The 115,832-nt window shown below is 39.5% G+C and overlaps 14 protein-coding genes across 21 annotated transcripts; 5 read left to right on the top strand and 9 right to left on the bottom strand.

Moving 5' to 3' along the window:
• Positions 1–13,647: 13,647 nt before the first annotated feature.
• Positions 13,648–16,395, top strand: LOC121748802 (lipid phosphate phosphatase delta-like). The gene is made up of 8 exons (XM_042143327.1): positions 13,648–13,976; positions 14,059–14,154; positions 14,263–14,337; positions 14,427–14,557; positions 14,772–14,875; positions 15,126–15,254; positions 15,567–15,682; positions 15,791–16,395. Exons 1-8 carry the CDS (start codon positions 13,812–13,814, stop codon positions 16,187–16,189), a joined length of 1,215 nt encoding a protein of 404 aa, XP_041999261.1. The 5' UTR covers positions 13,648–13,811; the 3' UTR covers positions 16,190–16,395.
• A 447-nt stretch (positions 16,396–16,842) lies between these two features.
• Positions 16,843–20,104, bottom strand: LOC121748801 (fatty acyl-CoA reductase 2, chloroplastic-like). Its single transcript, XM_042143326.1, has 9 exons — positions 19,283–20,104; positions 19,103–19,206; positions 18,817–19,016; positions 18,632–18,732; positions 18,225–18,432; positions 17,981–18,142; positions 17,825–17,906; positions 17,303–17,700; positions 16,843–17,219 (listed from the first exon to the last, which is right to left on the bottom strand). Exons 1-9 carry the CDS (start codon positions 19,599–19,601, stop codon positions 17,057–17,059), a joined length of 1,737 nt encoding a protein of 578 aa, XP_041999260.1. The 5' UTR covers positions 19,602–20,104; the 3' UTR covers positions 16,843–17,056.
• A 113-nt stretch (positions 20,105–20,217) lies between these two features.
• On the bottom strand, positions 20,218–23,525 carry LOC121748803 (histone-lysine N-methyltransferase ATXR4-like). Its single transcript, XM_042143328.1, has 7 exons — positions 23,077–23,525; positions 22,647–22,702; positions 22,452–22,575; positions 21,817–21,949; positions 21,529–21,708; positions 21,236–21,307; positions 20,218–20,701 (listed from the first exon to the last, which is right to left on the bottom strand). Exons 1-7 carry the CDS (start codon positions 23,464–23,466, stop codon positions 20,583–20,585), a joined length of 1,074 nt encoding a protein of 357 aa, XP_041999262.1. The 5' UTR covers positions 23,467–23,525; the 3' UTR covers positions 20,218–20,582.
• A 957-nt stretch (positions 23,526–24,482) lies between these two features.
• Positions 24,483–31,449, bottom strand: LOC121747334 (serine/arginine-rich SC35-like splicing factor SCL30A). 4 transcript variants are annotated; one of them, XM_042141370.1, is made up of 6 exons: positions 31,406–31,449; positions 25,934–26,087; positions 25,692–25,769; positions 25,161–25,325; positions 24,980–25,081; positions 24,483–24,883 (listed from the first exon to the last, which is right to left on the bottom strand). In XM_042141370.1, exons 2-6 carry the CDS (start codon positions 26,074–26,076, stop codon positions 24,811–24,813), a joined length of 561 nt encoding a protein of 186 aa, XP_041997304.1. In that variant the 5' UTR covers positions 26,077–26,087; positions 31,406–31,449; the 3' UTR covers positions 24,483–24,810. The 4 variants fall into 4 exon arrangements, with proteins under 4 accessions (XP_041997304.1, XP_041997302.1, XP_041997301.1 ...); XM_042141368.1 differs by lacking the exon at positions 31,406–31,449 and adding an exon at positions 30,214–30,294; XM_042141367.1 differs by lacking the exon at positions 31,406–31,449 and adding an exon at positions 30,049–30,190.
• Positions 31,450–34,747: 3,298 nt separating this feature from the next.
• On the bottom strand, positions 34,748–37,277 carry LOC121749238. The gene is made up of 5 exons (XM_042143826.1): positions 36,738–37,277; positions 36,111–36,560; positions 35,773–36,040; positions 34,800–34,870; positions 34,748–34,753 (listed from the first exon to the last, which is right to left on the bottom strand). Exons 1-5 carry the CDS (start codon positions 37,275–37,277, stop codon positions 34,748–34,750), a joined length of 1,335 nt encoding a protein of 444 aa, XP_041999760.1.
• A 3,229-nt stretch (positions 37,278–40,506) lies between these two features.
• On the top strand, positions 40,507–55,748 carry LOC121747786 (rRNA biogenesis protein RRP5-like). 2 transcript variants are annotated; one of them, XM_042141903.1, is made up of 40 exons: positions 40,507–40,777; positions 42,210–42,421; positions 43,156–43,299; positions 43,414–43,587; positions 43,941–44,040; positions 44,426–44,523; positions 44,600–44,722; positions 44,802–44,873; positions 45,045–45,137; positions 45,586–45,699; positions 45,786–45,905; positions 46,240–46,455; positions 46,569–46,643; positions 47,080–47,216; positions 47,350–47,484; positions 47,618–47,763; positions 47,869–47,934; positions 48,222–48,328; positions 48,450–48,530; positions 48,814–48,888; positions 48,972–49,073; positions 49,402–49,570; positions 49,646–49,794; positions 50,065–50,148; positions 50,237–50,337; positions 51,060–51,210; positions 51,339–51,413; positions 51,510–51,660; positions 51,856–52,438; positions 52,617–52,677; positions 52,820–52,965; positions 53,034–53,217; positions 53,332–53,430; positions 53,598–53,965; positions 54,091–54,267; positions 54,384–54,480; positions 54,597–54,752; positions 54,832–55,062; positions 55,154–55,237; positions 55,482–55,748. In XM_042141903.1, exons 1-40 carry the CDS (start codon positions 40,657–40,659, stop codon positions 55,584–55,586), a joined length of 5,682 nt encoding a protein of 1,893 aa, XP_041997837.1. In that variant the 5' UTR covers positions 40,507–40,656; the 3' UTR covers positions 55,587–55,748. The 2 variants fall into 2 exon arrangements, with proteins under 2 accessions (XP_041997837.1, XP_041997836.1); XM_042141902.1 differs by having other exon boundaries at positions 44,405–44,523.
• Positions 55,749–58,262: 2,514 nt separating this feature from the next.
• Positions 58,263–59,982, top strand: LOC121746692 (40S ribosomal protein S5-like). 2 transcript variants are annotated; one of them, XM_042140606.1, is made up of 5 exons: positions 58,263–58,388; positions 58,463–58,582; positions 58,987–59,258; positions 59,453–59,656; positions 59,741–59,982. In XM_042140606.1, exons 2-5 carry the CDS (start codon positions 58,478–58,480, stop codon positions 59,793–59,795), a joined length of 636 nt encoding a protein of 211 aa, XP_041996540.1. In that variant the 5' UTR covers positions 58,263–58,388; positions 58,463–58,477; the 3' UTR covers positions 59,796–59,982. The 2 variants fall into 2 exon arrangements, with proteins under 2 accessions (XP_041996540.1, XP_041996541.1); XM_042140607.1 differs by having other exon boundaries at positions 58,453–58,582.
• Positions 59,983–62,416: 2,434 nt separating this feature from the next.
• Positions 62,417–63,913, bottom strand: LOC121747837. The gene is made up of 5 exons (XM_042141973.1): positions 63,615–63,913; positions 63,380–63,491; positions 63,200–63,292; positions 62,893–63,102; positions 62,417–62,798 (listed from the first exon to the last, which is right to left on the bottom strand). Exons 1-5 carry the CDS (start codon positions 63,905–63,907, stop codon positions 62,568–62,570), a joined length of 939 nt encoding a protein of 312 aa, XP_041997907.1. The 5' UTR covers positions 63,908–63,913; the 3' UTR covers positions 62,417–62,567.
• A 5,462-nt stretch (positions 63,914–69,375) lies between these two features.
• On the bottom strand, positions 69,376–72,337 carry LOC121748567. The gene is made up of 12 exons (XM_042143007.1): positions 72,111–72,337; positions 71,969–72,037; positions 71,803–71,889; positions 71,591–71,689; positions 71,351–71,446; positions 71,171–71,236; positions 70,955–71,045; positions 70,758–70,825; positions 70,594–70,659; positions 69,997–70,047; positions 69,822–69,886; positions 69,376–69,632 (listed from the first exon to the last, which is right to left on the bottom strand). The coding sequence occupies exons 1-12, from the start codon at positions 72,285–72,287 to the stop codon at positions 69,557–69,559; spliced, it is 1,011 nt and encodes a 336-aa protein (XP_041998941.1). The 5' UTR covers positions 72,288–72,337; the 3' UTR covers positions 69,376–69,556.
• Positions 72,338–74,719: 2,382 nt separating this feature from the next.
• LOC121748851 (adenylyl-sulfate kinase 3-like) lies at positions 74,720–77,471 on the bottom strand. 2 transcript variants are annotated; one of them, XM_042143396.1, is made up of 7 exons: positions 77,220–77,471; positions 76,616–76,760; positions 76,208–76,357; positions 75,504–75,619; positions 75,320–75,404; positions 75,098–75,144; positions 74,720–75,013 (listed from the first exon to the last, which is right to left on the bottom strand). In XM_042143396.1, exons 1-7 carry the CDS (start codon positions 77,241–77,243, stop codon positions 74,912–74,914), a joined length of 669 nt encoding a protein of 222 aa, XP_041999330.1. In that variant the 5' UTR covers positions 77,244–77,471; the 3' UTR covers positions 74,720–74,911. The 2 variants fall into 2 exon arrangements, with proteins under 2 accessions (XP_041999330.1, XP_041999331.1); XM_042143397.1 differs by having other exon boundaries at positions 77,265–77,470.
• Positions 77,472–79,134: 1,663 nt separating this feature from the next.
• LOC121749237 (protein MAIN-LIKE 1-like) lies at positions 79,135–81,270 on the bottom strand. Its single transcript, XM_042143825.1, has 4 exons — positions 80,678–81,270; positions 80,461–80,548; positions 79,936–80,382; positions 79,135–79,854 (listed from the first exon to the last, which is right to left on the bottom strand). Exons 1-4 carry the CDS (start codon positions 81,268–81,270, stop codon positions 79,135–79,137), a joined length of 1,848 nt encoding a protein of 615 aa, XP_041999759.1.
• A 10,984-nt stretch (positions 81,271–92,254) lies between these two features.
• LOC121747062 (putative H/ACA ribonucleoprotein complex subunit 1-like protein 1) lies at positions 92,255–93,593 on the top strand. The gene is made up of 4 exons (XM_042141047.1): positions 92,255–92,463; positions 92,535–92,683; positions 92,767–92,882; positions 93,252–93,593. The coding sequence occupies exons 1-4, from the start codon at positions 92,313–92,315 to the stop codon at positions 93,427–93,429; spliced, it is 594 nt and encodes a 197-aa protein (XP_041996981.1). The 5' UTR covers positions 92,255–92,312; the 3' UTR covers positions 93,430–93,593.
• An 11,870-nt stretch (positions 93,594–105,463) lies between these two features.
• Positions 105,464–107,733, top strand: LOC121749838 (dnaJ homolog subfamily C member 18-like). 2 transcript variants are annotated; one of them, XM_042144493.1, is made up of 4 exons: positions 105,464–105,488; positions 105,708–105,931; positions 106,832–106,900; positions 107,036–107,733. In XM_042144493.1, exons 2-4 carry the CDS (start codon positions 105,731–105,733, stop codon positions 107,591–107,593), a joined length of 828 nt encoding a protein of 275 aa, XP_042000427.1. In that variant the 5' UTR covers positions 105,464–105,488; positions 105,708–105,730; the 3' UTR covers positions 107,594–107,733. The 2 variants fall into 2 exon arrangements, with proteins under 2 accessions (XP_042000427.1, XP_042000426.1); XM_042144492.1 differs by lacking the exon at positions 105,464–105,488 and having other exon boundaries at positions 105,521–105,931.
• A 5,751-nt stretch (positions 107,734–113,484) lies between these two features.
• On the bottom strand, positions 113,485–113,850 carry LOC121749236. Its single transcript, XM_042143824.1, has one exon. The coding sequence runs from the start codon at positions 113,848–113,850 to the stop codon at positions 113,485–113,487; it is 366 nt and encodes a 121-aa protein (XP_041999758.1).
• Between the last annotated feature and the right edge of the window lie 1,982 nt (positions 113,851–115,832).

Genomic DNA, 115,832 nt, shown 5'->3' with positions numbered 1-115,832 from the left:
CACTTTGCAACCCTGACTTCCAGCTGATTACAGTACCAAACATGGTGAAAAGATAACCTGTTTGGGACTTTCTGTTGTCCAGGTTTGCAGCATAGTCTGCATCACAATAGCCCTGCACAACCTCCTCAGATTCACCTTCCCAGCCATTGAACACAATCCCCCAGTCCTTAGTTGACTTCATGTACCTCAATATCCACTTAAGAGCATTCCAATGCTCCTTCCCCGGGTCTGCCATGTATCTGCTAGTCACTGAGATAGCATGAGCCAAATCAGGTCTTGTACAAATCATAGTGTACATAACACTTCCAACCACACTAGCATAAGGGATAGCCTCCATCTCATCAGCCTCTTGCTTAGTTTTAGGGGCTTGTTCCTTTGATAGCTTAAAACTCTGGGACAGAGGAGTTGATGCAGCTTTTGCATTTTCCATTTTGAATCTCTGCAAAACTTTCTCAATATAGTCAGTTTGCAGCATCCACAGCTTCTTGCAGCCTCTATCTCTCTGAATATGTATGCCTAGGATCTTCCTTGACTCTCCTAGATCCTTCATTTCAAAGCTTGACTTCAGATCTTGTTTAACTTTCTGAATTTCTGTCATAGAAGGCCCTGCAAGTAACATATCATCCACATAGAGTAATAGGTAGGCAATGGGAGTCCTGCCTGCCTTCTTGATGTAGATGCAATCATCATATTCTGACTTGGAGAAGCCAATCTTCTTCATCTGTGCATCAAACTTCTTATTCCACTGTCTAGGACTTTGCTTAAGTCCATAAAGACTTTTCTGTAACAGGCACACCTTGCCTTCTTCTCCAATCTTCACATAGCCCTCTGGCTGTTCCATGAAGATAGTTTCCTCTAGATCTCCATTGAGGAAGGCTGTCTTCACATCAAGCTGTTGTAGCTCCCAGTCAAGCTGATTCACCACAGCCAATAGAATCCTAATCGAAGTGTGCTTCACAACAGGTGCAAACACTTCATTGAAATCGATTCCCTCCTGCTGTGTAAAGCCTCTAGCCACCAGCCTTGCCTTGAACCTGATTCTGTCTTTATCAGTGGTTTCTACCTTCTTTTTAAACAACCACTTGCAACTGATCAGCTTCCTCTCTTTTCCATCTGTCTTCAGCTTGGATTTGTCCACCAAAATCCATGTTTTGTTCTTGAGTAAAGACTCTATTTCCTCATTCATGGCTTCAATCCATCTTTCTCTATCTTTACTCTGCATAGCTTCTTTATATGTGAGTGGATCTGCACCATCAATACCTTCAGCTGCACACAGAGCATAATACACAACATCAGAGAACTTTGTTGGTGGCCTTGTTTCTCTTCTAACTCTGTCCCTTGCAAGCTGATAGTTTCTGATGGAGTCTGATATAGACTCACCAGCCTGGTTGCCCTGAGTTGGAGCCTCTTCTTTATCTGAATCAGACTCACTCCCTGAGTCAATGACTCCACCTGCTCCTAGGCCAACCCCCACAGGCTCCACCTTGAAGAAATCACTCTCATCTTCATTGGAGTCCGGCTTATCTTTCAGGAATGGCATCTGATCCTCCAAGAACACCACATCCCTACTTACCAAGACCTTCTGCTTACCGGGCTCAATGCACCAGAGCCTATACCCCTTAACACCCCTCTGATACCCCAGCAAGATACATTTCAGAGCCCTAGCATCAAGCTTACTTTGCCGAGCATGAGCATAGGCTGCACACCCAAACACCTTGTATTTTGAGTAGTCACTATGAGCTCCATACCACATGTAATCAGGAGTTTCAGATTTCAGGGCAGTAGATGGGCATTTATTGATGAGATAGGCTGCTGTATACACAGCCTCACCCCAGAATCTGCTGCTCAAACCAGACCCAAGAAGTAAGCACCTCACCCTCTCTAGGATTGTCCTATTCATCCTCTCCACAACACCATTTTGCTGAGGATTACCAGGAACAGTCCGGTGCCTCTTCATACCCTTCTCTTTACAGAACAGATCAAACTCAGCAGACAAGAACTCTAGGCCATTGTCTGTCCTTAAGCATTTAACACTTCTACCCTTCTCTAGCTCAACCTCCTTACACCATATCTTGAACTTTGTGAGTGTTTCAGATTTTTCTTTAAGAATATATACCCACAACTTTCTTGTATAGTCATCAATGATAGCTAGATAATACTTTCCTCCACCAATTGAACACACTGGTGAAGGCCCCCACAGATCACTATGAATGTAGTCTAATGGGGCTGTAGAAGAGTGAATACCTGTAGGATAGGGTGCCTTCTTAGCCTTTCCAAGTATACATTGCTCACAGGGGTCCATCTTGTTGAAATCTCCAGAGATCAGACCCTTCTTGATGAGTTCTTTCAAGCTTCCTTCGGCTGGGTGGCCCAATCTCTTGTGCCATAGCATTATGGAATCATCTGACACTGCATTGCTTTCTCCATCAACAGCCTTAGCCTTCAGATAATAGAGAATATGCTCTCTGTCAGCCTCCATCATCACTGCATCTCCAGATTTCACAAACAATTTTCCTTGACTCATCAATATGGTGAACCCTTTCTGTTCCAGCATTCCCAATGAGATGAGGTTCCTCTTTACTTCTGGAATATACCTCACCCCAGTTAGGATCTTTATAGAGCCATCTTGTAGGCTTAGCTTTACCTTCCCTATTCCTTTGATCTGACAAATGTGGTTATTACCAAGAACAACCGTACCCGATGCTTCTTGAAGATCATGAAACCAGCTTCTATTGGGGCACATATGGAAGCTGCACCCCGAGTCCATAATCCACCTATGACTGACCCCACTGTCACTGATATTCATGAGTTGAGCCGGGGGATCAGCACTCTCCACACAATCAGATTGATTGTGTCCCTCTGAGGCCATCTTTCTCTTCCATGCATGACAATCTTTCTTCAAATGTCCAGGTTTCTTGCACCAATAGCAAGCTCTGGTTTCCTTCTGAGCATCTGAACTTGAGGGTTTAGGGCCCTCAAACTTCTTCTTGAAGTTCTGCTTCTTGAACTTCTTCACATTCAAGGCCTCTGCAGCTTGAACATTGGAGCTTGCAGAGCCTCTGTTGGCTGTCTTCTGGAGTTCTTTGGCCATCAAGGCTGAATAGACTTCTGCATAGGTGATAGGTTTATCTCTGCCATAGATAATTGCATCACTTAGCTGGTCATACGAGCTAGGCAAGGCATTCAATGTGAGAATGGCCTTATCCTCATCTGAGATCTTGACATCAACAGATCCCAGGTCATCAATGATCTTGTTGAACTCCTCTAGCTGCTCAATGATGGACCTATCTCCAGAAAAACTATAGGCATACAGCCTCTTCTTGAGATACAGCCGGTTAGCCAAGGATTTGGCCAAGTAAACTTCATCTAACTTGTCCAAGATCTCCACCGCAGTCTTGGCTTCTTGAACTTCCCTCAAGACCTTATCTCCAAGGCACAGAATCACTGCAGAATGTGCCTTGAGCTGCATCTCCTCCATCTTTGCCTGAGCTTTTTCATCAAGCACTGGAGCCTTTCCTTTCTCATCTGGTTTTGCAAGAACTGCCGCCAAGCCTTGTTGAATTAAAACCGCCTTCATCTTCATCTTCCACAGGCCATAATCATTCTTGCCTGTGAACTTCTCTGCATCAAGCCTTGCTGCCATCTCTGAAACCGTTTGATCCTCTGCAAATCAGCTTCAATATCCCTTTCCCACAGACGGCGCCACTTGTTGGGATTTACGCACACAAGGCTTTCACACACTCAATAAGATCACACACACACTCACTGTTGTATGAGATCACACAATGCAGGAAACACACACACTCACACTTTGAGTATTGAAGATGATAATCTTGGAGAGAAAACTGGAAAACTCTTTATTGATTAAACTCTATTCTAAACTACATACATGGTGAGCTATTTAAAGCTCTATAATCACGTAGCAACTGCTACTAACCAACTACAAGAAGAATCAAGAAAGCAAGAAGAATAACCGCTATATCTCAGCTAACTAACTGCTGCTCCAACGGCTAGTTCGGCTAGGTTGCTTCTACCTTCTCGGTTCAAGTCCGAACTCCTTCCTCGGTTCAAGACCGAACTCATTCTCGGCTTACAACCGAGCTCTTCCTTCTCGGCTTACAACCGAGCTCTTCCTTCTCGGCTCATTCCAGCTCAACGCCGAGCTTCCATACCGAGCTTCCATACCGAGCTTCCTTACCGCTGAGCTTACCGACATCTGCCTTCTTCTTCTTCTTCTTCTCGGCTAGTACCAGGCTAGTTCCAGCTCGGTAAGCCGAGCTTACCGAACTCCTTTCTAGCCGAGCTTCTTCCAACTGAAATGAGCACTCCATTATTACAATTTCCCTTAACAAGATATCAACGTCGACGGGTGGTCGACGGCGAGAAAATAAAAGTGGACGTCTCGGGCTTTCCCCGGGATCAGCTCCAAACTAGGGTTGCGAGAAAATAAAGAAGACGATAAAAGATAAAGTGACGATAAAAGATAAATTGATATTTCTTGAATGGAATAGAAGAATACAATATCTCCTATTTATAAGACTACTCTGACTTAGGGAATAAGAAATAAAGATACTACGAATATATGAAAGGATATGCTAAATCAATGCTAAACTAAATAAGAGAGATTTGGGGATATTTGTAGAGATATTCTCGTATCAACTCCCCCGCGGTTAAAATCCACCTTGTCCTCAAGGTGGGAACCACGGCACTGCGAGAATAACCCCCCACTGAACAGCTTTGGCGAGATAACTCCCCCCGGATCAAATGCCCACCGAATAATTAAACGACTTCCTTCAATATTCCCATAAACATTCACCGAGTGAGGCTCGATGCCTGCCATGGATGACATATCGATGAATGGCTCAAAAACCTTCTTCCCTTCGAGGAATGGCACAAAAAGCGAAGCCGGAAACCGCGATAAAGTTGCAGTCAATACCTTGAGCTGCATTGCAATAGGAGCAGGCGATTTCTTTGTTGCGTCACCAATTATGGTGGGGCTTCCAATCACCGGCTCTGCCTCATCCCGAGCCTCAACGACATTCTTCGACACATGAACATCTTCATCTTGAATTACTGGCAAGCCACTGGTCGGGATAGTTACATCTTCTGTATCTGAAGTAGCCACATCACGAACTAAGACCTCCTTTGCTTTTGTCTCAAATATAGAGTCCGTGGAATGTACTCTTTCCCATTCATCACAACGATCTTCTTCCGCCACTCGGCATTCCGAAAAAACAAAATCTCTCGCGTTATCATATGAATACTCCATCTGCGTCACACAACTCATTGAATAAGAGTCTTCCCATTTTTGTTTATTCACTTCACGCGCATTCCCGCACACATCACTATTCAGATTGCACTCCAATTTAGGAAAATGGATGTGAGCGGAGCCATGGCCATAGCATCCGTACTCATTAGCCTCGCCTACCACCACCGGCACGCGCGATATCCAATTGACTGCATCAGACCCGTCGAAGCACGGCGGCTTCATCTCCTCATATCGTGGTTTCTCTGAGCGATGATCATAACGTGAGGGTTCGGAATAACCGGCCCTGTCGTGTCTGCCCCACGGGCCATCCCACGCGGGCAGATGTCCCCCATCGTGAATCTCATGCCGAAAGGCTGGGTTATCCCATGAAGTCGCCGTTCTAGGTTGATTCCCGTAGCAGCTGGACCCTTGACGCTCCCAAGGGTTGCCTTTGAATATATTTTTTTATTTAAAATTCGTTATTTAATTATAAATAATGATTAAAAAAAATATTTATTTTCCAAATCCCAAAAATATTGTCGTTTTTTTGCCCATTTTTCTGGATTTTTTGGAATTTTTTTATTTCCCCCCCCCCCCAAAAATCATCTATAAATACACACATTCATCATCCATTTATCACATCAAACCATCTCTCATTCATCTCTCATTCATAATTCTCATACAAACTATCAACACATTCATCCCTCCCTCAAAACCTCAAATGGATTTCACCCATCTCATGTCGGAAGCGAAGCGCGAAGAACAAGAATACTACGAACAACATCGTGCCGCTTACGAAGCATATGTCGCGGCGAATACCCCCGCTCCTCCTCCTCAACGAACTAGATCAACTCGCCGCTACATCAATCGGGACCAGGAGGGAGTAGTGGTTTTTTTAATTTTTAGTATTTTAATTATGTAATTTTTAATTTTTAGGATTTTAATTATGTTGTTTTTATTTTATTTGATATTTGTAATATTATTTAGGTTTTTTTTAATGAATTTTAGTATTATGGAAATGTTTTTGTTTAATTGAATTTTAAATTAATTGTGCTCGTCCTTGCGGAAGAGCACAGCCGTGGGTGTTGTGCTCTTGCCAGAGAGCAGACAGAAAAAGTGGGGCCGGACCCACAAACATGCCGTTGGCAAGAGCACGGTTGTGGATGCTCTTAAGACTCATGCGTGTTTAATAGAGAATTTTGAAAGTAAAAGGTCAAAGTTTAACATTTGGGCTAGCAACTTGCAAAGATGGTCTAGGACACGGTGGTGACGGATGTCTATGTCGCACTGCCTAGAGTCTTTTGCTTTAAAAATTAAAATTGAGGGTCTTAGTGTTTTTATTAGTAATTAGTGTAGGTTTGAATATTAATTTATTGCAAAAAATAGGTTGTGACAATTTTTTTAAAGACATAACACAAAGAAAGGAAAGTGTTACTGCATACCTGTTGTGGATATTAAATTATTTAAAAAATTAGGTTGTGACACATTTTCCATGCAATAAAATTCAAGACATAAGAAAGAAAGTTTATAGTACTCCACGTTCAGCTGGCAAATTTACATTCTTGAAATATGACAAATATTTAGAGACGGATGAAGTAATATTTATTTTGTAATGTATCGATCATTAATCTGAAATTACCGCACAAGCTGGGAATGGAAAACCATGATTTTTATATGAGTGAACTGCACCAAAGGGTCCTGACTTTTCGCCTTGTAACATCAGAGGCCCCTAACTTTTAAAAATACCACCACAGGGATCTGACAAAACATATAATCACAAATCGTGTTTTTTCGGACCATTAGACCCTCAGGGCCTGTAAGGGCAAAATCGGGCTTTTGCATGGCCGTCAGTGCTGTGTCAGCTGCAGCACTGTTGACGGGACATCGAATTGCAATTGGTGTGACAGGTTGCATTGCTTGTTGTCCCCTATTATTTTCACACGCATGAATTGCAATCGGACCAGCATTGAAATTTCACAAATTTTTGCCATTCCAAAACATTTCGCCAGGCTTCTCTATATTTTTTCCCTCCAATTCCACCTTCACTTCATCAATTTGCCATTTCGCCAAAATAATTAGCCTCTGCCTATCGCCTCTGCATTTCACGCCATTTTAATCCTTTTCATCAATGGCTCCAAAACGGAGACGAAGTGCTGCTGGAGCGTCCTTCGCTCGTAGTTCTTCTAGGCAAAAAAAGAAGCCGGCGACTCCATCGTCTTCGTCACAATCACCTCCGGCATCACCTAGACACGGTAGAAGGGGTCGGGGACCGGAGATAATCGACGTAGACCCTGAAACGTGGAGCATTCGCGATCCTCTGCTTGATTTCTTCTATCCGGAAGAAGAATATAGTAAGTTCAAATTTAAAATTGGTTTCAAGGTTTTTGATTGTGATTTAGGGCTCCAAAAATTGGTTGATTTGTGAAACTGTTTTGATGTCCTCGTTTGGGAAATTGTTTGGACTGTGATTTAGGACTTTATATGTGAAAAAAGTTGGTTTAAATTTGGACGTTTGCTAACTCTGTACAAACCATAACAGGGGACCATCCCGGGATGTTTTCCGTCGGTTTTCATCACAGAGGGTCAATCTTCGAAATCAATGGAAAGAAGAAGTATGTTGGGGGGCAATTGACATTCTTTGACTATTGCTGGATTCGTCAGTTCGATTTCGTAGATCTGGCAGGCATGGTAGTGCGGTTGGGTTACAATAGGAAGCTCATATGTGAGTACTATTACGTTCATCCAACGTACAGTGTTGGTTGTAGTGGCGTGGAAATAGGAGGCCCATTGCTGCCCATAATTGACGATGCACATCTGGGTCCTTTTCTCAAAGTCGCGGCTACTAGCACAAAGCTAGTTCACATATATGTTGTCGAGATAACACAGGCGCCCCCTTGCTGAAGAAGCGAAAAGAAGAAGCGGGGGAGTTGCTAAAATTTATGAATGCTAGTAAAAAACCCACTGTGGTCATTGAAGAACTTGACGAACCGAACCCAATTGTGCCGAAGAGTAAACCGAAAAGGAAGAAACAACACCAGGAGGAGCAGAGGAAACCATCGGCACCATTACTGTTGCTTGAGTGGTACCCTAGGGATCTTGAGTTTGAAGAGTATTTGACCACGAGTTTAGAAGACAAACATCGCGAATGGAAGAGGCAAGAGGAGGCTGCCCGTAAGAATTTGATGGATGCATTTGCATCACGTAGTGCAGAGCAAGCAGAAGCTGTTGTGTTTGATGTTGAAGGGAATGAACCAGTGGTTGGTGTTGTTGGACAAGGAGATGTCCATGAATGCGAATGTGGAGTTGAGGTTGAGGTTGAAGACGTTAATGAACAGGTTAGCCATGGTGAACACGGTATACAACCTGAGGCTGAGGTTGTAGACACTTGTGAACAGGTTAGCCATGCAGAGGTTAGTACACGACGGTGGTACATGTTTGTGATTTGTTGTTTATGTTTGGTATTCATATGTGATTTCATAATTTGTTCAGATTGGGCATCATGAAACCGATGCAATTGTAGACCCTGTTGATAGCGTGGCTGAGGTTAGTGCATACCTAACCTATTGTAATTGAGTTGTGATTTATGATTGTATGCATGGTGTTAATTTGTGAATTTATGTTAAAGCAGATGGGACAATCTTCTCATAGTGAAGATGTTCAACATGTTGACGATAATGTGTACAAACCGACCCTGGATTTTTCAGCCGAAGCTCAACGTCAAGTGCAGTCGGAAGCACCCATTATCGAGGAGATTCCGGATGAATTGATAATGTCCGGACTTGAACCTCCATCCATGGAACACGGTGGACAGGAAGTGCATGATGGTCCCGAAGTGCATGTTGTGCCTGAAGTGCAGGGTGGACCGGAAGTACATGATGGTCTTGGAGTAGAACCTCAGGAGCCGCCGTTTGAGTACATTCCGGATGGCTGCCATCTACATAATGAGGGACCGACGACTGATAATGAAGATGATGAGTTGGACAATTTTATCTCGTTGGCAAACATGTGCCGAGATGAGCAGCTTTTCACCTCATATTACGAATCCATTTTCCAACAACAAGAAGCGAGACAGAACCCAGAGCATGTACAGCAGCCGGGTGATGGCGAAGTCTATCCTGAAGGCGAAACCCAGCCGGGTGAGCATGGGTCAGGGGGGTCAGGGGGAAAACGACGGAGGAAGTTTTCGCCCTATGTGGACAAGAGGACCATGACAAACAACCCACTTTTCGAGGAAGAACTTGCGGACGAGCTACAAGATGTTGATGACCTTCAGGATTTGGAGGGTTTGGAGGCATTGAAGAAGAATGGCATAAAGTTTACCCCGTTCAAGTTCGTCAGAAATGAGCTTCCCGTGTGGAAGCCTGGTGATGTTTTTAAGCACAGAGATTTCTTTTATGACGTGTTGAGGCAGTACGCAATAATGTCAAGAAGGCGGGTGCACGTGAAAAGAAACGACGGCGACAAAATTCGTGCGATTTGTAAAGGGCAAGGATGTGATTGGTATGTGTACTTGAGGAAGCACGAAATACACAATGGTCATGATTATGTAGTGTTGAATATGCAACGCGATCACGCGAATACATGCTCTCAAGTATTGGATTCGAAGTGGCTGACGGCCAAGTGGCTAGGGGAGCGTTATATGGAAAAGATCAAAGCTAACCCTCATATTCCGCTTGCAGCTATACGGCAATGCGTCGATGAAGATTTTGGCCTGAAGATAGGTAGGATGAAGGCATATCGGGCCAGAGAGCACGCAGTGGACGGCATTTTCGGCTCTACGGCGTCCCAATACAGACACTTGTTCTACTATAAAGCCGAATTGGAGCGGACGCACCCTGAATCCAGCATTCATATACATTATGAGAATATGAGGGAATCTGGTGCCGTTGGACCGAGATTCATGAGGTTTTACTGCTGTCTAGGGCCACTGAAAAAAGGATGGAATGAGTTATGTCGCCTGATTATCTTCTTCGACGCTTGTTTCTTGCGAGGGATGTACAAAGGCCAGCTAATGACAGCAATAGGGATTGATCCCAACAATGGCTGGCGGCCGATTGCTTGGGCGGTGACTGAGGCCGAGAGTTATGTCCAGTGGAAGTGGTTCGTGGAGTACTTGGCCGATGACCTAAACTTGCATGCAAATGGGCCACGTTATGTGTTCATGTCTGACCAACAAAAGGTAGGCCATCCGTTATTCCAATATTTTATCATGTACGTGATATGTGATTTACTTTTATTTGTAATTTGTTTAATAAATTATGTACTGAACTGTGATTTTGTGGTAATGTATTGTTGTGTTGCATCAGGGCCTTGCAAAGTTGCTTGCTGAGGAATTCCCACAAAGCGAGCATCGCTTTTGTGTTCACATATACAACAATTTTAAGAAGAGATTTGTTGGTGAAGATTTCAAAGACCGGTTGTGGGAGATTGCCTCGAGTACCACCCTCGAACAGTATGTGGCTTTGATGGATGCTTTGCAAATCGAATATCCCAGTGCACACCAGTGGCTTTCTGGAGTAGCTCCCAAAGAAAAGTGGGTCAAGACCTTTTTCTCTCCACACACCTGTTGTGATGTGATCCTGAACAACATCTGTGAGACATTCAATTCGAAGATTGCATTGGCTCGCGAGAAAGCAATTATCAGCATGTTGGAGGACATTCGAACAAGTCAAATGGAAAGAATTCAGATCAGAGGCCAATGGATCAAAAGCTACGAGCACGCAGTCCCGCATGTTATCAAGGAGCTTGTTGATAAGTGGTTCGCGAGGGCTTCATCGTGGAGGGCTACATGGAACGGACAGTCTTCGTACCAAGTGTCTGGACCGTCTGGCCAATATGTTGTCAACATGCGCGATTTTACTTGTTCTTGCAGATTGTGGCAGCTAACCGGAATCCCGTGCACGCATGCTATCGCAACTATCAACAAGAATGGCGACGACGTGACGCGATTCGTTTCCCGATACTATTTGAAGTCAACAATGATCATGCTGTACGAGAATGTCCTCTACCCCATCAATGGGGTAGCCAGTTGGCCGAAGAGTACTGCGGATGGTTCAGTGGAAATGGCGCCCCCGAGGTCAAAGCGACAGCGTGGTAGGCCAAAGAAACTGAGACGTGAGGAGCCCCAGATTCGTCTTCATGCAGATGGAGGTGAGTCATTGCGTCGCACCTTCGTGATGAAATGTCGTCGGTGCGGTCTAGAAGGTCATAATAGGAGGACATGCAGCAATGATCCTCGGACAGATGCCCGTTCTCAGGTTGGGGAGACTTCGCGTGAACATGGTGACAGTACTTTACCTGAATCGTCAAACAATCCCCAACGCCGAGAGGTACTATGCAGTAAGCATATGCAACTATATAATGTAATTGTACACAGTGCTTAAGCATGTATACTTACTACACTATTAATTGTTGCAGCCTAATGTTTTGAATCCGAGACCAAGCAGTCGGAGAAGGACTCATCCTCAGAGATGCGGCCGCCGCGGTGATCAAGATTGATGGCCTTTACTTATTAACGTTGGTTTGTTTCGGATGGGTTGAACAATTTGTGTCAGTGATGATATGAATAGTATGATTTGTATGGTACAGACTATTTTGTAACAGACTAGTATTTTGGTGGAAGTAAAGTTCTGTGGAAAAATTTTGGTGGTGATATTTTTGTGGATAGCGTACGTCGCTTTGTGATTTCAATCATATTTGAGTAACTTCATTTGTGATTTCAGTGATAGTTTGGTAGTATTCATTTGTGTACATGGTTTGTGATTTCAATCATATTTGCGTAACTTCATTTGTGATTTCAGTTTGGTAGTATTCATTTGTGTACATGGTTTGTGATTTCAATCATATTTGAGTAACTTCAATTGTGATTTCAGTTTGGTAGTAATCATTTGTGTACATGGTTTGTGATTTCAGTCATAGTTGTGTAACCTCATTCGTGGCTTTCAGACATAAATGAATAGCAACAAAGCAAAGCGTAGTCGATCAGGATTTCAGTTTGTGATTTCAGAAATGAACCACGGAGTGAACACGACATAGCATTGTTATAACAGTAGAAAAATTACAATACATAAGAACAAGATTGTGATTTTTAAGCGTCGGAGAGTTGTTGCCATCTGACCAATTTTCACCGCCAATGCGTCACACTCTTCAGTTTTCATACCCAGTTGTAGCTTCAAGTCTTCAAACTCCACGGTTTTCAAGCGCAATTTCTCGTGCAGCACACCTTCGAGTAGAGATTTGCTTCGAAGTTCAGCTTCGAATTGGTTTCGCTCAAGTTTCACTCTCTGAAAATAACTGTCTTGACTTGGGGATAGACTCGCATCAAACCATCGAAAAAACTTGCAGTCATCGTCCTGCATAATAATTTCTCATTAATCTTTATGCCAACAAAATTAATGGACAACACGATCAAAATACATGGTTTTAACCTTCCATATAGGGCAGCGATAGTAACGTCTACCCGGGTTAGCAGCCGTCCTAGATGTAACGAGCTCGGCCTCAAGATCGTGATTACACTTCACAATTTCTGGACGAGGCCAATTCCAATTGAAGCTTGAGCCGAACGATTGAGAAGAAGAAGAAGACATTGCGTAACGACCTGAATTCAATTCAGTTTGACAATACAAAAATCAAATCGACCAAGAATTGCAAAAATAATTTTCAAATGCCCGACAGTAACCATACAACCAAAAAAAATCAACCAACAATTGCAAAATAAAATTCCAACGGAAATCGCCTAAAACCCTCTTTGATACCCTAAATTCAGCAAAATCCAGATGAAATCCACTAAATTCGAGATCCCGAACGGCTGGCGAAGATATGAAATCCCCTAAATTGCCCGATGCCGAAGAAGGTAAAATCGCATATACTGTTTTGAGAGAGAAAGAAGAATTTGAGTAGAACTTGAAAGGGGTAGATGAAACGAAAATGGAGGGAAGAAATAATGAAACAGAATTGAAAAATATAAATGGAATTATGATTACACAGGTGCTTGACAAGACCGCACCTGCAAATGCAGTCATAGGGGTGCAGCCTAATGCAATCAAAAGGTCTAAACTGCCATTCACCCCATTTGGGCATTTTCGTCCGAAAAATGGCAAAATATACACGATTTGTGATTATATGTTTTGTCAGATCCCTATGGTGGTATTTTTAAAAGTTAGGGGCCTCTGATGTTACAAGGCGAAAAGTCAGGGCCTTTTGGTGCAGTTCACTCTTTTTATACCGTTGATTATTGATGATGCAATTTATGCAGATGAAGTTTTTTTTTTTCTTAAATTCATGTGGTTCAGTCCACTTGCCCATCTGCCAGCTAGCACCAGGCAACAGTGTTAAAAGAAAAATATAGCCATTATTGGAAGGGGAAAATTAAAATACTTGTAGTAATAATTATAAAAAGAATGAATATCATGGTCCAAGTCCACCTTATAGAATCTCAAATGCTGACAATTTCTGTGCCACTTTGAAATTTCGTCAGGATTATTGATTCATTCGTCTTTTATTGTTCAATCTCACTCTCTTTTTACTGAGCAACATAGTGTATTGAGGAGAAAAAGAGAGAGAGATGGAGAGCATAACAACAGGGTGGCAAGTGATTTCATTATGTGGAATAGCACTTTGGATTATGATTTCTTCAAAATTGAAGGTGACTCAAAAGCTCAGATCTTGCACACAGCCATGGGTCTGTCAACGTGTGATCTCTGGAACTCCCATTATTCTAAAGATTCAGGTTTGTTATCTGTGATGTGTTTTTCTTGAAGAAATATGTGTAAAGATTATATTTTTGAGTGGTTTTTTATGGGCTTTTGCAGAAATACCAGCACAGATGTTTGGATGCATTTTTTTCTGGGTTATCTTGTGTTGTTTCTGTGCCTTTTTATACCGCCTTTCTTCCCCTCCTTTTCTGGGTAAGCTCTCTCACGCCCGTTCATATGCAAGGTTGTGTTTATCTGTTTGGTTTTGTATGAAAAGTTCCTTTTTGGGGGCTAATGCTTTTAGTTCTGTGTTATATATAGACTGGGCATTGCAAATTGGCTAGGCAAATGACACTCTTGATAGCTTTCTGTGACTATACAGGAAACTGCATAAAGGTAACTTCTTTTGTTATCCTTGAAGTTAGATGTGCCTTCTATCATTTGTGGGGCTGTTTCTGATTCAATTTATGATTACTGGCTTATAGGATGTGGTTTCAGCCCCTAGACCCCGATCTCCGCCTGTCAGAAGAGTAACAGCCACCAAAGACGAGGAAGATAATGCAATGGAATACGGATTACCTTCGTCTCACAGTCTTAATACTGTCTGTCTATCAGGGTATTGAGGTTTTCTTGCATTTGTTTCCTAAGTATATTTGTCATTTAAATTGCCCCGATGCTAACTTAGAAAAAGAAGAAAAGGATATGTTCTGATTCTTAAATATGAAGCAAACTGTTTGCTTTGATCAAAAAGTTAATTTTACACGTTGACATGCCAATGCCTCATAGATTGGCTATCCTCTGCTGGCTAATCTCATTGGGTGTTTATACAGGTACCTTTTACACTACATTCTTGACTATACTGAAAGTAACGATCTCTCTATTAGAGTGGCGGGAATCATCATGGCTTGTCTTGTTGTTGTTCTCATCGGTTTTGGTGAGTTTTTTTTAGCGTGAAAAATTACAAATTAAATTGTAATGCTTCTTTTAGTTGAGCATCATGAATGACTTTCAATGAAAGATCACAACATCTTTTGGAGAGATTTCATTCTATTAACTATTTATGTTTATATAGATAGGTGCTCATTGTAATGTCAAACAATGTGAAATACATGCAAAAATTATAGTCTTAGGGACCATGTTTTGCATTCTTTTAAGTTCACACTCTTAACATTTATGTTTGACAGGAAGGATATACCTTGGTATGCACAGCTTGATCGACATCATTGGTGGTCTGGCTTTGGGACTAGGAATCCTGGCAGTTTGGCTCTCTGTGTCAGAATACATAGATAATTTCGTAATTTATGGTCAAAATGGTAAGAGTGATGGTTCCCTTTTTCAGAGCATGTCCACCAGTCGATTTGAGGAAATTACTGGTAGTCACTTAAAGAACAGCAAGAATGTGTAACCTCGCAAAAATGAAAGAGAGTATAACAACATCAGATAAATTGCTAGATGCTGGAGCATGTATCACCTAATTATCAAAAGTTGAGTCAGTTAATAGAGATAGGGCAGAACATTTAGAGAAATGATAATTCTAATAGACATTAGGTTGTAAGGTTACTGCTTGGATGATGCACCAATGCTTTCCATGTTGTTTATTGAGAACTAAGTCTCTCCCTGTGCAGTTGTATCTTTCTGGGCTGCTCTATGCTTCTTGTTACTCTTTGCATACCCGACTCCCGAAGTTCCAACACCAAGTTTTGAGTATCACACTGCCTTCAATGGAGTTTCCCTTGGTATTGTAAGTGTGGTGTTCCTATTTCTAGTAAGAGTTTTGTTCAATGCATGTTATAATATCAACTCCTGAGTCTTTTTGCTAGGATCGTTAACATGATAATGTGTGATCCAGGTGATTGGAATCCACCAGACGTTCCATCAGTTTCACCATGAGGATGTTGCTCGTGTTTTCTCTCCTCAGCTTATGCTTCCTGCCTTTGTGGGTAGACTACTACTAGGAATCCCGACCATCCTTCTCGTGAAGTTCTGTAGCAAGGCTCTTGCCAAATGGATTCTTCCAATTATTTCAAATGCTTTGGGAATCCCAGTTAGATCGACAAGCTATATACCTACCTTAAATGGAACCGATAAGAAATCTGATGTATTGAAGCAGTCAGGTTATCTCCAGAAAATGTTCTCAAAGCAGACGTCGTTCGATGTTGATACTGGCATCAGGCTCCTTCAGTATGCTGGTCTTGCCTGGTCTGTTGTTGACCTTGTTCCTTCAATGTTCCTTCACATTGGATTGTGACACCATAATACCAATGTATATTAGTTTATCATCGTTCTACTTTATTTGTTCTTTGGGTTCCCCTGGTAGGGGTGGTGGTGGATGGTTAACTAGGCTGTATGGGTATATCAAAAATATTGGCACTGCTATATTCTTATTGTATAGAAACATCTCCAAATTTTGTTGTCATTTATGATCCATTACTGTGGAAGTTGATATTATGTTTAGCATCAAACTTTTGGAACCTATTGTTGTGGAATCTCTCTTTCATCTGAAGATCTGTGGCATATACGTAAGAGAAGTTGATCGTTCTGAATTCTCCATCAACAAGAGCCAAGGTGCATTCTGTTTATTTTTCTTGCTTTTGTATTATCATGATATTTTCACCTGTTTTCACTAGAAATTTGAATACCTAACATTGGCTTGTCCATCTTCTCTCAATCAAAGCTGCTGTATTGTTGTTGAACTACGATTTTGGTAACAGTTTGTTTGCAGGAACCACTCCCTACCTGATAATCTAGTGAAAGCATTTTTTTTCTAGAAATTTTGGTGAGTTATTTCATCAGCATGTATATTCAGGATGCTATATTTATTGTTCATTTGAACGGGCGAAGCCTAAAGCTTACGTGCTACTGGAACGATGTTGAGCTTGTAAAACAGTGATTATTCCATTGTTTTGGCAGAAATGCAGAAACTGAAGCATGTATTAGTACAATTTATCCTAGACGGATGTGTGACTGTTCTATAAATATTTATGAACTGGCAAATTGCTGGCCTCCTCTTTGTGGATATTGCATAAAACATGAATAGAAATAGAGAAAAAGAAAACACTCTTTTACAGTTGGCTACAGAAATTAATGATAAGTCTTTTGTTCGACGGAAGCTGCATTAACTGTTGCCTCTTCCCTTCATGACATGCCTCCTTAACCCCGGAATGTGCACGTTAATGATGTAGTCTTTCCAGTTGATGTTCTCGACTTCGAATCCAAACTGTTGTCTCTCTTCCTTCGACATGCATCCCATCAATCTTTGGGTATTTCTGTTGTCGAACCTGCCATTTTACACATTGTTTATTCTTATTATCATCCAGCATCAGAGTAACACAGTATAACATCAAGACTTAGTTGATTTTACCTTCCGCCGTAGAATGTGTATGATTCATAGATACTTGCTAGATACTTTGCTTGTTCCACTGATTTTCTGCAGATGAATTCAAGCTTTTGGGACAACTTCCCCTCAAGATTGGTCAGAGCTCCTAATCCGGTTCTATTGATTGCATCCTTCCACAAGTGGTCAGAGAAATCGTCCATAGAGCTGAATAGCTTCATTTTTGGAACATGAACTGGAGTCCCAGTGGAATCCATGATGGGTGAGGAACTGAAGTGCTCGTGGAGCAGTTTGGCTAGGTCCCGGAAAACTAATGGGTTGACAACAGATGATGCAACCTGATAGATGCTACACTCTGGTTTCCCAACTTCCCCGTGCTTCGCCATTGCTGCTAAGGTCGCGTTAACAACCATATCCGCTGGAACCTAAAGCAAGTCATTTTTTCAGTTGCCAGACTTGAAGTTCCAAACAGGTAAGAGATCTCGACTTCTTTGAGGGAAACTACTAAGAAATTAATATACTTTTATCAACTTTAGCATGGCTACTTACTACGTCAAGAACTCCATTGGGGTCAACAAGGAATCCTGTGAGCTGCCCCTTTCCGTATTGCAATATGATCGGATCCATCATTCTGGTGGCCATATATGTCGTTTAGTAAACATTAAAAACTAAAATGAAATGCAGAATTTTATTCATCAGACTTACCTGTTTCCTTCCATCCATCCAGGGAATGGTTCTTTGTGCGTGCTCTCGATGACACTGGGTCTAATCACAACTACTGGTACATCACCCCTTAAATTATCTATCATCATTTCTCCCATAGCCTTTGTGAACACGTACGTATCTTGCCATCCAAACTTCTTAGCCCTGGATAGAGCACACATGTTTTTGTTATCTTAATAGGAATGTATTGAGGAGATTTTAATATTTCATGATAAATTGAGATTACCTCTGCAGTCCTAATTCTTTCATTGCCTGAAGCAGTGAATCATTTCCAAGAGTTTTCTTTGCTTCCACAACTATCTTTATTTCATCTTCAACGCTCAATTTGGGAAGTAAGATTTGATGATTTCCGTTAACAGTTTCACCTGCTATAGTTTCACCTATGCAGAAAGGCTTTTCCATAATTCTGCCTTGCCTTTGTCCATTTACATAAGCTGTTACGAATATAACAAAAAAAAACATGTTTAAGTTTCATCATTAAACCCCCGGCGAAAAATATAGATAAAACTTATTAGGTATATACCTATAACATGCAAATTTAGACAGGCTAGAATGAGTTTAGGAAGTTAGTTAGAAGTTGGATACTCTTAGGTTGGATGTTTTATAACAGTGTTTAAGCTACTCTTTACTTGCCTGTCGATACTTGTACGAAGAGCTTCAGTTTCAGGCATTGTTTCGCGAAGCTCATGAGTCGAGTCGGGCCGCGTGTGTTTATGTCAAGGGCTGTATCATACCTGAGATCATCAAATCATTTACTTGAAAAATCATCAGAAACCCTGTAATTAGATGAGAAAAACAACTAGTATGGATTTCATAACCTTTCATCAAAAGTGGTATTTGCTGCAGAATTTATGATTACATCAACCTCTCTAGTCATGAACTCAGCTGCATCTTCGTCTAATCCGAGATTAGTTTCGCATACATTCCCAACCACAGGAATTAACTTACTCAACATGAAAGCTTGATATGATTTTCCATGAATTTGTTTCAAATTCTTGAACAGCTCGGCGTTGATGATCTACAACAGACACACATCTCAGAAGCTTACGCAGGAAAAAGAAGTCGAAGAGAGAGATATATATATGAAAGCAAAGCTCTCCGTACTTCGTTTTTCAATCTCTCTGCCCCAGCTTCTTTGCTCTTGGCCTTGATCAGAACAAATATCTTATGAACATCAGGAGCCGTTCGCAGCATTTTCTCGATGAGAACTGAAAATTCATGCAAGGGACAACAAGAGGAATTAAATGACGTTTCTGAGAATCTGAGAAGGTAAGAAAACAATACCTTTGCCAAGAAATCCAGTTGCACCAGTGATGAGGAAGGTCTTCCCTCTTAGAAATTTGACAATGCCGATACCTTCATCCTTGCCATTGGGGCTCAAGACCAGGCTCCCGGTTTCCATCAACGCAGGCCCATGATCTTGGCTGATCAAAGCCGACGACGTCTCTGTGAGAACCGAAGAGATCCCAGTAGACTTGATGGCATGGCTACCAGTTTGGCAGCAAACCATGCTTCTCCGCCTGCGTGTCAAAAGCCGCCTGTGGTTGAAGTTGGAAGCTTTAACTCCATAGGAGATGGAGGAATTCAGAGAGACAGCCTCCATTGTTGCACAGGTGAAAATTAGTTAAAAAGAATGCAAGGTGAGATGAAGCTCTTTTGTTGAGAAATGGTAGGTTTGCAAAGTTAGCTACTCTTCTTTTTTTTACCCTTAATTTTTTCTTGCAACAAACTATTATTTAAGATGTGTGTTTGGTTAGATTAAGAGGGGTGTGAATGAAATTGATGAATTGTTAATGATTTTAAGGAGTGTGGAGATGAGAATTAGGAGGATAACAAGAAGGCTCTCTTTTTGCCACCCCCTCTTCACACACGTTTACTTGGAAATGACTGATTTGGTGGAAAGTTGATTATTTTTATTATTTCTCTTTTACGTCTCACACACCAAAATATTTCACGAGTGAAACCAGAATAAAGGGTGTGAGGTTCTGACTTGAATTTTCAATCTCAACAAAATCACATTGCTACTAATAGGGTAGTCATTGCAAATTCTTCATCTTTAATCATGTTGGATGAAGGATTGTACAAACTAGAAAATATTGAGGATTGTAATATTTTTTTAAAGACATTTGAAATTTGTGAAAGTTTGTTGTAAATTGCTGGTTTCACGTTTGCGGGCAATACATGCGTGTAAAAGATACCAAGAAATCTATACACATCTCTTTGGATAAGGAAATGTTATTTGGAATTGTGACATACTCCATTGTACAGAGAGTATAACTCCATATATACATAAGGAAAAAAATATGATCCTATATAAGCATGATTTGATACAAACATATATAATTCCACAACAATCTACTAAGCTCGTGAATTGATTATCTAATAAATCAAAATGAAGAATCACAACATATGGTTTCTAAACTTTTTTTCGCAATATTTGGCCGCTAAACTCATTATTGAGAGAAAAAAACTTGCCTAGCTGTTTCATATATTCCACCAAGAGAGCTACAAAAGCTCACCAATTAATAGATCGCGTCTCGAATATGGCAAGTTTCCCTTTCCCTGCAACTCTCTCCAGTAGACTTCACTCCTTTGCAACACATCTGGGGCAGTCACATACGAAACCATATCCTCCGTACAGGATTTTTGCCCGAGCCTCATAACCCATGCTGGCATCAAGGTAGCATATCCGCACCTCTTCCGCTGCAATGTCATGACATGCACTTAACCTCTAGTGATGTTACGTTCATTTCCGGACATTACTTCACAAGATTTAAAGGGCCGTTAATTGATAGTTAAAAGGGGTGTGGGATGGAAGCACCATCTTAGTGCTCTGAATTAATCTTAGTCTCACAAAGAAAACATGCAACCTAATCACCTAACTACGACTTCTTTTGTTAAGGAAAAAAAGGTTATCGTGTGCTTGATTATCTAGATGAGATGAGACATATTTTTCAACACTTCATGTAATTTGAGAAAAAATGTTGAAGGAAACCTATTCAAGGGAAAGCCTTTGTCAATCTCTTCAAGTTAGCATGCTTTTATAGAAAGGGTAAAAATTCTGCCAAGTAATCTTTCACAAAGAATCAGATTAGGCCATCCTAGAAATAATATTAAATCATGAGACGCCGAGAACTAGAGCTACCATGCAGAACCTCCTCAGAGCATAACACACTCCAGCAAAAGCTATGAAGAATTGAAATAAATCGAGCACAGCACTTGGTTCAAAGAAAGGACCTTTTTCGATGTCACGCAAAGCCACCATCTTTCCTTCTGCACTGTCGCTCCATACAATATTTACATTAGGTTCTGCAATGAAAGGAAAAATGATACACTCACTGACCTGTGAAATTGCTAATGCTATCGCTGCTCTTTTGCAGATTATCACAAGCCATTAGCTACAGCTAGAATTCTTAATTATTGAAATAAAACCTAATTTCTTTGTATGGGTCTTAGTTTCCAAATAATGGAAGTTAACTAGTGTTAAGAGTCAAAAAGCACTGGACTTTCCATGAAGCAAGAGATATTACCACAAGAATGGTTGTAAAAGGATGGAAGCATATACATGGCATTTCCAACAGCAGCTTCTCCTTCTACAGTTGCAGCTGCTGAAGAAAGGAGATCTTCATGTGACTGTACAGGCAGTTCAACACGAAAGGCATTGATGCGTATTCGTCCCAAAACATCAGTATACCATTCTTCAGTCAGAACTATCATATCAGGTCAAAAGAAACAACATATGAGTTCACATGCAGGCATAGTAATCAGAAAAGGGGGGCAAAGTGCAAAGAGTCTCCAAATTCAGTTCACGAGGATACATGACAGCGGCTCCTCCGCCTCTCCATCAACAATTGGGCCCTTCCCTTCATCCATGTTCTTCTTCTTCTGCCTCTCTACCTTTATATCTGCATCTTCCAGAGTACTCCTCAGCAGGGCAAATTCCTCTTTTATCTGAAAACCATCACATAAAGATTGGAAGAAAACATAAGTTCGTGACTATAGCTTAAATCAGGTTTGAGTCAGTTTTAATTGTAGGAACACCAAGCCTTGCCCTTTTTATTGGATTTAGACAAAACTTGCTTAAGAAATGGCTGCACTTAGTTTAATTTCCTTAAACATAATTGACTGGGAATGGATAAAAGTCCATGAACCATGATACAGAGAAACCCAACCAATAATAGCCATCTAGTTAAGTGAGGATCCAAAATTTTGTTAAAAACACACAAGGTTTCCTGAGATTTTATTTTATTGCTGGGAGTCTGGGTGTAACCGTGTAAGGCCATTAAATCTAGGTTTTAAACCTCTACATAAGAGGGATGGTCAGGTGAAGAACAGATAAAATACATGAGTACACATCATAGACATATATATCACCTCCTCCAGTTTAAAGATTTATAAGGTAGACATTCTCCTTAAGTTTAAGAAAGCAATAAGTGGAACTAGAGAATCCTACCAGATGAGCTCTATCAGACAAATCCTCCCCTTGGAGTAATTCCAAAATGTCAGTAGGAATGTTACCAGCGATAACTTGACAGGCAAATCTCTTCATAATAAGAGGATATTTTAGACCCTTCTGTCTGCAGCAGAAGCAAGAGTGAATATCGAGTTCATCATGTCTTTGATAAAGAGCTAACAGAGAAATTCATACCGGCAGTATTCATGAAATCTCGACCAGTCTATCTGCTTCTCAACATCGTAAAACTTCTGATGCCATGAAACAAAGATTATAAGTGAGTGGAGTCACGATACAGAACAAACAACAATCTAAGAATTGATCAAAGTATTCAAAACAGAGATGTGGATGAAGCATAGTAATCAGCTGTAAATCAGAAAAAAGGATGCGCAATTAGGGCACTGATCTGCATGTTTTGCAGTGTTGTTAGAAAGAAATTATGGATAAAATGACATATTGATTAAGCTTAAACTCAGTATTTCCAAATTGAGAGCAATTAGGAGTACAATTTACAAACCCTCGAACTGAAAAAAACACCAATCAGTTTTACTATAAGCAAAATTCCATCGTGAATGCTACTAAATACACAGAATCGGACGTCGAGAGTACGATGGTGAGAGATTACCTTGGAAGTTTGTTCGCACTGTTCGCTGCAAAACGACACCGTGTGATGAGCTTCGGCAGTGCCGCCCCGTTTCGGGAGGCGCCTGAGACAGTAATAGCAAACGCAGTTGATCATGGAAAGGGACGGGTGCGCGAGAATAGGTCTGGCGGAATGGAGGACCTCGCCGGAGGCGATACGCTGTAGCGCAAACGCGCCGCGGCCCGCATGCTTGGTGAGCTGGATGCCAATGAGAGGCGGAATGTAAGGAGGCGGCTTCGGTTCGGAGGCAGCGCCGGCCGATTCAGTGGCGGAATTGGAGAAGGATGAGAGGAACGGCTGAGCTCCGGCGCGGCGGTGGTGGAGGGTTTTGAGATCGAAAGCCTGACGGCTGAAACGGAGTAAGCGCGACATTTATCTATTCTTGGTTGGACTTGGTTTGGTGAACTAACTGAAGAAGATCGAAATACAAATGCAACACCTGTAAAACCTTCGTATTTTTAATAAAATTAAATATCTGCCAGATTTTTAGCTTACGTACTACTATGGCGAAACTTTAATTTTTACAGAGCATTATTTATTCATAAAACAGTTAGTACTTCGTTTGTGCTCCTACATCCATTCTTATATTTCTAATACTTTCTTACTATTTCATATACCTTGCAATTGTATTGTAATTATAACTCAAATTTAAATTATATAATCAAAAAACTAAAAATTACACAACTAAAGGTAGAAAAATTTTAGAGCTGAAAATTACATAATTAAAATTAATAAAACTAAGAGATCATCAATTTATCACAATACATTATCAGAACAATTATTTTCTTTATTTCAAAATTCACAAAATATTCTTATCCAGTGTTTTCATTTCTATCGCCATGTCGTCATTTTTCTTCCGATGCCACACCACACCACACCATTTGAGGTCGCCATCTTCCTCTTACGCTTAGATGTCTTTTGTTTGATTGGATGACATATACTCATGTGATATCAAATCTTCCACATGCATGGTCGCTTGGAACATGTTCAACTTTACTACTTGAGGTGTGTCAGCTTGAATCTCCATTTCCGGCCACTTTTTGGCAGTGGTGCACCTCTCCTAAGTCACTACATACATAAAGACTTGTCTCCTTCGTCAGAATATCAGCATCATGAGATCCTCTCCTTTTATTATATAGTGTGTCGCATAATTTGTGGCCGTATAGGTGATCTCTTTCAAAGTGGGCTATAAGTGCACGAGCTTTTACGGGCATGCATGAGAACCTCAATGACTTAAAAAGCTTTCGCTGATTTTCTTTCTATAGTTGAAGCCTTTTGAGAGCGGGCGACAATTCAAACTTTAGAGATATTCATTCATGTACACTTCCAACAATGATAGATAATCAGACTTCGTGGCGGGAAGATCCGCTTCATTTGAGAGTTGGATGTAGTTTTCAAAATAAATACTCCCAAGATTCCAAATTTCAACATTGTTTCACCATAGAATGGAAAGCGTAATACCAATAGACATTGCACTTGGAAATTCAATCCCATTCAACATAAGAGAACATGTAAAATACAATAAGAGAGAGATGAGAAGCACCTATATATATAACCAACTACTACCCCACTCAACACCCATTACCAAGATGTCAGAAGATGTTCTTAAATAGCTCCCACACTAGCTGGAGAAATATGATCCCCATATATCACAAACAATAAATAACATCAGTAGCCCTCTGGGCTCCAGCTCCTGCTTCTGACCAGACTCCGGCTCTAGCTCCTGCTTTCGTAGGGAGACCTCGAATAGAATCTCTCTCTGTACGTTTTCCCACGAGGCGAGATGGATCTATATACACAAGAAAACGAGCTTTCATTGCTAAAATGATCACTAATAAATATAGAGTACAACATATAGTTGCCAATGTTCCAATGAATTGCATACCTGGAGCGGTGTCTGCCCCTTGAAGAGGGAGAATAATAGCGTGGTGACGGAGAGTAAGAACCTCTGTGGCGAGGTGATCTGGAGTAACGACTGGATGATCTGCTACAATGGCATTATGTGAAATCAGGATGTAAATCATATATAGAGAGATCAGAAACTAGGAAGCAGGAAGCCCACTAACCTGATACGCTCACGAGACCGCATCTCTGATGGCTTTTTCCTGTTTTCCTCAGCAAACACAACCGTCAACTCGCGCCCAAGAAGTGACTGACCATCCATATGATATTTGGCCTCACCAGCATCATCTGGGTCAACATATTGCACAAAACCAAATCCACGTGGCTGCCTGCATATGACATAAAGATGAATATGATCTGGCAAATGAACACCTTGGTAGCTATTTGTAACTTTCAACTAGGCATTCAAAAGCTAACATAATCCAAATTGTGAGCTCACCCGTGTGAGTATCAACAAGCAATTAACATTCTAACCTTGTAAAAGCAAGGTAAATAATTGAATTCCTTCAAGAGTCAAGACTAGAAATTCTTCAAGACTTGAACTTCTGTCATAATTGTATACATACTCAACCTTGCTTGAATCTTCAAGTTCATTAAGACGATCTTGACCTCTTAACTACTTCATCATTACTTTCAAATAAGAACATAACAAGTTTCTCATAAAACTATTGAGATTACATAACAGAAATGCTCACCCTGTGTAATAGTCACGTGGTAAGTAGATGTCCTTAAGCGGACCAAATTCCCCAAAAGGACCGCGGAGATCTTCAGTCCTGAAAGATATATAAACAACAAAGAAAGGAAGGATGACATATGTACATATAGCCAAATCCCACAGAAAATTCACAGATATGCAAATACAAACATGATCAAAATCTTGCAAATTTATTCAGAAGATATTGAAAGATCGAAATTGAGCATGAGAGAGCAGTCACACCTGCAATCATGGCGAAGATTGCGAACGAGCAGACTAGTTGGGAGGTCTCTCCCACGGCTTCGGTAACGACCCCTTGGGCTAGGGCTTCGGTATCCCCTTCTGTAACCTCTAGGAGATGGACTTCTGCTGTATCTTTTTCCCATTTTTCGGTCACCTTGTTTCACATAATAACACAAATCAACCTCAAAACCATATATCATCCGCTAATACTGTTGCATGCATAACTATAAACCATGATCAACATACATGCATGCAACGTACGAGTACATGCATGCGACATATATTGAGATCGCGGTGACGTGGCATTAGTTAGAAGTCTTGACCAATGAGGAGAAGGCAATGACGTGTTAGCAGCCAATAGGAAGGATCCTACGTGGAAGAGATTAAGAAGGAAGATGGAAGAGAAGCGTGAGCTAGCATGAGCTAAGACTCAGAGTATAAATAAGCGTAGCTACTCTTTCTTTTGTTTTATCGTTGAAATTGTGTGAGTTTGTTCATGTTAGCTTAGATCGTGGATCTACAGCTTACCAATGTTCCTATCCGATTCCTTTGAGTTGTATTCGTGGTATTCATCAATCAATAAGATTCCTCTTCGTTCGTCTTAGCTCGATCGATTAGTTGGTGCAATTGATCGTTCGGTTAATTGATTGTTGCGAAGTTGCGATCAATATAGGGAAGCTACGAGCTCGGATCGTAACAAGTGGTATCCAGAGCTAACGTTCCTCCGACTATAGCGTCGGTGATGCAATTGACGGCGCCGGAGAAGAGAGTGAAGCTGGATTGAGCTTGCGATTTCAGTTCTTCCACAACATTTAGTTTAAGTTGCATCAATCATGGAGGTGTGGATCGATTGGAGTTCGTCTTGTGGTGATTACTCTAATAATCGAAAGAGGAGTTCGTCTCCGTGTGGTGTCGTCTCTGGTAGCAATCGATCTCCGGACATCGGCACCGGGACGCGAGGTGCTGAAATGGAAGAAGATGATCTGATCTTTCAATTGCGGAGTCTAAAACAGGTATCACATATTCGAAGTTATATTGAAGCTTTTGATGAGCTAAATTCTAGGGCTGGTATAGAAGAGAATCAAGCATTGAGTATATTTTTGTCGGGGTTAGTAGATCAAATACGAGTACCGGTTTGTATGTTTGAACCAAGAACATTAGATGAAGGTTATGCTCTCTCTAAGCTTCAAGAGCTTACAATAAGTGTTTTATGGTGTGATCGTAAAAAGCGATATGAGGATGAAGTAGATTATTCTACGAAGGATAGTATTCGAAATCCAGCTCTTAAAACTGAATTGGAATTGGATAGTGAAATGGAAGATGAAACATATGCAGATGAGGGGATTGATCTAGATGTTGCAATTGATGTTGATCGAGCAATTGCTGATGAAGATCTAATGGAGACAATGGATGCGAACTCCAGCAGCTACTGCAACACCGATTTTGAACAATGGGAGTGTAATCAGTCTCCAGTGCAGAAAACAGAGGAGCTGGAACCGGAGCCTGCAGTCTGTGAGCAGCAGTTGTCTGAATGGCAAACAGATGTGGTAGAGGGTGAATTGAACTTGGTGATGGAGGGAACTGAGTCGTTGAATGATCACCATGAGGGAAAGTTGGGCAAGGAAGAAGTGCATGTTGCAGTATTGAAGGGAGTGGAGATATTCATGCCTATGGGGAAATCAATGGAGGTGAAGAAGGGGAGGGAATTGGAGCAAGTGAATGAGCTATATTATAGCTTGTCATTACCGTGGTTGCTCAATTGGTTTCCGAGACCTACGGTGAAGCTAAAGTTCGTGGCTCGATGTGATGATGAGCTCCACGAAGGATTTGTTGATCGTAGTAAGGGTTTTGTCGAGTGTGGGAAATTTAGCATCTGCAATGATAGAGGGCAGTTGGGAACTAAGTGGGAAAATGGGTTCACAGTGGTGGGAAGGCAACTGGATCAGAGAAGTAGTGAACTGCTGTATTTACCAGGTCTATTCGATGGAGTGTTTTCCCGGTCAGATTTTGGAGGTAAGGTGTTTGGAGATAACAGTTATCCTCTGGGATACGAGGAGTGGGGCAGCCACGAATCACACGAGGAAGAAAAGACACAACCTATATCAAGTACTATTGAGGAATGCAAAGAATGGGGATTTGACATTATTGAGATTGATGCTGGCTCACTCGGAATTCCTGAAGAGATTCTTCTGAGATATGTGAGGCTTGTCAAAACTGGGAGTCTCAGAGCTAAGCCTCTGCTTGCTGTGAAGTTTAACAAGTCAGATATACCTATATGTGGTGATAGAGCACATGGATCTTACACAGTCCCTGTGCAGCGAACATATGAGCTTGTTAAGGATGTGAATCTATTGATTAGGAGGGCGGAGAGATGCATTGAAGCTGGAGTAGACGTGATAATGATTGATGCTGAGGATGTATGTAGACAAGCAGATTCTTTGGGGAATCTGAAGGAAGAAAGGGTGAATATCACTGAATTGCAATCATACAAGCTGAGTTCCTATCAGAAATCAACGAGCTATCTGGCCGTGGAAAATTCGGATGCCGAGCTTGAAATTTCAGATTCAAAACAGCTTAAGAATTCTGAATCCTTACCAACTGCTCGACCAAATGCATTAGTGGGGAAGCTGGATGTGACTTCACCAATCTCAGTCTATTATTGTGTGTCCTTGTGGATGTTCATTTGGGGTCCTAAACCTATGGTGAAGATGAAGCTCATGGCACATCCTAGTGAAGTGATTGAGGAAGATTTAAATTCCATGATTTTTCCAATATCAAAGAAATTCAAGGAAGCAGGAGTTCTCTTTTCGTGTCAAGGGATCAATGGGAAGTACGTGGAAATGGATGAAAGGGCCGCAACATTAGAGCGAACATGGTTTGACATTGTTGATGGAGATATCAATGACGTTTCTCCGTGGAAGAAGCACTTCGAAATTGTGTCGTTTTCAGAAAGGAATGGGACTGATCTTGCAAGTTCAGAGAGGGTTGGGACTGATCTTGCAAGGTTGTCTGCTGCAACTAGGAAAGCTAATATCTTACAAGGAAAATCCATTCCCATTCTCGAGGCTGATAGTCAGGAGACCGTGGCTGTTGGGAAGAGCAGTGGCAGCAGCAGTGTGATGAAGAAGACGTCTCAGCTTAGTGACATTGATTGGCTGGTGTCGATTTGGTTTCCCCAGCCAACTGTAAAGATGAAACATGAGGGCTTGGTTCGGAGATTCCTAAGCCAAGTGTAAAATTGAAGGTTTGGGAAGGTAAAGCACGAGAAGCTTGGCTCCATGATTCCTTGTGGACAAGGAATCTTAAGGGGAAGGGATTGTTACGATCACAAATTGTAGGAAGAAGATCGCCGGCCGACGTTAAAGCCCGAATTCCATGGTTCCTTGTGGAAAAGGATAAAGCCGAATTCCATGGTTCCTTGTGGAAAAGGAACCTTAAGAGGGGAGTATTGTTGCATGCATAACTATAAACCATGATCAACATACATGCATGCAACGTACGAGTACATGCATGCGACATATATTGAGATCGCGGTGACGTGGCATTAGTTAGAAGTCTTGACCAATGAGGAGAAGGCAATGACGTGTTAGCAGCCAATAGGAAGGATCCTACGTGGAAGAGATTAAGAAGGAAGATGGAAGAGAAGCGTGAGCTAGCATGAGCTAAGACTCAGAGTATAAATAAGCGTAGCTACTCTTTCTTTTGTTTTATCGTTGAAATTGTGTGAGTTTGTTCATGTTAGCTTAGATCGTGGATCTACAGCTTACCAATGTTCCTATCCGATTCCTTTGAGTTGTATTCGTGGTATTCATCAATCAATAAGATTCCTCTTCGTTCGTCTTAGCTCGATCGATTAGTTGGTGCAATTGATCGTTCGGTTAATTGATTGTTGCGAAGTTGCGATCAATATAGGGAAGCTACGAGCTCGGATCGTAACAAATACACCGTATAAAATGTAAAGTACAGAATCACAAATCGGTCTATGAAAAGAACGAATCCTGATTTGGGGCTGGGGCAGGGGCTCCATGTACTATTCATCAATAATCCAATCAAAAAGAATAAAAGAAGTAAAAAAACAGCTAAAAATTTATCCGTGTAAGAGTTAATTAACTGACCACAAACACATTAAGATCGAATTAATTTATATTTGCATCGGAAAACTAAACACATACACATGATGATGCCTTGGAAAAACCAATCGAAAAGGATAAAAAGAAAAAGAACTCAAAAAACAGCTAACAAATTACTCCATCTGTCAATTGACCACAAATTCAATTCACCTTGAATCAATTGCTAATTGCAACATAAATTAAAAGCATGATGATCAAAATCTTCTCAATGGTTATATAGAGGATGAGCTGTAGATGATTCTCGAGAAGCTTCTCAAAGGCCTTAGTTTTAAACACTGGGCCGTAGAAGAGCCCAATCCAAAGCACGCGGATCTGCTGAGTTGTCTTTTTCTTATGTTGTTTATTTATTTATTTAGGGCTTGTTCTATTTGTCCAATAGTTTCAGATGTAGATAGGGGTAAGTCAGATAAAAAAGTCACAAATTGGATGTTGGGCTATTCGATACAGCTGTTTGGTTTGCACTATATGAAGCACAAGTGATATATACCATTTGTTTAGTTTGTCGTAAATCAAATACCACAATATATGTTTTGCCTTATTACCCTCAATGATGTACATAAATTATAACCATGTACCCAACCCTAAGTTGGAGTACATATATTTCCCGCCCCCGCCTCTCTTCCATTTCAGCGGCGCTCCACTCTCACCTCTCATTCCATAAAAGTTGTTCGATCATTTCTGTTCTACCACGGTACAGTAAAGTGTTCATTCTTCGAAACTTTGCAAATAATCATGTACAGGATACAAATTCGCTCCACCGTGTGAGTCCACATTATGTCCTCAACCATTTGCCTGACATAAGCTTTTTGCTTCTTATGTTTCGTCATATGTGAATTCTCTAAATCACAAATATGTAAATAAAAATTACAACTAAGTTCCAATTCCAACTAATCTTTCATTATTCAAATAAAGGAAGCTTAGTTTCAATCAAATAATCTTTCATTATTCAAATAAAAATTACAAATATGTGAATTCTCTAAATCACAAATTGCACGATGCAACATCAATATTAAGTTAATTCACACAACATAATGAATAGGTTAAAGTATATTTCTCATACTATATTTGGGAATCGATTGGATTCAAAATTACAAATTCAAATTAATCAAGTGGATGGGAAAAAATTAATCAATTCACCATTGCAGAGGAAAACCCTAGGACCGATCTACTCAACTAAACACAGAAATGACCCAGATTAGAAAGGCAGATTCCGTGGGTTTTTTAGACTCTGAAAAAATTAATCAATTCGATTGAAATGAATCAGTAGGAGGATTCACGCACTGTGAAAATTTCAAAAATAGCAAACAAATTTCAATGCAAACAAAACAAAAAACAGACTCACCTCAGTTCGTTACGGTGGGAGTGTCGGCAGAGTTGCACAGATTTCTTCAAAGTGTGTGTGGTGGTTTGAGAAGGAATTTTATAATTCCCTCAATTTTCTACGCATTTTTGGGAAAAATTAAGGGGTATTTTAGACACTTCAAATTATATTATTGGTTGGGAGTCAAAACCCTAATACGTATCGTAGTGCTCCACCCCGTTACACTAACGGCATAATATGGCCAAAAAGCAACGGGCCAAAGCCCATTTGTAGGACTGTGCATTAATGGTATATGCGAAACAGAACACATGATATGGCACAGATAAATAATTTAAATGACCTCTATATGACAAACAGAACACACCCTTAGATTAACCATACAATTAAATAAAATGTATCTTGTTTTATGTCACTATTAATTAATTTTTATACTGATGAAGCAAAAACTCCTTTGTTAGTAACATCTAAATTTGGGAAATGAAAGGAGATTGATATACTTGAGATTTTGAACTACTGAAATGATTTTGCTGTTTTATTGTGCATTTATTATACTCCATTTTACTATTATGACCGATTCTCTAATGCAACCAAACTTGAAGTGACTATGTGCAAACAAGAAAATATAGTAAAACAAACAAAATTATCCAATTAATTTTCTTATTAACTAAATGTAGTAGACTGTGCCAAACATTTTATTGTTCTGGTATAGTAAAACAAGAAAAGAATAATTTTGATAATTGAATTCTTTTTCTCTAGCTAATACTTACGGTTCCAATTAATCTAAGAGAAAAATCGTTTGACAAAAGAAAAAGCTACTTCAATTTCGTTGCCCGTTGCCTTTTTACGTGAACCGATATAGACGAGAGTTTCCAATTGTTCCTTTATGATAGAAGATAATAGACGAAGTTGAAGTTCAAGCAAGCAAATGAATTAGTTCACCAATTTATTAGGAGTACTAGTTAATAAATTAAGTACTTACTACACTTCTATTTGGTGGTTAGGCATGATTAGTAAAAAAATATTTTAGTCCATTATTCTAAATTGAGATATCTGTAATTTTTATTTTTCAGATTGTATTTAATTAAGATGACTATTGTTTTTATTTTTTATATATTAATACTTAGTTTTTGCAATTTAACATGATTATATCATAAATTGTACACTAATTTTTTATATTGGTTATATGACTTTCTTATTTAAATGATGTAATATTAAAAACAATTTATGAATTATTATTTAAAAAATTTCATCGTCCTACATTTTTAATAAACTAGTACTATTACTTAATATTCATGTCAAAATTTTAAACAAAGTCATGAGCAATAGATTATTTTAGAAAAACCTATCGTTAGGGAAAAAAATCATAAATATCAAAAGTTTGGTAATTTCCAAAAACCTCAAAGCTGACGAGAAATTTTAGAAAACCTTGAAAGCCCATATATTTACAGATAAATTGCCTTTTTTTAATCAGACAATGTTGTTTTAGTATTCGCCGCTTTTTGACACGAGGACACTTCCAACTAACATGTTCGATCAATTCAAAGAACAATTGTTTGGAGGAAATAAATCAAAGTTCATGTATTTAGATTAAAAAATAAAAAATAATGAAGTTTGTGTGTTTACATACAAATAATCATTTTAATAATTACAAACTAGGTATTGTTTCAATAAAAAACTTTATAGTACTAATGAATAAAAGTAAGTTATTGTTGTTATGATCGAAATTAACTTGTGAATAAGAGTTTTTGTTTTTGTGAAAAATAGTATTCCTTCCATTCCGGCCTAAATGAAATGCACTGGTTTTAACGCAAAAATCTAGGTAGTGATGGTGTTAAGTAAATTAAATTATTAAGACTGAACTACATAAAAGGGCCATAACTTTTCGCTGTATAACATCAGAGACCCCTAACATTTAAAAATCTCACCAAAGTGATCTAACAAAATATGTAATCACAAAACGTGTATATTTTGCCATTTTTCGGACGAAAATGCCCAAATGGGCTGAAGGGCAGTTTAGACTTTTTACGTACTACACCTGCACCCTATACCTGCACATAGTCTGCATGTGCAGGGGCTGTCTTGTCAAATAGAATAGTAATCATAATTCCATTCTCCTATTTTCTTTCTTCTTTCCCTCTCTCACCGTTTCATTTTCGTCTTTCATTTTAGTCTGCTTTCATATTTCCCTCTCTAACATAATAGGCGATTATATTTTGTTCGGCATCTGGTTCGGCATCTGTTCGTCATCTGGAAATTAGGGGGTTTGCATCTGGATTTCGCTGAATTTATGGTATACACAAGGGTTTAGGCGATTTCAACTGGAATTTTATTTTGCAATCAGTGGTTGATTTTTTGGTTGTAGGGTTACTGTCGGGCATCTGAAAAACTAATTTGCAATTCTTGGTCGAATTTAATGGTTGTAGGGTTACAGTCGGGGCATGTGGAATATTTTGCTATTCTTGGTTGAAGTTTACAGGTGGACGGAAATTTTAGTTTTTGTACTATGTGCTATCTTTTGGGCGAAATTGAATTCTTGCATTGTTGAATTGAATTTTGTACTGTCGAATTGAATTCAGGTCGTGTTGCAATGTCTTCTTCTTCTTCTCAATCTTTCGGCTCAAGCTTCAATTGGAATTGGCCTCGTCCCGAAATTGTGAAATGTAATCACGATCTTGAGGTTGAGCTTGTGACATCTAGGACGGCTGCTAACCCGGGTAGACGTTACTATCGCTGCCCAATATGGAAGGTTAAAACCATGTATTTTGGTCGTTTTCCATTAATTTTGTTGGCATAAAGATTAATGAGAAAGTGTTATGCAGGAAGATGATTGCAAATTTTTTTTGATGGGTTGATGCGTGTCTATCCCTAAGCCAAGACAGTTACTTTCAGAGAGTGAAACTTGAGCGAGACCAATTCGAATATGAACTTCGAGCCAAATCGGTACTTGAAGGTGTTCTGCACGAGAAATTGCACATGAAAACTGTGGAGTTTGAAGCCTTGAAGTTACAACTGGGCATGAAAACAGTGTTACGCATTGGCGCTAACAATTGGTAAAACGGCAAAAACTCTCTGACGGTTAAAAATCACAATCTTGTTCTTATGTATTGTAATTTTTCTACTGTTATAACACAACTATGTCGTGTTCACTCCGTCGTTATCTTCTGATGTTGACTGATTACGCTTTGCAAAGCTTTGTTTAATCTATGCCTAAAATCACGAATGAGGTTACTCAACTATGACTCAAATCACGAACGAGGTTACTCAACTATGACTAAAATCACAAACCATGTACACAAATGAATACAAACCGACCAAGTACTCTATCAAATTTCCGGCATTTGATTGACCACGTTTTGTCTTCGTCTATGCCTGAAATCATGAATGAAGTTACCCAACTATTACTAAAATCACAAACCATGTACAGAAATGAATACAAACCGACGAAGTACTCTTTCAAATGCGTGATGATGATTGTTTTCTCTATGCCTGAAATCACGAATGAAGTTACCCAACTATGACTGAAATCACATACTCAAATGAATACAAACTGACGAAGTCCTCTATCAAATTTCCGGCATTTGATTGACCACGTTTTGTCTTCATCTATGCCTGGAATCACGAATGAAGTTACCCAACTATGACTGAAATCACAAACCATGTACATAAATGAATACAAACCGACGAAGTACTCTTTCAAATGCCTGATGATGATTGTTTTCTCTATGCCTGAAATCACGAATGAAGTTACCCAACTATGACTGAAATCACATACTATGTAAAAAAGGATACAAACCGACGAAGTACTCTATCAAATACCACCAAAATATGTCATGATATCATTTCCACCAAAATACTAGAGTAATTTGTTACAAACTAGTCTGTAACATACATAACATACATATCATATCATCACTGCCACCAAAATATAAAAACTCGTAGTTAGCATACACATCATATCAACACTGCCACTTTAAATTGTTCACCCATCCCAACCAAACACAAAGTTTTAAGATTAAGTCAGGGCCCGTCAATCTTGATCACCGCGGCGGCCGCATCTCTGAGGCTGAGTCCTGGTCCAAGTGTTTGGTCCCGGATTCGAAATATTAGGTTACATCAATTAATAGTATAGTAAGTATATATGAGAAAGCAAAGTGTACAATTAGAGAATATAGTTGTAGATGTTTATTGTAGTACCTCGTGGCATCAACAATTATTTGACGATTCAGGCAAAGTACTCTCATCCCGTTCACGCGACCCGTTGTGCTGCGAAGTTTCCCCAACCTGAGAACGGGCATCTGTCCGAGGATCATTGCAGCATGTCCTCATATTATGACCTTCTTGACCGCACCGACGACATTTCATCACAACGGTCCGACGCAATGACTCACCTCCGTCCGCATGAAGACGAATCTGGGGCTCCTCACGTCTCCGTTTCTTCGGCCTACCACGCTGTCGCTTTGACCTCGAGGGCGCCAGTTCCACCGCACCATCAGAAGTAGTTTTGAGCCAATTGTCCACCCCATTGATGGGGTAAAGGACATTCTCGTACAGCATGATCATTGTTGACTTCAAATAATATCGGGAAACGAAGCGCGTCACGTCGTCGCCATTCTTGTTGATTGTTGCGATAGCATGCGTGCACGAGATTCCGGTTAGCTGCCACAATATGCAGGAGCATGTAAAATCGCGCATGTTGACAACATATTGGCCAGACGGCCCCAGTTACTTGGTACGAAGACTGTCCGTTCCATGTAGCCCTCCACGATGAAGCCCTCGCGTACCACTTGTCAACAAGCTCCTTGATAACAGGAGGGACTGCGTGATCGTGGCTTTTGATCCACTGGCCTCTGATCTGAATTCTTTCCATTTGACTTGTTCGAATGTCCTCCAACATGCTGATAATTGCTTTCTCTCGAGCCAATGCAATCTTCGAATTGAATGTCTCACAAATGTTGTTGAGGAGCACATCACAACAAGTGTGTGGAGAGAAAAATTCCTTGACCCACTTTTCTTCGGGAGCAACTCCAGAAAGCCACTGATGTGCTTGGGGATACTCGGTATGCAAAGCATCCATCTTGTCCACATAATGTTTGAGGGTGGTACTCGAGGCAATCTCCCACAACCTGTCTTTGAAATTTTCTCCAACAAATCTCTTCTTGAAATTGTTGTATATGTGCTGAACACAAAAGCGATGCGAATTCCTCAGCAATCAACTTTGCAAGCCCCTGATGCAACACAACAAAACATTACCACAAAATCACAGTTCCAGTACATAATGTATTGATCAAATCACAGATAAAATAAAATCACATACCACGTACATTATGTAATATTGAAATCACAGCGATCGTACCTTTTGTTGGTCAGACATAAACACATATCGTGGCCCATTTGCATTCAAGTTTAGGTCATCAGACAAGTACTCCACGAACCACTTCCACTGGACATAACTCTCGGCTTCAGTCACAGCCCAAGCAATCGGCCACCAGCCATTGTTGGGATCAATCCCCATTACTGTCATGAGCTGTCCTCTGTACATCCCTCGCAAGAAACAAGCGTCGAAGAAGATAATTGGCCGGCATAACTGCATCCATCCCTTTTTCAATGGTCCAAGGCAGCAGTAGAACCTCAGGAATCTCGGACCCACGGTGCCAGTATCCCTCATATTCTCATAATGTATATGAATGCTGGAATCAGGGTGCGTCCGCTCCAATTCGGCTTTGTAGTAGAACAAGTTTCTGTATTGGGTTGCCGCAGAGCCGAATATGCCGTCCAGTGCGTGCTCTCTGGCCCGATATACCTTCATCCTACCTATCTTCAGGCCAAAATCTTCATTGACACACTGCCGTATAGCTGCAAGTGGAATGTGAGGGTTGGCTTTGATCTTCTCCATATAACGCTCACCTAGCCACTTTGCCGTCAGCCACTTCGAATCCAACACCTGAGAGCATGTGTGCGCGGATCGCGTTGCATATTCATCACAACGTAATCATGACCGTTGTGTATTTCGTGCTTCCTCAAGTACACATACCACTCACACCCTTGCCCTTTACAAATCGCACGAAGTTTGTCGCCGTCATTTCTTTTCACGTGCATCCGCCTTCTGGTCATTATTGCGTACTGCCTCAACACGTCATAGAAGAAATCTCTATGCTTAAAAACATCACCAGGCTTCCACAACGGAAGCTCATTACTCTCGAGCTTGAACGGGGTAAACTTTATGTCGCTCTTCTTCAAACCCTCCAAACCCTCCAAATCCTCGAGGTCATCACAATCTTGTAGCTCGTCCACAACTTCTTCCTCGAAAAGTGGGTTGTCTGTCATGTTCCTCTTGTCCACATAAGGCGAATACTTCCTCCGCCGTTTTATCCCCTGACCCCCCTGACCCCGGCTGGGCTTCGCCTTCACCCGGCTGGTCTGCATTCTCTGGCTACTGTCTCGCCCGTTGTTGTTGGAAAATGGATTCGTAATATGAGGTGAAAAGCTGCTCATCTCGGCACATGTGTGCCAACGAGATAAAATGGTCCATCTCATCATCAGTCGGCGGTCCCTCGTTATGTAGATGGCAGCCGTCCGGAACGTACTCAAACGATGGAATGTATACCCCCTCTTGAGGTTGTACTCCCGGACCATCATGTACTTCCGGAATACCTTGTACTTCGGGTCCAGCTTGCACTTCCGGTCCACCATGCACTTCAGGCCCATCAAGCACTACCTGTCCAGCTTGCTCCACGTCATGTTCAAGTCCGGACATTAGCAATTCATCCGGAATCTCCTCTATAATGGGAACTTCCGACTGCAGTTGACATTGAGGTTCGGCTGAAAAATCTAGGGTCGGGTTGTACACACTATCGTTAACATGCTGAACATCTTCACTATGAATAGATTGCCCCATCTGATTTAACATAAAATCACAAATGAACACCATACATACAAGCATAAATCACAACTCTATTACAAAGGTGGGCACTAACCTCTGCCACGTTATCAGGGTCTACAATTGCTTCATCTTCATGCTGCCCAGTCTGACCAATAGATGAATCACATATGAATACCAAACATAAACAACAAATCACAAACATATTCCACAGTGGTGTACTAACCTCTGCATGGTCTATAACTGCTTCAACCTCAACCTCAACCTCAGGTTGTTTAACGTGTTCACCATTGCTACCTTGTTCATATCCATCTTCTACCTCAACCTCATCTCCATCTTCGCATTCATGGACATCTCCTTGTCCAATAACTCCATCGACTGCATCATTCTTTTCAACCTCCACCACAACAACTTCTGCTTGGTATGCACTACATGATGCAAATGCATCCATCAAATTCTTACGTGCTGCCTCCTCTTCCCTCTTCCATTCGTGACGTTTGTCTTCTAAACTTTTGGTCAAAAACTCTTCAAACTCGACATCCCTAGGGTACCACTCAAGCATCAGTAATGGTGCCGATGGTTTCCTCTGCTCCTCGTGCTGATGTTTCTTCCTTTTCGATTTACTCTTACTCTTCGACACAATTGGGTCCGGTTCGTCAAGCTCTTCAATGACCACAGTGGGTTTTTTACAAGCGTTCACAAATTTTAGAAACTCATCCATTTCTTCCTTTCGCTTCTTGAGCAAGGCAGCCGCCTCTGTCATTTCCACGAGATAAATGTGAACAAGCTTTGTGCTAGTAACCACGACTTCGAGAAAAGGGGCCAGATGTGGATCGTCCGTAATGGGCAGCAATGGATCTCCTATGTCCACGCCCATACAACCATAACTGTACATTGGATGAACGTAATAGAACTCACAGATGGTTTTCCTATTGTACCCCAACCGCAACACCATTGCGGAAAGATCTAAGAGCTCGAATTGGCGAATCCAACAATAGTCGAAGAATGTCAATTGCCCCCAACATACTTCTTCTGTCCATTGATTTCGAAGATTGACAATGAAAAGCGACGGAAAACATTCCGACATGGTCCCCTGTTAGGGTTTGTATAGAATTAGAAAACTTCCAAATTTAAACCAACAAATTTCACATATAAAGTCCTAATTTCCCAAACGCGACATCAAAACAATTTCACAAAACAACCAATTTTCGGAGCCCTAAATCACAGTCAAAATAGCTTGCTTGGAATTTTAAATTTGAACTTACTATATTCGTCTTCCAGAACAAAGAAATCCAGCTGAGGACCGCGAATGCTCCACGTTTCTGGGTCTACGTCGATTATCTCCGGTCGAGCCCTTCTACCGTATCTAGGTGATGCCGTAGGTGATGGTGATGAAGACGATGACGTTGGCGGCTTCTTTTTGCCCCTTGAAGAACTACGGGCGGAACTTCGTCTCCGTTTTGGAGGCATTGATGAAAATGGCGTGAAAGACATCGGCGTTTTCCGAGAATTAGTAGAAAATTGTGGTGAGATAGTGTTATTCCAGACGAAAATGATGAAGTGAAAGTGGATTGGAGGGAAAAATGAAAGAGCATCAACCGCATAATTGTTTTGGCGAAATGGCAAAATACTGGAAATTACAATGCAGGTCCGAGCGTGGGAAAATAATAGGGGACAAGACCCATGCTTTGCTGTCACATCAACTTTTCGCCATCCCATCAACACTGCATGCAGCAGTGGCAGACATACAAAAGGGCGATTTTGCCCTTCCAAGCCCTGAGGGTGTTATGGTCTGAAAAAACACGTTTTGTGATTACATATTTTGTTAAATCCATTTGGTGGGATTTTTAAATGTTAGGGGTCTCTGCTGTTTCACAACGAAAAGTTAGGGCCTTTTGTGCAGTTCACTCAATTATTAAAGGTATGTTTGAATTGATAGATAGACACATTTAAATTGCATTTAATGGTCTTATCTAGTATGACCCGTTTCTCGGTCTTATCTAGTGTGACCCGTTTCTCTTATATATCTCAACAGATTGATGTTAATTGGGCTTTACTCCCTATAATACGTGTGTAGTACGATTTAGTAGCGACAATAATGGGCCAGAATTAAATTAAGAAGCCCCATTTAAATAATTAAAATTCCATTTTATAGCCCAACATTTCCGATTCCCCTTTCCCAGCGCTGCGCGTGTGAGAACTTGCCAATGTTTATTGTGAAAATTTGCGAATATGATGGATTTGGTATTGGTAAAATAAATAGGTTTCATAAACCCTGAATAACCCTCTCTTTCGGCCGCTCCTCTCCTCTCTCTCCGCTGTCTTTCTCGCAACTCTGAGGACTGATAGCTCTTTATCGAGAATTATTTTCCTCTATTTGGCGGATTGCTGAGGAATGGCGCCGCCTGCGAAGAAATTTAACTCGAAACCTAGCTCGGAAAGACCTTGTGGCCGCCCCATTGCTTCGTCACAGTTGCCTCTTCAGCTCGAAGACGATGCTCCCGACTTCCCAAGAGGTTCTTCTCACTTTTTACCCTCTCCGTGGTGCATGCTCATTGAGAATTATTGATGGTTATCCGGTGCATTGCTTTCAAAATCGAAGTGTGGCATATACTAGATTTTTCTGTTTGCTTATAGGGAATGCATGAGTAAGTTGCTAAATGTAATAAAATTGCCAGCATAACTTTGATTGAAAACGAAAGATAATTGGAATGCTTTTGTGAGGTTCCTTCATGTAGTTAGACACACATATGTAGTTAGCAATTGAATGAGATGGACTGTGGAAAACATAAAGCAGGAAAAATATAGAATGGAGAATAAAGCACAATACAGGTGTTGGAACTTGACACTTGGAGGCAGAGCTAGACGAGGACATTTATGTTTGTACTTGGCTACTCTTCCTTACAGAAATAAAAATATCATTAGGTTACTTACTTACAACCTTTGGGCGATTTACAACTGATATAATCCGAAAACTTCAATCGATGACATAATGGAAAACTTGAAAGAAGGAAAAATTGCCTATCTGGTAATTCATTATACTTAATGGTTTGTTAGTAATAATGTTGAATTTGGATGTGACACTATCATTATTTTATTTGTTTTCTAATGTTTGAAAATGTAGCTAACCGGTTGATTAGTGTTAAGAAATTATTTTTGGTGGTTGGATACTGGCTATCTACTGCTTCATATTCTCAAGAAAATGCATGTTGTTGACAGCCAAGAGATCATGGATATTGAGTTTGTGGAATCATGAATAAATGTCTCTATGTTATATGCAGAGTTGATAACAACTGAGTATCATCTCTTTCCTAGTCCAATTACATTTTTATGTCATGTTGCATGTAATTTGATAGGCGATGGTGAAATAGAATACTACTAGTTGAATCCCCGGTTGTATATTGTATGCTTCATATTGAATATGAAGTTTAATTGATATTCTATAATAGTCTTGTGTGTTTGTGAGGTTGTCATTTATTTATGTTATCTGATATCATCTTGGCGAGACCTATTGGTATGTTAAATAACTGGAAATTTTATTTCTACATTTTATGGTTGTGGCAATAAGGTAATTAGGTATGGTCAGAATGAGGTACATCCGTACATACAGGGTGTATGCTGGAATATAGTTTGGGAGAGCTAAAGTCCGAAATGCTCGGCAAAATACCTAATTATAAGGTTTTAAAAGAAAAAAATCAGAGGAGGGTGCTGCTCTCCCCCAGCTAACCCCCAATCCACCCCTGTGTTTATATGCTACTGTTTCCATTTCGAATTTGTTTCAAGATAATTGAAAATGAAAATAGAAGGTCTCTTTTAACACATCTCAATTTGTATCAGTATTATTTGACATGTTAATTAAAGAGTGAGGATTATGCCAATTCCATTGTACTCCCTTGTTAATGTATGCTATTTAAACTTTCTCATTTTTAATCATATTTTGTGAGTTAGGAGGGGGGACTTTACTTAGTAGGGAAGAGAGAAATGAGGCTAGGGAAGGAGTGGAGAAGGACTTTGAGACAGAGATTAGAGTCCTAAAGAAAAGAAAGAAGGAAAAAAGGGTGCAACATAAGGATAATTCGACAGAGGATGATCTAGGGTTGCTATTTGGAGATGGAATTACAGGGAAATTGCCAAGGTTTGCTAATAAAATCACTTTAAAGGTATGCTCTTGTTTGCTTTATTCCTCATTTTTCTTACATTATTTAATGCACTGGGGTGGGGTATTATCTGCTCTGTTTTGATGCCTCTACTAATGCAATGAAGAGTTAGTGTATGAGCACATTCATTAAAAAGTTATTGCACTTGGTGGCATTCAATTTGCAAAAAAGCACTTTTGTCTTGTTAAATTTTATCTAAAAATCCCCAGAAAATTTTAGATGCTCATGTTGCTTTTACTTTGATACGAAGATAATCTTTGTAAGTTGTTTGAAGTGACTAATTTTCTGGAAATTATTCTTGGTCTTCTATAGCTAGGTAGAACAGGACACAAATTGTGGTCAAACATGATTTGGAAATTTAATGTGACATCTTCAACTTATCTGTTCATACATTTTTGTGTTAGCCCAATTTATTTATCAAAAAGCACATGATTGTTCCCGGTTGACTTCCACCAGTAATGATTATTTTGGAGGTCCAACTACCTATATCCATATATGTAGTTCTTGTTTCGCTAATGCATATTTATTATGTAGTATTTCGCAGTTTCTATCTTTTAGTTCCGCTGGCAACTTAATCTTTGCAGAATATTGGAGGCCAACTTGATTGATCATTGAGAATGATAATTCATATTTTCTTACATACTGTATTTCTTATTGAGTAATGTTAATTTGTATACCACGGTGATTTTCCTTTATCCGGGGATAAAATTATAGTATTACTTCCTTATGTATTTCAGAATGTGTCATCGGGAATGAAACTATGGGGCGTAATTGCTGAAGTTAATGAGAAAGATATCATAGTTAGCCTTCCTGGAGGCTTGAGGGGACTGGTTCGTGCATGTGATGCATTTGATCCCATTTCCAGTGATGAAGTCAATGGGGTATTTTCTCCTTCCACTAATATTTCTAAAGAAGAGATATCAGCTAATGAGATGATGAATTTTGCTAATTACTCATTCTTTTTCTAATATATTTGACTCTATTCCATATGGCAGGATGTGGATAATAGCTTCCTTTCTCGAATTTACCAGAAAGGGCAGCTTGTATCTTGTGTGGTTTTGCAAGTGGATGATGATAAGAAAGAATTAGCAAAGAGAAAGATCTGGCTTTCTCTGCGCCTATCTGTATTGCACAAAAGCTTAAATCTGGACTCTATTCAAGAAGGAATGGTAACCCATCGAACTGCTATTTTAGCTTGAAAAAGTTTCATATGGTTGTTTTTTGCTGTCCATGATGGTATATATTTTTGAATGTACACTAGTTTTACATTATATGACTTCCTGTACTGTTACTAGCCCTGCTCATCGTAAGTTGCATGATAAAAGGAATGAACTCTAAACCGGCAGTTTAGATTCCGATTTCTTTTTCATATTATGTATGCAGTTTTTTTTAAAATCTGTCAAGTGTAAGTGAGTCTTTTGTTTTCACCTTTTGATACTAATAGTTGTATATTGTTATCTAAATTCTGTCTTAAGTATTGCAGCTTTTTGCGTGACAAACTTTTACATGTTTTTTTATGCAGGTGCTAAGTGCATATGTGAAGAGCATAGAGGATCATGGTTTTATGCTTCACTTTGGGTTGCCCGCTTTTGCTGGATTTATGCCAAAGAAAAATCAATCTGGTAATCCAATAGTCTACCCTGCTTCTACAGTTTGTTTACAAGCAGACTTAGCTTTAGGGTAGATGGCATTCGAGCTCCGTTTATATTGAGCAATTTGAGGGGAATATGTAATTGCCTTGGTAATAGCTTATCCATCTCCATTCTTTGTAAATCTGGTTAGGTTAGGTCAGTACTCAGTACCATCACCTATTAGCTTTAAGTATTTGGTCAGTTACAACTTGTTAATTTGATTTAGTGCGGGGCTGTGGGTTACCTTGATTATTGTTTCGTGCAACTAATTAGATAATATCTTGTAGCATACTGGAGGTGATGTTAATTTATCCTTTACTAGACGCTTCATATCCTATATCTGTTTACGCTGCAGAGGGAAGAAACATTAATGTAGGCATAGGGCAGCTTTTACAAGGGATTGTTAAAAGTGTGGACAGATCTCGAAAGGTAGTCCATATGAGTTCCGATATGGATGTGGTATCAAAATATGTGGTACGTATATTCTATTGCCATTCTATTCCTTTGTTTCCTAAAATACCATCCTTTTAATCAACAAACATATGTGCAGACCAAAGAGCTTAAGGGTATTTCAATCGATCTTCTTGTTCCTGGCATGATGGTTAATGCTCGTGTGCAATCAACTCTCGAAAACGGCATTTTGCTATCCTTTCTTACATACTTCACTGGAACTGTATGTCAACATCTTTGTTGTTTTTACCAAAATAGTATCTTTTATATCTTTTATATGATTTGTCTTTGATCATGTACAGGTTGATATATTTAATCTAGACAAAACTTTTCCATCTTCAAAATGGAAGAATGATTATGCTAAAAATATTAAGGTAATGCTGTTATCCATTTTTTGGGGATCAAACTGTGATCTTCTTTTAGCTGTTTAGCATGAACTTATGCCAATACCACCTGGGTGGTACAAAGATTTTTTAATTTGTCAAAGTGGTTCTGACTTCTAATTTTCCATATCATGATTGTGATCTCTTGTGATTGTTCTGTAGTTTAATGCTCGCATCTTGTTTATCGACCCTTCAACTAGAGCTGTTGGTTTGACATTGAGTCCTCAGCTTGTCAGTAATAAAGCTTCAACATCTGTAAGTTTGTTCATGCTACTAGTGCTGCATTCTTTGTACTTCCTTTATAGTTTGTTGAAGTACAAATTTCTGCTTTCTAATAAGTGTTAGAATTGTGGTGAAATCTGTGTGTGTGAGCAAGAATTGATAGAACAAGAATGAATGCGAAGAACGAAAGGAATGTTATTTCGTCGAGAAAGATAAGCTGAAAGATTACAATTAAATTGGGAAAAACTAACTGTTTAACAAACTAAACAACTCTATTTAAAACTAATAGGATCAACAGCTAGTTTAGATCCAACGGTTCAGATTAAATCCCCAAACTAAGACCTCATCTAACGGTCACTGAAACTCCGAAGCTCAAGTAAGCTTCTTCCTTCTTTCTTCTGTCCTTGCACATGATACGGCTGAGTTATCATCTCACACTAAGTAACAATTCCTTCCTCGTTTGAAAATATTTGTTATGCAGCTAGTTAAGGTTGGAGACATTTTTGAACAATGCAAAGTAGTCAGGGTTGATAAAGGGTCAGGCCTTCTTCTTGAAGTTCCTACTGAACCATTTCCGACCCCTGCTTATGTCAATGTAAGTTCATCACAATATACTTCTTATGCCTGTTAACTTTATGGTTGTGAACTTGTCTTGTTATTACTGATCTATGCGAATTTCAGGTAAATGATGTAGCTGATAAGGAAGTTAAATTGGATAAGATCTTTAAGGAAGGTAGCTCTGCCCGTGCCAGGATACTGGGATATAGGCACTTGGAAGGGCTTGCAACTGCTACTCTAAAGGTTGTTTGGCTCCATATTTTAATAATTATCCTTTGTACTTTTTACAGTTCAAAATAGGATTATAGAAAATATTGCGTTAAGCAATAACAATATCTCATTTGAGATTAGTGGAGACAGCTAAGCTGGCAGGTGTTTTGTTGACATGTACTTTCAGAACAACCTCTTGTTCACTATCCAGCAAATTTTTCTTCTTGGGTACACAACTCGAGGGAAATGTTACAAAGTAAAGATTTGGGACGGATGGCAAAATATTTTCACTTATCTGTTTGATGTTTACTTCATTTTTGCAATTTGCAACATTATTTTCTTATCCCTTTATTTTTTCTTCAAACAGACTAGTGCATTTGAAGGCTCAGTTTTCACTCACTCTGATGTGAAGCCGGGAATGGTTGTAAAAGCTAAAGTTATTGCAATCGACAGTTTTGGTGCTATTGTTCAACTTGCTAGTGGTGTGAAAGCACTATGTCTAGGGTTTAGTGGTGTGAAAGCACTATGTCCCCTCCGCCATATGTCAGAGTTTGAGATTACAAAGCCCAGGAAGAAGTTTGAGGTTGTTAATCTTGTCCCATGTATGAGAGCCATTGTTGCATTTTTTGTGGAGCAGATGGTCCTTTGGATGCTTTTTTGGAATTTTAATTATCTTCCTTGTATATTCATTTTCAGGTGGGAACGGAGTTAGTTTTTCGTGTTCTCGGTTGCAAGTCCAAGAGAATAACAGTTACACACAAGAAAACTCTTGTACGTCCTTCCCAGCGTATATTTTTCTGCTACTACCTTTTAGCCTATTGTATGTTCAGAGATATGCCACTTTTTGTGATTTAACCTTTGTGTGAAGTACTGAAGCTTGATGCTATTTTCAGCAAATGGATTAGTTTTCAAGTTTTGTGTGAAAAGAGCAGCATGTTTAAATTCTAGCACCATGTTGTTACTGAGCAGTTCTGATTTGGGAAGTAACAATTGGATCATTATTTCAGTTTGCTATGAGGATCTATGTTGAAATGATTAATTACGATTCCATGCATTAGATAGAGTAGAGTATGATTGCTTGATGCAAATTGTAGCTATTAAAATGCATCTGTAGTTTTTTATATGTTAGTGAGAAAGTTGTGCTATCAGATCTTTATTATTTCTTGCTGTCTCACTTCCCCAATTCTTTTGTACTGGGATCATTTAGGTGAAATCGAAGCTTGAGATCCTTAGTTCTTATGCGGATGGGAGTGATGGGTTAGTCACTCATGGGTGGATTACAAAGATCGAGAAGCATGGATGCTTCGTTCGGTTCTACAACGGGGTTCAAGGATTTGCTCCTAGGTTAGTCTCAGAGCATTTGAGGAATTTTTGTCATGGATGTTTTGATTTTATTAGTATTGTAGTATTGTTAACTAATTTAATGTTTTGTTTGATTATTTTACTTTAGCTGAACTTTGAGCTTCTGTTTTTACAGATCTGAACTTGGTTTGGGTCCTGGCAGTGACATACATTCTATGTATCATGTCGAACAAGTTGTCAAATGTAGAGTTGTCAAGTGCCTTCCTGCCTCGCACCGGATAAATCTCAGTTTCAACATCACACCCACAAGGTTTGTTGTCAATTATATTTGCATAAAAACTGTCCATGAATCGTGAATTGTGTAATGTTATATTTGCTAGCTTCCTATGTTCCTTACATGCTTATCATGGATGAATTCACCTGAAGAATGTTAAATTTGGCAGGGGATCTGAGGGTGAACTAATCAAACCAGGCAGTTTAGTCTCTGGAGTTGTTGAGAGTGTAGCAACCAAAACAATAGTAGTGGCTGTCCATGAATCAAGTCGCATGAAAGGCACCATAGTTCTTGAACATTTGGCAGACCACCATGGTAGTGTAGAATTCTTGATTACTTTTCAAATTAACTCTATGTTCTGCTACGCCCCATACTTCTGAAGGTCCAATGATTTTTTAATCCTTTCTTTAACTTTAACAGGTCTTGCCACTTTGTTGATTTCTGTTATGAAGCCAGGATACCATTTTGATAAACTCTTGGTTCTTGGTAATCTCATCATTGTTCTTTTTTCACCTATTAATTGATTCGTCTTAGACTTACTTTCTTGTGTTATGCTTGTCATAGTACACATAATTTTTTGAGGGGTGGGGGTGGAAGCAGCATATAGGATGTGGTACAGGTCGTATGGGTGCAATTTGAGTAATTAATGTCAATAATTTACCTTATGAAGATAGATTGATTGGATACCTGCAAGTGGTTTGTTAGTATAAAGATAGCCTAAGAGCTGAGGTTTTTGATGGTTGAGCTTTTATATTTTGTATGTAATATTGCAGATGTTGAAGGAAACAATCTGATACTCACAGCAAAGAATTCACTGGTTAACTCAATCGAGCAGCTTCCTGCTGAAATTAGCCAAATTAGCTGTCATTCTGTGGTTCATGTAAGAATGTTTGTGTCTTTATTGTGTTACTTCAATATTCAAGATGAACACCTTCCATACCAACATGTAGAGGATTGACTTGATAAACGTTTCCTTTTGGTTCATGTTCATCTGCTCCCAGGGTTACATATGCAATATAATTGACGCTGGTTGCTTTGTTCGCTTTATGGGACGTTTAACTGGATTTGCTCCCAAAAGCAAGGTATATACAAATAATTACTCCCTCCGTCCCAAGATATTAGACTCATTTCTTTTGGCACAAGAATTTAGGAGGTGTTGTTTAGTGGTGTAAGTGGAGTTGGTAATAAAGTAGATTTTTACCATAAATAGAAATGGCTCAAGTATGCTGGGACACCCCAAAGTGGTATACGAGTCTAATATCTTGGGACGGAGGGAGTATCATTTTTTGTTAATATTTTGTGTGTGACTGCTAGTTTGATGTTTGATATATTGTTTGTGTTTCTACTTTCTGGGATGTTTTACAGGTTACTGATGACAGGAGATCAGATCTTTCTGAAGTCTTCTTTGTTGGGCAGTCTGTACGAAGCAACATTGTGGATGTAGGCACAACATCTAGATTTAGTTTGTAAATGGAAAAATTCAGGAGATTGTCTTCTAATCGTTCTTTCAAATCTATTTTCAGATTTCCAGTGATACGGGTAGAATAACACTATCACTGAAGCAGTCTTTGTGCTCTTCAACTGATGCATCTTTCATACAAGAATACTTTCTTTTGGAAGAGAAGGTAACACCTGAAATTTTGTTAATCGCTGACTAACCCTCTGAAGCACAGTGCGAGAAGAGCCACAAGCCATTTATTTAGCCTTCTGTCAAAATGAAAGCACTAGGATAGAGAATTCCGTTATATGATTAGTAATATCTTCAATTTTTGTTTGTCTGGAATACATATTCTTGTTGTGATAGAATTACTTATCTTATTAAATAAATGTTGTAAGCTTTCACCTTGCAAGTAATTTCCTTTTCCATTGTCAATTTTGGCCAACAGTCCATCTATTTTGGTTCTATTGCTATTTGTTGCACATATTTATGTTACACAGCTGTATTTTGGTCAGATTTCGGAGCTACAAGTATCAGACTCTCAGGGCCTTCCGCTGAAATGGACCAATGGATTCTGTATTAGCAGTGTCATTGAAGGAAAAGTACATGAAATTAAAGATTTTGGTGTTGTTATCAGCTTCCAGGAATATAGTGATGTCTTTGGCTTTATCTCACATTATCACTGTAAGTCACTGGCCTAAAATTCATAATATCTTTATTCTTGTTGAAAATTGATTTTCAGGATATTATCCTTTGCAGTGGCTGAAACCACCTTGGAAAAGCACTCTGTTGTTCGAGCTGCAGTTCTTGATGTTTCCAGGGTTGAACGCCTTGTAGATCTATCATTAAAGCCAGAGCTCATAAATAAAACAAAGGAAGAGAGTTCTGCTTCAAAAACGCTTAAAAAGGTCTGTCTCCAAGGAAAAAGTATATTTTTTTAAGATCAATAATGGTTTTATACCCCCGTGGTGACTCGAACCCCTGATCTATTGACTGGAGGAGAAGCGTCTTACCAACTAAGTTGCGCCTTATCATTGGAAAAAGTGTAGTAGTTGTTGCCAATTTTTTTTTGAATTGTTCCTGTTTAATTAAATGTCAGCTGTTTTGTGTGGGTTATGAAACCAGTACTCTTCTTCCTTCCCATTCCACGTACTTCATTAGTATGTTATTGTTTGTAGAAGCGCAAAAGAGAATCCCATAAGGAGTTGGAGGATAATCAAGTGGTTAATGCAATTGTTGAGATTGTAAAGGAAAATTATTTGGTAAGCAATGTTTTGTTTTATATTGTTCATTTGGTTTTGATACTTACTTAAGGATGTGTTAAACGTTTCCCCCTCTTTCTCTGAACAGGTTCTCTCTTTTCCAGCATATAATTACTCGATAGGTTATGCATCATTGACAGATTACAATACCCAGAGATTTCCGACTACACAGTTTTCCCACGGACAGAGGTAATGGCCAAATGCTCTTCTAAAGCAATGCTCATACTTTTAGTGAAATCGAGTTAAGAAAAGCGTGCTTTTTACATCATTGTCTTTAATAGGTAACTTCTTACTTCAGATAGCATGTGAGCTCCAATGCTCATGTTTTTTTGTGTTCTTTTTCTTTTTTATTGTCTAGATTAGAGTACTTTATTTAGGAGTACTAAAATAACCTAATCAAAACTGTTGGTTTCTCAATTATGAGGATAGTTGTGTTAATTTGTGTTGAAAATCATGGTACAAACCGTGTACACCAATTGCTATCACACCTTTAAGGTATGGGTGGAAGTTACCTAGATAAACATGTGAATTGAAGATGTATCCCTTGCCTTTCGATATCCCACTGTTCTTAGTGCATTAAAGTGTACAAAATTGGTCGAGAGTATTAAATGATTACTATTTCATTATAGTATACAAAAAAGTCTCCATTCAAGTATATACAATGGATCTAGTGAGATTAATTCTAATATCCTATGTATCCAGTTTTTTTATCAATGAAAGTAAATGTAGCATTTGTTGAAACTTTTGATTGCTTGGATCCCAGGCCAAGGGAATAGTGCTGAATCTCTTGAGCTTTTATAGGATGAAGCTGATGATAATCCAGAAACAGTTCATTGAACTGAAGAACATGTTCTGTAAATTCTCTACTCATAAATTTGACCTGTTATTTTTTTTGCTACTTTCGGGTGCAGTGTCACGGCCACTGTAATGGCTCTTCCAGGTCCGACAACTGGAGGGAGATTGCTACTGCTTCTCAAGTCCTTGAGTGATGGCATGGAGACATCCAGTTCTAAGCGTGCAAAGAAGTCTAGTTATGATGTTGGATCTCTTGTTCAAGCAGAGGTTGGTATAGTGTCATTATTCTGAATTGGGAACCATATGGTTGCAGATTTACTAGTGGGTCTGAGCTATATTTTGGCAATCTTTGGTTTTGTTCTTCAACTGACTTGAATGCCGCCTTTGATTTACAGATTTCTGAAACAAAGCCGCTTGAACTTCGAGTAAAATTTGGTTCTGGATTTAATGGAAGAATACATATAACTGAGGTTGGAAATCCTTCAGTCGCTTATTGTCAAGAATAGGAGTCACTGTGATTTTCTATTGGAAAGTCTGGAAATCATGATTTTGAATGGATTTTGCAGGCAACGGATGATAACTCTGATGAAAGTCCCTTCAGTGAATACAGAGTTGGTCAAAAACTGACTGCAAGGATAGTTTCGAAGGGTAATAGGACAGAGAGTAGTAGGGGATATCATGGATGGGATTTGTCAGTTAAGCCATCTTTACTTAAAGGTAAGGGACATCATCTGATCTAATGTTCACATTTAGCATGCTTAGAATAGTTCTTTTTGTACAGTGGTAAGACATCAGTACTGTTTCTTAAGATGGCAAATTACCAGCAGCCATGCATATTGTTTGATTTCCATTTATTCATATTTCTTCCTTTTATTTTGCGGTAAACGTGAGTAAATTGCATTTGTTATACAGGAGATACTGAAATGAGTAAATCATTATCTTCTGAAGACATAAACTATTCCTACGGACAACGTGTTTATGGTTTTGTGTATAAGATCGACCCTGAGTGGGCCTGGCTGACTGTTTCTAGAGAGTTTATGGCGCAGCTGTATATTCTTGACTCTTCAAGTGAACCCTGTGAACTTGTGGATTTCCAGAAGAGATTTTATGTGGGCAAAGCTGTTTCAGGATTCGTAATAAATGTGAATAAGGAGAAGAAGTTACTTCGTGTAGCCTTGCGTGCACCACCTGCTTCTGGGAAACTCAAAGAAGCTGATTCTGATCGTCATTCATTATGTCAGTTAGTTCAAGGAAGTGTTGTAGGTGGCAGGATTTCTAAAATCCTTCCTGGTGTTGGAGGATTGCTGGTCCAAATTGATCAGCACCATTACGGCAAAGTTCATTTTACTGAACTGACTGATGCATGGGTCTCAAATCCACTTTCTGGTTATCAGGAAGGACAATTTGTGAAATGTAGGGTCTTGGAAATTAACCATGCTTTCAAGGGGAGTGTCCATGTTGACTTATCCCTCCGATCAGCACAAGATGCTTCAGGGTAAGACATTTTACCTAGATGATTTGTGAGTTGTAGCTGTTTTGAAGTGCTATTTATATGCTTGCTTTTTGGCATCATAGAATTTATAATTCCCCGCGCATTTCAATTTCTACGCATTCTGCTGATAACCCTTTGGGGAATATGGGAAAATCTCAATTTCAAGTTTTATCATTTGCAGGCATACTTCTACTCGACGTGTGGACACAATAACAGACTTTCATCCTGATATGGCAGTACATGTACTATATCAATTCTCCAACAATTGATTATTGATTATTCATATACTTATGAAGTTCTTGCCATGTCAAGTTCGAATATATTGAACTGTGTCCTAATGTACATGAATATATTAGTTATTTACTGCATTCCGGTATGCTGCAGGGTTATGTTAAAAATGTGTCCAAAAAAGGATGTTTTATTATGCTTTCACGGAATATTGATGCCAGAATCCTCATTTCAAATTTGTCAGACGACTTTATTGAAAATCCTGAGAAGGATTTCTCAATTGGACAACTTGTGACTGGGAAGTAAGTATAATCTTAATGGAACATCTTTCTGTTTATGCCAGTATGCCACATTGACACATCTTCTGCAGGGTACTTTCGGTGGAGCCATTATCAAAGCGTGCTGAAGTTACCCTTCGGACTTCAAGTGCTGTCGACGCTCCAAAGTCCAATGCTAATCACTTAAACCAAATTATGGTGGGAGATATTATCAATGGAAAAGTCAAGCGGGTTGAGTCTTATGGGCTGTTTATATCCATAGATCAGACAAATGTTGTAAGTGAATTGGTTTCCTTTGATATTCCTGCTTCCAACTCTCAGTTCCTATGCCTGATTATATATTTTTAATTATCATTCTTGTAAAATTTCTTATGTTATACTTTCACCTAGGTTGGTCTGTGCCATGTTTCAGAGCTTTCTGATGATCATGTCGATGATCTACCAGCAAAGTTTAAAGCAGGAGAGATAGTGACAGCAAAAGTTCTGAAGGTTACTCCTCTAGTTATCAAGTTTCCTGTAACTTACTTGCTCACTTCAGTATCTTTCAAAATGTAAAAGCATTGTGCCTTATTGTCCAAGAGAAATCGAGTTTCCTTGACATCACTCTTTGTTGATAACTTGATATCTATTCTTACATTTCCTACCTTTTCTTATAGGTGGATAAAGAGAGAAATCGAGTTTCCTTGGGAATGAAGAACTCATATATAGCAGGCGAGGGAGGTTCTACGACACCTTCAAGGCAAAGCATTGATGTTACCGTTGGCATGAATGGTTCGGTTACAACATCTGAGCCATCACTATCCCAGAGCAGCTCAGAGGACATGGAAAATGGATCTGATGCTGATCATATACCTCTACTAGCTGATGCAGAATCCAGGGCTCTTGTGCCACCACTTGAGGTCCAACTGGATGATATAGAAAGCTTAGATATTCAAGGTGATATTAGTGAAAGTGTAGTGGATGTTACAGATGGCAATGAAGAGAAAACCGATAAGAAAACAAAAAAGAGAGCTAGAGAAGAAAGGTATTGGAGCTCTACAAGAATGTTGCTCTAATTCTGTTTAAATTTGGATTAATACTTTTACTTATGCTTTATGATGGTTGCCTTATAGCATTGGAGTTTGACTTTCTGATGCTTCTTTTGTGAAGGGAACGAGAAATAAGAGCTGCTGAAGAGAGGCTTCTAGAAAAAGATATCCCGAGGAGTGCCGAAGAATTTGAGAAACTTATTCGGAGTTCTCCAAATAGCAGCTTTATATGGATAAAGTATATGGCATTTAAGCTCTCTTTGGCAGATATTGAGAAGGCACGGTCAATTGCTGAAAGGTATAGTTGGCATTTTTTATTTGAGGTGCATGAGAACAATTTCTCCTAGCATGAAGAGCGTCTCTAGCCTGTGTGTGTGTTTGTGATGAACTCATGATATGCAATTGCTGTTTTAGGGCATTGAGAACAATAAATATCCGAGAAGAGTCCGAGAAGCTGAATATCTGGGTTGCTTACTTCAACTTAGAAAATGAGTACGGCAATCCTCCAGAGGTAATAGTCTTTAAAACATTTCGCGCTTTAAAATGTTGAAGATTTCTTTTGCATTTTGACCATTTTTAGATGACATTTCGATTAGTAGCGTCTTAATTCCAATTATCCTTTATCAGGAGGCTGTTCAAAAAATATTTGAGAGAGCATTGCAGTACTGTGACCCAAAAAAGGTGAATCTAGCGCTTCTAGGCATGTATGAGAGAACGGAACAACTTAAATTGGCTGATGATCTTCTTAACAAGATGAGTAGAAAGTTCAAGCATTCGTGCAAGGTATAGAGTAATTCTTGTTAAAAATATCCATTGACATAGCCATTTGAACTGTAGTAAGTAAGCATATTGTGGTATTCAGGTGTGGTTGAGAAAGATTCAGTCTCTTGTGAAGAAAAATGGTGATGGGGTTCAGTCGGTGGTGGAACGGGGTCTGAAGAGCCTCCCCCGTCACAAGCACATAAAATTCATAACGCAGACGGCCATCCTAGAGTTCAAATGTGGGGTTCCAGACAGAGGAAGATCCTTGTTTGAGAAGATGCTGAGGGAGTATCCCAAGAGAACAGATTTATGGAGCGTGTACCTCGATCAAGTAACACTCTCTTCCAACTAATCTCCAAGAGATTAAGACATTATTGGATTTGGTTGTAACATGCATACATGTGGTTTTGTTGAATGAACAGGAGATCCGGGTTGGTGATACAGATTTGATCCGTGCACTATTTGAGAGAGCAATAAGTTTGAGCCTTCCCCCAAAGAAGATGAAGGTAGACTGAGCTTCCACTTGTAACGACTTAATCAGATTCAAATAGAAACCTCTTATTTGTGAGAAGCTTGCACTGAACTTGTACATTGCAATTTGCAATATTTGCTGAGTGCAATCTACAATGCAAGCGTTTTTACGAACAAGATGTATTCATTTGAATCATTTCCTTTATTATAAGTATAAATGCATGTATATGATGGATCTACACACACTATAATCTAACAACAATAACAATGGCTGTGCAGTTCTTGTTCAACAAGTATCTCCAGTACGAGAAGTCCACCGGTGACGAACAATACGTTGAATCTGTCAAGGCCAAGGCTATGGAATATGTAGCCACTCTTGATTGAACATTACTTTTGCTTTTCCGACGCAGTTTTGTAGTAGTATCTTATATTTTGTGTTAGAATCACATGACGAGGCACACAGCTCTGAAACTTGAAATGTTGTATTTTTCTGCCAATTTTGTAGTACTACATTTATCAAATATATTCGAGTTCGAATTTCTAAAATTCTTCGATCCAGATTGAATGAGCTCACCGAAAAAGTAGTCTGTTAAATACATAGACAAATACTACCTCCTTGCATGAAAAATGTCTTTTTTCCTTCTGTCTCCCTCTAAGACTATCTTTTGTGAATGGGGTAGTATAACAATACACAGAATGTTTTTTCGTTGCGTCTCCCTCTAAGACCATTTTTTTGTTCTCTCCCTCGAATTTTAGTGGGAATGTACAATAAATTAAAGATGGAGTACTATTAACTAGTGATGCTGAAATTGGACCGGTGGATACCATCCACTACGCGTCCTGCGCCGGGCTCGCGTCTCGTCCCGGAGGGACGGGTCCTCCGCGGGACGCGTTGCAGCGACCATCCCGTCCCTAGCCTGCGCCCGTCTCGTCCCGTAGCCCGTCTCGTCGAGACACGGGACGCGCTGGCCCGCCACGCGTCAGCGACACGTGTCTCGTCCCCATGCGTGCGTGACGCCCACTCGCTGGCCCGCGAGTGGGCGTCGTCACTGATGACGCAATAAATCGTTTTTTTTAAATTCGACTTTTAATAAATTAAAAAAAATTCAAACGGTAATATTACCGTTAAATTTTTATTTTCGTTTTTTTTTAATTTTTTTAATATATTTTACTCTATAAATAATCATATTTCATACTCATTTCAAACACAAGCACACATCTATTCCTCTCAAATCCTCTCTATCACTCCAATTTCCATCTTCAATCAACTCAAACAAATGGATCCTTTTGAGCAAATGCGTCAATTAATGGAACAATCACTCGAAGAAGATCGACGACGAGAGGCGGAGGAAGCCGCGCCACCCCCACGACGCTCCCGGAAGTACATCAATCGGAACCGGGAGGAAGCCGCCGCACGGTTAGTACGCGACTACTTCTGCGATAACCCGATTTGGGGAGATACCTACTTCCGTCGCCGTTTTCGCATGCGGAAACCGCTATTTCTCCACATAGCGAATACTTTGGCGGCCAGGGAAGAGTTCTTCCGAGAAGGGTTCGACGCGGTCGGCCGTCCCAGCCACACGACGCTGCAGAAATGTACTGCAGCCATCCGACAGCTTGCGACTGGACAAACGACCGACATATTCGACGAATACCTGCACATCGGAGACACCACTGGGCGCATGTGCTTGCTCAACTTCTGCAGAGGAGTCCGGGCAGCCTTCAGTGACGAATTTCTCCGGAGGCCAACCACGGAGGATTGTCAGTTCCTCCTCAACCTGCACGAACAAGTGCACGGATTCCCCGGGATGCTTGGCAGTGTCGATTGCATGCACTGGCAATGGAAGAATTGCCCGGTGACTTGGAGGGGGTCCTACACGAGCGGCCACAAAGGCACCCACCCAACCGTTGTACTCGAGGCCGTTGCCGACTACCGGCTTTGGATCTGGCACGCGTACTTCGGGGTTCCTGGCTCGAACAACGACGTAAACGTGCTCCAACAGTCCGACCTCTTTACCGAAGTTTTGGATGGTAAAGCGCCGGCCATCAACTTCGTCGCCAACAACCGGCGGTATAAAATGGGGTACTATCTCGCCGACGACATCTACCCGAAGTGGCCGACCTTCGTGAAGACGTGCGGCAGGCCTGCGAACCCAAAGCAGGCTCTTTTTGCACAGAAGCAGGAGGCTGCGCGCAAGGATATGGAGAGGGCGTTCGGGGTTCTCCAAGCGCGCTTCAACATCATCAAAGCCCCGACTCGTTCGTGGTTCATGGAGAGCATGGTCGACATCATGTATACGTGCATAATCTTGCACAACATGATTGTCCGAGACGAAGGACCCGATGCGGGAAATTGGTTCGACCCCGAATCCCCCGAAAGCTCAACCGCAAGTAGTCCGCCGCGAAGTGGAGCGCATCCGTCTATACAAGAACGGTTGGCTATTCGGGCAAGGACACGCGACTCTAGCGCCCACACCCAACTCCAAGAGGATCTAATTGAGCACATTTGGGAAAACTTTGGCGGAGCAGATTAAATTATGTCATTTTTATTTTTTTAGAATTTTAATTATGTCTTCGTTTTTTTTTAATTTTAAGTTGTAATGTTGTTTTAATTTTAATAAAGTGTGTTTGTTTAAATTGAATTGGGTTGAAAAAAAAATTATAAATGAAATTGAATGAATAGTAATTAAGGGACGGTATAGAGACGGTTAAGGGACGGAGCGTTGCAGGTTCCGTCCCTTAGTTAAGGGATGGATGAAAAAAGGACAGTGGGGCCCTCAAATAGTGCTCAAATAGTAGTTAAGAGACGGTTTAAGAGACGGTATAGAGACAATGACGAGCTAAATACAAATTGATATGTCAGTTCTCCTGTTCGATTCTGGATCAATTCTTTTGGAACTTTAAAGGGCGATAAATAGAAAATTTATTTATTTTTTTATGTAAAATAAAAAAAAAACAAATAAAAAAAGTCAACTGTTTTGAACATGAATCGAAATCGCAATTGTATATTACAAGTAATATTAACAATTTAACATTGATTTTTATTGTCTGAATGGGCTGCCGGGATATCTATGTAATTTGAGGCCCAAATCCTGCGATTAGGGTTCGGTTCCTCTTTCTTCACCGTCACATCCATTCAGCTTCCCTGCACTCTGCAATTACCTTACGCCGTCGACATTCGTCAAGGTTTTAGTCTCTCTTGATTTCTCTCTAGTATTGCTTTTTGTGTGCTTATACGTATCGGTTTCTGACGAGGGCAGGTGAGTTGGGAAGATATGGCGGAAGCTGTCGTAGCTGCTGTTTCTCCTCCTGTGAACGAGGAAGATAAGATTCAAACCGGCGTTATGCTCTTCAACCGCTGGTCCTATGACGAAGTTCAGGTCATTTTTCGTTTAACAATGCGTTCTCTCCTCCTTTAGTTTTGATTGATTTTGCTTCTCAATTTCCTATCTTTGTTCTGCTCAATTATTGTTTTTTATTTATTATTTTTCCTTTGTATACCTATCCTTCAAGTATTACTGTGTTTGATTGTAATGACTGTGTTTGTATGAAGTTTTACTGTGTTTGATTGCAATGTATGTGTTTGCTTACTCTGTTTGACTGTAATTATTTCTGATTTCATTACGAGTTCACCGATTACACCATTTGTCTGTTTATGTTGCCAATTTATCTATATAAACTAGCTTCAATATGATACCCTTTTCAATTACACAGCTTGTTTCCTTTTGGTAGTTTATTTTGGTTCATTTTTTTGAACTCACGGTGTGGTTTTAATCTCTTACAGATTAGTGACATCTCTGTGGAAGATTATATCACTGCCACAGCAGCCAAGCACCCAACATTCATGCCTCACACAGCGGGAAGGTACCAAGCGAGGCGTTTCAGGAAGGCTCAGTGCCCCATTATTGAGAGGCTTACCAACTCCCTCATGATGCACGGCCGCAACAACGGAAAGAAGCTCATGGCTGTTAGGATTATCAAGCATGCCATGGAGATCATCCATTTGTTGACTGACCTCAACCCAATTCAAGTCATTGTTGATGCAGTTATCAACAGGTCTGCATTTCCCTGATTGTACACATAATTTTTTAAATCAATTGTGCACAAAACTAAATATTGTAAGTACTTTTTACATGTAAAAGATTTATTCTCCATTGCTCAGCATATATGCATTTCTGTCTTTATGTTGTTTTTGCCTCCCCTGATCATCACTTTGGCTCATTTTTGCACTTGAACTACTATGTATGCAGTGGGCCAAGGGAAGATGCCACCCGTATTGGGTCAGCTGGTGTGGTGAGAAGACAGGCTGTTGATATCTCTCCACTACGCCGTGTCAATCAGGCTATTTACCTGTTGACCACTGGCGCTCGCGAAAGTTCTTTCAGAAATGTCAAGACTATTGCTGAATGCCTTGCCGATGAACTTATCAATGCTGCCAAAGGCTCTTCTAACAGGTGAGAAAACTTGAATCTCAATCTCATCACCTTTGTATATTCTTGACTCGAAAGGTAATATGTGAACCTTGTTGGTATTTACAGCTATGCTATAAAGAAGAAGGATGAGATTGAGAGAGTTGCAAAGGCCAATCGTTGAGAGTCCAAGATTGACAATGCCAATGTCCCTCCTGTTATCATATGCATCCCTCTTTTTGACAATGTAGGAGACGTTCTTTTTGTCAAGCAGCTATGAAATTACAAATTCATTTGCGTAGAATACATGAAGAACCTGATTTAATTTTTATTTTCATTAAGAGAAATACAACCTGTTGCTATTGTTTTAAGTTATCGCATATTTTTCGCAGTCAAGGTTGCACTGATCTGATCATATCATATTTGTACGTCTCTGTTGCGAACCAATTCAATAATTTTTGCTAATAAAATGTTCACTAGTGTTTGGTTGTGATTTTTGTTTTAAAAAAACTTGTGGGGCATAATTCTGTGTATGGATTAAAATTGCTAAAATCACTGTATATTATCAATTTTAAAGTATTTTTTACATGATTTGCACTGCAATTGATACAGCAACCAACTTGTAAAAAATCAATACATAAAATCCTTCTATTCTACAATAATACATACTCTTCTATGCTAAAAGAATACATACTGGACTCATTTTTCACTAACAATACTTTAATTATTTTTTCTTTCTATCTCTTTTACTTTCCAATTGTGCATTAAAATATGTGCTCAACCAAAAGTACATATTCTTATGGGATGGGGGAGTATTACACATCCCTAGTATCAAATCACACTTAGAGGTGTTTGGTTTGCAAGATTATATCTATGATTAAATTTGTATTATGTTTGGTTTATGAGATTGAATCTCATGATTTAATCTTAGATGAATAGTTATGTTATCTTGCTACTATTTTATCTAGAAAATCGAACGCACCATAGTGGGCAAAATATATTACTCCACCATAGTACTACTACTTGTACTTGTATTCTCATTAGTAGTGAATCAACTATGGCTCCGCGCATGGTGCAGAACCGCAGATAATGGCTAGGTTATGCTCATGACCATCTTCATGATTATTCTTAAAATCACTCCAAATTTTGATCTAATGCTGTTTTTTTATTTGAATTTATTGAAATTATAGATATAGTCTATACTTATCTCCGTCTACATTTGCAAATATAGAGGTTGCGTTGATGACATGTACGACCTTCACATCAAACCTATCACAAATGCTCCATCCGTCCCACAAAGATGGTCTCACTTTGACCAGACACGAGTTTTAAGAAATATAATGAAAAGTGAGTTGAAAAAATTATTAGAATGTGAGTCCTACTTTTATATATTAGTTTTATAATAAAATGTGAGTATGAATGAGTTGGTGGAATATGAGGTTCATTACAAAAAATGATAAAAAGTGAAATGAGACAAATTTTACGGAACGGACGGAAATGAAAAAATGGGACAATATTTGTGGGACGGAGGGAGTAACAAATTAATATTCAAAATAAAGAAAATAAAATAGAGAAATATCTGTAGATCACCTCAACGCTCAATCAATCAAGAAAAGTAAACTGGAGAATAATTGGGATCCCATGCACCATCTACATCTATAAGATTTTTTATTAAGAAAATAAAAAATGAGATAAAAATTCCACGATTCATCTCTTAATGTGCAAATCGACGAAGTAGCTCTCTCACTCGTAGTCGTAGACTCGTAGAAGAAGCAATTACCAAACCAAATTAAAATTCCCCAATGCCTTCTACTGCTATTTCTATATCAAAATCACAATTAGAATCACTTCAAAACAATTGTTGAATTCTGTTCTACGCAGTTGAATGGATGTTGACGATGAGTGGGAGCTCCTCTCCGTCGAGGACTACCTCGAGATCAGCGACGAGGCTGGGAAGCAGATTTACTCGCGCAACCCTTCCGCTGCGTCGGTTGTCCACATGAACTACTACATCTCCCAGCCGTCTCCTCAATTTGTCGAAACTACTACCAATCAACTTCTCCACGCTCCTGATCGTGATCAGCCGATTCAGAGTAAGATGAATCCTTCAGCGCCGATCAGGACCCGATCTCACAGGATTTCTTCAATAAATTGAAGGAGGCTGAATCAGTCGACATGAAAGTGGAATCGCCCAAATATGAAGCGAGGGAAGATCCTCGCAAACTCAATTCAGAAATGGCGATCGAGGATGATGGCGCCAACGCGTGGAAGCGGAGTTTGAGCGGTCTCTGCTCGCAGCGACTTTCTGCATCGTCGTCTTCTCCAACAAACATCCGCACGACAATCACAAGCTCCGATTGCGGATTCACACAGACGACAAGGTTAGGATTTGCAGATCAAATTAGTTTTGCAATTGTTCTGCGATGAAGTCTGTTTATCACTATCAGGAAAGGGAAGGAATCACACAATGTTGGAAAAATAAATGGTGCCTTCTTCATTAATTCAATCTATTTTGTATTCAGCTGTTGTACTCTTTAATTATAATTATTTTTATCATTCAGAGCAACATGTTTTTTTTGAATTTGATTTAATTTGGTTGTTGTCAGTACTGTTATTTACTTGAAAAAGCTTAGTAAACAAAGCAACTGAATTGTATAAATGCCCCTATCATGACAACGAAACATATAACAATTTTGTTTTAAAATTCCAAACTCAAAATTTAAATAAATACATTCCCTACTAAAACAAATTTCTGTGAGATACAACCAAATAAACCATAGTATTTAAAATAGAAACACGTTCGAATACAAACCAAATTAACATTACAAAAAAAAAAACAAGAAACTATAGTCCACTAAGTCAAAGAAATACTAGTAATTTCTAACTTACTGTCGGGACAAAAAAATATAAATATAAAAAAATTGAACCATATAGAGTATAAATATATTATTAGAGTCTACAGAATTTTCCCAGTATAAGAAATGAGATATGACCAAGGTCTCTTAGCATCCTTCCAAGTGAAGCATCGATCAATTCTTTCTTCACATCTCACTTTCGATTTATTACCTCCAAAAATGGGACAAAACTGCATCTTTTCGTCGAGCAGAATCGCGTCGTCTCTGTAGGATGGATTTTCTTTTCTTGGATGATCAAAGAAGGGAACATTTTTCCACCACAGCTTAACAGCCTGCATAAAAATAATCAAACCTATCAAACAAAATGAAAAAAGAAAGTAAGAAAAAAGACCTAATATTAATCGAACTAGCTAGCTAATAACGTACGTTCCAATAGGCCATAATCGAGACTCGATGAGGCATCAACCAGAAGAATGCCTCAAGATCATCTGAAGAAATGGGCGTCTGAGTCGCGACTTTCGTGGCCGTGAAGGAGGCTCGGAAATAGGTTCCGAGTTGCGGGTGTTCGACTGCGATGAACGTGAATAAATTCTCACTCGGTTCGCTCACTTTCAGCCTCCAGCTCCCAAGCATGTCCTTTAAGTATTGGAAGAAATCATCTTGAATTAATATTTATTTGTTGACTACATTAATTAATTGATGCAAGAATCAAGAATTTGATGAAAAGACTCACCATGAATGGGCTAATGTACTCGGATTTTGGGACTAAATCTGAACTTGGGTTGAACACAAATGTCACACTTTCACCCCATGGTGTATTGCTGGCCTGAAACAATAGTTAATTTTGTCCCATGTTACAGAGAGAGAGAGAGAGAGAGAGAGAGTTTTGATTGATTAGGCCTTAGGGTTTTACCTCGACAAGGCATTTCTTGAGAATTTTGGTAGAGCCTTCAATTTCATAGCAATAATAGTAATTAACTGGACTTCTTTCATATCCGAGGCTTGATGGAATCCTCAAAAGATGCCTGTTTAATCCAAAAAAAAGATCTAAAGTATATTAGAAAATTAATTTAGACAAATTTAAATGTATATAATGTGTAGCTTATGATATTATGCATGAAACTAGTTAAAGCACAAAGAAGTATTACACGGGCCCGTTTGTCTTGGCGGCGCGGCGGGCATCGTCGGCAGAGAGGTAGTTGGGAGGGGAGTAGGGCGGGCGGTCGAGGTCGATGAGAGCATAACGAGCCAGGAAACGGAAGGCGTTGCGGGCCGGGTGGCGTCGCTCGTGGTAGACGGTGCCTTCGTATAGTGCGATGACATTTCCGATCTCCTCCGAGGTTCGGAGTGAGAAGATGCGGCGGAGGGCGAGGAGGAGTGATAGTATAGTGGAAGTGATGGTGGTGTAGATAATGTAGCATAGCACAAATAGAGGAGTCATTTTGACTTAATGTTGTGCTTGATTTAGGTTGGGGTGTATTTTTGAAATCTCAAAGTCTCCTATTTATATTAGCATGATGGATAGAGACTTTGGATTTTTTTTATTTACGTTGGACTATGGTAAATAACATAATTTCTAGGTAGGTTCTTGGTCCACTTTTAGTTTTTATAGTCCAAACAATATGGTCTTATAATGTTTTTTTTAATTGGATAGGAATTTTAATAGTACTAGCGTGTGTGAACACTTAATAATATAATTCGTTTCATGTGGAATACATGAGGTACTGATCTTTATAAATTATTACCTTGATTAATGACAACATTATTCATATTTATTTGAGAACAGAAAAAAGAAAAGATTAAGCTAATATAAATTACCTGGCATAATAATTATTTAAATTTTTTTCACAAAAGATAACTTACTAACGTTTTACCAAAATTTGGCAAATAAAAATAATAATAATAATAAATAGTAGTACAATTCGGGTGGATTACTAACAGATCCATCCCTGGGGTAAAAGTATCCATGTTAAAAATTAAAAAAAAAACTACTACTACTATAATTAAAATTTTAAAAATATCCAATGCTGAATATATGTTCCATATTTTTGATAACTTAGAGTATAGTAGTATTTGTTTGGAAGACATGCACAGTATTTTGTTTTTGGGAGGAAACATAAATTTTGTTGAGAGTGGTTACATGGGAAAAGCTACCATTACGTACTGTAGTAAATAATTAATTAATTAGCACTCATGATTGACTTCTTCCTTACCAGCCCATGGCTACCTAATAACCCAGCTTTTATGGAACTTAAATTCCCATGTTCACAAAGTAATGTATTTTTATTTTCTACCTAATTATATTAATTATTCAGACCAAGTATATTTTTGAATAATAGAGCGCGTTTCTATTCAATGTCGAATCTGTTAATGGTTGATAATAGATTGGCATATACATGATGCGATTCCACAAAATAATGTACATGAAATTAAGTGAACGTTGTCATATCTCTCTCGAAAATTTGTTGCACACGAAAAGTCCCAACTGTTGTAGTCGTTGGTTCATGTCCGGAACAAAGCCACCCTTGCTTCGAAAGGGGCAAACCTCTCTTCAATTTTTTCATATATATAATACTTCCTCCGTTTACAAAAAATAGACAGTTGTAAATGGCACGGATTTTTATGTATAATTTGTAAAGTAAAAGAGAGGGAGAGAAAATATGGTGAAAGTAGTGTTACTAGATTGTGGGGTCCATATTTAGAATGATGTGTATGGTTAGTATTGGTTTAAAACTTTTCATTTTTAGAATTAGTCTAATTTTGGTGGATGATCCAAAATGGTACTCTAACAACTCATTAGTATAAATTTATTTATTTTTAACCTTCACTAAATGTCCCCACAATTCTCTATCTTTTGATGCAATATGTGGAATTTTCCTTTTGCTTACCCAAAGAGCCATGCTTCCTATCTTGGTTGGGTACGTCTTTCGCAAGTTTGACAGGAAGTTGTTCTACTTTTCTCCGCAAGTTTGAGTCTCTTTTTGTACGTTGGACCTCTGCTCTTTTCAGGCTTTCTTAATGCATCAAAAAATTGTCCCAAAAAATTCTCATAATTTTTCTGTATATATTTTGCCTCGATAATTTCCTAGCTTTGCACTTGAATCAGGTTGAAAATTGGCATTTGTTGGTTTCTTTCTAAATTTTTTAATGTTAATTTTATTTAATTAAGTTGATAATAAAAGATAAAATATATCCAGATTGTGTTTACGGTTTTTCCAGAAATATGGTCAACGTTTTAGCCTAAATTTGTGTACATTTATTTAGTACAAAAAAAACGAACATAGACCACCATTCCAGTCCAGTCCAGCTACGGTTCAAATCGTTGCATTAGCTCATGATACTTGGACAAACACTACACAAATTATAATTCACACTTCTTAACTTTTCATTTTTAGGCACAATTCCTTTATACCTATTTTCATTTATAAGTATTATTTACAAAAAAACACACATATCCACCATTAATTAGCTGCCTAACATATGCACAAAACAAAAAATTACAATACCAAACTTCTAACTAAACCAGTTTCACAGTGTCATACTACTTTTACGAATCAAAGCCTTAAAAGTTAATATACATAAATTTTCTTTGCTTCTTTTCTTTTCATGCATGGTGTACATGAAAATGTTGAACCCCACCCAGCATCACTCATGCCGCGTCTCGACCACATCCCGCTGCCCTCTTCCGCCCCTAGTATAACCCGGGGACTATGTAGCCACCGAAGGTGAGCGTCCCAGCAGCTTGACGACCAATCTGCTCCGGTGTATATAACCACAGAAGACAGAGGAAATAATGATGATTCTACTACGTATTGCTGCTCAATACTCTTGAGGATTTGGGATTTAACTTTCACTCTTATAGCTCAGAGAAGTGGGAATTGTTTGACATATCTTTGTATTTTGCACGAGATTTTCAACATTCAAATGATATGGTATTTGAACAGCAACTGTAACATGTGTAGTATGTAATTGGATTATATTCTATTTGTTAGAATACCAAATTTTTTTGTTATGTTTCAGTTCATGAGTCATGAGATGAATTTTATATCCCACATTGATTTCGGACAAAACTAAAGTGGCATATATAAATCACTTCTTTGATAACAATAAGCGTCCTTCAGTATATTATTGTGTTTCAAATTGGTATTGATCTAGGTTATAATTACATAGCTACTAACCTAGCTCTGATACCAATTTAAATATAATTATATACTTAAAGTTTTTATAAATTATTTTTTGTAATACTCTTTTAATTTGTTCATTAATTTATAATTCATTATATATTCCTAAAGCTTTTCAATTGTATTTATCTTTTTATAAATAATCTTCGAGATTATTTTATAGGAGTACTTATGCTTCTATTCCGTTTTTAGTTTTATTAATCACTTTAAAGATTATTGGTACTTAATTTATTTTTGTTCTTTAACCGTGTCAGAAATGACAATTAGAAAACCTAGGATCACTTTTCCTAAAATTCAAATGATAAAAAAACACTTTAGAGAATAGAAGAATTAATCAGTATAGGCTGAATCGAATACTGAGGGTTAACATTTTTTTAAACTTGTGTGAGGCCATCTTAAAGTAGGAGGGGTCAATTGTCAATATCTAAAATACAAAAATAAGTACTACTCCTATAATTACAAATGTGTGATTAAAAATTTAAAAAATGAGTGTGGATCTAGTCATCAATGAAATATACCAATGAATTAATTGTGTTGGTGCATGACTAAATTTTTTCGACTAAATTAATCTTGTTAGAGGAAACTATGAGAGGTAGCAGATCTAAGGGGCTACTGATATTGAAGAAGAAGATGCATGATATTGGGTCGATGAACAAAGGATTTGATAGATTCTGGAGGACCGGACGAGATAAGAAGGTGACTAAAAATACTTACTATTTATAGTAAAAATAAAATAAGATAAAAAAAAAACTCGTATTGGAAGATCAATGTATCAAACAATGAACAACCAAAACATAAAAAAACAAAAGCATAACCCTAACCCCACTCTCCTTAGCCCCAGAATCTTCAACCCTATGCATCCCAACATCATCCCTCCCAGCTTTCAACCCAGACCCATCCACCGCCACCTCCGCCACCACCCTCACCTTCTTCTCCTTCGAATACCAGAACAATATCTTGAACCTCGGCCGCGCCGCCAGCTCCACCCGGAACCCCGCCGTGCCCCCTCCCGCCACCGTCTGCGCCGCGTCCTCCCACGGCACGCCGCGCGTCTCCACCACGTCCCGCCTCCGCGCCGCCCTATTCCGCCCCTGGTAGAACCCGGGGACGACGTAGCTGCTGACAGCCTTGCGGCCGTAGTAGAAGGTGAGCGTCGCCGTAGGATATGCTGCGGATCTGCAGGTTGTTTTCGAGGTCGAGGACGAAGAAGAGGAAGGGGTTGGTGGCGGCGGAGGTGTTTTGCGGCGGCGCAGAGGTGTCGAGCGCCGGGACGTAGAGCTGTTGGATGGAGCAGTGGGGCCCGGGGAGGTGGAAGCTTTGCTGGATGAGGAAGGCGGCGAAGGCGGCGAGGGTTGTTAGTACTCCGCCGATTAGGGCGATGGTTGTCCATAGACTGGTGTCGGATGATGACGAGGTTGTCTCGATTACTACATCCATGGGTTGGGTTTCACTTTCTACGGTTGATGGGTTGGCATCATTTTCTACTGGGAATGGTTTGCTCTGATCACTCTGTTCAGCCATGGTGTGTGTGTGACATGTAACAAGAGGAGAGATGGATATATAAATAGGAGCATAGTCTTTGATTAGATAGATTAGATCAAAATAGTGGACTAGCCAATAAAATAAATTTTTTAAAGATGGCAAAGATAAATTTTATTATCAATAATTAATTTACTACAGTAACATAAAAAGAATAACCCCTTTTATTATTTTTTTTTTCTTGTAATTTATTATCATCAATAATAAGTTTAGATGTGAATTGTTGTTTTAGTAAATAATTCGTGATGTAGAAATGGCTTTGATCCCAAATTAAATCATTTGTTTATTGGTCCTTTGTTGTTTATTTATTTATTTTTTTATAACAACCACGAGGATATGACATTGATATTGTAAAACAAACTTAAAACTTGAATTATCCTAGTCACCGTTTAGCCAGTTGGTCTTGTAGAAAAATAATTTCCTAATTATATCATCGTAGCTAACGACTAAACCTGAGATTATTAGTTGTTACTTAGGTATTAGTGACAATATAAATACTTTTACCAGTAAATTTATGTCACCATTTCTCTGATGTGAATAGGCAATACTATCATTTATATTATATGTGGCATATTCTAATGCATTTAGACGTACATTTGATGTATTTATTCTAATTAAATTTAATTGTGATTCTAAATTTTAGAGATGTTGTTAAACTCTAGTTAGATATTATTTAACTCTAATAAATCAAATTAATTTATAACCCATATGGTTTGTCCGTTTGAATATTTTTGGGATATGAATTTGGCAAGCATGTATCGTTTTGTTTCAGCATGCCATTGCATTACTTTTTCCTTTCTTGTTGCCAGAATCTGCCGTCGCACCATTTCTATTGAAAAATGATGGATTTAGAAAATGAAACATGTAGAATCGAACACAATAAAATAAAGTTATTGTCAGCCTCAATAAACACCGCGGTGTGGGGTAGTGATGCCCAAACCGAACCAGGCCGCCGGGGTAGTGATGCCCAAACCGAACCAGACCGGCGGCCGATAACAAAACCGTAACCACGATAGGAGGTCGTAATATTGATAGGCCTCCTAAATTGAATAACTGTATGATTTTCTCTTCAGTTTCAGTTCCGCTATTAACGTAACATGTTTCGCATATAGCTAATTTACTTGATAACGGCTGAATGGATTTAATTATAGTTGAAATGGTGTAAATAGACCAGGGAAAACCATGAAAATTGTAAAATTGGAGTAAATTATTTATGAATAAACAATATAATGAAGTTGGAGTCAAAAGAAAAGCTAAGATTTTTTTAAAAAAGTGGGGCAAAATTACACTTTTTGTACTTAGACATAAGTTTGGAAGGACAAAATTACATTTGTGTGTATCCCACCTTGTATCCGACCCCCATGCAGCGATCAAGCTGCGGAGGAGGGGGGCTGAGCCTGACTTCTGGCAGCCTGAAGCATTTCTACTATTAGTGTCTTCACATCCCTACAATAATAGTCCACAAAAACAATAACACGGTATTATATGATAGTATGTCACAATAAATCAAATTTGGGGACGAATACCAGCCTCCCAATTTAAACAATGGTCACTTTCATCTCAATCTAGATGCTAGAATCCACAATGTAATAATAGTAAGCATTTAAGGCAACTAACTGAAATTTGTGTACTCACTTTCTGTCTGTAGCACGCCTTGTGAAAGGAATTCGGAGCTTGAAAGTGTTGCCTTGACAGCCAGCCTTCACAGGAGATTAGTACATTTAGAAACTCTATTATGAATAAAGAATAGCGAAGATAGCTTCTTTAGAGTAAAAGGGCATGAGAGAACAATCTAATGTGCAAATTCAACCTTCACGTTGAAACCCAGACTGTCTATGTCCAACATGTCTGCGAACTCCACCTGAAAAATGGACTATTTGCTAAGTTACATATTCTCAGGACCATATAAAATACGAAACGCATCAAACATGTGTTGATGCAATTCAGAGGGACATCCCACCAAACGGAGGTTCACAGACCAGTTCATAATTCGGGAGAAATAACACAAGACCACTGAAAAGATGACTAAACCTTAATGAGTAATAAATTATAATAAATGCACAATACATAGGTTGCACCAACACACTAACTAAACCTTAATGAATCCTATTAAATCATAATACATAGGTTGCTCCTACAGCTTGCAAACAATCAAATGCTAAAGCAGTATAACGAACAAAATAACTGAGATCCACTGTCACATTCTCTACTCAGTAATAACCCACTTTGGATGAGAAAGACAATAAAGTAAAAAGACAGTCACAAGAGCAAGTTTACATTCTCTTTCTAGTTCAAAATAATGCAAGTCAACTTTATTAAACGAGTTGAATTCCAATTCTGACATTCAAGGGAATCATGTTTCCAGTTGTTGCTGAAAGAACACCAAAGAAAAATATTGCAGTATTACCGGGACAGAGGTAGAGTGCTGGACTATCAGCTTTGTCTCATCTGCATGATCTTTATTCATGTGGGACTGTAACAAATATTCAAATCTAGCATAGTTCAGAGAAGATCCCAGCCAAAGAATAACTTATTAAAGTATACTACTGCTGATATGGCTGGTCATAATACCGTTATAGGCTTTGAGAATTGGTACACAGGATCCACTTTTGCTGTTCTAAATTCCTCCTTGCTGAATTCTGCAAGTACTCGCATAGCAGAAGTCCATCATTCAGCAATAATAAATCAGGTGAAGTCTAACACAAATCTTTGTATGAAAAGCTCAAAATTGTTCGCGTCAAGCTTTAGCTGAGTAGCAACATACAAACCTCCCGATCCTAATAAAGCTGTTGCAACTCCCGACACATATCTAACAACTTTAGGTTCAATCCGCAGAAATTGGAAGTCACCAAAGTCAACCTTCATAAATATTTGTGACAATTTTTAACAGAATATCACAGTAATGCCAGCTTTAGGGTGTTAAACGAGTGTTTACGGTGTTAAATGACACAAAATGCTTAGTAAGAAAGTTAAGCGAGCCTTACCCAAAAAGCCTCGGGATGTGTAGCCAAATATGCACTACGAATAGCTTCCGTTTCACTTTCAGCAACCTACATAGATAACATAAGTCTACAGGTCAGACAAATTTGTCAGATAAAATGAAACTGGCAATGGAAACAAACTGTAACAGCTTAAAGAGAAAAAACTCAAATCCATGGCCTTACAGGGAGGGCATCACCGTGCACTACGATAACTAGGTCTGTCCTATCTTCAGGATCCTTTGAGACAAGCAATGAGCACCGGGGACTTGCTAAAAGGTCCTGCATAGTTCAGAATGCATTTACAGGAAAGCTTGCCAATAGACTCACAACTCATAATATAGCAGATATAGAAAAGTTTGATTAGGTGAAAGAGAATCACAGCTCTAAACGCAATCAAATTATAAGTTATAAATGATTACAAACCTTGGTATGAACTGCCAAACTACTAACAGCTAATATTGGAGATCCATAAGCATCACAAGCAAAGTCCACCATCGAACCTGATGGATAGCCCTCATACTTCTGCAAGAGACCAGGGAAACAGGAAAAGATCTTCCACAGTTTTGTATAGGAATCGAAAATTAAAATTTCTATTTAATTTTTGTTATGCGAATGTTGATGTGATTAGAATTAACCAGAGAGAAAGTAGAGAGGACTCCGCGCAAACTGTAACTGAGAATTGTCTTGATTTCCTCTATAGGAGGCAGCCTAGCAGCTTTTTCCTAACAACCAAAACAACAATTACAAATTCTAATTCTAATTCAATCCATTAACGCACACACACAGAGTGAAAATCTGAACCTGGTGAGCTTGGATGAGTTGGAAGACATTAAGTTGGGGGTTGTTGACATCGGCGGCAGTCGAAGCACTCTGTCAAATAGAATTGAAAATTTAAAAAAAGAAAATACGAGCGATCGAAGAAATAGAGGAAAAGGTTCAATACCTGATTGGTGGAAGCCATGCGTGTTTGTGATTTGAATGAGGGGAGGAGGAGTGAAGGATAATTGCCCCCATTTTTGTTGTTGTTAATCTTCACACCAACTAAGCGTGAAGAAAAAGAAGGAAAGGAAGGAGTGAAACGAGGGATACGATGCGATAGAGACGCAGCGACACTCGTCATCTTCTTCTTGCTCGTTTCTTCCTTTCCTTTCCTTCCCTCAAAATGATTCCCCTCTCATTATAAACTCTCGTATAAAATTATTTACTTATCTAATTTACTGGATATTGATAAAAATAAAAATAAATAGAAATACTAGTAATGGGTAGTGATCAATGTATAACTAATCTTAAGTGTATAACTAGAGAACAAATCTCAGCCACATATCTTAATGGAACAAATATTATTTATTTTAATTATACAAAATAGGCCAATGATATTTTTGGAAATTACATTATCAAATTTAAATCAAATTATGCAGCCTAGTTCAGCAACGAGCTGGAGAAGTGCGACAAGGCCAAGGCCGCCAGCTCCTCCGCCGACTTCCTCGGTGCCGTCTCCAAGTACGGCAAGCTCGACTCCACCCAGGGTGTCGGCAAGTACGTCGACCAAGCCGAGGGCTACCTCCTCCAGTACGGCGCCCCCGCTGAAGACAAACCCGCGGCCGAGACTGAAATTCCTTCGGGCGGCGACGTGAAGAAGCCGGAGGAGAGCGGCGAGGTTGGGGGCTATGCGAAGAAGGCGGAGGAGCTGCTCGGCGGAACCGGTGAGAAGAGCGGGGCGGAGGGTTTGTTGAAGGCTGCCGGCTAGATCAACCCACGTGTGATGCGCAGTTACCTTAATCAAATGAGTACACTGTACACACATGTATTATTAATAACGATTAGCGAATAGTTTTAGTAGAATTTAAATTGATTTATTTGCTTGAAATAAAGTTACATCTCTACTTATGCTATTTTTACAAAAAAAATGATTATGTCATGTTTAATATAGCTAATTGTCACAAATACGGTACGTAGTCCTAATTTAAGTTGGCTGATATTATCCACAATCATAGTTATTTTCTCCCAAAAAATCTCAATAAAAGAGTGATTTTACTTCACTCTTGTTTACAAAACACATCACTCTTAGCATGATTTTACTTCACTCTTGTTTACAAAACACATCACTCTTATTATGATTTTACTTCACTCTTGTTTACAAAACACATCACTCTTAGCATGATTTTACTTCACTCATGTTTACAAAACACATCACTCTTATTATGATTTTACTTCACTCTTGTTTACAAAACACATCACTCTTGTTTACAACACACATCACTCTTAGCATGATTTTACTTCACTCTTGTTTACAAAACACATCACTCTTATTATGATTTTACTTCACTCTTGTTTACAAAACACATCACTCTTGTTTACAACACACATCACTCTTAGCATGATTTTACTTCACTCTTGTTTACAAAACACATCACTCTTGTTTACAACACACATCACTCTTAGCATGATTTTACTTTACTCTTGTTTACAAAACACATCACTCTTGTTTAAAAAACACATCACTCTTAGCATGATTTTACTTCACTCTTGTTTACAAAATACATCACTCTTAGCATGATTTTACTTCACTGTTGTTAACAAAACACATCACTGTTAGAATGATTTTCTCTTATTTCAAGTTCATGAGTAATGATCAGTAGAACATAGGCATTCATGTCATTTCAAACAAAATTGGACTGTTTTACAACTGTGATGTTTCAAAATTAGTTTTACAAAATGGCTTCTACCAATACAACTTGCTCTTCTATCTATATATTATCTCCTCTTTGTCGACATGCTTCGACGTTTAGCTTCTTTCTCAGCAACGATGACAGAGAATTCTGCACCAAGCATCTCAGGCACTTCAAGATCCATAGACTTGCTCAACTCAACAATTTGTGTGATAATTTCTACTGTAATCGTGAAGCCTAAAGTAGATAGCATTAGCTGATCTGCAAATATTAGAATGATTCTCTGCGAGCAGCGTCTCTCAGCACCTTGGAAGTCGGCAGCGTCGGGAGAGTCTCGTTTCTAATAGAGAACGACAAGACCGATCAACCTCCCAAGCCTGCGCGAGAGGAGAGATCGGAGCAGGTCATATTCCTGCGGCGGAGCGCTAGCAGCTGCGTCGAGGTGAAGAAGACTAACGGATTTTGGATTGAATTTGCAATGTACCTAATTTTGGATGTCAATGACCATTATACCCCCGCTTTGTTATTGTGGAGTAAATTTGTGAGAGAGAGAACTAATATCTCCTTTAAATTCAAAAATTACATGTATTAATAGTAGCCCTTGATTTTTTTGATCTTGTGGCTATTATTTGTTCTCTAGTTATTTGGTTAAGGGGTGTTTGCCATAGATCACTACCCTACTAGTAATAAACAAAATATTAGTAAAAAAATGCATTTCATGATTCATCTCATTTTCATTGGACAACATGGCTGAAACACAAAGATAAAAGAGGAAATGAAGGAGCTTAAGCTAAAGCAATCGCAACATATCTAATGCGCCATTTATCAGGAAAATACCTCTTTATCTTACTAGGACCTACCTTGTTGCAATTTTCCATCAAAATATCCAAGATATTCATGCCACATTTTATATATTTATATTCATAAAAATACAATACAGCACAAATTGTTGGACTAGTAATGTTCAAAAGAAGGACCAAAAAAAACGAAGAAAAAGAGCAATCACTCTATAATATCATAATTATCATCTAATCTAAACATCAATAATCAGCATGTCATGAAACATTTCGTATGGTTACTGAGCTTCAAGATATCCTTTGTCTTCCAGGTATGATACCACCTGCCCAGCCATCTCATTCGGTGTCGGGCAAATTCCATCCTTTTGGGTTATCTCAATCTGCACAACCATCACAACAATAATTTCAGTCGCAGTGGCTTGATAAGGAGGGCCGGTATGATTTAGAGCCAGCAAAGTACAAACCTCACAATTCGAAGGTGGTTCGTATGGATCATCTATTCCTGTAAACCCTGCAACATTGTATAATCCCTTCATACCACATGATCAACTTTCAAATTACAACAAACAGCATTCTTCAAGCAAGAGGCATTCTTGACCTTGATATTTCTTTAGCTTAAGTTTCGCACATTTATAGAAGACAGGCAACCTAGAGAACAACCCTGAATGGCACATATAAATACGTACCTTTAATCTTCCCAGCTCGTGCAAGCTTGTAAAGACCTTTAGGATCCCTTTCTTCACACAACTCTAAAGGCATGTTTAGGAAGACCTGTAAATTTGTATTTTTTGGATAGATTAGGTATCTCAGTTATCCTAACCATAAGAAAAGTGCGATCTTTGAGAATAAACGAACATAACAAAGCCTTGCCTCAAAAAAGTTTTCTGACAATAAGGCACGACAAGCATCACGGTCTTTACAATAAGGAGATATCAAACTAGCAATGCAGATTAATCCAGCATCAGCAAAGAGCTTTGCAACTTCCCCTGGAGACAAAAAATAAAATAAAACTTATTGTTATGCAAAAGCAATCAAGCAGATTAGCCTTGTGGAGGAGTGAGTACTGCATAGTAAAGATAATGTTGTCTCACAAACATTCACTATTCCCATGGCCAGCTTTATGAGAGTACCGCACATTTTTTGTCAGCTTAATGTTTGAAAAGAGGCGATCATAATTGGTCAGGCCAACAAGTAGCTCAACGCCTTAACCCCATGTTAAACACAAGATAGCAAATTGAGGCCTTCATATTGTAATCATTCACTAGTTCTATGTACCAAGTATCAACTCTCTCTAAGTAATGGCTAGTAGATCTTTGTCTACAACAAGGAGGATGAGTATATGGAATAGGCACTATGGCCTATGCAGTGGTACGAAATAATTGAGTATTATCATAAGATGTCTGCACCTGAATATACCAAACTAACAAATCTTTACAACATGAATTACATAACAAGAGCAAGAACTCTAAGATGAAAAGGGATAGAGCAAATAATTTTGTATGCAGTCCAACAAAAGGCCAAAAAACAAACAAACAAGAGATGTACTTCCAAATATCCAGAAACTGTTTACTTACCAACCCTGCGTATATTTTCAGTCCGATCCTCAGGTGAGAAGCCTAGATTTTTGTTTAGACCATGCCTAAGGTTGTCCCCATCGAGAACATATGAAAGTTTCCCCCGAGAGTGCAATGTTCTACCCAGTGAGCATGCTAAGGTACTTTTACCTGCAGAGATGATCAGAGAGCATTAGACAAAAACTGAGGATCGATTAGAAGGTGGTCTTGTTAATACAATGGTTATGTGGCAAACAAAAACTACATTAGCTCCAATATATGATGATCCCATCATCCTAAGAGTGTTGAGACATGTAACACCACGTATGAAATAAGATGCTGTGCATATACAGATTGTAAAGACTCAAGACATGGATGTTTATAGCAACTACAGCACAAAGAAAGTAGGACAGATCTGCAAATACAAACCTGATCCACTCAAACCAGTAATCCATACAACGCATCCCTGTTGATTAAGCAGTTTTTGCCTGTCAACCTTCCCAACAGGGCATTCGTGCCAGAAAATATTCGTTGAATTGCCAACGGTAGACATTAGGGAAAATACTCCTTTATCCTGTTAAGATATATGGATAATAGGATTCCTTTAACGACAGAATCTTGAAGAAAGGATCAGAACAATATATCAATATATCAGCTTTAAAGGCTCAATTTGAGATCCTAAATTTCATCTGTTTGATAGAGATATTTCGCTAATGACTGAGAAAGAGCTCGACAATAATTCCAATACACTATTAGTTATGTTGGTAACAACATTACAAGGCCAAAAACTGAATTTGTGATAAAAGAAGATTAAGTTAGTCGCAACTCAAACGCCAACCAAGATCTACATATAACAAAAAAAAGTTGAAGCTTTAGCTCAATTTCTCCTGATTTTGTGATGAAATAAGAATAAGTTTGCCGCAAATCAAACGCCAGCAAAGATCTACATATAACAAACAAAAAATTGAAGCTTTTGCTCAATTTCTCCTGATTTTTCGAAGATATATCGAACTAGCATTATCCAGAAATATACAGCATATAAAAGTTGGGCAAACATAGAGAGAGAGAAGCGGCATTCCTTGTGTTCTCCAACAGGATTGTGAGATTGCGAAATATTAGAAGCAGGATGAAGAAATTGGATAGCTTGAAGAATGAGAAAGGGGGGAAATTGGGGATTGAATGTGGACGTATTTGGCGAAGAGAAGGGAAAATATTGATTTGCGATTGAAACAGAGTATGGAATTCTGACGTTGAATGCAAATTGAAACTGCAGAGCTGAACATTCAAAATTTAATTAATCTAGTACATTGAATGCGACATCTCACTGTAACTAATTTCCAATAGTATCTCTTCTAAAATATTAAGGCCTCAACAGTTTTGTACTCTGGTTGAGATTAATTATGTTAGATAATAATATGACATGTTATTTAATTTTGTATAATAAGTTTAATACAGCGAGTATTTGGTAAGATAAATAAACCAGATAATTTATTTTTTGTTTAGTACATTTTGTTTATATTTAAATTGGAATAAGACAAAAGTAACCGCACAAAAATAAGAGTGCATTATTAACAAACCTAAAATTAAAATAAAGTAACCGCACGAAATGGCGGAAATGCCATAAATTAGGGTTTTTTCTTTTTTTTTCTAGAATAGAGATATCATTCCTTGAGTGTACTGAACTTTTTTTTGTTCCAGGTTTGGGAGTCATGCGTCTCCTTTTAATGAGACGCATGACGATTATGCGTCTTTTATAAAGACGCATGAGGGTCATGCGTCTATCTTTTTTTTCATTTTTTTAACGACGCATGAGGGTCATGCGTCTTAGGTAGAGACGCATCTCCCTCATGCGTCTTTTATTTTTTTAAAATTTTAATAGACGACGCATGATGCTCATGCGTCTCAGGGAGAGACGCATGATGCTCATGCGTCTCTAACTTGCTTAAATCAGTAGCAGGAAGGCACCCGGTCGGGTGCCTTTTGTGGCCTACTAATTCCACCCGGCCGGGTGACAATTTTAACGAAGGCGGAGTCCAGAGCATAACACCCGACCGGGTGAGTTTTGCACCAATAAATCACCCGGCCGGGTGAAAATTTTAAAGCATAAAGAGTCCAGAGGCATTTCACCCGATCGGGTGATATTTTCAGTTGCAAATATCCACCCGGCCGGGTAGATCAATTCAAACTGCAATTTTGCAGTTTCGTGACGGTTTTGGGGAAATTAGGCAGGATATTGAGAGGAGAAGATGAGCACAGTGGGGAGAGAAAAAAATCAAGGGAGGAAGGAGACGAGAGAAACACTTGAGAAGATTGAATCAAGAAGAGAAGTGGTGCTTGAGATTTCATCAAACAATTCATCTTCTCCGAATTTGCTTCATGGTTTCAAGGATCTTCATCTCCATTATCTTTGTTCTTAGTTCAAACATGTTAGGCTAAGAATATTGTGTTGCTCCAAACATGTTGTAGACAAATTAATTTCATGATTTATCCGATGTTCGTTTCTATTTCGTGCTCGTCTTTGCTACTTGTACTTTGAATGAAATTATCCCTCAAGGTGCATCTTTTGTGATAGTTTCAATTTCTTATTTTGATGTCTCTTTAGCTTGAAATAAGATGGACCGAAGTAATATTGAATTATCATTTGTATTCGTTCAGATGACAAATTGACAAATTGATCATTTGTATTCGTTCAGATTATCATCTGCCTTCAAAATCAATCTGGCAAATTACTATGTATTTTTTTTTCTTTCACAGAACCACTTCTCTAAATAATTTACTAAAAAAAGTTCACTACTTGCAAAATGGAAAACATAATTTACTTGCAAAAAATTCACAGAACCATAGAATCATCATGCATACCTGCAAAAGGGAAATTAAAATCAGAAACAAAATCATCCGAATCAACTCCTCTTCTCCACAATAATACTTAAATAAACAAAGAACCTGAGCTACTTATACGACGACGGAGTGTATTTAGACGGTTCAATCACCTTATTCTTCCTCGTTGACAATCTCTTGTACACTTTGCTCATGAGCTTCCCAACCCCGCCACGTGATGAACCCTCCGCAGCTGGTCGAGGTTGGACAAGGATGCTCTGAACAACGTCTTCTTCCTCATTTTCCTCTTCTATGTTGTCATTTTCTTCTTCTCCTTCATCATCATCCTCTTCTTCAGCTTGTACAGGAGGCACGATCTGATAATTCTGGAAGAATGAATCGACCGATGCTCGGGCCCCACTCCATTGCGGCATGTCTTGGCTTTGTGAATATGGGCGACGATTCCAATCGGGCTCAGGCTGGCTTGGAGAATACAGAGGACGGTCCCACTGTGACTGAGACTCATGCGCCAGGTATGAATACCACTGGGGTGGGTCATGCTCTTGATTCTGCGGCTCTGGTGCTACATAATCGGGAAGCGGCTGCGACATCCTAAACTGCTTTGTGTAGCCGTGTCCCCCAGTCCGAACACCAGGCACTCCATGACACCGTGGAACTACTTCTGGTTGATAAGGCATGACCACATCCTGATGTTGAGAAGCGGGGTACTCCATGACATCAGCGTTGTTCGTAGATTCGAGGACATTCCTAACAATTTCTCGAATCTGGCGTACTCGTGGGTCCATTTCGTCTTCCGTAGTTAAATGGAAAACCTGCTGAAAACCCTCAATCTAGACAAAAAAATGATACAAATATCAATACGAAACAATCTATATCACATGAAAACATATAGTTTAATATAACAAACTTACAAATAGTCTCATCGAAGCAGCCGACTCGTTCATCCCAGCAGTGGACCGTGCCCCAGGCTGAGTCAGGTACGTCACGGTAATCCTGTTATACCACGCCATATACCCCGGGCTCATAGGAATATTCAATGACATCGATGCGGCGTCTTCGGCAGCCTGGAACCTTTCGTACCTCAGGTTCCACTCCCCAATGTAGAACTGATGCGTGTTTGCCCAGTTGTTGCCCTTCTTACCACACCGATCATTTTTGCCCAAATGATCGGCGTTCCTTAGCATCCTGTCTACATACTTAGGTATATCCTGATACCGATTGAACTGTCGCCGCACTCGTCCAGGCTCATGTGCCTCGACATAGGCCCAACATACCAAGTAGGTTTCACACAAAGAGCATCCATTCACATCATTGCAGTAGTCAGGCAGTATGCAATGTGCGTATGGCGTCCAGATAAACTATAAAACAGCAATGCAAATGCCAAATTAATTCTATAATAAGTTCATAAACGAAGTCTAAACCGAAATAATATTCACCTGGCCAGGTCTAATCGGAGATATTTGGTCACGGTAATGCTCAACCGAGTGTCTAGGAGCATTTCCTATCTGCGTTGTTCCTTTCCACCTATACATAAAATTGATGTAAGAAAATTACCCAATATGCATAAATAAATAAATAAATAAATACTTAGATATATACCTGGCGCCACATGGTGTATATGGCGCGTGCACAACTTATCCTATGAACGAATGCCTCAATGTGGGCATTCTTTCCCACGCCCATAGCTGCAGAAGGATCATAGGCCCGCCCAACTCTTTCCTCTTATCCATGGAAGCCTCGCACAGATAATGATAAAGGTAGGTCAATGCCGCACTTCCCCAACTAATAGTCTTCACCTCTTCCAGATCCCCAAGCGCATTCAACCACATAAATGGAACCTTACACCCCGTGGTGTCTGGTAGAATGAGACCTCCTAATAAAATTAGGGCATGGATACATGCCCTTTGGATGTATACGTACGTAGGTAGATCATCACCCAGAGGCATCCTTGTCTGGTTGATCAGCACGGTCATCAGCAAACCGCCTTGCGTTGTCTCTGTGGAAGTATCTGGTATCCATCCCAACAGATCGCGACACTTGCTGGTCCAATCTGGAAAGTTGACATGATAGTCACGCCCTGTGAAAACGCGACCCTCCGCCCTCAAGCCCCAAATGGCTTGCACATCTTCCAAGGTGATCGTTGCCTCACCGATCGGTAGATGGAAAGTGTGCGTCTCCGACCTCCAACGCTCAATCAAAGCCGTGATCAGCTCATTGTCGACCTTCATGGGCCTCCCACAATCCATCACGCCTTTGAAACCAAAGGCGTCAAGCCAATATCTAACATTCTCATGAATGTCGATGTCCCAAGTCTTACTTTCTATCCTTCGGACTTTAAATACTTGTGTTGTGCCCTCTTTCATGAGTTTATTTGAAATATGATGTTTCTGCATATTTAGCACGGACGGGTCTTCGGGTCCATTTAATAATTGTCCGCTAGAACTTGAAGTCTCCATCTAATCTAAGTACATATTCACAAAACAACAATTACAAATTCACAATTGCAATACAAATAACATATACATTCAAATTCATCGGCAAAATAACAAAACATCATAAACCAAATGATTCACTCCAATTCAACACAATTCATGATTTATAATGCCTAATTTATATATATATCTACTAAATTAGAAGGTTAAATTAAAAGATACATTTCAACCCATACTCTATTCTCCAATTACAACAAAAATCACAACACCAAGCATCTCAAACATATCATAAACTATACAATAGCATGAATTTAACCAATAATATCTATTACCATTAACAAAACAACAAAACATCGGCTAAAAATTAAGCAATTTGTTGTAAACCCTAATTTACAAAATTGAGAGAAATCTAAACAAAATATGCACATTAACAATAAATAAGGGAGGAATGTTGAAAGATTGAAGGAAACTTACCGAAATACGAGGGGAAATCGTCGGATTCGCCGGAATTGCCAATGAAAAATCGCCTAATTCGTCTTTCTCTCTTTCTGTCGCACCTGAATGAGGCTATAGCCTCTGCCTCGTCTGATTTAATTCGAATTAGAGACGCATAAGCCTCATGCGTTTCTCCCTAAGACGCATGAGCATCATGCTTCGTCTATTAAATTTTTAAAAAATAAAAGACGCATGAGGGAGATGCGTCTCTACCTAAGACGCATGACCTTCATGCTTCGTTAAAAAATGAAAAAAAGAGAGACGCATGACCCTCATGCGTCTTTATGAACGACGCATAATCGGCATACGTCTCATTAAAAGGAGACGCATGAGGCTTATGCGTCTCTCCCAAACCCGGAACAAAAAAAAAAGTTCAGTACGAACACGGAATCTAAGTTCTATTCTAGAACAAAAAAAAGAAAAAACCCCATAAATTACCTCCAAATTCAACAACTTTTTTAAGTGAGTCTATATTTCTTTTAAATAAACTAAGGTAGCATCAATATATTTGTTAAAATTATTCACTGATTATAGTTTCACAATACTCCATAGATATACAGTAGTTATTAGGAACCAATTCCAAAATCAAATTAGGAAACATATAACAAACTCATCAATTAGCCCTTGTCCTTCTTCGAACTATGGTGAAATTCCCCCATATTTAGCCTTACATTTTGAATGAAAATAGTCACTGGAATGTGAAGTTATTACATTGATTCACAATGAAAACTGAAGCTTGGGAAGCTTGAACTCTCTAATGAAAGTTGGAAGAGAAGGTAGGAGAAGAGGATGAGATTTCGCGTAGTGCAGGAACACGAAGAAGACGACGGCGGCGACGGGTAAAGGGCTCCGACTGTCGCGGCTGGAAGGGACGGACCGGGCAGTCAGACAATGGTGGTGATATTTCTTCTCTTTCTTCTACAAACTAACGGCTAGGGCTGGGGAAAAATGTCGAAAAAATGATATATCGCTTGTATCTTATATCGCTTGTATCGTATTGAAAAATATCGAAAAATTAGCGAATTTTCGATATATCGTAATTTTCGATACGATACGATACCGTATCGTAAGTTTTCGATACGATAACGATATGAATTTCCTTATATCGCGATATATCATTTTATATCGAATATACGATATATATCGATATTTTCGATATATCATTTTATATCGAATATACGATATATATCGTATATATCGAAACATATTGAAATTCAATACATATTAAAATTTAAAATTATAAATATATATAAATCCATTTAATTGTACTTGGTTGTGTTGTATTTTGATTATGGAGATAAGAACACTATTAATTTTATTGTGTTGAAGTTTTATTAATTTTTGTGTGAATTTTAAGTTTTGAAATTATAATTTTTGATATACATGTATTCGATACGATAACGATATTGATATTATCCATATCGAAAGTTTGATATATCGAAACTTTCGATACGATAACGATATGAATTTCTTTCATATCGATATTTTCGATACGATATACGATACAACGTTTTCGATACGATATCTCGTATCGACCCACCCCTACTAACGACAGAGATTGATCAAATAAGGACCCAACCCAATTTCTCCTTTTGTTCTTTTCCCATTTCCATATTTTTAAATTTTTTAATTTACTTTATTTTTGTAATTTCTACTCCCCATGGGATAAAATAAAGACCCAATTACGCATTTTTAATTTACCTATATTTTTTGAATTCTTGATCCAAAATAGCAATTGACTCAGTCGGACTATAGTTCATTCTCTTGAACCGACCCTCAGGCTGAGACGGCTCTGTCACACCTCAACCCCTCTGACGTATACTCTTATAATAAATAAATCCCTTATCATAAAAGCAATCAATACACTTGCCTAATTCATAGAACACTCATATTATATAAGTTCAAGCAAACACTTATCCGATACATATTTTAAAATATCCTGTAAAGTAGTGGAACCCTCTCACCACTCTATATACTATACATTTATCTACATGCAAAATGATGAGGAGGAGAAGGTTTCCAATATGCGTCAGCCGCCGAACCTGATAACACGTGGAGTTCCTATGACCCACGCCACTCAAAACTTTACTGCTATCTTATTCCTGAAAAATTTAGTGGTTTATATGAGCCACAACTCAGTATATATAAATTTCCACCTTTAATCTCACATGATACAAACATCAAGCATATTCTTTTATTAATACATATAATCAGAAACAATATATAACATAATTTAAAAACAAACCAGTTCATATTCATATGCATATGCCACTCTATTCAGTTTATTATTATGTAACAGTCAAGCCTGGTATCTGCCCGGGATTCCTCTATGATTGACCCGTAGGTCCCATTATGATTTGGACTCATAGGTCCCTCTGTATTTGGACTCATAGGTCCCTCTATATTTGGACTCATAGGTCCCTCTGTATTTGGACTCATAGGTCCCTCTGAAATTTCAGATCCAGTACAAGGCTGTCACAGATCCTCTTTAATCACATGATTCATGTACTCGGTATCATAAACATATCATTTGCACCAATAACATATCCATAACATATTCCATCAAATTATCCAATATATCTAAACAAACATGTCCATTTCAACAATCAAATATTCATATCATATTTGACCATCAAAATCAAATAATTCATAATCGTATCAATTTCACACCATATAATCCAATAATTCACTCCAATTCAACATATAACAATCAACCACATAACACATGTAAAACTAAAAGTGTGATTTATACACACCTTGACTTCGATAATAGCCGTCTGAACTTTTGAATCCATCTTTCCATCTACGACCCTTGTTCCATCAAAATTTCCTCCTACTGGAATACGACCCTTGTTCCATCTTTCCATATTTCCCTTCCTCCTTTCTTTTTTAACCTCTTTCAACTCCTTTATATATATATTTACCGAAGCTTACTTCATAAGCTAACTACGAAGCTTACCTCGTAAGCTAAATACGAAGCTTACCTCGTAAGCTAAATACGAAACTTACCTCATAAGCTAAATTAATACAAGGAGTTACTTTCTTTTCTTTCCCTATTCTCACTACATATTACTCCCTCCGTCCCGCACTACTCGCACTTATTTCCTTTTTGGGCGTCCCAAGTTACTTGCACTCTTTCCATTTTTAGTAAAAAATTTCACATACAGCCGTCATTTTTGACTTTCCTATACACTCATTCCTTAATCTCCGAGCCGAAAATGAAATGAGCGAGTAGCCCGGGACGGAGGGAGTACTTTAAATCTCATGCACACATTTTCCATGCACAAGACACTTAGTATTAAGCACACATACACATTTACATAACTAATATATATAATAAAATATGTAATTATGCAATATGATGTATGATTTGGGTCACGGATGTCACAGGCTCGCTTGGAGTTGCCTTCATCTTCCCTGCCGGGACCCCCTCCCTGTCAGCTGAGGATTCACCTTGTACGGGATTCTCCTTTTACGGAGAAATCTCTAAGTCCGACAACGTGAACAAGTTGTTACTGAAGAACTGATTGGCCGCCGAAACGGGATCATCCGATCGATCGACCAACTCGTCCATGTTGGGCCAATAGACATTGTCCCCGTACTACGAGGGGGGTTCAGCGGTCTATCGGCATACCCGCCTTGGAATTGGTTCACCCCTCCACTGAACTAGTTCCCACCTCCGCTGAACTGATTCCCACCGATGTGGAACTGGGACCCGCCTCTACCACCGAACTGGGACCCTCCGCCTACTCTGATAAACTAAGTCCCACTCGCCGGTGTTCGGGGAATCGCTATCGGGATTCATTCTAGTCCTAGATAGGGAAAATTTGTAGTGGAGACAATGAGATGCGTGAATGAAATGTAGAGCAATGAAGTGTATACATAGAGGATTGAATTTTTTATTTTAAGTGAAAATAGAGATCGATGCTTCTATCAGTGCGCAGTAGGCACCGACCACACGACGGCCACGTCCGGGGCCGCAGCGTCCATCGGTCACCTCCCCAGATCCCCCAATATAGCTGGATTGGGGCGCCGATTGCATGACATTGATCGGCCCCCCTAAGAACAATCGACTAGGAGGTTCAATTGTGAATGGCCTAGGAAGTTTCAATTGTGGATATTATAAATCTAGACAGCTTAGAAATAAAATTTGGTGGCTAATTTTGTGAGGCTAGGAAGTTGCACTCGGTCAATAAAATCACTCAATAAAATTGAAAATATAGATCCCATATCGTAGAAAGGGAAATAACAAAGGCCAGTAACAGCAGCTATCAAACCTAATTCAACTAGTCATTTTTTAATATATTAAATTTGCTTTTATTTCTTTCACATTATCATTATTTATCCAACTTAACCATATATTTTTTGATGGTTTATCAATAATCATCCAACCACACCTTTATATATGTGTTTTTATATTTTCTTTTGATGATAATATTATTACTTGAAATATTTTATAATTATAAAATTTATAAAAAAAACATAATAAATGACAAACTAAAAATTATAAAAAAATACTCCAAAATAATATATTCCATTTTTCCAATAATTGAAACATGAAATTGAAAGTACGTCAATGGAGAATATATTATTCTCATTATCCTCCATAATGGCAACAAATAATAATAAAAAATAATAAATTATCAAAGAAGAGTGATTATATATGGAGAAAAGAAGAGATTTATTTTGTATGCAAAACTATGACAAATATAATCTCTATTTATAGATGATATAAAATTATGAATTCTGATATAATTTTTTAGATAGAATATATAAAATATATTTAAAATTTTAATATATTATTGTAATATTTATCAACCAATGAGATTGTGTCAAATAAAAGGCACAATCTCATTGGTTGATAAAATAAAAGGGAGGGAGACTGCTTGGTTGCATTTGGCCTCACAACCAACGACACAATCTCATTGGTTGATAAAATAAAAGGGAGGGAGACCGCTTGGTTGCATTTGGCCTCACAACCAACGACACAATCTCATTGGTTGATAAAATAAAAGGGAGGGAGACCGCTTGGTTGCATTTGGCCTCACAACCAACCACGATTGACGAGAGAAGACCCATTTTTCATAAAAAAAAGAGTAAAGTACTATTTTGGTCCAAACCATTTACTTTTTGAAAATCGAGTCCAAAACATGCGAAAACGCTCTCGTTTACATCCTTTTTTTACGGTTCCGTCAATTCTTGACGGTCAACCGTCAATTAGCTCAATTTTGACCCGATAAGCTGAATTTAATCATTGTAGCTAATTTATTTTTTTTTTCTTTTCAGATTTTACATTTTAAATGTTAAATGAAAATTCTGTAAATTGGGTAATGTAATGTTTTTTCCAACTCTTCATTTCATTCAAATTTCTTCCCCCCTTTCTCCCACTCCTTCTTCTTTCCCCCCCCCAAGAACCCTAATTTTTTTTCTCCATCTCTGCAAAAACCAAACACCTTCGAACATGGGGTGTTCGACGTGCAGCCGAGACTCCATCGACAGCGGCGACATTCGTGACTTCGGAGACCTCTGATTTAGCTACGCTTTCTGCTACTGTAAGAAGACGGCAACGCTCCGTATTATCACCAGCCAAGGCAAACCGTCGCGGGGGAAGCTTTACTTTGTATGTGAGAGATAAGAATGCAGTTTCTTCAAGTGGTAGGAGCCAAATCGTGATGTCGAAGCACGAACCTGTTCTTCGTCAACCTCATTCGGCGGTGCCGATTTTGAGGATTTGACATTGAATTTAACCGAAATTAAGGATAAAATTCAGAAATTAGTGAATGTTTTGAGCTTTGGTCTTTGTTTTGTTGTTGTTGTCACTTTTTTGTTTGTTCAAGTAATTTGATGGGGTGTTTGAAAACCCTAATTTTTTGTTCCTATTTGAATTTTGAAGTGAATCCTTCTTATTCTTCTTAGAAAAATCGACACAAATCAAACTGATTCAATAATTGGAGAACCCTAAAATATAAGACAAAGTAGTCTTTCATATAAATTATTTACTTCCATTTGGTCTTGAACATTTAACCACACCTATTGGAGACTTACAAGCAAAAAAGTTTTGGAGTTGATGTTGGTTTCATACATTATGTGATTCTTCGTATGTGATTGTTTCTTCGTCGACTATGTCAATAAACTGACATCAAATTGAACCAATAAATGGACAACAAAATACAATACAAAGTGGTCCTTCATATTCATTTTCTACTTCGAATTGGTCCTGAACATTTACACGATAAAAAAAGAAATTGTCATAAGGTACTGCATCTATCTTAACACCAACAAAACTAAAAAACAACCACAGCTAGTGTCGAATTACATCCACAAAAAGGGACTAGGGTTCAATGTCCGCCTTGCTTCGTCTTCGTCGTGAGAGATAGGGTTAGAACCCACAAATCCCGACGCCGCCGACGGCCCTTGTTCGTTTCATTGTTTGTTTTGCTTCGACGAATCATCATCGGTGTCAGGCGGATGTCTATCTTTGGACTTCCTCTTCCTCGCATATGTTTTTTTCACGTCGATGAGACTGTCACTGGAACGTGAGTTAGGGTAGGGCGACTTCCAACTCATGGAAACCAACAATAATCGGTCGGAATCAGACTGTTCTTGGTCAGAATGTTCTTAGGAGAGTGACGAGAGAGAAGATAGAAAAGAGAGAGAGTGGCGGTTCATGTTTACTTAGTAATATTTTAGGTGAGTTTTGGAAGATTTACTTTTCATATTCAAAATATTAAAAATTGAATTATTTAGCAAAATAATTAACATAATATTAAGCTACTAATAATCTCAGATTAAGTCTAATCGGGTCAAAATTGGGCTAAATGACGGTTGACTGTCAAAGTTGAAGGAAACCGTCAAAAAAGAACCGATTCGAGAGCGTTACCGTATGTTTTGGACTCGATTTTCCAAAAAGTGAATGTTTTGGACCAAAATCATAAATCGGCCATATGTTTAGGACCAAAATAGTACTATACTCTAAAAAAATTTAAATATGACATGGCACCAACCAAATTGCTTATATTGTTAGTCTTATGCAGTAGTTGTCAGCTGTTACAATGTGGTTTGGTTCAAGGTGTGCTCATTTATCTAACCTATCGTAGCCTAGTTTTGAAATACTCTTTTGCCATGAATATACGCATTTTGTATTCTTTTTCTTGTGTAATTGTTATATTTATATATAGTCCCATTATCTTTGTTACATAGTGAAAAATGAATATATGCAGCGTCCCGTCTCGTCCCTGTCTCGCCGAGACGTCCGTCTCACCGAGATGGCTGGCGCGCCAGCTCGCCACCCTCCCTCGCGACGTGGCGCGCGCTGGCGCCACGCGTGACACCCACTCGCCGGCCTGCGAGTGGCTTCGTCACGCTAACGCAATAAATCATTTTCTTTTTAAAAATTTGAATTTAATAAAAAAATAAAAAATTTAAAAACTGTAATATGACCGTTCAACAGTCATTTTAAAAAAAATTATTTATTTTTTATTCTATAAATACTCATCTTTCACACACACAAACACACATCTATTCTTCTCAAATTATCTCTATTTCCTCTCCAATTTTAATCTCAAATCATCTCTTTTATTCTTCTCCCAAATTTAATTCATTCATAGATCCATTTGAGCAAATGCGTCGAATAATGGAAGAATCACTTGAAGAAGATCGACGTAGGGAGGCAGAGGAAGCCGCACCGCCCCAACGACGATCCCGGACTTACATCCATCGTAACCGGGAGAAAGCCGCCGCAAGGTTAGTACGCGACTACTTCTGTGATAACCCGGTATGAGGAGAGACCTACTTCCGTCGCCGTTTCCGCATGCGGAAACCGCTATTTCTGCACATCGCAAATACATTGGCAGCCCGAGAAGAGTTCTTCCAAGAAGGGTTCGACGCCGTTGGTCTTCCCAGCCACACGACGCTGCAGAAATGTACTGCAACAATCCGTCAGCTTGCTACTGGATAAACGACGGATTTGTTCGACGAATACCTCCACATTGGAGAAAGCACTGGGAGAATGTGCTTGATGAACTTCTGCAAAGGCGTCCGGGCAGCCTTCACCGACGAATTTCTCCGGATGCCAAGCACGGCAGATTGTCAGTTTCTGCTCCACCTTCACGAAGAAGTGCACAGATTCCCCGGATGCTTGGCAGCGTCGATTGCATGCATTGGCAATGGAAGAATTGCCCTGTGGCGTGGAGGGGGTCTTACACGAGCGGCCACAAAGGCACCCACCCCACCGTTATACTCGGGGCCGTTGCCGATTACCAGCTATGGATTTGGCATGCGTACTTCGGGGTTCCCGGATCGAACAGCGATGTCAACGTGCTCAACCAATCTGACCTCTTCGCCGAAGTTTTGGATGGTAAAGCGTCGGCCATCAACTTCATCGCTAACAACCGGCGGTATAAAATGGTGTACTATCTTGCCGACGGCATCTACCCGAAGTGGCCAACCTTCGTGAATACGTTCAACAGGACGGTGAACGAAAAACAGACTCTTTTTGCGCAGAAGCAAGAGGCTGCTCGCAAGGATGTGGAGCGGGCGTTCGGGTTTCTCCAAGCGCGCTTCAACATTATCAAAGTCTCGGCTCGTACGTGGTTTATGGAGAATATGGTCGACATCATGTATACGTGCATAATCTTGCACAACATGATTGTCGCCGACGAAGGACCTGAGGCGGGAAATTGGTTCGACCCTGAAACCCCGGGAAGCTCTACCGCAAGTAGTCCGCCTCGTAGTGGAGTGCATCCGTCTATTCAAGATCGGTTGTCTATTCGGACAAAGACACGTGATTCTACCGCCCACGCCCAACTCTAAGATGATCTAATGGAGCACGTTTGGGCAAACTTTGGCAACCAATAGAGTGCGCGGAAGAAATTAAATTATGTATTTTTAATATTTTTTTAGGATTTTAATGATGTGTTTTTTAAATTTTTTAGAATTTGAAGTTGTAATTTTATTTTATTTTATTTAATGAAGTGTGTTTTTATTAATTGAATTTGTTGGAAATAAAAATTAAAAAAAAATTGAATGAATAGTTAATGTATGAGATGGTTAAGAGACGGATAAGAGATCGAGGATTGCAGGTGCTGTCTCTTAGACCATGTTTATCAGCAACCTCTCAACACAACCCAACCATCCACTTTTTCAATATTTAATTCATTTCTATCTCCTCCACATCATCTTCCACATCATTAATATTCATCCAACCCAACCACACATATTTTCATGGTTTATCAATGACCACCCAACCACACTATTATATATTTATTTTTATATTTTTTTAATACTATTATTATTACATGAAATACTTATTATTGTAAATTTATCGAAAAACGTAATAAATGACAAACTAAAAATTATAAAAACAAACAAATAAAATACATAAATTACAATCATTCAAATACGAAATTGAAAATACATAATTGGTGCCAATACATAAGATGAAAACTAGACATTCAATTGCAATTGCCGAATTTTGCCCATATATGCTTTACCAAATCGTTTAGCAGAGCTTTGTGAGCTTCTCTGTTTTGATGTTGGGCTTTATTTTTCATGTAAGAAGCTAGACTCGCAATCCTATTCGTAGAATATATGAAATCATTATTCGCATCTCCATCATCAAAGCTAGGGAAATAATCTTGAGAAGAGTTAACATTTTGGGAAGGGTTGAAGTTTTGAGAAGGGTTGAAGTTTTGGGAATCGGAGAATATATTATTCTCATCATCCTCCATAGCTAGCAACAAGGGAAACTAAAAAATATGAAATTCTATTAAACAATAAGGATTATAGGAGGAGAAAAGATGACATTTTTTTGTGTGCAAAAATAGCAAATGTGGTCTCTATTTATAGAGGAAGAAAAATTATTGATTTTGGTATAATTTTTATAATTTTTTAATATAATATATTAAAGATATATTAATTATTAAAATAATAATATCAGCCAATGAAATTGTGCCATTTGGCACAATCTCAATGGCTGAGTGGTGAAAGGGGAGGAGAGACCGCATGGTCTATTTGAAGAGAGAGGGAGACTTGGGTCGAAGAGAGAGACCATGTATTGCATTTATTTTTTTATTTTTAATTAACTTTTCTACGTGGCGGTCGACCTCCAATGCCGATAAACATGGTCTTAGTTAAGAGATGTAGTTAAAAGTACAGTGGAGCCCATAAATAGTTAAGAGATGAGACGGTTAAGGAACAGATAAGAGACAATGTTGTGGATTTTTTTGGATTTTTTTTGTATTTTAATTTCTGTTTCCTTTCCTTTTCCTATTTTGATAATATAAATTGATGGTCCAGTTTACATAAACCCTAATTCCAAAACCCTACTCCCTCGCTCATATTCACAACTGAAGCTCAACAACATGAGGCCTCCCAGGGGATGCGGTGGTGGAGGCTTTAGGGGTGGCCGAGACGGCGGCGGACGTGGCTTTCGAGGAGGAGGTGGAGGCCGTTTCGGCGGCGGCGGCGGCCGTTTTGGTCCTCGCGACGAAGGCCCTCCTGCTGAAGTCATTGGTCCGTCTCTCACTAGTTTTAAAATTAATGTTTGATTGTAGTCGGATTTTTATTGTGATTTTGATATGCAGAGGTTTCGACTTTTGTTAATGCTTGTGAGGGCGATGCGGTGACGAAGCTGTCTCAGGAGAAAATACCCTACTTCAATGCTCCAATTTACCTTGAGAACAAGACACAGATTGGCAAAGTAGATGAAATCTTCGGTCCCATTAATGAGTCTGTGAGTATGATTACAACCACAGTTACATTTTACTTGGATGTTAAATTAAATTGGTATACTGAAGAGCTGCTGTGGTGTTGTAGTTCTTTTCGATTAAGATGATGGAGGGCATTGTTGCGACGTCGTATTCTGCCGGAGATAAATTCTTCATTGATCCAGCTAAGCTCTTGCCACTCGCCAGATTTCTTCCCCAGCCTAAGTATGTTGTTTTCCCCCCTATTTCGCTCTGCTTGCTATTTTTAACCAATACATAGAATGGAGTAGTGTTTTTTTGCTTGGAATTTGGAATGGTTTTGCCCACTGTTTTGAATATATTTTAACTGAACTGAAAATGAAGTCTCCATTTAATATGTAGTGCTTAGGCTCATTATTAGCATGAACATTAATGTTAGCTGCTGAATGCTGATACATGGCACAGTCCATGTCTTGTTCATTAGTTTGCATCACACTATCACAGATATCTAGTCTTAATATCTGAAAATTGTTGCAAGAGTAGAACTATTCTGTTTTGATAATGTTAGCAATGTGTTTGGTAGATTGAGATTTGTGTTGAATTATTCTATTACAGGGGACAAGGGCAATCTGCTAGAGGTGGACGTGGGGGTGGAAGAGGTGGTGGAAGAGGTGGTGGAAGAGGTGGAAGAGGTGGTGGAGGAGGCTTCCGTGGAAGGGGTGCTCCCAGAGGTGGTGGATTTAGGGGCGGTAGTCGCGGCGGCGGTAGTTTCAGGGGCAGAGGAAGATATTAGAAGATGTCATGGCTCTGTCAACAAGCATGCCATGGCTTATTGTTTGGTTATGGGGTGTAATCTTTGTGGAAAGGAATAGGGTGGTTTCATTAATACTATCTGGTTTTGTACTCTAAATGAATCTCTACTTTATATTACAACTTGACTTTGTTTCCCTCTTCCAATTATTTTTTCTCATAGTAGTATTACAAGTTCACTTCTATGCAAAAGCTTTGGCCTATCAGAAGCTTGATATCCTAAGTTAATCTGAATACATTTGATCCTTATTTGTTTGTGTGTTTTAAAATATAAGTATATTTTTGCTTCTATATTGTGTGATCCAATTTTGAATTTTGCTGTAAATTTAGAAAATATCAAGTGTTGTATACTTTGAATTTTACTTGGAATGGACAACAACCCTGAATGGCACATATAAATACGTACCTTTGATCTTCCCAGCTCGTGCAAGCTTGTAAAGACCTTTAGGATCCCTTTCTTCACACAACTCTAAAGGCATGTTTAGGAAGACCTGTAAATTTGTATTTTTTGGATAGATTAGGTATCTCAGTTATCCTAAACATAAGAAAAGTGTGATCTTTGAGAATAAACGAATATAACAAAGCCTTGCCTCAAAAAAGTTTTCTGACAATAAGGCACGACAAGCATCACGGTCTTTACAATAAGGAGATATCAAACTAGCAATGCAGATTAATCCAGCATCAGCAAAGAGCTTTGCAACTTCCCCTGGAGACAAAAAAAATAAATAAAACTTATTGTTATGTGATGGGGTACGTACTAAACAAGCCCAATAGCAGTGACGGCCCATCAGCCCAAAGCCCAAGGAAGAGTATCAGTTCGGCATTACCAAAGAGTTCGGCCCCAGCCTACAGCTCGGTAAAAGCCGACCAATCAAGCTCTACTCTCAGATCGGCAAAATCTGCTCGGCAATAGTTCAGCAGTTCGGTCTCAGTATTCGACCGAACTGGGAGATAGTGGACTCATGCAGAACCTCCACGACCTCCACTACACGATCTATTTAGTGGTGTCAACTCATGCAGGATCTCATGCAGGATAGCGGACCAAACAAAGAGATAGTGGACCCATGCAGGATCTCATGACCTCCACGACATCCACGACCTAGTTAGTGGTGATGCAAGCCACGATCTTAGTTCAATGTATAAATAGAACTTAGATCAGATAGACTAAGGGAAAAAAAAAGCTCTCTAGACATCAAATATCATATAGCAAGTATGTATTTGTAAGCTGTAAACCAGATCAAGCAATACAATCTTGCCCTCCTTTCTTCCCGTGGACGTAGATTTACCTCAGTAAATCGAACCACGTAATTCCTTGTGTCGTGATCTATATTTTTTTTTACCCGCATTTATTACTATCAAAAATTCGTCCAACCATCACTGGCGCCGTCTGTGGGAAACAGAGAACCAAATTTGTGATAAAGCGAATTTTTGACCCTTTTTCCACCCCAAAAAAAAAAATGCATACCAGATCACGTAACACCCATAATACCGTTCGTGATAACCATGAGGAAGCTAGTCCAGCCCGCAGGTCTGGAAAACAGCCTCGGGAGAAATCTACTTCCAGTTCTCACGGAGAAGGAACAAGCCGCTCAAAGACTCATCGCACCGAGTCTTCCCAGCAGCCCGATTTGAACGAGGCTGTCAAGTTGTTTTTAGCCGAGAAGCAGGAAGAGTTCTTAATTTTCCTGCAAAAGGGCCAAAAGCCGGAGACGAAAACGGTGGATTCTCCCTCCTCATCCAGACATGAAAGTCACTACCGCAGTAGTGCCGTGTCTTCCAGGAAGAAGAATCCTCAACCCCGACATGTTCATGTTCCTCCTCGGTACCGGAATCACAGGAGAACTCCATCTCCTCCATACCGAAGAGATGTCGGGTTCGCCATGTACGGAGCATTGAAGACTCCGTTCTCGGACGATATCACCCGAACTCCCTTGCCACAGAACTACCGAACTCCGTCGATGACTTATGACGGGTTAGTGAATCCTCATGACTTCCTGGGACGCTATCAGTATAACATGGCGAACCAGGGTCTCAATGAGGTCCATATGTGCAAGCTGTTTCCCGAGCTGCTTATCGGGAACGCAAGAAGGTGGTTCGATAGCCTCCCCCAAGGCAGCATTAGATCTTACCGAGATCTAATGGATGCTTTCCACAGGAGGTTCTTTCAGAAAGCGGAAGCCCGAATCACTTCGGCTCAGCTGCTTTCTATACGTCAAGGTCGCGACGAAAAGATCAGCGACTTTATGACGAGATTCCACAAGGAATGCCTACAAGTAGATGATCTCAATGATCTACTTGTCATTTCGGCATTCCAAAATGGAATCCTGCCCGGAGCTCTCTACAGAAAGCTCGTGGAATGCAGTCCGCAAACAGCTCAAGAGATGTGGGACATTGCGGGCCAGTTCTCCCGTGCCGATGAGGCAGACCGTCGCAAACGGTCTTTAGACAGCTCATCCCGAGGAGACAGGAGGAAGCCCGATCATAGCGATCAGGGACATCCTCGCCGAACTCCTTTTGGCGATCAGGGACATCCTCGCCGAACTCCTTTTGAAAGGATTCAAAGGACTCCGGTGCAAGACCGATTGGGGCCACGTCTCAATCCTGAGAAGCCGCCCGCTCAGTTCGTACCATTGAACAAGTCGAGAGCGGAAATTTTCGAACTGCATTTCGATATGTTCGAAAAGCCAAAGCGGATGACGAAATCGGCCGCGCGCCGAAGTCAGGATAATTATTGCTCCTTCCATCAAGACCACGGTCACGATACCGAGGAGTGCCGACATTTGGCTGCAGGTATTGATGTTCTTGTGAAAACAGGGACGTTAAAAAAATACCAAAGCAAGCAGCCGAAAAAGAACAAAAAGCAGAGAGGTGCGAACTGCGCTCCTCAGGATCCGAAAAAGCAACAGGACCCCGAAGACGATGACGAGCTGCAATATGATGGAGTAATCCTGACTATTGATGCTCTCCCTGCCGGGAAGACTAAATCGTCCCTGAAGTCAGAGCGCAGAGGCTTCAATCGAGAGGAGCCAACGCATAAAAGGCTGAAGCAGGACGACTGATTACATTTTCAGATGCAGATCCCGTCCCGGCCATCTCTCCTCATCAAGACGCTATTGTCATCCAAGCCGGAGTGGCAAACAAACTGATCCACAGAGTGTTTGTGGATACCGGAGCGTCAGTCAGCATTCTTTTTAAAGAATGTTTCGATAAACTAGAAGTGGATCCAGCTCGGCTCAGTCCGGCTCCACTTCCTCTGAAAAGTTTCGCCCAGGAGGACACCCGCCCTGAAGGTATTATCAGCCTTCCGATCACGGTGGGAAAAGCGCCTACAAGCTCCAGTACGATGATCGAGTTCTTTGTGGTAAAAGCTCGGTCCCCGTACAACATCATCTTGGGAAGAGACTGGCTCAACGCAGTTCGGGCCGTTTGCTCTACTTATCACCTCACCATCAAGATCCCCACTAAAGGTGGGATAGCGGTCATCCGAGGTGATCAAAAGAGAGCAAAAGAGTGTCTGCAGATTGCGCTTAAAAGTGCCGAGCAATCAGATCGGCATCATCAAGCATAGCAATCACAGCAGCCGGAGTCAGAGGCAAACGAAATGACCGAAGTCACACCAGAGTCGAACTCAATGACCGTTCAGTTATACGAAGATGATCCATCCAGAACGGTCAAGATCGGTTTCGCGGGAACGCCTCTACTCCGGGAAAAGACCATCCAGCTCCTCAAGGAGTACAAAGATGTCTTTGCATGGTCTCCGTTGGACATGACCGGAGTGCCCCCTGAGGTAATCACTCATCGGTTAAATATTGATCCTTCAGTCCGGCCTATAAAACAGAAGCAAAGACTCTTTGCGGCAGAAAGAAATCAAGTCATCCATGACGAAGTCCGCCAATTACTGAAAGCGGATGTATTATTCGAGGTGAAATATCCTTCTTGGGTGGCCAATCCTGTGATGATCAAGAAAAAAGAAGGAGGATGGCGGATGTGCATAGATTTTACCGATCTAAACAAGCACTGTCCTAAAGATTGCTATCCCCTTCCGAACATAGATAAAAAAGTAGAAGCTTTGATCGGCTTCGAAATTTTCTGTTTTCTTGATTTATACAAAGGCTACCACCAAGTTTTAATGGATGAGAATGATGCTTCAAAAACGGCTTTCATTACTGACTTCGGCATCTTTGCTTATAAAAAGATGCCATTCGGTTTAAAGAATGCCGGAGCCACATATCAAAGGATGGTAGATAAGCTTTTTCGGCATTTGATCGGAAAAGAGGTTGAAGTGTATGTTGACGACATAGTCGTCAAAAGCAGAAGCACTTCGGAGTACGAAGACAACCTCAAATCCACCCTCGACGTGCTCAAAAAAGCCAACCTCAAACTCAATCCCCAAAAATGTACCTTTTTGGTAGATTCGGGAAAGTTTCTGGGTTGTTGGGTTTCAAAGGACGGACTCAAGGCAAATCCCTCAAAAGTTCAAGTTGTTCAGAACATGGCGATGCCGAAGTCCATACATGATGTGCAAAGGCTAACTGGATGTCTAGCCGCACTGAATAGATTCCTTTCCCAAGCAGCCGAAAAGCAACTGCCGTTCTTCAAAGTGTTGAAAAAGGCACCAAAGTTTGAGTGGGGAGCCGAGCAGAAAAAGGCTTTTGACGAGCTCAAAAGTTATTTAGCCAAGCTTCCAATTCTCTCTGCTCCAACAGATGCCGAAGTGATATTCTTATACTTAGCGGCATCAGATCAAACCATTAGCGCGGTGCTTGTACGAGAAGAAGGCCTAAAGCAGCTTCCCATCTACTTTACAAGCCGAGCATTAAGAGGTCCAGAAACAAGGTATCAACCTCTGGAAAAAATTGCTCTGGCGTTAGTAAATGCAGCAAGGAGACTGCGGCCATACTTCTATGCTCACAAGGTATGCGTCTTAACCGATCTGTCACTTCGGCAAGTTTTGACCAAGCCAGAAGCATCAGGCAGAATCGCCAAATGGGCCATAGAGTTGGGAGAACACTCAATCGAATACCTACCTCGGAAAGCCATCAAGGGACAAGCCTTGGCAGATTTTCTTACAGAGGCAAAGTTCGATCAAGTAATCCCTGTCATTGCCGAACAGAAAAATTCTGCCAATACCGAACTAGCACAGCCCCTGGAATCCGAAGTAGAGCCGCCGGATTGCTGGAGCGGATTCGTAGATGGAGCTTCGAATAAAACGGGAAGTGGAGCTGGTATTCTACTTATCGCTCCCGACGGACACGAGGTAACTTATTTACTTCGGTTCTTGTTCCCAACCACTAATAACGAAGCCGAATACGAAGCTCTCCTTGCCGGACTCCAGCTAGCGCAAAGTCTATTTATCAAGTCTCTCAAAATCCATTGTGATTCACAAGTCATAGTGAATCACCTGTTGGGTACAAGTGAAGCCCGTGATGAGAGGATGAGGAAATACTTGGACAAAGCGCAAAGCATTAGCCGAAGTTTCTCTTATTTTCGGATAATCCGCATTCCCAGAGCGGAAAACAGCCGAGCAGATACTTTAAGTAAGTTAGCCTCATATCCAAGCTCAAAGGTGGAGGAATTGATGCACCGAAGCATTGATGAAGCTGAGGTACATTCAGTAGCCAGCTCGCCGAACTGGATGACGCCGATCTTACAGTATCTAGATCAAGGACAACTGCCCGAGGATAAGAGAGAAGCTCGGAAAATCACATGCCGAGCACTTCGGTACGAACTTCATGGAGGAGTCCTATACAGAAAGTCCTACCTTCAGCCGTTATTGCGATGTGTAGGGCCAGAAGAGACGGACTACATCCTTAGAGAAGTTCATGAAGGATCTTGCGGTAGCCACATCGGAGCTAGAGCTTTAGCTAAAAAAGTTCTGAGATGGGGGTATTATTGGCCAACTTTGGTACAAGAAGCAGTGCAGCTCGTCAAGACATGCACGAAGTGCCAAATCCATGCAAATATCCCAAGGATGCCGCAGACCGATCTATATGCTATGCAAAGCCCTTGGCCTTTTATGCAATGGGGCATAGACATAGTAGGACCACTACCACAAGCTCCTCGACAAATGAATTTCCTTATCGTTGCTGTGGATTACTTTACAAAGTGGGTAGAGGCTGAACCATTAGCTACGATAACGAGCTCGAAGGCATTGGATTTCGTCTGGAAGAACATAGTGTGCCGATTTGGCATACCCCACATCCTCATTTCGGATAATGGGACTCAGTTCACCGACAAGACATTCAAGAATTGGTGCCAAGAGCTGAATATTCAACAGCGGTTCACTTCGGTCTCCCACCCACAAGCAAACGGACAAACGGAGGTAACAAATCGTATCTTGGTGAAAGGGTTAAAAGCTCGGTTAGAACAAGCCAAAGGACAATGGGTAGAAAATCTCCCTCAAGTCCTATGGTCCTACCGAACTACACCCAAAACCTCCAACGGTGAAACTCCGTACAGTCTGGTGTACGGCACTGAAGCCGTGATTCCGGTTGAGATCGGCGTACCCAGTCCCCGAACTCTAAATTTCTCCTCAGAAATGAATGATGACGGACTGAGAGCCGAACTAGATCTGGCCGAAGAAAGAAGAGAATTGGCCTGCATAAAAGCAGCCAAGTACAAGGAGCAAGTAGCCCGGTATTATAACCAAAGGGTGAAAAAGCTGCAATTTCAAGTGGGAGATCTCGTCTTGAGAAACAACGAAGTAAGCCGAGCAGAAAAGCTGGGCAAACTCGAACCCACATGGGAAGGTCCATATCGGGTGTCAGAAGTCCTCGGCAAAGGGTCTTACAAATTGACTCACGTGTCAGGAGAACAAGTACCCCGAACATGGCACATTTCCAACCTCAAGAAGTTCCATTTGTAAGAGACAGTCCGGTCAGTCAGTCTTGTGTCTAGTTCGGTCCTAGAGGTATGTGCTTTCTTTGTTTTTTACTTGTTCTTTGTGCTTGTTTTATAAAAGTTTAAAATCTTGTTCGTCCTCTTTATTTGTCTATGTGCGTTTTGTCTGTCTATGTGCGTGTCGTCTCTTACAAATGTTACTGAGGTATCTTGTTCTTCGAAGGCTGATCCCCTTTTTAGAACATATATAAGCCAACGATTGTGAGTCCAAGCTTCTAAGGAGGATACAAGACCACAATTCAGCTTAAGAAACAAGCAGTTCGTCTGAAACGAACTGCAACAAAGGGAAAGTCCGATCCACGCGATAAAACTCGCCGAATTAGGACAAGGGAAAGTCCGATCCCCAAGTTAGGACAAGGGAAAGTCCGATCCGAGCGATAAAACTCGCCAAATTAGGACACAAGCTTAGTCCGGTCAAAGAAATTTACTTCATAAGACCAAAGACGAGTCCGGTCAAAGAAGTTTACTTCATAAGACCAAAGACGAGTCCGGTCAAAGAAGTTTATTTCATAAGACCGAGGACCAAGTCCGGTCAAAGAAGTTTACTTCATAAGACCAAAGACGAGTCCGGTCAAAGAAGCTTACTTCATAAGACCGAGGACGAGTCCGGTCAAAGAAGTTTACTTCATAAGACCGAGGACGAGCACGATGAAATTTTTTCGCTGAGCTGTAAATACGCAGTGATAGAAGCGAAATGAAGATTTCATTTATTAAAACTTGTTCGGCATATAATTCTGCTGCCCTACGAGAAGGCGTTACGCCATTACAAAGGACTATTCTACTGTCCATGGTTGCTAAAGTTGAGCCATCTATTCACAAAATTCTCGTGAAGCCGAGTTCGGCCATTCCGGGCAGCTGAAGAATAAGCAGGTCGACGAGATGCTCTAATCGACCTACCGCCTCTTCCCTGAGCCCGGGAAGTTCTGGCACCTCGGCGGCGAAGAGTCTCTTCACGAAGCATTTGTTGATCTTGCTCACTCATAGTCACCGCTCCTCTGCGAACTTCAGTCCGTCCTCGTCTTGACGTCTCCGGTTGTTCCTGAGTTCGTTGCTGACTTGGAGTAGGGTTTTGAGCAAGTGAATCAGAGGTTTGAGCTGGAGTGCGAGCATCTGTTGGCGGGAAATGCCTAAGGAATCTCTCGATTGAGGGACGCCGGGAAAGAATGATGTCGTACCGAGAAGCCCAGCGCCGCAATGATTTCACGACTTGTTGGCAAACCGAGCTCTCCAGCGCATTGTTCCTCCGGAGTACATGATATTCCTCCCACAGTTCGTCAACTCGTTCCTGAACTTCAGAGATGGTCATTCCCCCGCGCCTGCAGATGAAATCCTCATACGCAGTCCTCTCAGCGACGGCAGTATTCAGCTCGGCCTCCAGATCTTTCTTTTCGGACTCTAAGTCCTTATTGTCGGCCTCCAGCTTCACTAAACAAGCCAAGAGTTCGTCATTCTTCATCTGGTCAGCTATGGCTTTTTTCTCAGCTTCGTCTAAAGCGGAAGAGTACAGCCGCTTCCAGTGAAGTACCTCCAGCTCCTTAAGAGTTAAGAATACAAAGCAGCTATGTCAGTTCGGCATTTCAGTTTACTGAGCAGGTAGTAAACCACAACAGGAGTAAAAGAGAGTACGAAAAGCTATACGAAGACACAAGTGTAGAAAGAAGAATTTTTTCATTCATAAGAAAAAAAAATTTTACACAAGGAGGGCTTCAAGGCCATCTTACAACAAGGAAGAAACTAAACTAAGAGAAGGGAGACGAAATCATACTCCGCCAGCTTCGTCTCCGGCTCCTCGGTGAGGTTCAGCTTCCTTCTCCTTGTCTGCCTCAGCTTCAGCCTCGGCCTCCCTGCTCCCCCCAGCCTGCTCGGTGCCCCCATCACCGATCTGCAGCACCTCTTGCTCGGCCTGCCCGTCTCCGGTCTGCTGATCAAGCTGCTCGGTCTCACCCTCTCCGTGGAAAATTGGAGCGGGTGAAACTGGCCCTAAGGAGGCAAAGATAGCCTCCATATTCTCGTCCCGGTCAGCTCGGCAACTACGAACTCGGTCAGCAGAAAGCAGGACCGAGGACGAAGCAAGCTCCTCAAGGAGCGGCAGACTCTGGAGACGAGCTGCTATCTCTCGGCCGTACAGCGGCAGGACGACTTCTGGCCCCTGCTCGGCATTATCGGTCATCAGTTTCAGCAGATCACCGACAAAGGCCGAAAATTGATTGCTCAGAAAGAGTTTCTCCGCGAAAGCACGGAGAACCTCCCCTTGGGCAACCACGGCGGCAGCATCCCTCCGTTTCGTCTGCTCTCGCTGGATGATGAGCTGGTTTTTGGCAAACTGGGCTTCATCCTGGGCCGAGATCCTAGCAGCTCTGGCCTTCTCAAAGTCTGCCTTAGCCTGTTCGGCCTGGTGACGAGCAGCCGCCAACTTCCTCTGCATCTCAGCATAGTCGCTGGACGCTTTAGAGAGTTCGACTGCGACGAGCTTGCTGAGCATGCTATTCCTCTGAAAATGGAAAAAGGAAAGAGTCAACAGAGGGGTCACCAAAAAAACATAGGAAAAAAGCAAGGCCAGAAAATCAAGAAGAGAATTCACCTCGGCGAAGTCCGTGGGCCATAAAAAGGGCTCACAGATATGTTCCGAAGGAGGCGCCAAGACCACGTCTTTCTCTGGCGCTCTTGGGGGCTTCTGAAGCTTCGCCCTCCCCTTTGCCGAAGTCGACTCCGGCTTCTTTGGATCCGAAGAGGTCTTTTGCCTCTTCGGATTCTTCTCGGCATCAGACGCCGAGCTGGTGGTTTTCGGCCTCTCCGGTTCCTTAGATTCGGAGGATTTGCGACCGAGCTTGTTTAGCAAGTTCACTGCCAAAAAGCAAGAAAACAAGGTTAGTTTTCGTCGTCAAGGCAGTAATGCATAAAAAAGAAATCCTCACCCTCAGTCTCGTCGTCCGAAGACGAGGAGTCGAACACGAAGTCGCTCTTGACGAGCTCAGACTCCAAGTACTGCTTCCTAATCATGGGAATCTTATTGAGCTCGGCCTCGAGCTCGTTCAACGGTTCTAACCGAGGATGAGGAATTACGGACTTCGGCCCTCTCCAGGGAAAGCCCGGAGCCGCTGTCCTATTGTAAAAAAAGAAGCGATTTTGCCATTTCGGCCATTTGGTTTTACAAAAGGCTCTAAAGGGCTGTAAAGGGATCAAGTAAAACCAAGATCCCTTCCTCTTAAACTGGAAGAAATTAAGGATTGCCCTCAGAGACAGATCCTTATCTAGCCTACGCAGTTCGGCAGCAAAGGCCGATAAGTGCCTCCAAGAATTCGGAGTCACCTGACCTAAAGGGAGTTGGAAAAAACCAAGAAGCTCTACAAAAGGTGGGGGAAGAGGGAAACGAAGCCCGCATTCTAAGCAGGCTTCGTAAACGGTGGCATAACCCTCCGGCGGCGAGTTAGCCCTATGATCGTCGTCGGGAATCACCACCTTCCCCCCGGGAAGAAGATATTTTCCGTGTAGGGATATCACAGTGTCCTTACTCAAGATGCTGTGAAAGTATTCTACGGTCTTCTCCCCGGACTCTTTCCGGCTAGAAGATCCCTTACCCCCTTTCCTACCGCTACCTGACTCAGAAGAAGAAGAAGAAGACATGATTCTTACTCTTTGAAAGTCTGAAGAAGTTCTGAAGAAATTCTTGAAGGAGCGGAAGGAAATTTTGCGCAAAAGAGAGAGAATGCAGAAGAAACAATAGCAAAAGTGTTCCAATGATGAAGAAAGGACGTATTTATCAGATTCGGAGAAGATTTCAAAATCATCGCACCGTTTCGAATCCCACCTTTTTAGGATTCAACGGCCGGATTTTACTGTCGCATTTAATGCAGTCACGCGCAAGGCACGTCCCCTGACGTCAGCCTCCCCCGTACCTTTATCCAGAATGCCGAAGTGACTCGCTTCGCCGAAGTGATTCACTTCGCTTTTCGGGGGTTTAGTGATGGGGTACGTACTAAACAAGCCCAATAGCAGTGACGGCCCATCAGCCCAAAGCCCAAGGAAGAGTATCAGTTCGGCATTACCAAAGAGTTCGGCCCCAGCCTACAGCTCGGTAAAAGCCGACCAATCAAGCTCTACTCTCAGATCGGCAAAAGCTGCTCGGCAATAGTTCAGCAGTTCGGTCTCAGTATTCGACCGAACTGGGAGATAGTGGACTCATGCAGAACCTCCACGACCTCCACTACACGATCTATTTAGTGGTGTCAACTCATGCAGGATCTCATGCAGGATAGCGGACCAAACAAAGAGATAGTGGACCCATGCAGGATCTCATGACCTCCACGACATCCACGACCTAGTTAGTGGTGATGCAAGCCACGATCTTAGTTCAATGTATAAATAGAACTTAGATCAGATAGACTAAGGGGAAAAAAAAGCTCTCTAGACATCAAATATCATATAGCAAGTCTGTATTTGTAAGCTGTAAACCAGATCAAGCAATACAATCTTGCCCTCCTTTCTTCCCGTGGACGTAGATTTACCTCAGTAAATCGAACCACGTAATTCCTTGTGTCGTGATCTATATTTTTTTTTACCCGCATTTATTACTATCAAAAATTCGTCCAACCATCATTATGCAAAAGCAATCAAGCAGATTAGCCTTGTGGAGGAGTGAGTATGCAATATCGTACATGGAAACAAATGAAATGGTGCAACCACCCCTTGTGGGTTCCTTTGGAAGGCGGGAAGAAGTATTCGGTGGAGGAGACGAAGGTGATGACGATATTTATGAAGACATGATCATTGACAATAGACATACAATTCACAAATTTTAGGGGTGAAGTGTTGATGTGTATAACAAAAACAAACCAAATTGGAAATGAGAGCGAGATTCATATTGTCTTCACAAGTACTGATCTAGATCTAGGCGAATGTCTCCTATTTTAGATTATGTTTTTTAAATTTAGTTTTGAAATTATGTTTTTTTTTTCTTTCTAATTTTTGGATTTAAGTAAATGTATTTTTATAACTTTGAATATATTAAATAGTTTCTCCTTTCTTAAAATAATACTACTACTAATTGTTTTGTGGCTGAAATAAAATAGTTAGATGTTATTAGTGGTGCGGCTGAAATAAAAATTGCGTGCCAACTAAAAATGATAAATATCGTCAGTCTTTATTAAAAGTGTTGAAGCCCGTTTAGTTTTCGAGTTGGGCTATTTATGTACACTCCGACCACTAACCACTCCGGTCTCTCACTCTCACCGCAGAGATTAGAGAGAGAGAGAGAGAGAGAGAGAGAGAGAGAGAGAGAGAGAGAGAGAGAGAGAGAGAGAGAGAGAGAGAGAGAGAGAGAGAGAGAGAGAGAGAGAGAGAGAGAGAGAGAGAGAGAGAGAGAGAGAGAGAGAGAGAGATTTCATATGCAGGCATGCGGCTACACAGCACTGGGGCCTACCTCCTTCGACGGTGGCGGTCGTCCCAAATTCAGTGTTCGATGGAGTCGCCGTCTTCCAATCATAGCTTCCGCCCCCCTCAACCTCACTCACTACGACGTCCTCGGCCTTTTACCTAACGCTTCCTCCTCTGAAATCAAGAAGGCCTACCGTCTTCTCGCTCTCAAGGTTCCTCATCTAAATGCCTAATCTCATTTTCCAATGCTAGCAATTACTGGATTCCACGCCTTCCCTTGCCCGCTCAAAACCTAGCTGATCGCTCGATTTAGGACTTTTTTTTTTCAGTCTTGCTTTACCTCCAAGAATTATATTCTCTTCTCTGTTGTTCGTTTCTCCAATATCAATACCCGTCTGCTTTTCCATTTTCATATCTAAATTGCATAATTGTAACTTGAATTTGTGCTTTCGTGTGTTTTTTTATGGATTATAAGTGATGATAATACATGCACAACTACAATATGTATGTGCGATAAAGCAAAAGATTCTCTGTTTTATTATTTAGGCATGATTCGTTACCATACAGTATAAATTGTAGCATGAATGTAAGTTTGTTTCAACAAAATCTGTGTAGGACTTTGTTAACATGTATGTATGTGCTTCTTCTTGCCTCTTTGGGGCTGTTCGGTTTTCAAGATTGTATCTCGAGATTAAATATGTAGTGTGTTTGGTTTCACGAGGTTGAATCTCACAACTCAATCCAAGATAGATAATCATGTGATAATTAGTCACAGCCAACCCCCTCCAACTAAAATAATCTCACAATTTAATTCTAGATTATATCTTGGTATTATTTTATCTAGCAAACTGAACACTACCTTTGCTGATTATGCAATAACACTGTATAGCTGCTGCTTACAAGTATACTACTCATCTCAAAAAAATCTTTTTCCCCTTTTTGCTCAATCAGCTAATATTCTATGACTTTGTTATCCGATAACCATTATCAAGAATGAGGTCTAAATATATAGGCCCTGCCTTCGACTCTCATCTTTTGCTCATGATTCATGACAATATATTGATAGGGCCTGCCTCTGACGCTCATCTTTTGCTCGTGATTCATGACTGCAGTATCATCCTGATGTTAATAAGGAAGTCGGAGCTAATGAGGATTTCAAGAGCGTCAGACTTGCTTATGAAGTAAGATTTCATATCAATATGCATACCAGTTACTTATGAGCTAAAAAGGGTCAATTAGACATATATATTCGTATAGTTGGCATTTGTTTTCTCCAAAAAACGTAGCTGCACTGAATTTGGATATGCTTGATACAGGTACTGATCAATGAATCAACAAGAAGTGAATATGACAGAGCTCTCCGTTATCAACCTAGTAGCAGAAGGCCATTAGGGGAAGAGTGGTCCGTCAGCCAAGAATACGAAGATGGGCTGAGACTGTACAGATGGCGTAAAATGCAGTGGGACAAGTATTGGGAGAAACATAAGATTGAGGAAGAGGAGGACGATGAAGATGAGGAAAGAGAATCCTTGTTCGAAGTTGTTAGATCAGCATTCCTGTGTGTGTTTCTGATGCAAACAATAGGGGTGCGTCTATCTCTCACATTTAGTAGCTTTATGGCTCTGGTGGACCGAAATCTGGATGCGGGATATAAATTTGGGTATTTGATAGCGTGGATGGTAAGTGGAAGGGGCGGGGTTTTATTATCGATTTTCTTGTCATTTGCGAGTTGGGTGTGTGGGAAAAGGAGCAGCGGTGTAGTTGCTCTTGTAGTTGTTGCAATGTGGTTTGGTTCAAGGTGTACTCCAATTCCACAAGGTGCTCTTCTCACTCTTCTCTACATGTCAATCAAGCTGCACATTGATCTAAACTAACCTGCCTAATTCTGCTATATCCTTTGCAATGGATATACACATTTTATATTCTTTTTTTTTGTGAATATGTAGTCCCTAAACAATTGTTATAAATGTACTCCTATTATCTTTGTTACATTGTAAAAAAAGAGTTTGGTGAATTGATTGACAAATACTCCATTTCCTTTTATCAGTTACAAGTCATTCCAAGTTTTGAATAATTATTTTGGTCACTTTTCTAACAGATAAAATTAAGCCCAATGTAATCGAAATCCTCCAACTTATATAATCATTGAAAAACTATTCCATCTTATGAGGAAGACACTCTTGTTTATTTTAGGTCAGTTAAATTGGGCTTTTTGGCCCAAAACAATTAAACTGAGCCTACATGTTTAGTCCATTTGTGAAGCTCCCAGTTTACCTAAACCCTAAGAGCATCTCCAACCATTATATTATACTCAAACCTATTTTAGTGTAAATCTCACACTAAATATTGATTTTACTCCAACCAATTATACTAAACTTAAATTCAAGAGAATATTCCCCCCTCACTTACTTTTTATATTTTTCAATCATATCTATATATTTTATCAAAATTACACACTAACCACATGACACTTATCAATAACTTAAAAATTAAATTAAATGATATAATAAGATTTATTAATTAATATAATTATATATGAAATCTATTATTTATTAAATAAAAAAATTATATGATTTAGAAAATTTAAATACAATAAAATACCACAAAAGTTATCATAAGGTACACATAAAATAACTAAAATTCAAAATTAAAATTCATATAAAGATACCACATATATAAATTAGGTATTGTTTTAATTGTAATGTTTAACTGTTCTTTCTTATACTTATAGCATATTTAGTTTGATATTAGGCATCAGACATAAAATTAGTTTAAAATTAAAGATTTTTTTGTTCATTTTTAAACTAGAATAAACCAATTCTTAATATTAAAATTTAAAAGCTATCAAATTATGTAGTAATTTACTAAAGCATAACTAATCTATAATCTATACATATATAAAAGGCGAGTTTTGGCCACCATTTTAAATATTTATGAGTTTTGGGTCATCTTTTTAAATATTTATAAATATTGGATTTTGAGTGTAGTTTTTTATTTAATTTGTTTATCAATAAATGTTGAATTCAGTCATGATATCATAACTGCCATATTAATCATAAATAACTGTCATATTAATCATAACTAGGTGTTTACCCACGTGCACGGAATATTTTTTCGTCATACAATTTTAAATTGTTCATTGATTAATTAAAATAAGAAAAAATATAACTATATAATATTTAAAATATAAAAATATACTCCCTCCGTCCCAAGGAAGATGACCACTTCCTTAGGCGGCACGAGAATTTATGCAACTTTATTTTGTGTGTGAGGGAATAAAATAGAGAGAATGATGATTCCATTTTTAGTAATGGTTCATCTTGGTTGGGACAAACCCAAAAGGAAAGTGAGTCATCTTCAATGGGACGAAGGGAGTACGAGTCATCTTCAATGGGACGAAGGGAGTACTATATAATAATAATAATAATAATAATAATAATAATAATAATAATAATAATAATAATAATAATAATCAATGTTTTAAAAACCGGACCGGTAAGCGAACCGGCGAAGCTACTGGTTCACAGTTCAACTGGTCGAACCGGTTCAACCACTGGTCCGGTCGTTTTACTGTATCATATATAATTAAATATATTATATATATATATATAATTTATAACGAGATATGGTTAAATTTTAATCAAAATTTATATTTATTACATTAAAATTTAGTGATTTACAAAATGTTAGAATTAAACTTAGATGATAATAAGTATAATGAACTTTTAATGTTATTAATATATTTAAAATATTGAAACTTATAGTATATAATTATTTATATATATATATCTATATATATATATATATATATATGCTAATATTAAGATTTAGTGAATGATAAAATATTAGTAGTATTAAGTTTAATAAATAACTTATACATAGAATATTAGAATAAGTTAGTAGGTTTTAAAAAATACTAATAAAGAATAGTATTACGGAAATAATATAATTCAATATTAAATAAACGAAAGTTTACTTATTAAGTATAATTAAGGTTATTGTTTTGTCAAAGCAACTGAAGTGGTAAAAGTGGTGGGCTTGCAGCCCTCAGGTTCAGGGTCGACTTCCTTTGAGATTTTTTTTTAAAAAATGCCTCACAATTGAAAAAACCGGTTTGAGATCTATTTTTTTTAAAGCGCCTCACAATTGAAAAAATCGGTCCGACCGGCCAGTCCGGTTGGTTTTCAAAACACTGATAATAATTCAATAAATATATGCTCCTCAATTCATTTTACACCTAAAGACATAAAAGTAAACATATCTGAGATCTGTTTTTTTTAAAACGCCTCACAATTGAAAAAATCGGTTTGAGATTTGTTTTTTTAAAAACGCCTCACAATTGAAAAAACCGGTACAACCGGCCGGTTCACAATTGAAAAAACCGGTTTGAGATATGTTTTTTAAAAAATGCCTCACAATTGAAAAAACGGTTCAACCGGCCGGTTCACACGGTCCAAAACGGCTCAACGTGCTGGCGGTTTTAGATGGCGAACCGGTCCGACCGGCTGGTCCGGTCCGGTTTTCAAAACACTAATAATAATTCAATAAATATATGCTCCTCAATTCATTTTACACCTAAAGACATAAAAGTAAACATATTTGAGATGGAATCAAGAAAAACCCAATTATTTGGACAACCATAAAAAGACTATATCAAGTGTTGACACTTTTGAAAAATATGTTTAAAACAATTCTTCATATTTCTCTACTAAAATTAATGTAATCACACTTTTAACAAAATAATACTCCCTTCGGTCGAACTTAATTGTCACTCTTGGAGTGGACACGGGTATTAAGAAATGTAAAGAAAAGTTGGTTGGAAAAGTTAGTGGAATGTGGGACCCATTTTTTATATTAGTTTTATAATAAAAATGTGAGTAGAGTGAGTTAGTGGAATGTGGGACTTACTTACCATAGAGTGAGTTAGTGGAATGTGAGACCTACTTACCATTTATGGTAAAAATGAAGTGTGACAATTAAGTTGGGACGGACCGAAATGGAAAAGAGTGACAATAAAGTTGGGACAGAGCGAGTAAATCGATAACTCATAATATTCAAAATGTCAAAATTATGACCATAAAAAAATTCAAATGATAAACTACACAAAAAAACATAACATTAATTGGTTGAATTAACACTATTATATTAATAAATAATGATAGCCCTTTTGAACGTTGGAACGTTTATCTTTTCCCTATCTTTATTTATTGCACTTTTAAATGTGGCTTGTAGCAACATGAAACATCTATAATATCTTTTATGTTATTTTACAATTCTCAATACTGCACTTTTTTTTTAAAAAAAAAGTATACTTAATATAATACTCCTAAATATTTTACTCAACATGACATGATCACCTATAGATAATATAATTAGATTATCTATATAAAATCAGTTGTATCCCTGAACAATTAAGTGCTAAATCCTAATTTCAACAATAGTAGTAAACCAAAATTTGGTTGCAGACTATTTTATTTTGTTTGAACAACTAATTGTTTAATCAACTCGATTTTGAGAGGTTTAATTATCTCACTGCAAATATACACATTATGCACCACTTATTAATTCATCATAACTGATAAAATATTATTTTTTGTGTGACACCACTTAATATAATTATAGAGCGAGTGACAATATTAATTTCAAATAAAATATAATATGTATATGTCTCTTATTTGTTCTCCTATTTATATTTAGTTCATATTGGGCCCAAACAGAGATCTATGGAAGGTTTTGGATATGACATCCCCCAATTAGCTTAGGACTAATTAAATTGAACCCACAATTTAATACAAACTTATATTGGAATATTATTTGTAGCTTCCGAAGCAGCTACATATTCACCTTCCATGGTAGAGTCCGCAATGCATTTCTCCTTTACACTCTTCCATATTACGGCACCTCCTCCTAAGGTGAACACATATCCAGAAGTAGATTTCCTCGAATCCCGATCAGCCTGGAAATCTGAGTCGGTATATCCTAAAGGACAAAGCTCGACTGCATTCTAAACTAAAGCATAGTCCTTAGTCCTTTTCAGGTGCTTGAGTATGTTCTTTACGGCAGTCCAATGTCCCGGGCCAAGATTAGATTGATATCTTGCTACCATGCCAACAACAAAGCAAATATCAGGCATTGTACAAAGCATAGCATACATGAGACTATCTACTGCCGAGGCATACAGTATTATTCTCATCTCTTCTATCTCAGATGGTGTTTTAGGACACATCTCTTGAGACAAATGGATTCATTGTCTAAAAGGTAGGAAACCTTTCTTGGAATCTTGCATGCTAAAACACCTAAGTACAGTCTCGATGTAAGATTCTTAAGATAAACACAACATTCTCTTTTCACGGTCACGGAGGACCTTGATGCCTAGAATGTGTCCAGCTTCTCCCATATCTTTCATCTCGAACTGGTTTGACAACCAAGTTCGTACTGATGACAACATCTTTTTATTATTTCCAATTAGAATAATGTCATCTACATATAAAACCAAGAACACTACATTCCCTTTTTCAACTTTCCTATACACACAGTTTTCATTTGGGCACTTTTCGAATCCAAACGATTGAACGATTTGATCGAAACATTGGTTCCATAAATGGCCTTCTTAAGCTTCCAAACCATGTGCTATTTGCCTTTAACGGCATAGCCCTCGGGTTGTTCCATGTAGATGGTCTCCTCAAGACTACCATTCAAGAATGCAGTCTTAATGTCCATCTGCCACACATCTCAATCCATGTAAGCTGCTATAGACAATAGTATCCGGATCGATTTGAGCATGGCCACTAGGGAGAAGGTTTCATCGTAATCGATACCTTCCTTTTGGGTATACCCCTTGGCTACTAGTCTTGCTTTAAAGACTTTGACTCTTCCATCGGGTCCACGTTTACGTTTGTATATCCACTTGAAGGTTCTTTTCTCTTTCGAGAAACTTTTGATGTTGTATTGGGTTCTGATTTACGTTTGTTAAACTGTGTAGAAGTGATTGTGTATAGATTGTTTTCCATGATACCACGACAGATATAAGAACCATCTTTCTTAATAACACAATTGTCATTAAAAGAAATCAAATATCCATCAAAAACCAATTTAGAAACTGAAATTAAATTTCTTCTAAAAGAAGGTATCAACAAAACATTCTTCAAAATCAAAAATCTATCACTACTAAAACGTAAATAAACGTCTCCCACTGCAACGGCTGCTACTTTAGTAGCATTGCCCAGCTGGACTTCGATCTCACGATCATGTAGCCGTCTTGTCACATGCATTAAGTCAGGATCAAAATAAATATGATCAGTGGCTCCAGTATCAATAACACAAGTATGAATTGATGTTGAAGTAAAACATGATTCAACTACTAGAGCTTGGTGCATATCTGTAGCCTTGCCATTTTTAGGACAGTATGGCTTCCAATGCCCCTTCTTCTTCTTCTTCTTCTTCCCCTTAGCATTCTTGGCAACAACCTGGTTCGGCACTTTCTTCTTTCCTGTGCTAGGCCTAGGGAGGAATGATGTGTCGAGTTAACCATCGCTGCCTTAGCTTGGACCATGAGGTCCTCCGCCGACTGAAGTTCAGTCAACAATTCATCCAAGGTGTAATTGATTTTGTTCATCTCGAAGTTGAACTTGAACTGCTGAAAGTTAGGGGGAAGATATTGAAGGATAATGGTAACCTGAGACTCGGGATCGATTGTCCCTCCCAACACCTCAATTTGATTGAGGTGACTCATTGTCTCGAGGACGTGATCCCTCACAGATGATCCCTATTTCATTGTCTTCGACATGATACTCCGAAAGGCCTGAGACTTGGCCGTTCGATTCTGAGTACCAAAACGATTTGTGAGGTTCTGCATAATCTCGGTGGTCGTTGCCATGGCCGCATGCTGATGCTTAAGCACTGTTGACATGGCAACGGCCACCGAGATTATGCAGAACCTCACAAATCGTTTTGGATGATGCTTAAGCACTGTTGACATGGAGGCCAACATATAACACTTAGTCATCTCATTAGCCTTATGCCACCGTCTATGCGCATCACGTACCGCTGCTGCAGCATTAGCCACCGGTACTGGTGGTTGAGGAGTAGTGAGCACAAACTTGTACTCTTCGGCTATGAGAACGATGTCCATATTTTATTTCCATTCTATGTAATTTTTCCCTTCGAGTTTGTTTTCTTTTAGTATTGCAGAAAGAGGATTGAACGACATCTTGACGGTTTAAGTTGCACTGCAAAACAGAATATTTATACCTTTTGTCATAAACTTATGTAAGAATATTGAATAGGTTAACCATAAAACTTTTCAAAATCTTACAACTATAAAATTAAAATTTTGTACCCTCAAGCAGAGGTAAATACGCATTAAAATTTTAACATTTTTCCTGGTCACAACACCGACGAATAGTCCAGAGACCACAGCATGGCATGGCCGCCAAATGTTGCCTTAGCACGACCATCAGATTTAGCATTACAGAATTTTATTTCTACAACACACTCCCATAACAGTGCTCATGTGTTGATAACAAAATCAAGTTATCTCATAAATTCCGTTTGAACTTCTGAAACTTGTAATTTCTTAGGATTATTGTCCCCATAGCATGGGTGGCGATAATATTAGAAACCACTTTCTAGTTCAGACAATTTATATTGAGAAGTCTGCCCATATAAACTCGTTGTTTCTTAGGATTATTGTCCCCACAGCATGGATGGCGATAATATTAGAAACAAACTTCATAACAATTGCACACCAATCGATGGAGACCATATACAAACTTAGTTCGTAATTATCGCTTAGATATTTTGGTTATGGTTTTACATTAATTATCCTAAGTCTTAAGGCGGTAAAAAGGCTTAGTTAAATTCCGTTGGCATTTAATATCTGGATAATTAAAACCTTATTATCTTTTATCATCTTACTTAAGGAAGTTTAAATTTAATTGGCAAGAATTTAATTCTTATTCATGTCTTCTATAAGATGTATCTAAAATAAAATGAATTATTTAAATCTTGGATGGACATGAAAAATTAAATTCAAATTAATTCCTTGTACTAGATTAGGAAGAGAAATAATTAAATTATTTAATGTAGTCCTATATATCTATCATAGGATTCTAGATATATAATATTTAGGAAACTATTTAATTATTCTTGTCCATATACATCTAGGAATAAAAAGAATATATTTATTTCCATAGATATAGTCAATAATTAAAATATTCCTAAAATCTAGGGAAATCATCCCGAAATATTTTATTACCATTAAATAATATTATTTGGATGGTATCTTTTAATTAAGGAATTAAATAATCATTAAAATATTCCATTCATCGTTATCTCGTTGTTCGAGGTTTGCACGAATCAACGACGATGAAAATCCGACGAGTTGATCGTCGGAATCCTGTCGAGCCTGACCGCGCGCATGTATCGGCCAGCAGCGTGCGCGTTCGGCACAGCCACTCTCGGCCACATGTCGCAGCCTCCAGCTCGGCAACTCAACACCACGGGTGTCCCTGCATCTCGGCTAGCAATACGCACGGTTGTGCTGCCGCTCTCGTCCATAGCTCGCCTCCCGTCTCGGTGCCACGGTCTGTCGCTCGCTCTCACTGCTCCGGCCATCGTCGCACGGTGATGCGCAACGTCTCGGCCAGCTGCTGGAACATCGTCGCGACAGATCCTTCCGCCTAGGGTTCGGGTAGTCTGCACGGTGTCTCGGCGGTTCTCGGACGATCCGCCACACCACGCCCTTCCCTCGTCAATCTCGCATCAGGCGTCGCCTAGGGTTTGTGGTCTCGGTCGGCGCCGCACACGAGCCCACGCTCGTCTGCACTTCGCCCTGTGATCGCAGACCCTTGGCTCCCACTGCTTCGACGACCCTCGCTCCAATCAAACGTAGCGCGATCCGTCTCGGCACAAGCGCCGACGGATCGCACATCTCGTGTGATCGAACAATTCAAGTTCTTTGATTCGATAGTTCCTGAGTTCTTCATGCATAATTAACAACTAAATTTAAGAACATGCTACGAAATCAAATAATACATGCATACGTGAATTTCACGAAATTTAAATCCAAATAATCAGAGCCAAAAATTGGCTTTGATACCAATTGATGGGGTT

The sequence above is a fragment of the Salvia splendens genome, chromosome 9, assembly GCF_004379255.2.
Source record: "Salvia splendens isolate huo1 chromosome 9, SspV2, whole genome shotgun sequence".
Lineage (NCBI taxonomy): Eukaryota > Viridiplantae > Streptophyta > Magnoliopsida > Lamiales > Lamiaceae > Salvia > Salvia splendens.
Note: the sequence above shows the minus strand (reverse complement) of the source record. Positions and strands in the feature narration are given on the sequence as shown.

Excerpts from the sequence above, each read along its gene's own strand:
- LOC121748801 (XM_042143326.1), bottom strand. The coding sequence starts at position 19,601 with ATGGAGGCTGTCTCTCTGAATTCCTCCATCTCCTATGGAGTTAAAGCT. Across the intron at positions 18,433-18,631 it reads CTTCGTACAAGTATCGACAG|CTTATGTAAATGGACAAAGG; the intron begins GCAAGTAAAGAG and ends TATTCGTAACAG. Across the intron at positions 17,907-17,980 it reads GGATGGATGGAAGGAAACAG|AATGATGGATCCGATCATAT; the intron begins GTAAGTCTGATG and ends TATGGCCACCAG.
- LOC121748802 (XM_042143327.1), top strand. The coding sequence starts at position 13,812 with ATGGAGAGCATAACAACAGGGTGGCAAGTGATTTCATTATGTGGAATA. Across the intron at positions 14,155-14,262 it reads TTCTTCCCCTCCTTTTCTGG|ACTGGGCATTGCAAATTGGC; the intron begins GTAAGCTCTCTC and ends TGTTATATATAG. Across the intron at positions 15,683-15,790 it reads ATGGAGTTTCCCTTGGTATT|GTGATTGGAATCCACCAGAC; the intron begins GTAAGTGTGGTG and ends TGTGTGATCCAG.
- LOC121748803 (XM_042143328.1), bottom strand. The coding sequence starts at position 23,466 with ATGTCGCGCTTACTCCGTTTCAGCCGTCAGGCTTTCGATCTCAAAACC. Across the intron at positions 21,950-22,451 it reads TGTCTGATAGAGCTCATCTG|ATAAAAGAGGAATTTGCCCT; the intron begins GTAGGATTCTCT and ends GATGGTTTTCAG. Across the intron at positions 20,702-21,235 it reads TTTGCGTGACATCGAAAAAG|CGGAAGAGGTGCGGATATGC; the intron begins GTCCTTTCTTTG and ends ATGACATTGCAG.
- LOC121749838 (XM_042144492.1), top strand. The coding sequence starts at position 105,533 with ATGTACACTCCGACCACTAACCACTCCGGTCTCTCACTCTCACCGCAG. Across the intron at positions 105,932-106,831 it reads ACCGTCTTCTCGCTCTCAAG|TATCATCCTGATGTTAATAA; the intron begins GTTCCTCATCTA and ends TCATGACTGCAG. Across the intron at positions 106,901-107,035 it reads GCGTCAGACTTGCTTATGAA|GTACTGATCAATGAATCAAC; the intron begins GTAAGATTTCAT and ends TGCTTGATACAG.
- LOC121748567 (XM_042143007.1), bottom strand. The coding sequence starts at position 72,287 with ATGACGAGTGTCGCTGCGTCTCTATCGCATCGTATCCCTCGTTTCACT. Across the intron at positions 72,038-72,110 it reads GCATGGCTTCCACCAATCAG|AGTGCTTCGACTGCCGCCGA; the intron begins GTATTGAACCTT and ends TCTATTTGACAG. Across the intron at positions 71,890-71,968 it reads AACTCATCCAAGCTCACCAG|GAAAAAGCTGCTAGGCTGCC; the intron begins GTTCAGATTTTC and ends TTTGGTTGTTAG.
- LOC121747786 (XM_042141902.1), top strand. The coding sequence starts at position 40,657 with ATGGCGCCGCCTGCGAAGAAATTTAACTCGAAACCTAGCTCGGAAAGA. Across the intron at positions 43,300-43,413 it reads CCAGTGATGAAGTCAATGGG|GATGTGGATAATAGCTTCCT; the intron begins GTATTTTCTCCT and ends TCCATATGGCAG. Across the intron at positions 48,889-48,971 it reads TACGAAGCAACATTGTGGAT|ATTTCCAGTGATACGGGTAG; the intron begins GTAGGCACAACA and ends ATCTATTTTCAG.
- LOC121748851 (XM_042143396.1), bottom strand. The coding sequence starts at position 77,243 with ATGTTTGCCCAACTTTTATATGCT. Across the intron at positions 76,761-77,219 it reads TTGCCCAACTTTTATATGCT|GATAAAGGAGTATTTTCCCT; the intron begins GTATATTTCTGG and ends ATATCTTAACAG. Across the intron at positions 75,014-75,097 it reads AACCACCTTCGAATTGTGAG|ATTGAGATAACCCAAAAGGA; the intron begins GTTTGTACTTTG and ends ATGGTTGTGCAG.
- LOC121746692 (XM_042140606.1), top strand. The coding sequence starts at position 58,478 with ATGGCGGAAGCTGTCGTAGCTGCTGTTTCTCCTCCTGTGAACGAGGAA. Across the intron at positions 58,583-58,986 it reads GGTCCTATGACGAAGTTCAG|ATTAGTGACATCTCTGTGGA; the intron begins GTCATTTTTCGT and ends AATCTCTTACAG. Across the intron at positions 59,657-59,740 it reads GCCAAAGGCTCTTCTAACAG|CTATGCTATAAAGAAGAAGG; the intron begins GTGAGAAAACTT and ends TGGTATTTACAG.
- LOC121747062 (XM_042141047.1), top strand. The coding sequence starts at position 92,313 with ATGAGGCCTCCCAGGGGATGCGGTGGTGGAGGCTTTAGGGGTGGCCGA. Across the intron at positions 92,684-92,766 it reads TCGGTCCCATTAATGAGTCT|TTCTTTTCGATTAAGATGAT; the intron begins GTGAGTATGATT and ends GTGGTGTTGTAG. Across the intron at positions 92,883-93,251 it reads AGATTTCTTCCCCAGCCTAA|GGGACAAGGGCAATCTGCTA; the intron begins GTATGTTGTTTT and ends ATTCTATTACAG.
- LOC121749238 (XM_042143826.1), bottom strand. The coding sequence starts at position 37,277 with ATGGAGAAGATCAAAGCCAACCCTCACATTCCACTTGCAGCTATACGG. Across the intron at positions 36,561-36,737 it reads TTATGTCTGACCAACAAAAG|CACATATACAACAATTTCAA; the intron begins GTACGATCGCTG and ends TTTTGTGTTCAG. Across the intron at positions 36,041-36,110 it reads ACGGACAGTCTTCGTACCAA|CTAACCGGAATCTCGTGCAC; the intron begins GTAACTGGGGCC and ends ATATTGTGGCAG.
- LOC121749236 (XM_042143824.1), bottom strand. The coding sequence starts at position 113,850 with ATGGACATCGTTCTCATAGCCGAAGAGTACAAGTTTGTGCTCACTACT.
- LOC121747837 (XM_042141973.1), bottom strand. The coding sequence starts at position 63,907 with ATGACTCCTCTATTTGTGCTATGCTACATTATCTACACCACCATCACT. Across the intron at positions 63,492-63,614 it reads GCCAAGACAAACGGGCCCGT|GCATCTTTTGAGGATTCCAT; the intron begins GTAATACTTCTT and ends TGGATTAAACAG. Across the intron at positions 63,293-63,379 it reads TCAAGAAATGCCTTGTCGAG|GCCAGCAATACACCATGGGG; the intron begins GTAAAACCCTAA and ends CTATTGTTTCAG.
- LOC121749237 (XM_042143825.1), bottom strand. The coding sequence starts at position 81,270 with ATGGATTGTGGGAGGCCCATGAAGGTCGACAATGAGCTGATCACGGCT. Across the intron at positions 80,383-80,460 it reads CTCCGATTAGACCTGGCCAG|TTTATCTGGACGCCATACGC; the intron begins GTGAATATTATT and ends GCTGTTTTATAG. Across the intron at positions 79,855-79,935 it reads CTGCTTCGATGAGACTATTT|ATTGAGGGTTTTCAGCAGGT; the intron begins GTAAGTTTGTTA and ends TTTTTTGTCTAG.
- LOC121747334 (XM_042141370.1), bottom strand. The coding sequence starts at position 26,076 with ATGGGAAAAAGATACAGCAGAAGTCCATCTCCTAGAGGTTACAGAAGG. Across the intron at positions 25,326-25,691 it reads CCACGTGACTATTACACAGG|GCAGCCACGTGGATTTGGTT; the intron begins GTGAGCATTTCT and ends TGTCATATGCAG. Across the intron at positions 25,082-25,160 it reads CGGTCTCGTGAGCGTATCAG|CAGATCATCCAGTCGTTACT; the intron begins GTTAGTGGGCTT and ends ATGCCATTGTAG.